General features: G+C 45.0%; 1 protein-coding gene across 5 annotated transcripts; it reads right to left on the reverse strand.

The window, feature by feature from the left end:
• Positions 1-24,512: 24,512 nt before the first annotated feature.
• LOC125509244 (malonyl-CoA decarboxylase, mitochondrial) lies at positions 24,513-28,533 on the reverse strand. Of its 5 annotated transcripts, none has more exons than XM_048674174.1 (12): positions 27,834-28,533; positions 27,559-27,703; positions 27,389-27,479; positions 27,033-27,091; positions 26,871-26,948; positions 26,686-26,769; positions 26,335-26,513; positions 25,924-26,046; positions 25,715-25,787; positions 25,326-25,411; positions 25,143-25,227; positions 24,513-24,996 (listed from the first exon to the last, which is right to left on the reverse strand). In XM_048674174.1, the coding sequence occupies exons 1-11, from the start codon at positions 28,367-28,369 to the stop codon at positions 25,152-25,154; spliced, it is 1,530 nt and encodes a 509-aa protein (XP_048530131.1). In that variant the 5' UTR covers positions 28,370-28,533; the 3' UTR covers positions 24,513-24,996; positions 25,143-25,151. The 5 variants fall into 5 exon arrangements, with proteins under 5 accessions (XP_048530131.1, XP_048530130.1, XP_048530132.1 ...); XM_048674173.1 differs by having other exon boundaries at positions 24,513-25,023; XM_048674175.1 differs by having other exon boundaries at positions 24,513-25,065.
• Between the last annotated feature and the right edge of the window lie 115,646 nt (positions 28,534-144,179).

Genomic DNA, 144,179 nt, shown 5'->3' on the forward strand with positions numbered 1-144,179 from the left:
TTTGGTCTATCTCGACGACATTCTGGTTTTCTCCAAGAACAAGGAAGATCAAGCCAAGCACTTGCGTTTGGTTCTTGATAAGCTCAGAGAACATCAGTTCTACGCCAAGTTCTCCAAGTGTGAATTTTGGCTCGATGAGGTTCTTTATCTTGGTCATATCATCTCTGCCAAGGGCATTGCCGTGAATCCTGAGAAGGTGTCTGCAATTGTGAATTGGGAACCTCCTCAGAACGTGAAGCAACTCCGTAGCTTCCTCGGTCTCGCAAGCTACTGCCGAAGATTCGTTGAAAACTTTTCTAAGATCGCGAAGCCTCTCTCTAATCTTCTCCAGAAGCACGTCAAGTACGTTTGGTCTCCGGAGTGTGACATTGCTTTCAACACTTTGAAAGAGAAATTGATCACTGCTCCAGTTCTGACTCCGCCTGATGAATCCAAGCCGTACGAGGTCTTTTGTGATGCCTCTCTCCAAGGTCTTGGCGCAGTATTGATGCAAGAGAAGAAAGTTGTTGCTTATACCTCTCGCCAGTTGAAGCCTAATGAGAAGAACTACCCCACTCATGATCTCGAGTTGGCGGCAGTTGTGCATGCTCTTTTGACTTGGAGACATCTCTTATTGGGAAGAAAAGTGGACATTTTCACTGATCACAAGAGTCTCAAGTACATCTTCACTCAGCCTAATCTCAACCTCAGGCAAACTCGATGGGTCGAAATGATTCAAGAGTATAATCCGAGTATCGAGTATACTCCAGGCAAGGCCAATGTGATTGCTGACGCATTGAGCAGAAAGGCTTATTGCAACAGTCTGATTCTCAAGCCTTATCAACCCGAGCTTTGTGAAGCTTTCCGCAAACTTAATCTGCAAGTTGTTCCTCAAGGTTTCCTCGCCAACCTTCAAGTCTCTCCTACCTTGGAAGACCAGATTCGCCAAGCCCAGCTTCTTGATGCTATGGTGAAAAAGGTGAAGATTGGGATTGCCAAGAGTCAACCCAAGTACAAGTGCTACCGCCTTGACGACAAGGATACTCTCTTCTTCGAGGATCGTATTGTTGTACCCAAAGGTGACCTCCGTAAAGTGATCATGAACGAGGCTCACAATTCTCTCCTCTCCATCCACCCTGGGAGCACGAAGATGTATCAGGACCTTAAGCAGGCTTATTGGTGGACTCGAATGAAGCGCGAGATTGCTCAATTCGTGAATGAATGTGATGTCTGCAGAAGAGTGAAGGCAGAACACCAAAGGCCAGCTGGTCTCCTCCAACCTCTTGCCATTCCAGAATGGAAGTTTGACCACATTGAAATAGACTTCGTGACTGGGTTTCCAAAGTCCAAACGTGGCAATGATTCTATATTCGTTGTCATCGACAAACTCACCAAAGTGGCTCACTTTCTGCCTATCAAAGAGTCGATCACTGCAGCTCAATTGGCGGAACTCTATACCTCTCGTATTGTCTCTCTGGATGGTATTCCTCAAGTGATCTCTTCAGACCGTGGCAGCATTTTTACATCCAAGTTTTGGGATTCTTTTCAGAAGGCCATGGGCACCAACATCCGCTTCAGCACAGCTTTCCATCCTCAAACTAGCGGTCAAGTCGAGCGTGTCAACTAGATTCTTGAAGATATGCTCAGGGCTTGTGTGATCTCCTTCGGCATGAAGTGGGAGGATTGTCTTCCTTATGCTGAATTCTCCTACAACAACAGTTTTCAAGCAAGTTCGGGCAAGGCCCCATTTGAAATTCTGTATGGCAGGAAGTGTCGTACCCCTCTCAACTGGTCTGAAACCGGTGAACATCAGCTTTTGGGTAATGACTTAATCACAGAGGCAGAAGAAATGTGCAAAGTCATTCGTCATAACCTCAAAGCAACCCAATCCCGTCAGAAGAGCTACTATGATAGTAAGCACCGTGATTTGGCTTTCGAGATCGGAGATCATGTTTACCTCCGCGTCTCTCCTATGAAAGGTACTCGTCGCTTCGGTATCAAAGGGAAGCTTCCCCTAGATACGTGGGACCTTTCAAGATTGTCAGCAAGAGAGGCGACCTCGCCTATCAACTCGAGCTTCCTTCAAACTTTGCAAATGTTCATGACGTGTTCCATGTCTCTCAGCTCTGAAAGTGCTTCAAGACTCCTGACTGCACTGTCAACTTCGAGGACATTGAGCTCCAAGAAGATCTCTCCTATCGTGAGCACCCAGTTTCTATTCTTGAAGAGACTGAACGCAAGACTCGCAACAAGTCAATCAAATTTCTCAAAGTCAAGTGGTCACACCATTCCGACCGTGAAGCTACCTGGGAACGCGAGGATCACCTCCGTTCTGAATACTCGGCGTTCTTTCAGTCCTAGATCTCGGGACGAGATCCTTTCGTAGTGGTGGAGTGTTGTAACACCCCGGATGTAACTTTCCCAATTTGTACTCCAACTCTTGCCGTTTTCGGCGTTAAGTTATTTTATTTTCTCGGGTTCGGGTCTTTGTCTCCATGTGTTGTTGTCATTGTCATGCATCTCATATCATGTCATCATGTGCATTGCATTTGCATACGTGTTCGTCTCATGCATTCGAGCATTTTCCCGTTGTCTGTTTTGCATTCCGGCGCTTTGTTCTCCTCCGGTGGTCATTTCTAGCTTTCTTTCGTGTGTGGGGATTAAACATTTCCGGATTGGACCGAGACTTGCCAAGCGGCCTTGGTTTACTATCGGTAGACCGCCTGTCAAGTTTCGTATCATTTGGACTTCGTTTGATACTCCAACGGTTAATCGAGGGACCGAAAAGGCCTCGTGTGTGTTGCAGCCCAACACCCCTTCAATTTGGCCCAAAACCCACCTAAGCCTTCTCCATCATCTAGAGCGTTCGATCACGATCGCGTGGCCGAAAACCGCACCTCATTTGGACTCTCCTAGCTCCCTCTACCTCTATTTAAAGTCCCCTCCCGAAATTCGCGGATCTTCCCCTTCCTCTAACCCTAAAAAAAATCCACCGCGCCGCGCCGGACACGTCCGTGCCGGCCGGACACCGTCCGCCGCCCGCCCGCACCAGTGGCAGGCTGCCATGTGGCACCTCCGCCGCCAGCCGCCGCCGCGGCCCGGGAGCCCGGAGCCGGCCCCCGCGGCCCGCTCCCTCGCCCCGCCTCCTCGCGCCCGAGGCTCGGTCGGACCACGCCGCCCCACCGCCCGGTCATCGCCGCCTCCGCGCCGGCCGCCGCGGCCCGCCTCGGCGCCCGGTGCTCGCCGCGCCGCCGCCCTGCGTTGCTCCGGCCGTCTCCACCACCATCTTCGGTAACCTCCCCGGTGAACTCCGTCGAGACTCCGGCCGGATCCGGATCGGGACCAGATCCACCGGTCCCCAATCCAAACGCCCTCTCCCGTCCCCGCACCGCTCCGTCCCGATCCGCGAGATCCACTTTTCCCGGGGTGTGATTTTCTTCCAAGTCCCGAAATCCCAGATCCATGTGCTCATCTTCATCATGCTATAACTCTGCATCCGTAGCTCCTATTCATGCATATAGCATATCAAAATGTTCATCTCAGAGAGTAAATCATTTCATCCCATTGCATCATTTTCATTTGAGTTCATCTTGATGCCTGAAATGCTGTTAGAAGAGGGATACTTGAGATAATTGTCAGATCTGCTACTCCATTTAGCTTTTTGTCATTTTTGCCATGATTATTGTGTGCATGATATGCCCATGAGTTCTACATATGTTTTGTTAAGGGTTTTTTCATCTTTCCAGAGGTGCAACCCATGTATTTTTGTGATGTGTGTGGTGACTAGCACAAGCTTGCAAAGTGGTGCACTTGTTAATTCTGATTTCAGGGACTTAGCAATTCCACTAAGTCCTTGAGCTGTTTATTTCATATGGCCATATGTTCATGTTGTTTCCTAGTGATCCGTGCCTCTTTTGATGATGATCAGTAAGGATGTTTTGTTAATCTTGTAGTGCTCTATCCATCCATTTCTTTGTTTGCAATTATGGAGCAACCTAGCTTTAGTCAACCGAGCTCTACTTTTGCTACTTTGTGAATCTGGGCAGATTGTCAACTTGTTTGCAATTTTGCCGATGATGTTGTAGTTGATCCGTGCATGCTATATTATTGTTCTTGCCATGTCTAGCTTGTATTTTGTGTGTTCTTAATAGGTGTATGCTTAGTTTATCATGACTTGCTCCGTGGTGAGTGCATCGAGCTCGTAAACATGCCTACTTGAGATATGTTTCAGCATGTGCCAGTTTTCACTAAGTCTGAAAACTGATTATGTTTTTGCTATGTTCACATGCTTGCAATTGTATTTTCTGATCCCTTTTGGCTCAAGGTCACTAAGGGACTTTTGTTAAGCTCTTTGAGTAGCTCCATGCCATGCTTTACTTTGCCATGTTCAGGTCCTGTAGCATGTAGTTTTGTTGCTCCGAAGAGTGCTACCTGATCTGAAATTCCAGACAAGTGTTAATTTCACAAAGTCTGAAATCTGTTTGCCATATGCATTTTTGCCATGCTTGTTTGAACCTGTTAATGGATGAATTGGCCGTATCTCAGTGCTAGACTTTTGTTAATAATCTTGAATTCATCCCTTCCATGTATTTTATTGTAATGTTTGGGTGCTGTAGCATGTTCATCTCATTGCATTTAGATGGCTACTTGCTGTAAATCGCAGACCGGTGTCATATTTGAATCGCTTGCCTTTTCCAAACCGTAACTCCGATTCTGGCGTTCTTCATATTGTTTTCAAGCGATTTCATCTCATCTTTCCAGTGGAACGCTTGGATTCCCAAGTTGAGGCCACGTTCATGCATTCCCCTGTCATATCTTGTATTTGCATCCCGCATCGCATCCCGCATAGCATATCATCTTTGCATCATCTTGTTTGATCCTTGCACGTGGTTGATTGTATCCTTGTTGCTTGTTTGTCTTGTTTGGGTAGAGCCGGGAGACGGGTTCGCTAACGAGGAGCCCGTTGAGTTTGGTTTCGAGGATCCAGTCAACTCTGACAACTGTGCAGGCAAGATGATCATACCCTCGAAATCACTACTATCTTTGCTATGCTAGTTTGCTCGCTCTTTTGCTATGCCAATGCTATGATGCCTACCACTTGCTTTCAAGCCTCCCAAATTGCCATGTCAAACCTCTAACCCACCATGTCCTAGCAAACCGTTGATTGGCTATGTTACCGCTTTGCTCAGCCCCTCTTATAGTGTTGCTAGTTGCAGGTGAAGATTGGAGGCCGTTCCTTGTTGGGACATTTATTTACTTGTTGGGATATCATTATATTGCCATGTTATCTTAATGCATCTATATACTTGGTAATGGGTGGAAGGCTCGGCCTCTCTCCTAGTGTTTTGTTCCACTCTTGCCGCCCTAGTTTCCGTCATATCGGTGTTATGTTCCCGGATTTTGCGTTCCTTACGCGGTTGGGTTATAATGGGAACCCCTTGATAGTTCGCCTTGATTAAAGCTTTTCCAGCAATGCCCAACCTTGGTTTTACCATTTTCCACCTAGCCTCTTTTCCCTTGGGTTTCCGGAGCCCAAGGGTCATCTTATTTAAACCCCCCCCCCCCCGGGCCAATGCTCCTCTGAGTGTTGGTCCAAACTGTCAGCCGTCGGTGGCTACCAGGGGCAACTCTGGGCTGGCCTACCGGAAGTTTAGACAATATGAGTGTGCCCTGAGAAAGAGATATGTGCAGCTCCTATCGGGATTTGTCGGCACATTCGGGCGGTGTTGCTGGTCTTGTTTTAACCTGCCGAAGTGTCTTGAAGAACCGAGATACCGAGTCTGATCGGAACATCTTGGGAGGAGGTATATTCCTTCGTTGACCGTGAGAGCTTGTCATGGGCTAAGTTGGGACTCCCCTGCAGGGATTTGAACTTTCGAAAGCCGTGCCCGCGGTTATGGGAAGATGGGAATTTGTTAATGTCCGGTTGTATATAACTTGAACCTTAACTTAATTAAAATGAATCAACTGAGTGTGTTACCGTGATGGCCTCTTCTCGGCGGAGTCCGGGAAGTGGACACGGTGTTGGAGTAATGTTTGCGCAGGTTGCTCTCTAGTTTCTCGCTCGCGCTTTGCCTCCTCTTCTCGCTCTCTTTTGCGAATAAGTTAGCCACCATATATGCTAGACGCTTGCTGCAGCTCCACATATTTTAACCTTGCCATACCTATAAGCTTAAATAGTCTTGATCGCGAGGGTGCGAGATTGCTGAGTCCCTGTGGCTCACAGATTACTATTACACCAGATGCAGGGCCTGATGATTCCGCTCCAGGAGACGCGCTTGAGCTCAAGTGGGAGTTCGACGAAGACTCTCAACGTTACTATGTTTCCTTTCCTGATGATCAGTAGTGGTGCCCAGTTGGGGGTGATTGGGACCGTGTCGCATGTTGGGTTCTCTTTTATTTTGGTGCCATAGTCGGGCCATGAGTGTTTGGATGATGTAATGTTATTTATGTACTTGATTGACGTGGCGAGTGTAAGCCAACTATGTTATCTCTCCTTTATGATTTATATTACATGGGATGTTGTGAAGATTGCCTAACTTGTGACATAGGCCTTCAATGTGATTATGCCTCTAAGTCGTGCCTCGACACGTGGGAGATATAGTCACATCGAGGGTGTTACAGGGGGTAGCTAGAAGGAGATTGTTAAGTGTGAGTGTGTCTTTTACCCATCCAGGCGGAAGTTATGTGCATAAAATAGGAGAACGATTCGATGTGGCGTTAGGATTGAGGGTAATTAACTACGTATGGAGACATAGAGACCTTGAACGTGGATGTGTGAGAGGTATACATGTATACGTGGGATGTGTGTGTGTGTGCGCGCGCGCATGATTGAGATAAAAGAAATAAGACATAAGTCATAAGATCAACGACATGGGAGAGACGGGTCGGTATGACAATATGCATGCATGTGAGAATGCAGGGAAGAAGGCCCGACAATTGAGCATGTGTTTTTGTCTTTAAGAGATAGTGGCGTGGGCTAGAGCATGCATCTATGGCGAGCAGAGGGAGTGAGGCGCAACGATTGTGCAAAAGAGACCAACCTATAAATGCATATGTATGGAGAGACATATATAGTGTGGGTGATAGGAAGAAAGACTCCGTGCGAGAAAGAAATGTTGACGGAGAAACTATAGATAGATACAGAGATGGAGATGCTAGCAAGAGGGGCATCCGCTAGTTTGGGTGTTGGAGATGACCGTCGGGTGGTTCAAAGGGTGAAGTTATATATGTGTGTGAGAGAGCACCTGACTGCATGTAGAGAGAAACATATGTAGTGTGCGTGATAGGAATCAAGAGTGAGGGAGAGAAAGAAGGTTGATGGAGAAACAGATAATAGAAAGATAAAGATGCTAGCTAGTGTGCGTTAGAGATAGGATTCGAGTGGATCAGAAGGCTGGGTTATGTGTGTGGGTGTGAGAGGGATAGAGAGAGGGTGCATGTGAGTCACATACAAACAGATATCAGAGAGAAATGAGATCCAGAGAGACGGAGTTTTGTGTCTGCGAGAGAGAAAGATATTTCACAATGAGAGTGATAGCTAGAGAGACATACGAGGGAACACAAGATATCTCTAGGGAGAGAGGGTGTGTGAGAGAGACATATAAGAGAACAATGGAGAAATATAAGACCCTGGGAGACAGAGTTTGTGTTTGTGTGTGAGAAAGAGATATTGAAGAGGAAGAGTCGTAGGTTCTCATATCTAAGGAGAGAAAGACATCTCTGTACGAGGGGTGTGCAAGTGGCACACATGGGAATAGTAGAGAGAAATGAGACCCCGGGAGACAAAGTTTTGTGTTTGTGTGAGAGAAAGAGATTCCACATGAAGAATCATAGTTAGAGACACATAGCAGGGAGTGAGATATACTTAGAGAGAGATAGAGTGATGAAGGTCGAGGGAGAGAGTACCGTCAGTGTGTTACGAAGATAAAAGATCATTGTCAACATACAGGTAGCACGAGAGAGACCTGAGAGACAATGAATGTGTATAGGTCCAGAGAGATAGTCCTATATAAGCATGAGTGATAGCTATATGAGACGAATATCTGGATTAAAGGGGATTCAAATATTTAAACTGGAGATCACGACATCAATAATATCATAACGCAAATTGGTGTATCAAACATGCATATTCATTTGAATTTGGGCACACGTGTAATGTTATATGGTTTATCAATATTGGTGATCCATAGATTCTTCAATTACAAACAATGCATGGTTTATATGCAATTAATGTCTAAACGGGATTACACTATATGTTGCATGTGTGAAACACATTATACATGTTTGAGAAGTAAAAAAACCCGCATGAAACATACATTAATTGGAGACAGTTAGCGAGGAATGCATACATTGGATTTCAACATAAAGTGGTTTCAAATATTTGAAAATCCAAATTGATGGATACAACCTTATGAATCTGAGATCATGCCATTTGTAAACCATATTTATGTATAAATGGTGTTGTGCTTTTGAAAGTATATATAAAAAATGATGTATATAGAATGTAATTCCAATTGAAAATGGACCCGCCCGGAAAAAATAGAATACAAATGGGATTTGAATTGAGTTGGCACGGTAAACGTGCACTCTGCAAAATTTGAACGAAGCGGGGAAAGTTGCAGTAACCGCCCGAAACCAAAATCTGCGAGATGGAAATCACTACTGCCTATCCCTGCCAGGCAAAGCCTATCTGCTGGATTTCTATAGGTTCCGATAGGGGTAGGTTTGTAATTTCACCCAAACATGACGTAACCGCCTCTCACCCGGATTCATACACGGTGGGCGCCAAAACACAGTGTATCCTCGGTCGAAATCGACTCCCTCCCCGATTCATATTCATACACGGTGGGCGCCAAAAACAAACTCTCGTCGGCAAATATTCGGTGTATGCGAGATTACCGTCCTATCCCCAACCTACTAATGTTGTTGTGATGTAGTACAAATTTGAAACGGGGGCTAAGTTTATAAATTTCCTCGCATTTGAGACAAGCGCGCCCTGAATACATGGTTCCCCCTTCCTCTCTACCTCCCTTTTCCCCATTCGTACTCCGTGGGCGCCAAAACACCCTCTCCACCCCACCCTCCTCCGTCCGCCGCCGTTCTCCACCCCATCCACCGCCGTCCTCCTCCACCATGCCGGAGCTGATACCCCGACGCCGCCGTCCATTACAAGAGATCGACCTCTCTCATCCACGGCTTTGGACCGGGATCCTTACATCCCGTCCTCTCGCTTCATCCCCGCCGTCGTCCACCTTCCCGGCACCGCTCCTACGACCGTCTCATCCACCGCGCCCCGCCGCCACCGTCTATCCTCCTAGATCTGCTTCCACGCCGTCGACAGCCATCGCTACCGCAGCACCGTCAAATTCTCAGCAGATGCGTACATGGCGCCGCACCAGAGGCGGTACTCTTTCGTATCTGCTCAACTTATTTATCGCGGCAAGAAAATAGATCGCCACTGCTTTACTCTGATTTCTTGTCTTGGTTGCGAAGTTGCCTTTGTTCGGTTTGCACCTTCAGATCCGCCATGGCACGCTCAACACTATACTCCCAATGCTTATGGTTTTCCCCTTTTATATTCCACACTAGTTAAATCACAGTAGACTAAATTTCAAAATTGGGTCAGTCGATTTTTCATAGCTCACCGGAGTTCGCCGGTGCGATCGAAGGGGCTCGGGTGGTTGTGGGGCCTCGCCGAACAAAGAAAACTCGACGTGGGTGGGGGTTGGGCGGGGGTGGGGGTGGCGGAGGAACACAGGCGGTGGGGGCCGGTGGTCCGGCCGGCGGCCCGTGCGGTGTTCTGTATGGGAAGAATCAGAGACGAGGAAGAAGAAGGGTTAGGAGACGTAGGATCTTCATCCAACCACCTGAAATGGTCGAGACACAACTGGGAGTTGCATTCTTAATGCGCTCTGGTTCATCATGTGTGGGCACTGCGCAACCAACATTTTATTATCCAAAATCTGCTTGCTCTTCTTTACCATGTTCCTCTTCCGTTCTTCTTTAATATGTACTCTCTCCGTTCCTAAATACAAGTCTTTGTATAGATTCCACCATGGACTACATATGGAGCAAAATGAGTGAATCTACACTCTAATATGTATCTGGATACATCTGTATGTGATCCATAGTGGAAATCTCTACCAAGACTTATATTTTCGAATGGAGGGAGTATGATAGTAGTACAGTATGTTCCTTGTACTGAAGATGAGCAGGGACATTTGCAGTGTAGAGGTCTATACGGTCGGTTGTGATGGACACTTTGAGCCTCTTTGATTCGTAGGATCTTGTAAATATAGGAATAGGATTTGTAGTGGCCTGCCCACTTGAATCCTATAAGAATAGCAAGAAAATGCAAGGAGCTATGTCGCCTTTGAGAGTTACACTGATATTAACAGTACCGCACCTTCACTTGAAGAGAGCTGGTATCTGAAGCCTTTCTAGCTGTATCGGCAATACTAGCACATATATTCCAGCAAGTTCCACTTTGCTGATTTTACTCTGATGCTTAAGGTTTTCCCGTTATATCTACACTATGATCTGTGTAACTGCTTTGTGTCGCACTAGCAGCAGTCCACTCTTGAAGCTAAACACTGCAATGACTTACAAAATTGGCACCAAGGCATTGAGTGCCATTCTGGATGCAATGAAACTCATACGCTCCCCACCTGTTGATTCTTGTTCAGAATATGATCCTAATGACTATTCTAACCTCGAGGAGTCAAAGGAAGATGGTCTGTCATGTTCACCCATCAAGGTGCATGTTCTACTCTGGCAATGTTTTATTGATTGCAGGTATCTTGCATATGTTGTCTTGCATTTCTTCTACTTTGTTGCACCGCCATCTGCTTAGTTTACTCATCATATATGTCGAGATGCCATGCCCATCTATTATCAATACATATTCCATCTGTCATCATACCATGTTTTTCCACTCAAATGTTGTTCTTGTGCATCAGACATCAAAAAGGAAGAGGGTGATTGCCGAACCTGAAGGAGCACCAGCAAAGTCCTTGAAAAACGTGGTGGTGCCGGAGAAATCAAACAGCACCCCACTTATATTGGATGTACAACCAGTGACACAAAACGTAGGACCGACTCCAGCAGACTGTACCCATACTTCACTGGCCACACCACTAGCCCCACCACACAGGACCTGCACTCCAGCAAAAGGTATATCAATTTCATTTGCCATAGCACCAGTTGTACCACAGAAAAATCCCACTCCAGCAAAAAGTACAACAAGTCCACCGGCCGAAGACCTATCCCAACTGCAGAGACGGCCAATTCCTGCAGATTGGAACCCCATTCCATTTATTCCCAGTTTAAAAGACAATGCTTTCAATGTTGTTAGGGACTATGTGCATATATTCCCATCATGGGAAGATTATTGTGAAGACAAACACCATTTTCACATCTTCCTGTCCAACTTACGTGTAAGTGCTATTATTCATGGTTATTATTTTCCTGTTTTCTGTTGATTGAACACATCAATGATTTACATTACATTGTGTAACTAGGCAAGGGTCAATCTGGATAGTCATGACGAGCAAAGCTTGCTTGTGCTTTTCAAGGAAGCATTGCAGCAGTATCGGTGTTACCTGAGGAAATCACACTTTGATGGCAAGTCTATAAACGAATTTCCGGTGAAGTCTCCTATGCTAAATTTAGAATACATTGAATGGAAAAACCTTGTTATCCACTGGTCTTGTTCCCAGGATGAGGTACTATCTATTAAATCACATGAAAATTTGAACTTATACTTTTCCGCATGTGCCTTACGGATCTTTTTGCAGGAAATATGCTCGAAGAAGAATTCCGGTTTGACAAGAACGACATGATATCGCAAATATGCTGCTCGTTGCTTTGCTCTTGTTAGTACCTATTGTCCTGTATCACTGTACTTGCATACATACCTCGTTCATTATGTGACTGCAGTATGCATGATAGCTTGCTTATCAATTGTTCGCTCCAAATTATTTGATCTGTATGAATGGTTACATTAGTGTAGAATATATCCAATGCTAGTGTTTTTTTAGCTCTGCATTTTTCTTGTAAGTACATGCTGTCCTTTATCAGTGTACTTATAATGATAGGTAGTTGTCCATGTACCATCACTCTGCAGCTTATTTTCCTTTGCCCTCCATTTTCTACACATCAGATCTATATTTACTCTTACCATAAGGTTGGTACTGAAGAAGTTTAGCTGTGCATTGCTCTTGGATGTACCTTTTTCCTGTATCGTTGCACTTACATTTATAGCTACTTGGTTATGTAGCATCACTCTTCATCTTATCTTAAATATTCTCCATTTTTTTGTATATTATCACATCTATATTTACTCTTAACAAAATGTAGAATAAAGGCAATGCTTTTGAAGAAGATTCTGTGGTAAACTTCTTGAATTGCCCCCCCCCCCATCAGCATGGACAAGACCTTTATAGAGCCTGTCTTCACCAATAATGTAAGTTTGTCCATCTCAAGCCTTCAAACTTTGTTGTATATATTTGGTTAGGCATGACTGCAACAACTGTCTATTTTTGGTGTTTGCATCAAATTGCTTGTTTAAAGTTTATTATGTAGTTCATAAATAGAAGTTTGTCCTTTCTCAATTTAAGTTTTCAGTTGTACAACCAAGTTCCTTCTTCATACCATGTAAATTAAACTATACAGAGCAAGTGATCTTCTTTTGCACTGCATGTATGCTTCTGTTCTTCATCCATAATCCAGTGGTGTGGTGAACCTACCCACTATAGCACAATGTCATATTCTGCAATGTCTTAACTATGAACAATGTCATATCATTCTACTATTATTTAAACCGTCTCTTTATTTGCCAATCTGAAATGGTATAAATTGACAGCACACTAACCATTGATACTTATGAGTTCTTGATTTGTAATCCAGTAGTGTCGTGAAGCTGACAACTCCTTCACAATGTCATTTCCTGCCATGTCTTGACCTGAACAATATCATATTGTGTTAATGCAATTTTAAACTGTGTCACTTTATTCGTCAGTAAGAAGTGTGATGAATTGTCAGCACTGATACTTTTATGTGCAAAACCTGTCATCTGTCTGCTTGTTTATCTTTCAGAGTGAGGAAGATATAAGTGTTGAACAAGCGCAGTCTCATCATCTTGCTCAGCTGCTTGCGCTGCAACTCCCCAGTAGGGCTAACCTTTCTTGAACTCTATTGAAGTGATGTCAGTTTTGTATATTATTTTGTCGGTGTGTTTATTTGCACTGGTGGCGATCTTTGATGCCCAGTGTATGTAATCTGCTGTCTGCTTGTGCTTTATTATCATAATGGCGAACTTTGATGCCCAGTGGATGTAATATGCCGTAATTTCTTTATTGTATAGTCAAGGTTTTTTCTTATTCACGATGATGTAGTTATTTTACTGTATATATATCCTGTCTTCGCAGTAAACCTGCCAAACCATAAAATTACAGTACATAATCGGGTTGTCATGCAATCACGATGTAGGTTGGGCCTGAAATGTGCCAAACAGCTCATGGGCCGGCAGCAGCCCGAAATGAACCATGACCCATGATTGTGCGAATCAAATCACAGGCATTTAATAGGCCAAAATTGTCTCGGTCCTTGTTTGGCCCAATCAGATATCGGCTGCGAGTAGGCCGGATGCAAACCGGGTCGTAGTTAGGCCCAACTATATGACAGGCTTTTAACAGGCCGAAATTAATATAGGTCTGAAATGTTAAACGGGCCCTTAACAGGCCAAAACTAATATCATGCCGAATTACTAAGTGGGCCTTTAGCAAGTGGGCCCAAAAGCATAGTGTCCAGTTGATGGGCCGAATCTGATATGGGACATAATTGAGCCCAAAGCCTCTTAAAGGGTCGGACCTGATCTGGGCCGTAATTTGGCCCAGGACGTGGTAGGCTTTTAACGGGCCGGATCTCATATGGGCCACTATTAGGCCCGGAGCGTGGCAGGCCATTAATGGACAGGATCAAATATGGGTCGGCATTTGGCCCAAAACATGGCACAGTTAATGGGCCGGCCTACTAGGGTCCTCAAAATCTTGTGGGCCTACAGCTGGGCCGACCTATTAATGTCGACGAAATCTCGTGGGCCTTTAGCTGGGCCGGCCCATTATGATCCGCAAGAATCTTGTGGGCCTTTACCTGGGCCGGCCCATTATGGCACACAAAAATCTTGTGGGCCTTTACCTGGGTCGGCCCATTATGGCCCGCAAAATCTTGTGGGCCTTTAGCTGGGCTAGCCCATTATGGTCCGCAAAATTTTGTGGGCCTTTAGCTGGGCCGGCCCATTATGGTCTGCAAAATCTTGTGGGCCTTTAGTTGGGCCGGCCCATTTAAACTTGATGGGCTGGTCCACGTGTCAACATATCATAGGCGCGTCTCTCCCATTGGATGAGTGAGACCTGTGCCAACGCGGACCTGACACGTGTCTCCTCCAGCCAATGATGATTTTACACATGGAAAATCCCCATTGGTCGGGGCTGTTAACGGGTTATCGGATCCAAAACCCGACCCGATAGCTTAACGGTGTTCCGTTACGGTGGATGCCACGTGTCGGTCACTCTTGACGAAAGCACTTCTTTGACGCGCGATTTATCGTCATGGAAGTGGACACTTCCGTGATGATAATTTTGGTAATGTCATGGAACACTTCTACGACAGCACAGGTATGACTATCTTGATTCTGTCATAAAATCGTCATGGATGTACATGCATGACAGAAAACGCGACCTACTATGACAAACACGTATCATCACGGAAGTGTATTTTTTTTGTAGTGCTAGTCGATGAAAACTGATTTACTAACATGGCTGTGCGGCCAATGGGACCACATCGCCATTGGGTGGTATTAGGATCTTTTATTCCCCGTCTATACTATGGGGCTCTGATCTCTTTCTATTCGGGTTAAATGAATTTTGCTAAATCTAACATTAGGATCTCATGATCACTTTCACCCGGAGAGCACCTTATTACCGATGATTGTCTGCTACACCAGAAGATTCCGAGGATACTATATGATGTTCTCTCGAGACTTTGTACCATCACTTTTTCAATTCCCATCCATCGATAAACCTCTATGGATAACCACGTACACTTGCCATTCATACAATCATTCCCCGTTGATCTTGTTATTATAAGATACCTCGAAATTCTCTCTATTGTTCCGAGACTACTTTGTGCCTACTGCCTTGCAGTTCTTTGCCACATGAATACCCCTACGGATAATTCCTCGCACTTACCGAGTATCCGCTCATCCCTAGTTGCTCAGGTGTTTCACAAAAGTCTTCGAAATACTATTTGATCCTCTGAAAATCCTTAGCAGCTTATTGCTCTGCCTCTGCATATACTTGTCTTCTTGCATATGGATGCTTCCCATATGTCTGGCAATATTCATTAGTCTCTTTGAAACTGTCATTTTGATCCTATTGATTCAACATGAGTGTGAATGCACGCAATCATCGGTTGATCCTTTTAAATTATCTTTCCAGCTCAGATGTCATTTTGAACATGAGCTGGTTATCGACCAATCAAATTGCCATCGATTGTACCCCTAAGTCTATTCAACTTATCCATTCTTAATCAGACCATTGGCTTCTGATCCCTTGATTTGGAAATTATAATTCCTTTGCATATGATCTTTGAATTAGTCAGTTGTTTCTATAATCCAATGCCCTTTCGTTCCTTCTTCCTCTGATTGAGTACCGATACTCGCATCAGCTCCGTTGTAGACCACAAGACCCCTTGTTCGATTATTATCCGATAGTGTCCTTCATATTCAATAACCTTGTGAGCCTTTCCATGGGTATATAATGCCTTTGGTAATTTGTATCCTCTTCTTTGATAACATACTCTACTTTCGAGCTTTTATTATTTACTCTGAAGTTTGTGATATATGTACCTAAGATGCCGCGATGGGTTGAACCAATGCCTTCCCGAATCAGTGTGAACACGAAAGATTTCACGGGTCATACTTATCTTGTATTGCACCAGGTAAAACTTTCAACAACTAATGTCATTTTCGAAATACGAGAGGTGAATGGAAGGTTATGCATTGAGGAAGTGGGAGTCGACCTTGAACCTTTGTGTTCATGCCCATGGACATGATGTAGATCCTATCATGGAAGCTTCTTGTAATAATAGCTATTTCCTGTTAATATAATATCCTTTGGTATAGGTGAATTGATCCTTTGCAACTGTGGTTTCGACCATGATTGTTTTTCTTCCCATTTTTCGGGCAAGCTAAAGCACTTGCCTTCTACAGATGACTACGCCTTCCCAACCTCTATTTTGATTTGCCTTCGAGTATTACCCCTGGTATCTCGATAATATCAAAGATTTGTGTTGCTTACTATGAGTCTTCATCTAGTATTGCTTCTCACCAATTTCAGATTTCCTGGGGTTCTGAGTTATTAGTCACTCAGGAACACCGCTAGGTGAATCGATTCCGCACTCCGATTCAGTAACTCAAAGTAATTTTCGTTGCTTACTAGTTTAATATTCCTTTAAGTCATTCCTAGCCTAATCGGCTATATCATTATCGTGCTAAATTTTGACTGTGCTACCTGATCCTTCTTCCCAGAGCACAATTTTCGACGATGAGCTAAGCTTACGTCGATCTTCCTTGGCATATCATTTCGCCTTGAACAGCAAGCTTGATTTCAAGTTTGTATCGTACTAGTGGGTTCAATAGCCTTTCGCTCCATCATTCATTTGACTTGATATCATCGCCGATCGATTACATCTTAATGAAATCTCTCGAAAAATGTGTTGTGATCATCATCAACAATAATTTGCCTTCTCCCGAGTTGTGAATCGAATTAATGATGGGAAATACCATCCTTTCCCCTCGATGATTTGTATTAACATCGACAACATTCTTGCATTCCCTCCAACACAAAACTTGTTTTTGTTTTTTTTGTTATACCTTGAGTTCCTTGTTATCGGACTTATGTTATGCTCTACCTTGGAGCACTACCATCTTTTATGTCTAGAATGTCATGAGAATTTCACCACCTCTTATGAATTCTTGAAACAAGTAATACTTCTCGGCATCTCCGTTCATTCCCCGGTCCCCGTGTTGTTTCTAACCGGAAACCCGACAATTGAACTATGACGGGCGGATTCAAAACTTCTAGCAACCCTATTGCTTTGAAGTGAATGGTCGATAGTTTCATTCTAGGTCTTTTGGTTATTGAATCACCATTATAACATTGATCGTGCTACTTAGTCCATTTTTCAGGTGCAGATTTCATACAATGTTTACTTATGGATGTTCTCCTCTAACATACTTCATTATATACTTCGGTGTATGTCCAAATTAAAGTTATCATCTTGTTCACTTAAATGTAGAAATCCATGATTATGGAAATCTCGATGAATTGTTGCTGAGCCCATCGTCCACATCCTCATCTTCTCCTTGCTGAAATTGTAAGACGTATTCTATAAGTAGTTCCTGAAGGATCCTTTGTGTATTCAAAGTATGATATTTACCCAATGACCATGTCGATGCTATCTCGAAGCATGTCTGTGATACTCCGAATATCCACAAGAACATTGTAAGTGCAATGCTAAATATTTCTTGATCGACTATCCAAACATTGTTGTATGGGTACATATCATAATTCTTCTTACCCCTTTTATCTTTATGGTCATGACTTTGATCTCCTGACACGTATTTCATGCCCTGCTTAATCTTGGGAAGGATATACTCCTATTCATTGTGTTTAAACACATTTTCCTTTCCATTGTTTTGTTTAACCTTTCTCGTAATCTACTTAACTGAGCAGTAATAATTCCCTGCTTAGGTGAGCACCTCGTTGTACCCCTCTGTCAGTAAGACCCTGTTACTATTGTTGATGACATTCCAGTAACCACCGATGGACGAGAACTTTTCCTATTGGTCCGCCTCGTCTTACGAGCAGGAAAATGGTTCTCTTACTCCCTCGCCCTTGGTACCAACATTGTTGCCAACATAACTGGCAGGCTACCCTCTGACATACCTTGCTATCGTGACCGTGCAAGATGTCAGCACCCTTTCTAATTTTAACCCACATGGTGGGACCATAACCCATAGTTCCACAGGATCAGAACCTGACTCTCATGTACCCCTGTTACCAGGGTTGTTCCTCGTGCATGGCCTCGTATGTAATTCACGAGCCACCTTCCGAGAGATCATCAATTCTGGATCAGACACAATACTTATTCCCGTTGATCTGTACACCTTTCATGCCCTGTTGCAGGCATCGAACGATTGCCTGCCCACTCGAAACTTCCCATAATACCTCCTTATTTTGCTATCGATAGTTTCTTAAGTTTCAATTTGAGAGTTACTTTTCGCCACCTTCCTTCATGTTATCGACCAGATAGTCAACCTTGCGGAGGTCCATTCTCCCAGAATACCCCCCCTTATTCTTTCGTAAGTACGATGGAGTTCCCGAAGAAAGGATGATGACTTCCTCATGATGACCTGAAGCAGAGAAATGAAGACATCAACTTAATGGATTGACCTCTTCGAGAAGAGCAACCAAGACCGAGAACACTAGCTAGAATTTCGTAAACAGAACCTTCCTCCTTTACTTCGCCTCTTAAATCTTGGGACGAGATTTCTAGTAGTGAAGGAGAATTGTAATGCCCGGATAAGTAGCTACAATATTCCCACGTTAATGATGCCACATCACCAACGTTACTGTTGTTAATCTCGCATTACGTCAAAACCGATTCAAATTCAAATTTAGATTTAAGTCAAATGGTAAAAGTTTTCAAATGTCAAAACAAAAATGTTCAATGGGTTGAAATTATTCACTAGATAGTTGTCATGCCTTAACAAACATTTCAAGATGTGATTAAAATGGCCGTGGATATGAAGACAGTACCAAAACAGCCCCATTTAAGTCATTTCCTTTTTAATCAAAATACAAACAACTTCAAACCATTCCCAAAAATTTTATGGCAGTGAGATATGTTGCATACTAAATATTGAGACAAGCCACACATTTTACAAACGTGGATTATTGTTAAAGTCCAACAGAAAGTAAAATAGAAAACAAAATAAAATAAACAAAAGACCCCCCCTTCCCCCTGGCCAACTGGGCCAAGGCCCAGCCGGCCAGCCCAACCGGCCCCTCACTCCCCATAAGCCCCCCACCGACGGGAAACCCTAGCCCGTAACCCCCCACCCCTCCCCCGATCCCTCTCGTCTCCCCACCCTGCCCCCAAGTGGATCTGGATCGGGGGTAACCGACGCCCACGACCCGTCGCGCGCCATCGCCCCACCGCCCTCGTCCTCGGCGGCCCGAAAGTTGCCTCAATCACGTCGCCCCCGACCCGAGCCGCCACGACGCCGCCGGAGTTCGCCGAATCGCTTCCCCGGCCTCCCCCTCACCGGACCACCTTGACCCTCGCTGCCCCTCTCACTGCAACACCCGTGAGCCACCTCCCCTCCTCTTCTTCCCCCACCCCCGCGTCGGCGCCGCCCACTGCTGGCCCCTGCACCGCACCTCACCATGCGGCGTGCTCGTCGAGCCTCCTCCCTGCGCCCCTCCCCTGCTAGCCTCAGGGCCACACGCGCCGCGCTCCGGCCCGTGCACCAGTGCCCGCGCCTTGTTCTCGTCGTGCACCGCCTGCGCCCCGCCTCGTCCTTGCTGCCCATTGCCGCTCTGCATTGCTGTTGCAGCCTCTGCTACTACCGGAGGCCGCCGACGCTGCCGCACATGCGCTGGCCGGCCCCTGCCCGTCGCCCGCTTCCAGCCACTGTCACCCATGGTGCCCCCCCTTGCGCGCCCTTCTGGCGCCTCGACCTCCTATCGCTGGCCATCCCGCAGCCACCATGCGGCGCGCCTCCTCGCGACGCACATATAGCCCCAGCCGCATCGCAAACCATCGCCAGAACCAAGCGCGCGGTCGTCGCCAGCAAGCTCGGCCTCACCGCCATTAACATGCTGGCGTGGCGCGTGACTAACCCCTATTTCAGCACTAACCCGAACACCTAAACAGGCACTAACATGTGGACCCTCCCTAATTAAACTAAACATAAATAATCTATTTAACTAATCTAACAACCAAGTGTCAATGACACACGGGCCCCCACCACTAAATAATGGCTAGATTAAACCATTAAGTTAATAGACACTGACACAGGCCCACTAGCTAATTAGTTTAGTTTACAAAATAAAACCTATTCTTAAACTCTCTCGCTGACCAGTGGGGCCGCTGTTCTGCTGACTGGGGTGCTGACTCAACCCTGTCCCACCAGTCAGCCTCTACTGATTGGGTAGTTGACCAAGACAACTGGGCCCCTGTCAGCTCTGTTGCATATGGCTGGGTACACTTCCTGTGTACCCATAGTAATTTAATTTTGAATTAAATTAAATCCAGAAATTAGAAAATCATTTAAAACTTTGAAAAAAAAATATAAAATAATCTATAACTCGGATGAAAATACTTTGTACATGAAAGTTGCTCAGAACGACAAGATGAATCCGAATACGCAGTCCGTTTGTCAGCCACACGTCCCTAGCATAGCGAACATGCAACTTTCCCCCTCCAGTCCGAAAACGCGAAACACCGGGAATACTTTCCAGGATGTTTCCCCCCTTCGTCGGTATCACCTACTGCCGCATTAGGGCACACCTAGCACCGCTCATTGTCATGTCATGCATCATCATGCTTATGTTTTCATTATATTTATTGTTTCTTCCCCCTCTTCTCTCGTTAGACATCGAGACCGACGTCGCTGCTACCCAATACGACTACGGTGTTAACAACCCCTCCTTGCCAGAGCAACCAGGCAACCCCCCCCCTTGATCAACCTGATATCGCCTATTCCTTCTCTCTACTGCTTGCATTAGAGTAGTGTAGCATGTTACTGCTTTCTGTTAATCCTATCATGATGCATAGCCTGTCTTTGCTACTACTGTTGTTACCTTTACCTGCAATCCTAAATGCTTAGTATAGGATGCTAGTATTCCATCAGTAGCCCTACATTCTTGTCAGTCTGCCATGCTATACTTTCGGGTCATGATCACGTCTGGTGTTGATCATGGATTCACGGGTATATACTATATACTTTACATGATACATGTGGTGACTAAAGTTGGGCCGACTTGTTGAGTACCCGCGAGTCATTCACGGATTGGGGGCTGAAAGGACATTTGTCCTGACGGCCCTCTGGGTGGATCTTTGTGGTGGAGCGACGGGGCAGGTTGAGACCACCTAGGTGAGAGGTGGGCCTGGCCCTGGTCGGCGTCCGCGATTACTTCAAAATAACACGCTTAACGAGATTTTGGTATTTGATCTGAGTCTGGCCACTGGCCTATACGCACTAACCAACTACGCGGGAATAGTTATGGGCACTCGACGTCGTGGTATCAGCCGAAGCCTCCTAGACGTCAGCGACTGAGCGGCGCGCCCGGGTTGGACTGTGTAATGCAACTTCCTTTGTAATGTAGGTTTCTAGGTCTGCTCACCGGCCGCGTACGCAACGTGCAGGTGTGCAATGGGCGAGGGCCCAGACCCCTGCATGCATAGGATTTAGACCGGCATGCTGACCTCTCTGTTAGGCCTAGGCGGGGCTGCGACGTGTTGATCTTCCGAGGCCAGGCATGACCCAGGAAAGTGTGTCCGGCCAGAGGGATCAAGCATGTTGGGTAATGTGGTGCACCCCTGCAGGGAAGTTTATCTATTCGAATAGTCATGTCCCTCGGTAAAAGGACGACCCGGAGTTGTACCTCGACCTTATGACAACTAGACTCGGATACTTAATAAAACACACCCTTCCAAGTGCCAGATACAACCCGGTGATCGCTCTCACACAGGGCAACGAGGAGAGGATCGTCGGGTAGGATTATGCTATACGATGATACTTGGTGAACTTACCATCTACTCTCTTTTATATGCTTCAAGATGGAGGCTGCCAGAAGCGTAGTCTTCACTAGGACTAGCTATCCCCCTCTTATTCTGGCATTCTGCAGTTCAGTCCACAGATACTACCCATTTCATTGATACCAATGCATATGTAGTGTAGATCCTTGCTTGCGAGTACTTTGGATGAGTACTCATGGTTGCTTTGCTCCCCCCTTTTCCCCTTTCTATACCTGGTTGTTGCGACCAGATGTTGGAGCCTAGGAGCCAGATGCCACCGACGACGACTCCTACTACACCGGAGGTGCCTACTACTACGTGCAGGCCGCCACCGACGACCAGGAGTAGTTTAGGAGGATCCCAGGCAGGAGGCCTGCGCCTCTTTTGATATGTATCCCAGTTTGTGCTAGCCATCTTATGGAAACTTGTTTAACTTATGTTTGTACTGAGATATTGTTGCTTCCGCTGACTTGTCTATGATCGAGCACTTGTATTCGATCCCTCGAGGCCCCTGGCTTGTATTATGATGCTTGTATGACTTATTTTATTTTAAATATGTGTTGTGATATCTTTTCGCGAGTCCCTGATCTTGATCGTACACGTTTGCGTGTATGATTAGTATACGATTGAATCGAGGGTGTCACACTCCACCTCCGTCGCTCGCTCCCTCCACAACTTCAGCTGCAAGTAGTCTAGCTCCTCTGGTGCGATCGATCAAATCGATAGAATATTGAACGGCTCCATTTACAGTGGCGGGGGCAAGGCGATGATGGAAGGGGTGCTGGTAGGTGTCGAGGGCTCTACGGCAATGGGGTGGATCCATGGCGGTGAGATCGAGCGGCGAAGGATCTACGGTGGAGCTCGATGTTCTTGTGGAGTGTCTATGTAACGACGGACGAGGAGCTTTCACTTATGTTCATTGGTTATTGCGGTAAACCATTTCGCTTTGACCCCCTCCAATGAATAAGCAACACGCGCACCCCGAGGTGCAGCTTCGGCCACATACTAGATCGATAACATACTTTTGGCGGGTGACAATCCCAACTTTGGGCGGGTGACAATCCCATTTAAACTTACGGTTATTTTCACAATTTCAAAACAAAGAAGGCTCAGGCATGAAATAAACTTAAGGTTCCATTCACCTGCTTAAGCAAACGACTTATGTATCACCAAAGAAAGCCATGGGCAATGGTCATTGTTTTTTGTCATTTGTAAATACAAGGCAAATACAAACGCAGTACGAACATAATCATTTGCAGATAAGAAAACATCATTCAAATAGTTTACCTAACTTGTCAGTTGCATTTGGTTTTTGCCCCGTTATGGATCATTCATAAAACATGTTCATGGATTGCTTGGCTACCATCGTTCTTTGCGTCAAGGACGCAACGAGTCATCTAGTAATAAAATAGATGATAAGTCATGGTGATTCTTACCAAACCATACGACAAATGGATCCTATCTAGCTGAGAAATAACTATGTATCATTCGCCTTACGCCCACATGTTGTTTTCACTCCATTTGATATTCCCATGGGTCAGTGGGTTGTTTCTTAGTTGCGGTTGTCAGTTCGGGTTTTTGTCTTTGCCTAGTTACGCGCTTGCAATTGCGCACGAACGCATCATGTGCAACTCGTGCACGTGTGACTAGTAGGGGAAAATCAGGCCAACACCAATTGCATACGTGTTGCAACAATTGCAATTGCGCAAGGATGTGTCGCATGCAACTAGCACATGTGCAACTAGTAGGAAAAAAACAGGTCGACACCAGTTGCATACGTGCTGCAATGGTTGAATTGTGCATGGGTGCGTCGCATGCAACTTGCGCACATGTGACTAGTGTGAAAGTTTGACCCCAGTTGCAGTCGCTTTGTGTCAGTGCAATTGCAGTCGCTTTGTGTCAATGCAATTGCAATCGTGTTACAATACTTGAAGCCGTGTGTCTGGTGGTGGACATGCAACTAACCCTGACAGCTCCACTTCCGACCCCAATTACAATCGCTTCATGTCCATGCAGTTGCAGTGAGGTTACAATACTTGCAATTGCATGTCTCATGGTGGACATGCAATTGGCCCCGATAACTCCCCTTTGGACCTCATTTGCAGTCGCTTTGTGCCCATGCAGTCAGGTTACAACGTTTGCAGTTGCATATCTAGTGGTGGACAATAGGCCCCGACAACTCCCCTCTCGCTCTGTGCTCGTGCAATTGCAGTTGAGTTACAATGTTTGTAGTTCCATGTCTTTGACATGCAACTGCCCGACAACCCCCCCCCCCCCTCGCCACCCCAGTTGAGTTAGCACCCTATCCCGACTCCTATTGCAGTCGTTTTATGACCATAACTCACCCTATCCCGTCTCCTATTGCAATCGTTTTATGACCATACAATTGCAGTTGGGTTACAACGTTTACAGTTGCTTGTCTAGTGGTAGAAGGCATGCAGCTAGCACAATTATGGGTATATGTGTCATAAAAAGTACGAAAAAACAATGAGATCACATACTTTTGTTCCTCGCACAAACAAAAAATAAAAACAGACCACACTGCAAAAAGAATTAGACACAACAACAAATAATACAAGCTCAGTCCATAGCCACACACAACAGATAATGGGTCGCCCAACAGCACAGCACAAATCTTCGCACATAACAGATCAGACAGTGCATAAAAAAAATCTCATCTAGCTGAGTTTTGGCAATTCCAAAAAGAAAACGGCTTGTGCAGTTACAAGGCAAGAATAAGGTCAACCACTACCCTGCGGCCTATCAGATTTTGCTCCACAAATAACAGATGTGATATATGTTATACATTGTACAGAAAAAATGGTCTTACAATAATTTGCAGTGTGTGTTCCTTTGCATGTTCATGTGCAAGATATAAATACATGTTGTATTTTCTGCTACGATTCCCAAAGCGGAAGGGATGAAGAGCTAGCCAGAGTCATCAATTCATATCTCCTCTAGGCTTTTAGAAGGTAGTATACGGAAGGAACAGCCACTACCAAACTAACCATGTGCCTTGAATGTCCACAATAAACCGCAGAAGAGGAGTCAGACACTTCCGCTGTAAATCATCTTCATTGAGTGTATCACACACAGATACAATGTGTTGATGTGAAGCAACTGCATCTCCGTTTCATATATATGTGGCTGTTCCAGAATATCTCAGTAAGGATACTGAAGATAGAATGAAAAATTGGTGAAACACCGGTAATAACACTGAAGTACAGCAGAGGAAAAACGTCATGGCATAGCATAAGATGTAAAATCTCATACCAGCCAAGCACAGAGCTAACCTCAACATGTTAGGAGAGGTTAGGTGACGTATGGATAATCCCTGTAGCCGAATAAGATGATGCATATTCTTCTATATTCTCCAACCTGAAAATATTGATAGTGTTAGAGAAGCTAGTCTCCGTGAAAGCTATCCAAAGGTATCCAGATTGACGTTTTGTTTTGATAAAAAGCTAAAAGCATACCTGTACAGATAATTGACCATGATACCTCCACTTTGTTCAATGCCCTTCTCGGATTGGTCGGCCATCCAGTTTATTCTCTCAACCATCTACCATAAAATAAAAGTGGTGTTCAGCTGTTATGTAATGCCCACTGAATTGTTTCAAACAGCTACTCCTTGAAAGTCAATATAATTAAGCCCAAAGTTCATACGGAGAAACGCAACAGTACATCATGTCAGAAAACGAAATTACAATGTGGTTCGGGGACAGGTATTAGAATTTTAATTTCAGGTAGAAGACCAAAGAAAAAACAATCTGGTTTCTTAAGTCTGAGCCCAGCACAGCCGCATCCAATACTCAGGATCGATATTTAAAGTTAAGACTGAATGGGGTGACAGTGGCTATCTTACTGCTCCATTTTGCAAGTGAAAATTAGCAACAGCATCTAGAGCTTTTCCTCGTATTGTCTCTCTGGTAAGATACCTATACATCATATGATATGAGAAGGCTGTCAGCTTCTGCAATTGAAACATATAATGTTCCATCCATTCAGAGAATGAATAGTGTTAACTCCAATCGTTGGTAACATTCCCAAATTCCAATGTGTCTTTTTACATACCTTACACACAAACGCATAAGAGGAGATTTCAGCGCAGCAGATAATTTGTCAGACTTTGCCCATTGACTTGATTTCAGTATATCTTGCAAAAGTTCAATTCCTTGTTTACCGTTGACTTGATCGCTGCAATAACAGTAAGGGCACAAATGACAATATATCAAGAAGTGATCATTTACCCTATTCGTTTTAAAATGATGGGTAGCCAAAATATTAACAGCGGAATTTTAAAATTAAGATAACCATTTCCTTCAGCAATTCAAAGCATGTGAAAGAAAGTACAAAGATCATGGGCACTAACTTCCCAAAAGAACAAAATAATGTTTTTGAGAAAAGGCTACATGTATAGAAGCCTTAGAAGGTGAAACTGGGTCAATTGAAATTCGCCATTTTGTTTTCTTAAATGGAACATACATGGCACTGTGTATCATCTTCTCTTCCTCCGGGAAAAGGATGGATTCTCTGAAAGTAGAACTGGCACCTTCTATCGAATTGCCCTCTTGCATCTCTGTCTCTGCTAATTTTATTTGAGAGGCCAACTTAGCGAGAAGCCATTGCATGAAACCAGGTATCGGGCTAAGAGTAGCAAAAATCTGTATAAAATACCAACAAATAAATACATAAAATTAGATGTACCAGTAAACATAGCTATAACAAACTTTCTTTGCATGATGAATTATACATTTACAATTGACGCTACACCCAGAGAAGCATGCAGTTTATTGCATTTCCAGACAACAATGATCGAGATATTAGAAGCGGTACCTGCACGGAAGGCATATCTTTTCTCAACATGTCAATGACACGCTTGAGAAGAAACTTTCCCAGATTAATACCTGATAAGCCTGGCTGACAACAGCAATAGATAATCAGTTTGTAGGTGCGAGTTTGTCGCTCAAGCTAGCACAATACATCCCTTGGTATTTATAATCCTTAAAAACTTTGTTTACCTGGGTTGATGATATTGAGTAAAACAGTGCACATTTAGCTTCACATTCAGCGATTGGAGGGACATCCAACAAAACTTCCTGATATGACAAGAGAACATAAGGTGCAAAGAAGTAGAGTAGAGTACCCATTTATTAAAAGAAATCATGCCAAACTATAATAACCTGTATAGATGTGGCCATATCTTTGAGGAGAGCAACTTCGATGAAAATCAGGGGCTCCCCTAGTGTTAATGAAGACAGTAATAGCACTCAGACAAAGTTACTACGAGATCTAAAACCATCATCCTAGAAACTGTGAATCACTCTGTTCATAATACTATGAAAATATGTTTATTTTATCCCTAAGAAAATTTCAAACATGTGCAGGCAATACTACTGATATTGTGCAATCTAAATATCAATTCTTGGTACAACATCTGGGCATGCGTGGTCAAAATTTATAAGTTTCAGTTGTAGCATCAGCAGTAATAGTCCCAATGTGCAAAAATCACAATCAGAAACAAAATGTCCCAACTAACCTGGTATCGCAGGATGGAAGTAACCAAAACAACGTCGGCCCACACCCAGCCTTCTCTTCAAGTCTATTAGATTTCTGATTGGATGCACAGCCTGAAAAAAAAAGAACAAAATCATCAGCAAAACCACAAGAGAGCACATTGAACAATTTAATGGTGAGTCAAACACAGACTTCATAAGCCACAATCTTCTCCAGCAAGGAGGCAGGATCATCCCAGGTTATCTGGTGGAGTGCCAGTGCCGCTGGGCTGAGCCACGTCACGAGCTTCTCCTTCAAGTACCCATCCAATGCACGCAGCACAGGAGCATTCTCCTCCCTACGTTGCACTTGTAAGTTTCAATTAGACCAGAGAACCAGGAAGGGGACATCTCGGTTAAGCCCCCTAATGTCCCCAGTATCAGGCAGTAACGGCAACAGCAAGGTGTCAATGTCAATGCCAATCTCACCCCAGCAAGGCGAGGAGGTCGGCTCGGATGACCGCGAGGAGCTTGAGCCCGCCAGGCTGCGCGTTCATGGCCTCGAGGAACCCGGCGTACTTGGGCCGGAGCGCGTCCCGGAGCCCCCTCTCCATACGGTACAAAGCCGATGCGGCGCCGCCCTCCTCTCTCTCCGCCCCCGGCTGCTCGTCCCCACCCTCCCCGGTGGCGGAGACGCTCACGTACTGGCGCATGAGATCGCGGACCCGCGCGCGGGGCACGTCGTAGTCTGTGGCGAGGGATCGGAGGATCTCGTGGCGGCCGCCTCGGTCGAGGGAGCGGTACCCGTCGGAGAAGCACTCGAGGGCGGCGGGAGGCGGGGAGGCCGCGGCGATTGAGGCGTGGAGCCAGTGGCGGACGGAGGAGGCGGCGGCCGGCCGGGCACTGGGGTCGAGCTCGGGGCTGGCGGGGGGTGACGGAGCGGGCGGCGGCGAGGGGATAGAGTCGGGGTGCATCCTGGCACGGAGCAGGACGGCGAGGGATTTCGGGGTGTGGCTCCTGGTCATGCGATGCAATCGGGGCTGCCGCCACCGGTGATGGAAGGAAGATAGATGTAGTCAGGAAGGGCGGTGTCACCGGCGCGCACGCCGACGGAGGTTGCGAACTGGGAGGTTTGGAGAGGCGGACGGTGGCGGTGCGCCAACTATGCGGTTGGGTTCAGCCGGTCAGTCGTCACCAAAACAGTACTACGTGGTACAGTTGGTATAAAGTTGAGGGCATTTAGGGCAACTCTAACAACAAATAAGGGGGTGTTTGTTTTCGGGGACTTTTTTATGTAGGGAGTAAAAAAAGTCATTCTTAGAGACTTTTTTATCAAACGGGAGGGACTTTTTAGGGACTAAACTAGGCAGTTGGGACTAAATGAAGAAGACTCTCAAGGAGAGTCTTTTTTGAGACTTTTGGGGACTTTTCTAACAATGCCCCTCCATGCATTCAATGGCCCGCCATCCCATGGTGTTGTTTGATTGTTACTTTTCTATATACTAGGGGCAACATGGTCATTTAATAACCTCTAGGAAGGGACTAGGGACTTTTTAGTCTCTGGAAACAAATAGGAAGCGACTTTTTAGGGACTAGAGACTTTTTAGTTGAGACTAGAAAAAGTCGTAGGACTTATGAACCAAACAGGGCCTAAGAAGTCTACATCTAGCTTTTGTCTCAAGTCAAAGTTTTAAAACTTTGATCAATTTTATTTGGAAAAGTAGCAACATTTATGTCACTAAATTAGTATCAATAGATTCATTTTGACATACCAATTTGATGTCATATATGGTAATACTATTTTTTGTAGTTGGTCAAAATTTTAAAATTTTGATTTAAGACAAAAGATAGAAGTATTCCCGCTGGTCCTTTTTAGTTCGCATATAAGATTTGACTGAAGTCAAGCTTCGTAAAGTTTGATCAACTTTATAGAAAAAAGTAACAACATTCACAATCTGAAATCAATATCCATTGATGTGTCATGACTTAAAGTTTCATATTGTATAACTTTAGCATGGCAGATGTTGATATTTTTTCATATAAATACGGTCAAACTTTATGAAGTTTGACTTCAGAGAATTCTAATATGCAGAGTAAAAAGGACCGGAGGGAGTACATTTATTTGCGGACGGAGGAGTATGCCCGCATCCGATTACGTCCGTGCGGACAAAAAACAGGACCCGACAACGCAAACGAATGCATATCTGTTTTTATGTTCATTTGGACTCATTTCCCGTTCAAATTTGGCCCAGGTTTGTGTCCGTACGGACACATCACGGATGTCCGTGGCATCCTTCCTGACCCGTCAATCGGTGGCGCACCATCTCCACTCCCATCATTCCTCCCTCAAAAGCCTTCCGCCTAGAGCCATGGACGACACGCCCTACCCCGCCGCCGCCCCGCTCCCGCCGTGGCCCCGAAGAAGATGAAGCCGGAGGTCACACTAATAATCTACGTCCCTGTAAAGAAATATAAGATGTAGATATAGTGATCTAAATACTCTTATATTTCTTTATGGATGGAGTACAAAGAAAGTGGAGATCATGGTGGTCTATTTGAACAAGATGAACAAAAATGGGCTTAGCTTGAGAGAAAGCAAAAGTGCATGATGGACCGACATGCATAATCATGTCTTATTTGTTTGTTTTTCATGAACTATGGTTGTGGCACTTGCGGGGCTCGTTTGACTATTTTGGTGCAATCTTGTATGCCGTCATGGCATATGGTACTATGCAAAAAAATGCTAGATTTATTTTGCTAATTCTACTTGCCATGTTTGATGAAAAAAAAGATGAGACAGACGCATTGCTCGGAAAAACACAGACAAGGAGACACACTATGTGTCCCTTTGAGTCGGCCGGTTGGAGTTACACTCACACCCAAGGTGTGAACAATAAATTTGAAAAGGATTTTTTTTCAGAAAACATGTAAATTTTTGGCATCCAAGATGCTTGAGTTAGTAAGGACCGTGAAAGGATCGAGAAGAGGTGTCTAGAGGGGGGGGGTAATTAGACACTAAGTGCCAAAAGTTGCAGTTTTTAATATTCTTAAGTTTAAGTGGAGTTTAAGCACAAGTTTAATAAACACAATACATATCAAACAAGCATGCAATGAGTATATGAGCAGCGAAAAGTAAAGCATGCAACTTGCAAGAATGTAAAAAAAAGGGTTTGGAGTATTCAAACGCAATTGGAGACACGAATGTTTTTGTCGTGGTTCCGATAGGTGGTGCTATCGTACATCCACGTTGATGGAGACTTCAACCCACGGAGGGTAACGGTTGCGTGAGTCCACGGAGGGCTTCACCCACGAAGGGTCCACGAAGAAGCAACCTTGTCTATTCCATCACGACCGTCGCCCACGAAGGACTTGCCTCACTAGCGGTAGATCTTCACGAAGTAGGCGATCTCCTTGCCCTTACAAACTCCTTGGTTCAACTCCACAATCTTGTTGGAGGCTCCCAAGTGACACCTAGCCAATCTAGGAGACACCACTCTCCAAGAAGTAACAAATGATGTGTCGATGATGAACTTCTTGCTCTTGTGCTTCAAATGATAGTCTCCCCAACACTCAACTCTCTCTCACAGGATTTGGATTCGGTGGAAAGAAGATTTGAGTGAAAAGCAACTTGGGGAAGGCTAGAGATCAAGATTCATATGGTTGGAATGGAATATCTTGACCTCAACACAAGTGTAGGTGGTTCTCTCTCAGAAAATGTGTATTGGAAGTGTAGGTATGTTCTGATGGCTCTCTCCACGAATGAAGAGTGGGTGGAGGGGTATATATAGCCTCCACACAAAATCTAACCGTTACACACAATTTGCCAAACTCGGTGGGACCGAATGGTTAAACTCGGTCGGACCGATTCAGCAAACCTAGTGACCGTTAGGATTTTCGGTGGGACTGAGATGCAACTCGGTAGGACCGATATGGTTAGGGTTAGGGCATAACGTAATCTCGGTGTGACCGATTACACAAACTCGGTGGGACCAATTTTGGTAATAAGCTAACCAGAGAGTTGGTCAGGCAAACTCGGTGAGACCGATTACACAAACTCGGTGGGACCGATTTTGGTAATAAGCTAACCAGAGGGTTTGCATTGTAATCTCGGTAGTACCGATTGCTCAAACTCGGTGAGACCGATTTTGGTAATGGACATACACAGAGAGATTACAATCCCATCTCGGTGAGACCGAGATCCCTATCGGTGAAACCGATTTGCTAGGGTTTGTGGCAGTGGCTATGACATCTGAAACTCGGTGGCGCCGGATAGATAGAATCGGTGGGGCCGAGTTTGACTTTTGGTTTAGGTCAAATGTGGATGTGGGAAGGTAGTTGGGGGTTTTGGAGCATATCACTAAGCACTTTGAGCAAGCAAGCCATTAAGCAACACCTCATCCCCTCTTGATAGTATTGGCTTTTCCTATAGACTTAATGTGATCTTGGATCACTAAAATAGAAAATGTAGAGTCTTGATCTTGAAGCTTGAGCCAATCCTTTGTCCTTAGCATCTTGAAGGGGTTCCACATCCTCTAGTCCATGCCACTCCATTGTTGAACTTATCTGAAACATACTAGGTAAAAGTGTTAGTCCAACAAGAGATATGTTGACATTAATTACCAAAACCACCCAGGGAGCACTTGTGCTTTCAGACCGTGATTTTTTTTGTCATGAAACAACATTTGAAGAGCTTTAAAAGACATTTGGCTCTCAAAATAATTTGCAAAAGGCCATTTTGAAGACCCAAAATTGTTTTTCTAGAGCTCCTCGAATGTTGTTTTACCATGAAATTTTGCACACTTCTTCCAAACTCAAGCTTCTCATATGCCAACCAAATTCTGATTCTTTTTAGAAAAATTGATGTTTTTTTATTTTACTGTTCATAAGGCATCTCCAGCGCCGACCCGCAAACCTCCTGCATGCGTCCAGGCCGCGCTGTCCAAACCACGAAAGTCATCCAACGCGGTCTTGTATCGGTCTGTGGCACAATCCAGACGTGTTTTCTCCCACAAACCGGAGACAAAGTTGGGGTGGGGTGCTTTGTAGGAGTCTGCACCGCTCCCAAGCCCTCTTCTGACTGCCTTGGCCCACCCAAAACCCCTTCCCCACCCGCGCGTTTTCGGCTAGCGCCGCTACAGAGCATCAGCGCCTACATTCATGCCCAGCCAGAGCAGACGCGACCGCTCACTGGCATCGGCATTGAAGTGGCGCGCCGGCCGAGAGAGCGCCGCGTGCGCCGCTTTCCGGTGCAAGGACTGATGCGCGCGTTCAAACAACACGACTGTCGAGGCAACGATCCTGACAATGAGTACTAGTGGTACGAACAAGGGGCAAAGCCTAGCTACGGCGCAGGTGTGGCACTCGGTTTTTATGAGTTCGGGCCCCTCTCAAAGAAGGTAACAGCCCTACGGCTCGTGCCCAGAGGCTTGGTTTTTCTTGGGGGTATGACTACTATGGATGTTGAACCCTTGCCAAGGAGGAGGAGGGTGGCTTATATAGAGTGCGCCGCGACCTCTTTACTCCCACGTTACAAGGGTGGTTTAATGGCTATAACTACGATAGTTACAAGTGTTAATAGACACAACTACGGTAGTTATAGGTAACGGTAGCCATGACTATGCTTTAAGCCCGACTTAAGACTACTCGACCGTTGTAGCTCCCATGTTGCCCTTGCGCCTCCCTTGTCTGAGTGATGATGGCTGGGCTTACTGGAGGAAGACGTCCGAGTGCCGTCGGTGTATCCGAGTGGATTTCTTGCAATGCACATCTGAATGCGTCTATGGTCCAGGGACCTACCAATGATGCTGTGGGACCTCGGGTGGGCCTTAGATGTCAGGTCCTTGACCCCACCAGTAGTGGGTGACCCCATCATTAGCCCCCTGAATAGGTTGCAGTTCCACAGGACGAGTGATTTGAATCTTTGGACTGGTCCAAGTGATTTGGGTCACTCGGCATCCAGTCTCAATCGGTTTCCTTGAGTGAAACCGCGACGGATTATGGACTGAAGGTTTTCCGAGTGATCGGACAATGTTGATCGTTGGACAAACTTAGTGGCATTCATGTGTCTCTCGGGACAGATAGACTTGTGGTCCGAGTGGGGACATGCCATAAAAACCCGAGTGGCGATGCCAGCGTGTGGGTTGAATCTTCGGAGAGAAGCCACTCAGTATCCCAGGGGAATGTCGACGCTGGTCAGCTCCTGGTCTAAATTTATGAGGCTTGCACCTTGGAGCCTAGTAATAGGGCCAAGTCAACCCGTGGAGGGACGCCAAAATCATCCCATTGCGATCTTGAAGATGACTTCAGTCGAGTGTTTTACGTGTCTGAGTGCATGGTGACCGCGGAGGGTGGTTAGTCGGGCTGACTAGTGTCCTTTAGGAAAGGAGCAGTGAGCAATCAAATGGGTTGTTTTGCTATAGAAATTTTGGGATTCGAAATCGAGTGTGCGCGCACGGAAGCGGCAATGTCGTGGCTTAGTGGGAAAAGTGGGGCACGACGCCTTGATTTTTGCCCCAGAAATCCGCCACATGCACGGTTAACCTGCACGCGCAGCTGCCGCGGGTGCCGTCGATCCAGAGATCTGTGGCTGAGGACTCGCGGTGAGATCTTCACCCGTGGTATAAAAGATTCAAAGAGTTAGGGTAAACCCAGATCCCCCTTCTCCCCCACACACTTCGCACTCCGTCCTCTCCGCCTCAGCATTCAGCGTGTGCGCCAGCTCGAGTCGAATGGCGAAGGACTCTACCGCCAAGCTAGACAAGGCGAAGAAGGCTGGGAAAATCACGTCGTCGAGTTCCGGCCCTCTGGCCGGTTGTGCCGCGATGGATTGGATCCCCTCGCGCATCTCGGCGAAGCGATTAGAGGACCTTGCCACGGAGGGGCTCATCCCGGCGGACGGGTGGAGACGTCCGAGGGCGGGCAAGGTCGAGCTGGCGCCGCAGAAGTGAAGGAAATATGCCCTAGAGGCAATAATAAAGTTATTATTTATTTCCTTATATCATGATAAATGTTTATTATTCATGCTAGAATTGTATTAACCGGAAACTTAGTACATGTGTGAATACATAGACAAACAGAGTGTCACTAGTATGCCTCTACTTGACTAGCTCGTTAATCAAAGATGGTTAAGTTTCCTAGCCATGGACCACAATAGTCATTTGATGAATGGGATCACATCATTAGAGAATGATGTGATTGACTTGACCCATCTGTTAGCTTAGCACGATGATCATTTTAGTTTACTGCTATTGCTTTCTTCATGACTAATACATGTTCCTATGACTATGAGATTATGCAACTCCCGGTTACCGGAGGAACACTTTGTGTGCTACCAAATGTCACAACGTAATTGGGTGATTACAAAGGTGCTCTACAGGTGTCTCCGATGGTACTTGTTGAGTTGGCATAGATCGAGATTAGGATTTGTCATTCCGATTGTCGGAGAGGTATCTCTGGGCCCTCTCAGTAATGCACATCACTATAAGCCTTCCAAGCAATGCAACTAATGAGTTAGTTGCGGGATGATGTATTACGTAATGAGTAAAGATACTTGCCGGTAACGAGATTGAGCTAGGTATTGAGATACCGATGATCGAATCTCGGGCAAGTAACATACCGATGACAAAGGGAACAACGTATGTTGTTATGCGGTTTGACCGATAAAGATCTTCGTAGAATATGTAGGAGCCAATATGAGCATCTAGGTCCCGCTACTGGTTATTGACTGGAGACGTGTCTCGGTCATGTCTACATAGTTCTCGAACCCGTAGGGTCCGCACGCTTAATGTTCGGTGACGATCGGTAATATGAGTTTATGTGTTTTGATGTACCGAAGGTAGTTCGGAGTCCCGGATGAGATCGGGGACATGACGAGGAGTCTCGAAATGGTCAAGACATAAAGATTGATATATTGGACGACTATATTCATCGGAAAGGTTCCGAGTGATTCGGGTATTTTTCGGAGTACCGGGGAGTTACGGGAATACGGGGAAGAAGTATTGGGCCTCATGGGCCAAGTGGTGGAAGAGAGGAGGCAGGGCGCGCGCCCCTCCTAGCCCAAACCGAATTGGAGTAGGGGGCCGACCCCCCTTTCCTCCTTTCCTCCCTCTCCTTCCTTCTCCCCTTCCCCCTTCCTTTCCTCCTCCTAGTAGGAGTAGGAAAGGGGAGTCCTACTCCTAATAGGAGGAGGACTCCTCCTCCTAGCGCGCCCTAGGAGGGCCGGCCGGCCTCCCCCCTTGCTCCTTTATATACGGGGGCAGGGGGCACCCTATAACACACAAGTTGATTATTGATCCCTTAGCCGTGTGTGGTGCCCCCTCCACCATATTCCACCTCGATCATATCTTAGTGGTGCTTAGGCGAAGCCCTGCGTCGGTAGCAACATCATCACCGTCATCACGCCGTCGTGCTGACGGAACTCTCCCGTGAAGCTCTGCTGGATCGGAGTTCGTGGGACGTCATCGAGCTGAACGTGTGCTGAACTCGGAGGTGCTGTGCGTTTGGTACTTGGATCGGTCGGATCGTGAAGACGTTTGACTACATCAATCACGTTCTCATAACGCTTCCACTTTCGGTCTACGAGGGTACGTGGACGATACTCTTCCCTATCGTTGCTATGCATCACCATGATCTTGCGTGTGCATAGGAATTTTTTTGAAATTACTACGTTCCCCAACAGTGGCATCCGAGTCAGGTTTATGCGTAGATGTTATATGCACGAATAGAACACAAAAGGAGTTGTGGGCGTGGGTATATACATATTGCTTGTCGTCACTAGTTGATTCTTGATTCAGCGGCATTGTTGGATGAAGCGGCCCAGACCGACATTACGCGTACGCTTACGCGAGACTGGTTCTACCGACGTGCTTCACCCACATGTGGCTAGTGGGTGTCTGTTTCTCCAGCTTTAGTTGAATCGGATTCAATGAACATGGTTCTTTATGAAGATCAAAAAGCAATCACTATATTGCGTTGTGGTTTTTGATGCGTGGGTAAGAACGGTTCTTGCTCAGCCCGTAGCAGCCACGTAAAACTTGCAACAACAAAGTAGAGGATGCCTAACTTGTTTTTGCAGGGCATGTTGTGATGTGATATGGTCAAGACGTGATGAGATATAAGTTGTTGTATAAGATGATCATGTTTTGTTGAAGTTATCGGAAACTGGCAAAATCCTAATGGTTGTCTCTTTATTGCATAAGATGCAAGTGTCAAATAATTACTTTACTTTATCGCTATGCGATAGCAATAGTTGCAAGAGAAATAGTTGGCGAGACGACCATGTGACGACACATTGATAGAGATTAAGATGATGGAGATCATGGTGTCATGCCGGTAACAATAGAGATCATGACGGTACTTTGGAGATGGAGATCAAAGGCACAAGATGATGATGGCCATATCATGTCACATATTTTTGATTGCATGTGATGTTTATCCTTTATGCATCTTATTCTGCTTTGATTGACGGTAGCATTATAAGATGATCTCTCACTAAATTTCAAGGTACAAGTGTTCTCCCTAAGTATGCACCGTTGCCAAAGTTCGTCGTGTCGAGACACCACCTGATGATCGGGTGTGATAAGCTCTATGTTCATATACAACAGGTGCAAGCCAGTTTTGCACACGCAGAAATACTCGGGTTAAACTTGACGAGCCTAGCATATGCAGATATGGCCTTGGAACACTGAGACTGAAAGGTCGAGCGTGAATCATATAGTAGATATGATCAACATAGTGATGTTCACCATTGAAAACTACTCCATCTCACGTGATGATCGAACATGGTTTAGTTGATATGGATCACGTGATCACTTAGATGATTAGAGGGATGTCTATCTAAGTGGGAGTTCTTAAGTAATATGACTAATTGAACTTTAACTTATCATGAACTTAGTCCTGGTAGTATTAGCATATCTATGTTGTAGATCAATGGCTCGCGTTTAGCTCCCCTGTTTTAATTTTGATATGTTCCTAGAGAAAACTAAGTTGAAAGATGTTAGTAGCAATGATGCGGATTGGATCCGTGATTTGAGGATTATCCTCATTGTTGCACAGAAGTATTATGTCCTTGATGCACCGCTAGGTGACGGACCTATTGCATGAGCAGATTCAGATGTTATGAATGTTTGACAAAGCTCGGTATGATGACTACTTGATAGTTTAGTGCACCATGCTTTACGGCTTAAAACCGGGACGTCAAAAACGTTTTGAACGCCACGGAGCATATAAGATGTTCCAAGAGCTGAAATTGGTATTTCAGGCTCATGCCTGAGTCGAGAGGTATGAGACCTCTGACAAGTACTTTGCCTACAAGATGGAGGAGAATAGCTCATCTAGTGAGCATGTGCTCAGAATATCTGAGTACTACAATCACTTGAATCAAGTGGGAGTTAATCTTCCAGATAAGTTAGTGATTGACAGAGTTCTCTAGTCACTATCACCAAGTTACTAGAACTTCGTGATGAACTATAATATGCAAGGGATAACGGAAATGATTCCCAAGCTCTTCGTGATGCTGAAATCAACGAAGGTAGAAATCAAGAAAAGCATCAAGTGTTGATGGTTGACAAGAACACTAGTTTCAAGAAAAGGGCAAAGGGAAGAAGGGTAACTTCAAAAAGAACGACAAGCAAGTTGTTGCTCAAGTGAAGAAGCCCAAGTATGGACCTAAGCCTAAGACTAAGTGCTTCTACTGCAAAGGGACTGGTCACTAGAAGCAGGACTGCCCCAAGTATTTGGCGGATAAGAAGGATGGCAAAGTGAACAAAGGTATATTTGATATACATGTTATTGATGTGTACTTTACTAGTGTTTATAGCAACCCCTCAGTATTTGATACTAGTTCAATTGCTAAGATTAGTAACTCGAAATGGGAGTTACAGAATGAACAAAGACTAGTTAAGGGTGAAGTGACGATGTGTGTTGGAAGTGATTCTAAGATTTATATGATCATCATCGCATACTCCCTATACTTTGGGGATTAGTGTTGAAACCTAAATAAATGTTATTTGGTGTTTGCGTTGAGCATAAATATGATTTGATCTTGTTTATTGCAATACAGTTATTCATTTAAAGTTAGAGAATAATTGTTGTTCTGTTTACATGAATAAAACCTTCGATGGCCATACACCCAATGAAAATAGTTTGTTGGATCTCGATCGTAGTGATACACATATTCATAATATTGAAGCCAAAAGATGCAAAGTTAATAATGATAGTCCAACTTATTTGTGGCACTGCCGTTTAGGTCATATTGGTGTAAAGCACATGAAGAAACTCCATGCGGATGGACTTTTGGAATCACTTGATGCTTGCGAACCATGCCTCATGGGAAAGATGACTAAGACTCCGTTCTCCGGAACAATGGAGCGAGAAACTGACTTATTGGAAATAATACATACTGATGTATGCGGTCCGATGAGTATTGAGGCTCACGGCGGGTATCGTTATTTTCTGACCTTCACAGATGATTTGACAAGATATGGGTATATCTACTTGATGAAATATAAGTATGAAACATTTGAAAAGTTCAAAGAATTTTAGAGTGAAGTGGAAAATCATCGTGACAAGAAAATAAAGTTTCTACGATCTGATCGCATAGACGAATATTTGAGTTACGAGTTTGGTCTTCAATTAAAACAATGTGGAATAGTTTCACAAATTCATGCCACCTGGAACACCACAGCGTAATGGTGTGTCCGAACGTCATAACCATACTTTATTAGATATGGTGCGATCTATGATGTCTCTTACCGATTTATCACTATCATGTTGGGGTTATGAATTAGAGACAACTGCATTCACGTTAAATAGGGCACCATCTAAATCCGTGGAGACGACACCATATGAACTGTGGTTTGGCTAGAAACCTAAGCTGTCGTTTCTTAAAGTTTGGGGCTACGATGCTTATATGAAAAAGTTTCAACCTGATAAGATCGAACCCAAATCGGAGAAATGTGTCTTGATAGAATACCCAAAGGAAAGTGTTGGGTACACCTTCTATCATAGATCCAAAGGCAAGATCTTTGTTTCTAAAAGTGGATCCTTTCTAGACAAGGAGTTTCTCTCGAAAGAAGTGAGTGGAAGGAATGTAGAACTTGATGAGGTAATTGTACCTTCTCCTGAATTGGAAAGTAGTTCATCACAGAAATCAGTTCTAGTGATCTCTACACCAATTAGTGAGGAAGCTAATGATGATGATCATGAAACTTCAGATCAAGTTACTACCGAACCTCGTAGGACAACCAGAGTATGGTCCGCACCAGAGTGGTACGGTAATCCTTTCTGGAAGTCATGTTACTAGACCATGACGAACCTACGAACTATGAGGAAGCGATGATGAGCCCAGATTCCGCGAAATGGCTTGAGGCCATGAACCTACGAACTATGAGGAAGCGATGATGAGAACAAAGTATGGACTTTGATTGACTTGCCCGATGATCGGTGAGTCATTAAGAATAAATGGATCTTCAAGAGGAAGACGGACGCTGATAGTAGTGTTACTATCTACAAAGCTCGAATTGTCGCAAAATGTTTTCGACAAGTTCAAGTTGTTGACTACAATGAGATTTTCTCACTCGTATCGATGCTTAAAAGTCTATCCAAATCATGTTAGCAATTGTCGCATTTTATGAAATCTGGCAAATGGATGTCAAAACTATAATCCTTAATGGATTTCTTAAAGAAGAGTTGTATATGATGCAACCAGAAGGTTTTGTCGATCCTAAACATGCTAACAAAGTGAGCAAGATCCAGCGATCCATCTATGGACTCGTGCAAGCATCTCGTAGTTGGAATATATGCTTTGATAAAGTGATCAAAGCATATGGTTTTATACAGACTTGTGATGAAGCCTGTATTTACAAGAAAGTGAGTGGGAGCACTACAACATTTCTGATAAGTATATGTGAATGACATATTGTTGATCAAAAATAATGTAGAATTTTCTAGAAAGCATAAAGGAGTGTTTGAAAAGAGTTTTTTAAAGAAAGACCTCGATGAAGCTGCTTACACATTGAGCATCTAGATCTATAGAGATAGATCAAGACGCTTGATAAGTTTTTCAATGAGTACATACCTTGACAAGATTTTGAAGTAGTTCAAAATGGAACAGTCAAAGAAGGAGTTCTTGCCTGTGTTGCAAGGTGTGAAGTTGAGTAAAAGACTCAAAACCCGACCACGTCAGAAAATAGAAATAGAATGAAAAGTCATAGGTTCTATAAAGTATTCTGTGTTGTTTACCAATCCTATTGTATACCTTAGCATTTTATGGCAAGGGAGTACAATAGTGATCTAGGAGTAGATCACTGGACAACGGTCAAAATTATCCTTATAGGACTAAGGAAATATTTCTTGGTTATGGAGGTGATAAAAGAGTTCGTCGTAAAGAGTTACATCGATGCAAGCTTTTTACATCGATCTAGATGACTCTAAGTCTCGATCTGGATACATATTGAAAGTGGGATCAATTAGCTAGAGTAGATCCGTGCAGAGCATTGTAGACATAGAAATTTGCGAAATACATACGGATCTGAATGTTACAGACCCATAGACTAAACTTCTCTCACAAGCAAAACATGATCACTCTTTGGGTATTAATCACATAGCAATGTGAACTAGATTATTGACTCAAGTAAACCCTTTGGGTATTAGTCACATGGAGATGTGAACTAATCACATAAAGATATGAACTAGATTATTGACTCTAGTGCAAGTGGGAGACTGAAGGAAATATGCCCTAGAGGCAATAATAAAGTTGTTATTTATATTTCCTTATATCATGATAAATTTTTATTATTCATGCTAGAAATTGTATTAACCGGAAACTTAGTACATGTGTGAATACATAGACAAACAGAGTGTCAATAGTATGCCTCTACTTGACTAGCTCGTTAATCAAAGATGGTTAAGTTTCCTAGCCATGGACAAGAGTTTTCATTTGATGAACGGGATCACATCATTAGAGAATGATGTGATTGACGTGACCCATCTGTTAGCTTAGCACGATGATCATTTTAGTTTACTGTTATTGCTTTCTTCATGACTTATACATGTTCCTATGACTATGAGATTATGCAAATCCCGATTACCGGAGGAACACTTTGTGTGCTACCAAATGTCACAACATAACTAGGTGATTATAAAGGTGCTCTATAGGTGTCTCCGATGGTACTTGTTGAGTTGGCATAGATCGAGATTAGGATTTGTCACTCCGATTGTCGGAGAGGTATCTCTGGGCCCTCTCGGTAATGCACATCACTATAAGCCTTGCAAGCAATGCAACTAATGAGTTAGTTGCGGGATGATGTATTACAGAACGAGTAAAGTGACTTGCTGGTAACGAGATTGAGCTAGGTATTGAGATACCAACGATCGAATCTCGGGAAAGTAACATACCGATGACAAAGGGAACAACGTATGTTGTTATGTGGTTTGACCGATAAAGATCTTCGTAGAATATGTAGGAGCCAATATGAGCATTCATGTTCCACTATTGGTTATTGACCGGAGACGTGTCTCATTCATGTCTACATAGTTCTCGAACCCGTAGGGTCTGCACGCTTAACGTTCGGTGACGATCGGTAATATGAGTTTATGTGTTTTGATGTACCGAAGGTAGTTCGGAGTCCCGGATGAGATCGGGGACATGACGAGGAGTCTCTAAATGGTCGAGATGTAAAGATCGATATATTGGACGACTATATTCGGACATCGGAAAGGTTCTGAGTGATTCGGGTATTTTTCGGAGTACCGGGGAGTTACGGGAATACGGGGAAGAAGTATTGGGCCTCATGGGCCAAGTGGTGGAAGAGAGGAGGCAGGGCGCGTGGCCCCCCTAGCCCAAACTGAATTGGACTAGGGGGCCGTCCCCCCTTTCCTCCTTTCCTCCCTCTCCTTCCTTCTCCCCTTCCCCTTCCTTTCCTCCTCCTAGTAGGAGTAGGAAAGGGGAGTCCTACTCCTACTAGGAGGAGGACTCCTCCTCCTGGCGCGCCCTAGGAGGGCCAGCCGGCCTCCCCCTTTCTCCTTTATATACGGGGGCATGGGGCACCCTAGAACACACAAGTTGATTATTGATCCCTTAGCCGTGTGCGGTGCCCCCCTCCACCATATTCCACCTCGATCATATCGTAGCGGTGCTTAGGCGAAGCCCTGCGTCGGTAGCAACATCATCACCGTCATCACACCGTCGTGCTGACGAAACTCTCCCGTGAAGCTCTGCTGGATCGGAGTTCGAGGAACGCCATCTAACTGAACGTGTGTTGAATTTGGAGGTGCCGTGTGTTCAGTACTTGGATCGGTCAGATCGTGAAGACGTTCGACTACATCAACCGTGTTCTCATAACGCTTCCTCTTACGGTCTATGAGGGTACGTGGACGATACTCTTCCCTCTCGTTGGTACGCACACAACCAGGAGCAAGAGTGTTATGCCAAGTCTTAGCATCACCCTTTGGTGAGAAGGAAAATAATTTGAGAATATAATAATAGTGAATCTTCTCATCATGAGAATAAAGGGTGGCTATGTCATTCCACTTAGTAAGATGTGCCACAACACTTTCACTTTCATAACCATGGAAAGGATCAGATTCAACCAAAGTAATTAACTCTGGGTCGACGGAGAATTCATAATCCTTATCATCAATAAAGATAGGTGAAGTATCAAACTTAGGATCACATTTCATTCTAGCATTCAAAGATTTTTCTTTCAGTTTGCATATTAATTTCTTAAGACCATCCCTATCATTGCAAGCAAGGAAGTCTCTAGTTGTCTCCTCATCCATAACATAACCTTCCGGTACCTTTGGCAATTCATATCTAGAAGAACTAGGTCTAATAGGTGTTTCAAGATTTCCAGTTTCAAGCTCTTCACCAGTTTCAACAATCTCAAAAGCCTTAGTTCTAGCAAGTTGTTCATCAAGAAATTTACCTAGTGGCACATTATCATCAAGCAAGGTACTAGCATCATCATGAATATCATTCATAGCAGAAGTAGCATCATCAGTAACTTGCGACATATCAGGATTAATAGCATGTGGTGGTGTTGCAAGTCCACTTATAACAGAAGGTTAATCAAGTGCAGAGCTAGATGGTGGTTCCTTTTCTCCCTTTGTTTTAGAGGGTAAAATCTTAGTCTTAGCATCCTTCTGATTCTTCATAATGATAATTTGATAATAACCCCAAGTGACTCAACAAATATAGCTATGCTCCCCGGCAATAGTGCCAGAAAAAGGTCTTGATAACCCACAAGTATAGGGGATCGCAACAGTTTTCGAGGGTACGATATTCAACCCAAATTTATTGATTCGACACAAGGGGAGCGAAATAATATTTGCAAGTATTAGCAGTTGAGTTGTCAATTCAACTACACCTAGAGATTAATTATCGGCAGCAAAGTGATCAGTAGCAAAGTAGTATAGTTTTGATAGTAGTAGCAACAACAATAGTAATGGTAACAGTGATAGCAATGATTTTGTAGCAGCTTCAATAGTAACAATAACAGTACTAGCTTAGCAAGAACAATATGAGAGAAATTCATAGGCATTGGATCAGTGAATTCGTTGGATGATATTCATCATATAACAGCCATAATCTAGGGCAATACGACACTAGCTCTAGTTCATAAATATAATGTAGGCATGTATTCCGTAAATAGTCATACGTGCTTATGGAAAGAACTTGCATGATATCTTCTGTCCTACCCTCCTGTGGCAGTGGGGTCCTATTGGAAACTAAGGGATATTAAGGCCTCCTTTTAATAGAGAACCGAAACAAAGCATTAACACATAGTGAATACATGAACTGCTCAAACTACGATCATCACCGGGAAGTGTCTCGACTTCTGTCACTCCGGGGTTGCCGGATCATAACACGTAGTAGGTGACTATGACTTGCAAGATCGGATCTAGAACATAGATATAATGGTGATAACATAAACGTTTCAGATCTGAAATCATGGCACCCGGGCCCGAAGTGACAAGCATTAAGCATGGCAAAGTCATAACAACATCAATCTCGGAACATAATGGATACTAGGGATCAAGCCCTATCAAAACTAACTCGATTACATGATGAATCTCATCCAACTCCTCACCAACCAGCAAGCCTACGAAGGAATTACTCACTCCCGATGGGGAGCATCATGGAATAGGAGATGGAGAAGGGTTGGTGATGACGAAGATCGAAGATGCCCCTCTCCGGAACCCCAAACGAACTCCAGATCCGGCCTCTCGATGAAGAACAGGAGGTGGCAGCGGCTCCATCTCGTGAAATGCGATAATTCTTTCTCCTAGTTTTTCTCTGAAAATGTGATTTTATAGCTTCAGGGTTGAGGTCTATGGGGCCACCAGGTGGGGACAACCCACCTGGGCGCGCCCTGGTGGGTTGTGCCCACCCAGGTGCCCCCCTCCGGTGGTTCTTGGCTCCAGAAATTATCTTTATTTGTATAAAAATTCCCCGCAAACTTTCGTTCCAATCCGAGAACTTCTATTTCTACAAAAAAACAACATCATGGTAGTTCTGCTGAAAAGCGTTAGGAAAAGTAGAACCCCCCAAGTTTAAAACTTTGCTTGTCCTCAAGCAATTCAGTTGATAAACTGAAAGTGAAAAATAAAAACTTTTGTGAACTCTTTTGCTCTTGTTTGCATAAATAAGCTTAAGTAGCACCCATGTTTTCAGCAAAGATTATAACTAACCATGTCGACAATAACTCTTAAAAATTATGTTAACTCATATCAATGGCACAACGAACTTGAGAGCAATGATAAGATATCTAAAACAACCATGATATAATATGACAATAGTGGTATCTCGCTAGCCCTTTCTGAGACCGCAAAACATAAATGCAGAGCACCTCCAAAGTTCAAGCAGCGACTAAACATTATAATTCATGGTAGAGAAGATCCAGTCATGATGCACCCAACATTAGCTACATACAATGCATGAGGATGACAATAGTGCTCTCAGGTTCTGGCGCTTATTTGAGAAGGTGATGACACAACAAAAGTAAATAGATAGTCCCTTCACAGAGGGAAGCAGTGATTTGGAGAGGTGCCAGAGCTCAAGTTTTTAAAACAGAGGTAAATGAAATTTTGAGAAATGCACCCTTCTTATTTACTTCGCATCCATTAGTTATCAGTATCTTCCATGCTAAACACATTAGTGGTGGTTCCCAAGCGATAAAAGTAAAGGTTTACTCCCCCTCCACCAACAATCACACTCCATGGCTTGTCCGAAACAACGGGTACCGTCCATACCAACAACAGACCTAGGGGAGTTTTGTTTAATTATTTGCAATTTGAATTCAGGACTGGGAATCCCTATTACCGCCCCTCTTGTGCAAGGACGAATGAATGAACACTCATCATGAGAATAACCCACTTAGCATGGAAGATACTGACTACCTCCTGTCGCTCTATGAACAATCCAGGCACGCAAAAAAGGATATTTATTTGAAGTTTTTAGAGGTGGCACATGCAAATTTACTTAGGACAGTAGGGTAATACCACATATAGGTAGGTATGGTGGACTCATATGGGATAACTGAGAGTTCAGGATTTTTGATGCACAAGCAGAATTCCCGCTTAGTACAGGTGAAGGCTAGCAATTAGGTTGAGAAGCGGCCAGCTAGAGAGCGAAAACAGTCATGAACATGCATTATGCATAAGTAACATTGGATACTAGCATGAGTAGGATATGAACACCATGAACATAAATACCATAGAGGCTGCGTTGGTTTTGATTCAACTACATGCATGAACATGTGCCAAGTCAAGCCACTCGAACATTCAGAGGAGGATACCATATCATCATACTACATCACAATCATTTTAACGCAATGTTGACATCCAAGATAAATCATTATCTACTCCTAGATACTTAAGCATGGCATGAGAAACTATAATCTCTAAATGTCATTGCAAACATGTTTGATCATAATAGGCTGAATCATGGATACTAGGTTAAACATATTTACAAAAATAGAACAAGTTGAGTTCATACATGTTTCTCTCTGCCACAGCCAGTTCATCAAATATCGTCATTATTGCCTTTCACTTGCACGACCGAACGATATGGAAATAATAATAGTGCAAGAGTGCCGTGGTCTAAGCTGGAATCTGCAAACATTTTATGCAAAAGGAGAAGACAAGGTAATATGGGCTCTATGTTAGATCAACAATAATGCATGTGAGAACCACTCAACATTTTCATCATGGTCTTCTCCTCGATACAAAACAATGAAAAGAAAAGAAATTCAGAGAAATACACTAAAATATTTTTGGAGTTTTTGGGTTTTCTGGAAGAAAGCAAATTAAAGAAAGAAAAACAAAAATAAGAAAAACTATTTACACGGGAGAGCTCCCAACAAGCAAAAGAAGAACAAGGAAATCTTTTTGGGTTTTCTTTTTAACACTACAACTAATTAAACTAGGAAGAAAAATCAAAAATAATCAGGAAATATTTTTTGGATTTTCTCAAAGTTTTTCAAACACATAAGAAGAAGGTGAGAAAATAAATCTAGCATGGATAATACAATGAAAAAGTGTGAACACCGACAATTGGAATGAAATGTGTGAACATGAATGTAATGTTGGTGGAAATACGTACTCCACCAAGCTTAGGCTTTTGGCCTAACTTGGTAATCACCACTCGGAGAAGCCATCAGGTCCCAAGTTGAAGTGCTGGGGAGTGGGCACATGAGGGTCCCACTCCTGAGGCTCCTCCTCTGCTGCAGCCAGGTTGTTCCGGTAGGCGACAATGTCCTCAGGCATGATCCTGTATCCGCCCCTGGCAATGGGATCAAACAAAGCAGGTGCGGGCAATGGAATAACATCACGGGTAATCTCACTAAAGACCAAGTTATAAGGAACATCCATAGTGGTGTTCTCACTGTCAATAAAGTGGTGATGTGCCATAGCCTGGCGATCTAGGTAAACCTTGGGCAAAGGATAATCATGTTGGTGTATTTGAATGTTAAAGAGACTCGCCAAGCAAGTAGCATAAATTCCACCATGTATTTTACCCTTGGATTTGTTAATGTGGAGGTGACGTGCCACAATAGCTCCCAAGTTATAAGGGTTGTCGCCGTAAAGTGCACGGTGTAAGACATCGAAGTCCGGGGCACTGAGTGCACCTACCTTCTCTCTAGCAAGCAAACACTTCATAATGAATAGAGCAAAATAATGCACGATAGGAAAATGTAAGTTAGTGGCGGTGACACTGTGTAACACCCTCGATGCGGCTATAGCTCCCACGTGTCGAGGCACGACTTAGAGACATAACCGCATTGAAAGCAATGTTGCAAGTTAGGCAATCATCACAACATCCCATGTAATGTATAATAAAAGGGGAAGATACATAGTTGGCTTACACTCGCCACGTCACATCAAATTACATAAATAACATCCATCATTCAAACACTCATGGCCCGACTACGACGCCAAAATAGAAAAGAACCCAACTTACGACAAGGCCCCGAATCAAACCCCAACTAGGCACCACTACTGATCATCAGGAAAAGACACGTAGTAACGCTGAGAGTCTTCGTCGAACTCCCACTTGAGCTCGTACTCGTCACCTGGAGTGGAATCACCTGGACCTGCATCTGGAGTTATAGTATCTGTGAGCCACAGGGACTCAGCAATCTCGCACCCTCGCGATCAAGACTATTTAAGCTTATAGGTATGGCAAGGTTAAAATATGTGGAGCTGCAGCAAGCGTCTAGCATATATGGTGGCTAACTTATTTGCAAAAGAGAGCGAGAAGAGGAGGCAAAGCGCGAGCGAGAAACTAGAGAGCAACCTGCGCAAACATTACTCCAACACCGTGTCCACTTCCCGGACTCCGCTGAGAAGAGGCCATCATGGTAACACACACGGTTGATTCATTTTAATTAAGTTTATGTTTAAGTTATCTACAACCGGACATTAACAAATTCCCATCTGCCCATAACCGCGGGCACGGCTTTCAAAAGTTCAATCCCTGCAGGGGAGTCCCAACTTAGCCCATGACAAGCTCTCACGGTCAACGAAGGAATAGACCTCCTCCCAAGACGTTCCGATCAGACTCGGTATCTCGGTAACTCAAGACACTTCGACAGGTTAAAACAAGACCAGCAACACCGCCCGAATGTGCCAACAAATCCCGATAGGAGCTGCACATATCTCTTTCTCAGGGCACACTCAGATTGTCCTAGGTACGGGTAGGCCAGCCCAGAGTTGCCCTAGGCCAGCCCAGAGTTGCCCCTGGTGGCCACCGGTAGCTGACAGGTGGACCAACACTCAGAGGAGCACTGGCCCGGGGGGGGGTAAATAAGATGACCCTTGAGTCTGCAGAACCCAAGGGAAAGAAAAGGCTAGGTGGCAAATGGTAAAACCAGTTGGGCATTGCTGGAAAAGCTTTAATCAAGGCGAAATATCAAGGGGTTCCCATTATAACCCAACCGCGTAAGGAACGCAAAATCCGGGAACATAACACCGATATGACGGAAACTAGGGCGGCAAGAGTGGAACAAAACACTAGGCGAGAGGCCGAGCCTTCCACCCTTTACCAAGTATATAGATGCATTAAGATAACATAGCAATATAATGATATCCCAACAAGTAAATAAAAGTGTTCCAACAAGGAACGGCCTCCAATCTTCACCTGCAACTAGCAACGCTATAAGAGGGGCTGAGCAAAGCGGTAACATAGCCAATCAACGGTTTGCTAGGACAAGGTGGGTTAGAGGTTTGACATGGCAATTTGGGAGGCTGACAAGCAAGTGGTAGGCATCGTAGCATTGGCATAGCAAAAGAGCGAGCAAACTAGCATAGCAAAGATAGTAGTGATTTCGAGGGTATGATCATCTTGCCTGCACAGTTGTCAGAGTTGACTGGATCCTCAAAAGCAAACTCAACGGGCTCCTCGGTAGCGAACTCGTCTCCCGGCTCTACCCAAACAAGACAAACAAGCAACAAGGATACAATCAACCACGTGCAAGGACAGCAATATATGACAATGATGATATGCTATGCGGGATGCAAAATGCAAGATATGACAGGAAATGCAATGAACCTGGCCTCAACTTGGAATTCCAAGGTGCCACTGGAAAGATGAGATGAAATCGCTTGAAAACGATATAAAGAACGCCGGAATCGGAGTTACGGTTTGGAAATGGCAAGCGTTTTAAGAATGACACCGGTCTGCGATTTACAGCAAGTAGGCATCTAAATGCAACGAAATGAACATGCTACAGCACCAAACATGACAACAAAAAACATGGCAGGGATGCACACAAGATGCTTAACAAAAGTCTAGCACTGAGCTACGGCCAATCATCCATTATGAGGTTCAAACAAGCATGGCAAAAACGCAAATGCAAAACAGATTCCAGACTTAGTGAAATTAACACTTGTCTGAAATTTCAGATATTTCAGATCACGAAGCCCTCTTTGGAGCAGCAAAACAACATGATACATGAACTGATTAAGACAAGTAAGAACATGGCATGGAGCTACTCAACAAGCTTAACAAAAGACCCAAAGTGACCTGGGGCCAAAAGGGTTCACAAAATATACTAACGGGCACACGAACATAGCTAAAACACAATCAGTTTTCAGACTTAGTGAAAACTGAGACATGCTGAAACATAACTCACGAAGGCATGTAAACGAGCTCGATGCACTCACTACGGTGCAAGTCATGGCAAGGCAAGCATACATCCATTAAGAAGGCACAAAATGCTAGGTATACATGGCAAGAACAATGGCATAGCATGCACGGATCAACTACAATAACATCGGCAAAATCGCAAACAAGTTGACGATCTGCCCAGATTCACCACGAAGCAAAGTAGAGATCGATTGACTCAAGCTAGGGTGCTCCATAATTGCAAGTAAAGACATGTATAGATAGAGCATAACATGATTAACAAAACTCTTTTACTGATCATCCTCAAAAGAGGCACGGATCACTAGGAAACAAGCTGAAAATATGGCATCATGAACTAAATAATCCCAGACTTAGTGAAAACTACTAAGTCCCTGAAAACTGATTTACCGGGTGCCTCACTTTGCAAGCTTGCACAAGTCACCACACACATCCTAAAAATTCATGGGTTGCACCTCTGGAAATAAGACAAAATCCTTAACAAAACATATGAAGGACTCACAGGCATAGCATGCACACAATAATCATGGCAAAAATGACAAAAGTCTAAGATGAACTAGCAGATCTGACAATTAATTCACGAAGCCTCCTTCTAACAGAATTTCGGGCATCAAGATGAACTCAAATGAAAATGATGCAATGGAATGAAATGATGTACTCGTCGAGACGAACATTTTGATATGCTATATGACCAAATCGGAGCTACGGATGCAAAGTTACGGTAGGTCAAAGTATGCTCAAAAAATTAGGGTTAGGAGGGAAAAAGTCAACCGAGGGGATATTTTTCCAGATCTCGATCTGGCGCGGTTCCCGAGGTTCGCTGCCGTTACTGTAGCTGCCGGACTTGGAGAGGAGGAGGCCGGGCGTGGGGAGCTCCCCGGAGTGGAGGAGAGGCCGGGGCGGCGGCCGGCCGGCTCGGGGCGGAGCGGTGGCCCGAGGCGGCGGGCGGCGGCGGCTGCCGGTGTAGAAGACGAGGCCGGCGACGGCCGGAGTTGGCGAGGCGGCGCGGTGGCTCCGGCCATTGGGCGCGAGGAAGAGGGCGGAGGAGGCGGGCGCTGGCGGCGGAGACGAGCGCGAGGCGGCGGCCCGCGGTGGCGGAGTCGGGGGCCGGGCGTGGGCCTCCCGGGCCGCGGCGGCGCGGTAGGTGGCGGAGGCCACGTGGCAACGGCGGGTTGGCTGCGGCGATGCGTCCGGTCGGATCGGACGTGTCCGGCCGGCGCGGGGATCCTTTTTTTTGGCTAGGGTTTCGTAGGAGGAGATGATCCGAAAACGGGGGGGGGGGCTATTTATAGGCATAAGTGGAGCTAGGAGAGTCCAAATGAGGTGCGGTTTTCGGCCACGCGATCGTGATCGAACGCTCTAGGTGATGGAGCAGAGTTTGGTGGGTTTTGGGCCAAATTGGAGGGGTGTTGGGCTGCAACACACACGAGGCCTTTTCGGTCCCTCGGTTAACCGTTGGAGTATCAAACGAAGTCCAAATGGTACGAAACTTGACAGGCGGTCTACCGGTAGTAAACCAAGGCCGCTTGGCAAGTCTCGGTCCAATCCGGAAATGTTTAATCCCCACACACGAAAGAAAGCTAGAAATGACCACCGGAGGAGAACGAAGCGCCGGAATGCAAAATGGACAACGGGGAAAAAGCTCGAATGCATGAGATGAACACGTATGCAAATGCAATGCACATGATGACATGATATGAGATGGATGAAAACGAAAACGACACACAGAGACAAAGACCCAAACCCGAGAAATAAATATGACTTAACGCCGGAAACGGCAAGAGTTGGAGTACAAATAGGGAAAGTTACATCCGGGGTGTTACACACTGACACCCCTCTCTCATCCCCCACTGTTAGAGTGTGGTAAAAACCATCAAACTTTGCGGGCCTAGGATCTACTAAATCCCCATCAGAAGGGATCAAGCATATGTCACAAAATTCAGTAAGTGGTATCTGACGGGTTTCAGCATATAAATTAAACTGTACCTCCGGAGGAGGATTCCTACTTATGAAATGAAAACTTTGCACAAAGGAATTTGTGAGGAGATGATATTGTTCACATTCAGCTGCGATGAAATCGGTGAGGCCGGCATTAGCAGCATATTGTTCAAACTCTTGACGGATTCCGGCTCCCTCCATGAATGGGTTATGAGGCCATTCACACAGCCGTACCTCCGCCATTCTCCAGGTGTGGAGATCACTGTCAGATGACTCCCCAATAACTCCCTTGGAGTTCTTCTTGGAAGCTGTTGGGGATATAACTATTAGGTATGACCCTCCACGAGGGGCCGGGTTATACCAATGGCGGTTCATTATCACAAAGCCCATGAAGGTATCGATGATGGTGATTCATGAAGATGATTACTAAGAGCCCAAGGCCCAAAGGCGGCTTAAGGCCTGTAGGTATAAACCGCCATATATGTATGACTTGTATTGTAAGGCATGTGTATTTGGTCACCGAGCCGGACACGTTGTTATGAACCGGTCAGGACTCTGTAAGCCGCGGGGCGTTAACTTGAGTATATAAAGGGATGACCCTGCGGCGGTTTAGGGCAAGAGACAATAGATCGGAAGCTAGGTCAAGCGTATTCGCTCCCTGGTAATCGAGACATAAGCAATACCACCTCAACTAGAGTAGGCCTTTACCTTCACCGCAAGGGGCCGAACCAGTATAAACTCATGTGTCCTTTGTCCCGTTTAACCCCTCTAAGCTAAACTAGTGCGATGGCTCCACGATTAAGTCCTCACACTAGGACATCTGTCGTGACAATTCAACGACAGTTGGCGCCCACCGTGTGGCCAGCACATGGTGGTTTTGAGTTCTTAAAGGGCAACTTTGAAGGGATTGAGGGATACGCTATGGGCCGGATTACCAAGAGTCACCGCGGCAAGCTCTACATCGATGATGCAGGCTGGGGCCCCGAGGCCGGCTCAATTGAGTACGGGTACCGGGTCCCCTTTGGTGGAATCCACGTCTTCATCGGCAAGATCGGAGAACCGGACACCTGTGCCGACATCATCGAGACGGCTCAGCGTGCATGACCCGCCCGGGTTCAACCCTCCGTAAGCGTGCCTTCATTGGATTCATCCATGGGGAAGAATTTGAGGAAGGATCCATGTCTGCTGGTGAGACGACCATCTATTCTGATGGTGAGTCGTCCACAGGCGAGACTACTTCATTGTATCAGCTGCAAGATGGCGGGCTTGGGGCTATTCCGATGGCGACAGTATTCCAGACCCCTATGAGCCACCGAACCGGGTCGCGATCTTCATGGCCAGTACGCAAGCAATATAGAACTCTTCGACGGCAGCGGCAATGGTTTCTGGGTCAGCAACGGTGACGGCGGCCGGGGCAGGAGGCCCTGTGCACCCACCGGCTCAGGTCCTGTCTGGCTTATTGGACGCCTTGACAACATTGTTGACAAGAGAGGTTAACCCAGCAAATCAAACTTAGCATAACGCGAAAGTTGCAATGCTGCGGGATGAGATAGCTCAGGCCAAGGAAGATTTGGCAGCTGAGGATGCAAGGATGACCGCAGAGCGAGCCGCTCTGGATGCTCAGGCACAATGGATCCAGGATGATTCCTTCCGGCTCTCGTTGGATCAGAACGCTTCGAACGACGTCTTGAGGAGAAGGCACCGAAGTCGTCTGCCCCCGGTTTATGAGGTGAGGAACCTCTTCAACACACCTGGTGCAAGGACCAGTGACCCGCCAGGGGTAAACCGGGCGGTAGCTGCACCTGGGACTGGAGCACCGACTCAACCACGCACGACGGACCCGCCTCGTCAGAATAATATCCCGCCACAACATGTGCCAACGCCACCGGGTCATTATTCTAACCCTTTGGATAACATGATTGTTGCGGCATCGCGATTGGCGGCTCTCCCAATCGAAGGTGAATATCCAGCTGCGGTTGAAACATGGAGGGCTAGAGAGCTTCTTCAGACAGCATTAGTGTAGCAGGAGGCTTATTCTTACAGCCGCGAGAGGATTCATTGAACCCTCTCCCAAGCCGAAGTTATAACAGACACATGGACTCCCCGGCAGTGTCAAGCAGTGAGCAGCGTCGTAACCCACCCCGTGGATAGGACCCGCCCCATAACACTCAGGCCCTGATGGATCAGGATAGGGTACGCCAGGAAGCTGAGCTGGCGGCTTAGTACGCGGCTCATGAACCATCTTCGGTTTATCTGACAACTTCGGTGGAGGCAGGTGTGACCTCTAGAAGCACGGGTGTACCATGTTCAGTGCCGGCTCTGCGTAATGAGCGTCTACCCAAGGATTTCAAAGGGCCTCGTAAAGTGCCCAACTACACAGCCGACTTACCACCTGAGGCGTGGATTGAGAGTTACGAGATGGCTATGGAGCTGTTGGAGGTTAGCAATGATGCATGTTCCAAGTACTTCACCATGATGCTGGATGGAACGACTAGTACTTGGCTAAAGGGGCTGCCTGCCAACTCCATCACATCGTGGCCAGAGTTAAAAGCCCGGTTCATCCAGAATTTTAAAGATACGTGCAAACAGCCCATGTCAATTGTGGATTTAGATGCCTGTGCCCAAGAGGAAGGTGAATCAACGACCCATTGGGTGCGCCGGGTCAAAGCCATCCTACATTCATCGGATAACATCAATGCCGGCTCAGCGGTCCTCATGTTAGAGAAGAATTGCCGTTTTCTGCCTCTTAAACAGAAGTTAGGGTGGCTCAAGCGCCACTGCAATGATATGGGGCAGCTGATGGCATCTCTAATTAAATATGCCGACTCTGATAGTACCAAGGACCCCGAGTCTGATGATGAAAAGCCGGGAAAGGGAAAGAAGAGCGGCAACACTAAGGGCCAGCATCATAACCCGGCGAGTCAGGAGGGCAACGGTAAATGCAAGGCTGATAATAATTTAGATTTGGTGGCTAATACCAACACGCAGAACAACGGTCAGCGCCGTCAAGGAAAGCCACCTCCTCGGGGAGGAGGGTCAGGTATAAATCTGGAATAGATGATGAATCAACCTTTCCCAAAGCATGGTACGCGGGACAGGCCATCCACGCACCTTTGGAAGGACTGCCACATTATGAAGGCGTTCAAAAATCCCGACTTGTTCCAGAATAATCATGGGCCAGGCGGCGGCTCAGGTTCCGACTCTTATGGTCCGGGTCACGATGGCGGCGGTCCTCATTCCGGTTTCCAAGGCAATCAAGGAAATCAAGGCAACCAGGGAGGTTTTCATCAACAGCCTGGTGAGGGGAATCATCAGCAACAATTTGGGTATCAGAGTAACCCGGAATAGTTGAATAGTGGGAAGTACCACATCTTCACCACAAGTTCATGCAAGCGGGATCAGAAGCTCCATAAAAGGGTTGTGAACGCCGTTGAGCCGGCAGTTCCCTATTACTTGCGCTGGTCTGAGCAACCTATTGTGTGGAGTTGGGAGGATCACCCGCCCCGAGTTGATAATCTGTGTCACTTAGCTTTGGTGGTGGCACCTCAGGTTGGAGGATATAAATTCACTAAGGTACTATTGGACGGAGGCAGCAACATCAATATCCTTTATTATGAAACTTTCCGTCGCATGGGATTGACTGATAAAAATCTTAAACTGTCGAAAACCATCTTTCACGACGTGGTGCCTGGTAAGTCGGCATACCAAGTTCGTAAGATAGCACTGGAGGTCACTTTTGGAGATGATTACGATTCCAGGTCTGAGACGTTGACCTTTGTAGTGGTTAAGATCAAGAGCCCCTATCATGCTCTATTTGGGCGGCCGACTTATGCCAAGTTCATGGCACGGCCTTGTTATGTTTATCTGCGGCTCAAAATACTAAGTCACAAGGGGACTATCACAGTGCATGGAAGCCGGAAGATAGCTTTGGAGTGTGAAGAAGGTGATGCGGCTTATGCTGAGTCTGTCTGTGCAACAGAGGAATTAAAGTTTTACAAAGATAATGTTGACCCGGCCGATATGACATCTATGAAGAAGCCAACTACAGAGCACGATCCGGACTTGAAGTTTAAATCGGTGGATGACACCAAGCCAGTTGATTTCCTTCCTGGCAATTCATCCAAGCAGTTCATCATCAGTGCTAATCTGGATCCGAAATAGGAAAGCGCGCTCATCGAGTTAATCTATGAGAACCGGGACATCTTTGCATGGAAACCTTCTGACATGCCAGGTGTACCGAGGGAACTCGTTGAGCACACTCTTAATATTGATCCGAAGTTTAAGCTGGTCAAGCAGTTTCTTCGTCATTTTAATGAAGAGAGGCGTAAAGCCATTGGTGAAGAAGTTGCCCGGCTCTTGGCGACTGGTTTTATTGTTGAAGTTTTTCACCCTGAGTGGTTGGCTAACCCGGTGCTGGTGCTTAAGAAGAACGGCACATGGCGTATGTGTGTGGATTACATGGACTGTCTGGCCGATCCTTTTGCTCTCCCTCGTATTGATCAGATTATTGATGCTATGGTGGGTTGTGAGCGTTTGAGATTTTTGGATGCTTATTCTAGTTATCATCAAATCAAGATGGTAGTTAAGGACCAGGAGAAGACGGCTTTCATCACTCTGTTCGGTGCCTTCTGCTATGTGTCTATGCCTTTTGGGCTCAAGAGCGCCCATGCGACTTACCAACGGTGTGTGCGAAATTGCCTTCACAATAAAATCGGGCGTAATGTGCATGCCTATGTGGATGACATTGTGGTGAAATCCAGAAAGAAGGAAACCTTGATTGATGATTTGAAGGAGACCTTTGACAACCTCCGGGTTTATAAGATGATGCTTAACCCGGCCAAGTGTGTTTTTGGTGTGCCAGCTGGCAAACTATTGGGTTTTCTAGTTTCAGAACGGGGTATTGAGGCTAACCCAGAGAAGATAAAAGCAATCACCTCTTTGGCTAAGACGGTGTGTATTAATGATGTTCAGCGCATGGCGGGTCGTATTGCGGCCTTAAGCCGGTTTATAAGCCGGTTGGGTGAGAAGGCTATTCCTCTGTACCAGATGATGAAGAAGACAAATCACTTTGTCTGGAGTGATGCTGCTGATCAGGCATTCGAGGCCTTGAAGAAACAATTGGCTGAGCTGCCAGTTCTTGCTGCTCCCATTGACAAGGAGCCCTTGCTGTTATATGTGGCTGCCAATAGCCGAGCTATCAATGTTGCCATTGTGGTGGAAAGGAAGGAAACAGACAAAGAATTTCCGGTTCAACAGATGGTTTACTACATTAGTGAAGTCCTTATTGAGTCCAAACAGAGGTATCCGCATTGGCAGAAGCTGGTGTATGGGGTTTTTATGGCTAGCCGGAAGCTTAAGCAGTATTTTCTGGGTCATCCTATCACTGTGGTTAGTTCTGCCCCTTTAGGGGATATCATTCAAAACAGAGAAGCCATAGGTCAGGTAGCCAAGTGGGCCATTGAGCTTGGGCCTCATGGTTTAAAGTATGTGCCTCATACAACCATCAAATCTCAAGCACTTGTGGATTTTATCAATGATTGGACAGAGTTACAGATGCCTGAGGAGAAGCCGGATAACACGTATTGGACTATTCACTTTGTTGGATCCAGGCAGTTGGAAGGCTCGGGGGCTGCTACCTCTTGAGCACTGCGTTGGTTTTCCCTTGAAGAGGAAAGGGTGATGCAGCAAAGTAGCATAAGTATTTCCCTCAGTTTTTGAGAACCAAGGTATCAATCCAGCAGGAGGCCATGCACGAGTACCTCGCACCTACACAAACAAATAAATCCTCGCAACCAACGCGATAAGGGGTTGTCAATCCCTACACGACCACTTACGAGAGTAAGATCTGATAGATATGATAAGATAATATTTTTGGTATTTTTATGATAAAGATGCAAAGTAAAATAAAAGGCAATAAAAATAACTAAGTGTTGGAAGATTAATATGATGGAAAATAGACCTGGGGGCCATAGGTTTCACTAGTGGCTTCTCTCAAGAGCATAAGTATTCACGGTGGGTAAACAAATTACTGTTGAGCAATTGACAGAACTGAGCATAGTTATGAGAATATCTAGGTATGATCATGTATATAGGCATCACGTCCGAGACAAGTAGACCGACTCCTACCTGCATCTACTACTATTACTCCACACATCGACCGCTATCCAGCATGCATCTAGAGTATTAAGTTCATAAGAACAGAGTCACACTTTAAACAAGATGACATGATGTAGAGGGATAAACTCATGCAATGTGATATAAACCCCATCTTGTTATCCTCGATGGCAACAATACAATACGTGCCTTGCTGCCCCTACTGTCACTGGAAAAAGACACCGCAAGATTGAATCCAAAGCTAAGCACTTCTCCCATTGCAAGAAAGATGAATCTAGTAGGCCAAACCAAACTGATAATTCGAAGAGACTTGCAAAGATAACCAATCATACATAAAATAATTCAGATAAGATTCAAATATTGTTCATAGATAAACTTGATCATAAACCCACAATTCATCGGTCTCAACAAACACACTGCAAAAGAAGATTACATCGAATAGATCTCCACAAGAGAGGGGGAGAACTTTGTATTGAGATCCAAAAATAGAGAAGAAGCCATCTAGCTAATAACTATGGACCCAAAGGTCTGAGGTAAACTACTCACACTTCATCGGAGGGCTATGGTGTTGATGTAGAAGCCCTCCATGATCGATGCCCCCTCCGGCGGAGCTCTGGAAAAGGCCCCAAGATGGGATCACGTGGATACAGAAAGTTACGGCGGTGGAATTAGGGTTTTGGCTCAGTATCTCGTAGTTTGGGGGTACGTAGGTATATATAGGAGGAAGGAGTACGTCGGTGGAGCAACAGGGGGCCCACGAGGGTGGAGGGCGCGCCCAGGGGGGTAGGCGCGCCCCCTACCTCGTGGCCTCCTGGTTGATGTCTTGACGTAGGGTCCAAGTCCTCTGGATCACGTTCATTCTGAAAATCACGTTCCCAAAGGTTTCATTCCATTTGTACTCCGTTTGATATTATTTTTCCGCGAAACTCTGAAATAGGCAAAAAAAACAACAATTCTGGGCTGGGCCTCCGGTTAATAGGTTAGTCCCAAAAATAATATAGAAGTGTATAATAATGCCCAATAATGTCCAAAACAGAATATAATATAGCATGGAACAATCAAAAATTATAGATACGTTGGAGACGTATCAAGCATCCCCAAGCTTAATTCCCGCTCGTCCTCGAGTAGGTAAATGATAAAAACAGAATTTTTGATGTGGAATGCTACTTGGCATAATTTCAATGTAATTCTTCATAATTGTGGTATGAATATTCAGATCTGAAAGATTCTAGATAAATGTTCAATATTGACATAAAAATAATAATACTTCAAGCATACTAACTAAGCAATTATGTCCTCTCAAAATAACATGGCCAAAGAAAGTTCATCCCTACAAAATCGTATAGTTTAGTCATGCTCCATTTTTGTCACACAAGAATGATCTCATCATGCACAACCCCGATGACAAGCCAAGCAATTGTTTCATACTTTAGTAATCTCAAACTTTTTAAACCTTCACGCAATACATGAGTGTGAGCCATGGATATAGCACTATGGGTGGAATAGAATATAATGATGGGGGTTATGTGGAGAAGACAAAAAGGGGAGAAAGTCTCACATCAACGAGTCCAATCAATGAGCTATGGATATGCCCATCAATTGATGTTAATGCAAGGAGTAGGGATTGCCATGCAACGGATGCACTAGAGCTATAAATATATGAAAGCTCAACTAAAGAAACTAAGTGGGTGTGCATCCAACTTGCTTGCTCACGAAGACCTAGGGCATTTGAGGAAGCCCATTGTTGGAATATACAGGCCAAGTTCTATAATGAAAAGTTCCCACTAGTATATTAAAGTGACAAAACAAAAGACTCTCTATCATGAAGATTATGGTGCTACTTTGAAGCACAAGTGTGGTAAAAAAGATAGTAACATTATCCCTTATCTATTTTCTCTCATTTTTTTGGGCCTACTCTTTTTATGGCCTTTCTCCTTATTTTTTTCCTCACTTGGGACAATGCTCTAGAAAATGATGATCATCACACTTCTATTTATTTACAACTCAATGATTACAACTTGATACTAGAACAAAGTATGACTCTATATGAATGCCTCCGACGGTGTACCGGGATATGCAATGAACCAAGAGTGACATGTATGAAAGGATTATTGTCGGTGTCAAAACCGGCGGATCTCGGGTAGGGGGTCCCAAACTGTGCGTCTAGGCTGGATGGTAACAGGAGGCAAGGGGCACGAAGTTTTACCCAGGTTCGGGCCCTCCCGATGGAGGTAAAACCCTACGTCCTGCTTGATTAATATTGATGATATGGGTAGTACAAGAGTAGATCTACCACGAGATCGAGGAGGCTAAACCCTAGAAGCTAGCCTATGGTATGATTGTTGATGTGTATGTTGTCCTACGGACTAAAACCCTCCGGTTTATATAGACACCGGATAGGGTTAGGGTTACATAGAGTCGGTTACAATGGTAGGAGATCTAAATATCCGTATCACCAAGCTTGCCTTCCACGCCAAGGAAAGTCCCTTCCGGACACGGGACGAAGTCTTCAATCTTGTATCTTCATAGTCCAGGAGTCCGTCTGAAGGTATAGTTCGGCTATCCGAACACCCCCTAATCCAGGACTCCCTCAGTAGCCCCTGAACCAGGCTTCAATGACGATGAGTCCAGCGCGCAAATTGTCTTCGGCATTGCAAGGCGGGTTCCTCCTCCAAGTACTTCATAGAAGATTTTGAACACAAAGATAGTGTCCGGCTCTGCAAAATAAGTTTCCACATATTGCCATAGAGAGAATAATATTTACACAAATCTAATCTGCTGACGTACTCCGTAGTGTGACATCTCACCACGGCCAAGCTTGTATTCGAACCGTTTTACTGTCCCATCTTAGCGCGTTATGCGAGGCAGTTTTCTTGGCACGTCTTGTCAAAGCAGACATCGTGTCCCCTTATTCCGGGATTCTCATTAATACGGGCGTGGGTAACCCAACCGCGCCATTGATTACGGCGCTTGGAGATAAGCGAGTTTTACCAGGCTGGTGGGGACACATAGCCGCGTCCACCCATATAAGGGGATAAGGATCCACCTTTTTACCCACGCCTTCTTCCTCCTTTGCCTATCCATTCTTGCACACCCGAGCTCCAGCGCCCAAGTCCGCACTACCACCTCAACCTTCCCCAGTCATGTCTAGAGCGGGAGGCAAGTGGATGGTCTCCTCCGTCACGGAGGGACACATCAAAAAGCTGAGGAAGGCCGGATATCTGGCTAGCGACATCGCGCACCGGCTTCCCGAAAAGGGGCAGCTCATCCCCACTCCTAGGCCCCATGAGAGGGTGGTATTCCTCCCCCATTTCCTCTGCGGACTGGGCTTCCCTCTGCATCCATTTGTCCAGGGGCTCATGTTCTACTACGGCCTAGATTTCCACGATCGGGCCCCGAACTTTGTCCTCAACATCTCGGTGTTCATCGTCGTGTGCGAGGCATTCCTCCGCATCCGCCCCCATTTCGGCCTATGGCTTAAGACTTTCAACGTCAAGCCAAAGGTGGTGCGCGGCAGCCAGGCGGAGTGCAGCGGTGCCATGGTCGGCAAGATGGCCAACGTCCTGTGGCTCGAGGGTTCCTTTGTGGAGACCCTGAAGGGGTGGCAATCATGGTGGTTTTACGTCACCGAGCCGCGCAACGCCGAATGGGTCGCACCCCCTGAGTTTCGATCTGGCCCCCTACACGGCTCACCTCTTGGAAGGAGACAGGCCTGTCTTGGGGTAAAAAAGGAGAGCTGACCGGACTCCAAACATGCATCCAAACCCTGGTGAACAAGAAGCTCAAGCTTGTCAACGTAGTCCAGGTTATGCTCATCCACCTGATCCTCCCGTGTCAACGACGGGCCTTCAATCTGTGGGAGTTCGACCCAGTGCAGCATCAAACTCTAAACAGGCTCTTCGACACGAAGTACTAAGATGCCTGGAGGATGCTTTTCAAGGGCGCCGAGGCTCCCGCATCCGCTACCGAGGATCGCGGATTCAGCATGCAGCGTCACGTGCTCGCGGTAAGCTGTTTTTTTCCTTTTACAGGGTATCAGTTTTCCATAGTTTGATTCTATGCAGGATCTAAGCTCCCTTTCCCCTGACAGGATTGGCAGGTGACGTCCGGACAGATCAACTGTCCGGCTCCTTTGCCCGAAGGCCCAGCGGACGCTCACCTGGCGAAGCTGCTGGTTCCGACACCCTATGTGGTGCCGGAGAAGAGGGCCAAGAAGAAGGCCACAGGGACTCGAAAGAGTGCCCGACGCCCGGAGGTATCGGATTCACCATCCAACGAATCCGAGGCGCACTCCTCCCATGAAGACGACGAGGAGGAAGAAGAGACCCCTCCCCCTCCAGCGGGGGAAGGGAAGAAAAGGAAGGCCGCCCCAACTGGGGAGGCCGAAGGGTCCAAGAAGGGGAAAACCCTTTCTCCGGACTACTCCACCGACGCCGACGACGGCAGAGAGGAGTGGGCGCCCAGGACCAAGCCCCTGGCGAAATCGTAAGTATCCGGATACCAAAGTAATTCATAGTATTCGTTTATTGCACAGCTTTCCCTTATGTCGAATGTGTTTATGCAGCCCACCCAAAGACCGGCTCGATGCGTCGTCGAGTGGCTCACTGGACTCGTCGGATGTGAACTCGCTTCCGACGGCTTCCTCCCCCCGCCCTATGGACGACACCGAGGTGTTGTCCCAACAGGTTCCAAGCAGGGAGGAGATGGTCCCGGAGGCACCGCAAGGCGACCTCCCGGACTCCAGGAGTAAAGGGGATGAAACCCCCCAAGGCTCCAAGTCCGGCCCTAGGCCGGACACCGCTTCGGAATCTTCAAAGGTTCCAGAGTCCGGCGGGGGACCTCCTTCCAAGAGGAGCAAGCCCGCCGTGCCGGTGACCTTCGTCCAACCGGAGGCGCCGGACAATATGTTGGAGGCGCTCCAAGGCGCCTCCATCGACGAGGGGCACCGCACTATTATGAGTGCGGTGATCCAGAAGGTTCAGTCCGCCAAGAGCGGACTGACTGAAGCTTGTACAAGCCTTTTAACAGGCTTTGAGGTAAGTAAGAATGCATAAATAATATTACCGCGTAGACAGTAGCCCCTGATGCTCTGTTTGGCGTTCGGGAAGAAAATCCGAATAGAGGATCAAAGAAAATTCGCAGGAGTCTAACAAAAATGAGTCAATATGCATGTGCAGGCTACGCTGCTTGCATCCGCCGCACTAACTGCGGAAGTGGACACGCTAAAGCAGGACCTCGAAAGGTCCAAGCAAGAGCTCGAGCGTGCCAAGAAGCAGCTCGAGGACAATGAAGGTAAGAAATACCTTGTTAAAAATATATATATATATAAAAGGTGCAATTGCAAAAAATGACAGGATTATCGTGGCTATTGTAGGGGCCACATCTAAGGTGGCGACCCTTAAGCAAGCACTGGACGAGGCCGAGAAGAATTCGGCCTCAGAGCGCACCGAGCGGGAGAAGTATGAGGCCGAGGTTGGCAAGGTGCGGCAAGAGCTCCAGGCTCTCATGGAAAAACATGAGAGTTTGGAGCGTGACTCGAAGATGCAAGCGTCCGAGCTTGCGGTGGCTATTGAAAATGCCAAATCTACCAAGGCCGAATCCCAGAAGACCCTCCAGGAGTTGGATGAGGTGAAGAAGATAGCGGCGGGTAAGGCATTCTTTATGCAAAGCAAACACATAAACGTGAGTTACCTGTTACTTACCCGAATTCAGAGTTCTCCAGGAGCGTTCGCAGATCTTCCCCAGAGTGTATCCGATGCCACCGCATTCTATTGAGCCGAGGAGGGCAGCTTGACGGAGAAGTCGTTCTGGTCTCGATATGCTGAGGCTGGACACCCCGTGCCCCTGAGCGACCAGCTGAAGCAACTGGTCGAGCTCCACAAGGCGGCCGAACAGGCCATGAAGGGCCTCCTAGTTCGATTGTGGCCTGGAGAGGCTCTGCCTGGGAGCTATTTCGGGCTGGTGCGGCGGCTGGTGGAGGCCTGTCCGAGGCTTGAAGACATCAAGCGCTCCCTCTGCATTGAAGGTGCCCGTAGGGCCCTTGCCCGTGCTAAGGTGCACCGGGGCAAGATGGATGCGGAGAAGCTTGTGAAGGACGGGCCACCGCCGGGGAAAGAGCATCACAAGCTCGAGAATTATTATAAGGATGTTCTGAAGGGTGCCCGCCTTGTTGCGGATGAATGTACCAAGGATGTATTTTTTGAGTAAAACCCGCTCGTGTTATCCTGTGCGCTGAAAACTTATTCATATGCGCTAAGCAATGCTGCTTGAATTTAAAATATTGCCTTCTGTGCGGCTGTTTATCAATACTGAGAGATGGCGAGTCGTCGGCTTCTGCCCCCTTGCCGCTAGTGCTGGGGTGTTTGGGGATAAACCTGGGCGCTCTTTTTCCCATGTTTGGGTCCTTCGAGGGAGGCGCTCAGCCCAATGAACAAGACAATCGGACTATAATGCATGAACACTCTCACTTAGCCATAGAATTCTATAATTTTAAATTTCGGCGAAGCCCCTGGTATTCAGAAGACCGAGTTCGGGGCGCTATCCACGCCTTGGCAGGACAGAACCGGCTCATCGCCCTAAGCAGCATAAGTCTTTAAGGACTCGAAGAGACCTCTCGAACAGTGACCAGCTCTCGCCTCATCATGACGGTCAGTTTTAGCTTTCTCCACTGAGGTGCTCAACCCAGCTCAACCGGGGCACAATCGCAGTGGTTCTCCTAGTGCTACCTTAGCCGATATAGCGGAACATAAGGCACCAAAACATAGGAGCCGGGCAAACCCAACTATTGACCCAAGACATGATTTGGAGCTGATGCATATAATGCTATAAGTTCGGGGTGCCGTACTTGTTAAAGTGTTCGAACTTCTCACACCATGTTGAGGGGTACTGAAGCCCCTGGCGTATTTTGGCCGTACCAAAGTGTACGGGTGCAACATGTCGTTAAGGAACATATATAAAAAAAGGTGATGCAAAAAATAGACAAAAGCTATGCATTGTTTATTAAAATAGCTGCGATCAAAGCAGAATGATACAAGTAATGCGATAAACGAAAAGTTGGACTATTTAACATGTCTGCTCCAGGGGCAAGCTGCGGAATAGTATGCGAAACAGGTATACTGCTCGTGATAGAGTCCACCTGGGATTTCCGTAATGCGGCATGGCTTGTCTGCTTCCCTGGTCCTTGCATCATTTGTGCGGCAATTGAACTGCCGAACAGGCCTTCCGAAGAGTAGAGTCCTGGAAGTAAGAGAAAAGTAAAAAATCGGCAGCCCCTGGTGCGGTTTAAGCCGTGTTTTGGGCGTGCCGTGATGGTGCCCCTCCCCCTGTGCCCATGGTATCTCTAGAGCGTAGTTATGTACGCGAAGTACTGACGTCGCCTTTTTGCGAGGGTTGGGGTTAGGGCCGCATTGCTACGCCTGCTCGGATCATGCCAGGCGGTCTTGTTGTAGGTTACTCCGGGCGCGCTTGACAGTGTCCGGTCGTTTAGTGGCCTGACTGGAGAAATGCCCGGAGAGGCTGCTTTGTACTTCCGCTGCAAGGGTCGCCGTGTGCTCCTCCGTTCGGAGGGAGCGTTCGGTGTTTCCATTGACCGTAATTACTCCTCGAGGGTCTGGCATATTGAGCTTAAGGTATGCGTAATGCGGTACCACATTGAACTTAGCGAATGCGGTTCGCCCGAGCAGTGCGTGATAACCACTGGGAAACGGGACTATGTCGAAGATTAACTCCTCGTTTCCGAAATTATCCGGAGATCCGAAGACCACTTCAAGTGTGACTGAGCCTGTACAGTTGGCCTCTACACCTAGTATTACGCCTTTAAAGGTTGTTTTGGTGGGCTTAATCCTCGAGGGATCTATGCCCATTTTCCCCACTGTATCCTGGTAAAGCAGGTCCAGGCTGCTGCCGCCGTCCATAAGGACTCTAGTGAGATGAAATCCGTCAATAACTGGGTCTAGAACCAATGCGGCGAAGCCGCCGTGACGGGTGCTAGTGGGGTGGTCCCTTCGATCAAAGGTGATCGGGCAGGAGGACCATGGGTTGAACTTTGGGGCGACTGGCTCTATCGCGTATACGTCCCTTAACGCGCGCTTCCGCTCTCTCTTGGGGATGTGGGTTGCTTATATCATGTTCACCGTCCGCACTTGTGGGGGAAAACCCTTCTGTCCCTTGTTGTTCGGCGGCCGGGGCTCCTCTCGTCATCGCTATGCAGCCCCTTGTCTTCGTTTTCGGCGTTTAGCTTGCCTGCCAGCTTGAACACCCAACAATCCCTGTTGGTGTGATTGGCCAGCTTTTCAGGGGTGCCATGTATCTGGCATAAGCGGTCGAGTATTCGGTCCAAACTGGACGGGCCCCTAGGATTCCTTTTGAATGGCTTTTTCTGCTGACCGGATTTAGAGCCTCTGAATCCGGCATTAACTGCCGTATCATCTGCATTGTCGCCGTTAATGCGGCGCTTCTTTTTGTTGCGACGCGACCTGCCACTACTGTCCCTGGTGTCCGAATTACCAGGGTTCTTGCTTATATTATTGCTACGAGCAAGCCAGCTGTCTTCTCCCACGCAAAAGCGGGTCATGAGTGTCGTGAGTGCTACCATAGATTTCGGCTTTTCCTGTCCAAGGTGCCGGGCCAGCCACTCGTCACGGATATTGTGCTTGAAGGCTGCTAGGGCCTCGGCGTCTGGACAGTCAACTATTTGATTTTTCTTTGTTAGGAACCGTGTCCAGAATTGCCTGGCCGATTCATTTGGCTGCTGAATTACGTGACTTAGGTCATCGGCGTCTGGGGGTCGCACATAAGTGCCCTGGAAATTGTCGAGGAATGCGGCTTCCAGGTCCTCCCAACAACTGATTGATCCTGTTGGCAAGCTGTTAAGCCAATGCCGAGCTGGTCCTTTAAGCTTGAGTGGGAGGTATTTGATGGCGTGGAAATCATCGCCGCGGGCCATGTGGATATGAAGGAGATAATCCTCAATCCATACCGCAGGATCTGTTGTGCCATCATATGATTCGATGTTTACGGGTTTGAAACCCTCGGGGATTTGATGATCCATTATTTCATCTGTGAAGCAGAGTGGGTGTGCGGCGCCTCTGTACTGGGCTATATCATGACGTAGCTCCAATGAGCTTTGTCAACTGTGTTCGGCCCTACCGAATTTGTGGCCGGCGTGACGGATGCCGTCTCGAGCCGTGGGGCGCCCACGCGATCCGTAGATCGATCTTGTTTGTCTAGCCTTGTCCTCCGACATGTCTCGTAAGTCCGGCGCATAGTCCCGTGCCTTGGTACGGGGTGCGGCTTGAGTGGAGGGCCGAGAGGCCTCTCTGTCGCGGCCACGAGGTGGCCGTCGGCCGCATCAAGTGCTTCCTCCTCTAATTGGGGTAGCAACCTGCGCTTTGGGTAGCTCTTGGAGGGGCGTTCGAGTTTATGCTCTTCGGCCGCAAGGACTTCAGTCCATCTGTCGACTAGCAAATCTTGATCAGCTCTAAGTTGTTGCTGTTTTTTCTTGAGGCTTCTTGCCGTGGCCATAAGCCTGCGTTGAAAACGCTCTTGCTCGACGGGATCCTCTGGCACGACGAATTCGTCGTCATCGAGGCTTGCCTCGTCTTCGAAGGGAGGCATATAATTATCGTCCTCGACCTCTCTGTCTGCCGCTCTCTCATGAGGGCTGGTTTCTCCATCCTCCTGTGCTAAATCTTGCTGGAGGGGGTTTTCTTTGGCGCTTTCTGGAGTATTATTATCTCCCGTGCTGGAATCACCGTGTTTGTTTTGGCGGGATTTTGAGCGGCGCCGCTGACGTCGGCGCTTAGGCTGTTTCTTGGAGGGGTCATCCTCCGCTGTTCCATCCCCATCTCCCTCTTTTGGGGTGTCCACCATGTATATGCCATATGACGAAGTGGCTTTCCAGGGCCTAGTAGGCGCTGGTTCTTCATCATCTCCTTCATCGGCGTCCATACCGTCGATGTCTTCGGAGTCGAAGTCGAGCATGTCGGTTAAGTCGTTGACAGTGGCTACAAAGTGGGTGGTGGGTGGGCTTTGAATTTCTTCATCGTCTGAATCCCAACCTTGCTGGCCATAGTCTGGCCAGGGCTCTCCTGATAAAGAGAGAGACTTCAGTGACTTCAGCATATCGCCAAAAGGCGAGTGCTGAAAAATGTCCGCGGCAGTAAACTCCATGATCAGCGCCCAATCGGATTCGATTGGCCGTGGCGCGGAGGGTTCGGAGTCTGGCTCCTTGGAGTCATGAGTATCGCGGAGTGCGGGGCTGGTGCTCGGCTCAATCGCCGTTGGGATCACAGCCCCCGAGGCGGCGTCCAACCGCCCATCCTCGATTGGCGCAGTTGGCTCTGAATTAAGGATCGAAGCCGATGCGGGTGCGGCCTCCAAGGCATTGTTCGGTGGCAGGGCTAGATCATGCTCGTCGGGATAGTGCGGCGCGCTCGTCAGTGGCTCGAATCCGTCGAGGATCAAGTCCCCGCGGATGTCAGCCGTGTAGTTTAAACTTCCAAATCTGACCTGATGGCCAGGAGCGTAGCTTTCGATCTGCTCCAGGTGGCCAAGTGAATTGGCCCGCAGTGCGAAGCCGCCGAAGACGAAGATCTGTCCGGGGAGGAAGGTCTCACCCTGGACTGCCTCGCTATCGATGATTGTAGGAGCCATCGAGCCTGACGGCGACGACATAGAGGAACTCTCAATGAAAGCACCAATGTCGGTGTCAAAACCGGTGGATCTCGGGTAGGGGGTCCCGAACTGTGCGTCTAGGCTGGATGGTAATAGGAGGCAAGGGGCACGAAGTTTTACCCAGGTTCGGGCCCTCTCGATGGAGGTAAAACCCTATGTCCTGCTTGATTAATATTGATGATATGGGTAGTACAAGAGTAGATCTACCATGAGATCGAGGAGGCTAAACCCTAGAAGCTAGCCTATGGTATGATTGTTGATGTGTATGTTGTCCTACGGACTAAAACCCTCCGGTTTATATAGACACCGGATAGGGTTAGGGTTACATAGAGTCGGTTACAATGGTAGGAGATCCGAATATCCGTATCGCCAAGCTTGCCTTCCACGCCAAGGAAAGTCCCTTCCAAACACGGGACGAAGTCTTCAATCTTGTATCTTCATAGTCCAGGAGTCCGGCTGAAGGTATAGTTCGGCTATCCGAACACCCCCTAATCCAGGACTCCCTCAATTATGAATGGTGGCTTTGCCACAAATACTATGTCAACTACATGATCATGCAAAGCAATATGACGATGATGAACGTGTCATGATAAACGGAACGGTGGAAAGTTGCATGGCAATATATCTCGGAATGGCTATGGGAATGCCATAATAGGTAGGTATCGTGGCTGTTTTGAGGAAGATATAAGGAGGTTTATGTGTGAAAGAGCATATCATATCACGGGGTTTAGATGCACCGGCGAAGTTTGCACCAACTCTCAATGTGAGAAAGGGCAATGCACGGTACCGAAGATGCTAGCAATGATGGAAAGGTGAGAGTGCGTATAAGCCATGGACTCAACATTAGTAATAAAGAACTCACATAGTTATTGCAAAAATCTACAAGTCATCAAAAACCAAGCACTACGCGCATGATCCTAGGGGGATAGATTGGTAGGAAAAGACCATCGCTCATCCCCGACCGCCACTCATAAGGAGGACAATCAAAGAACACCTCATGTTTCAAATTTGTTACATAATGTTTACCATACGTGCATGCTACGGGACTTGCAAACTTCAACACAAGTATTTTTCAAATTCACAACTACTCAACTAGCACAACTTTGATATCACTACCTCCATGTCTCAAAACAATCATCAAGCATCAAACTTCTCTTAGTATTCAACACACTCATAAGAAAGTTTTTACTAGTCTTGAATACCTAGCATATTAGGATTATTTAAGTAAATTACCATGCTATTTAGTACTCTCAAAATAATCTAAGTGAAGCATGAGAGAACAATAGTTTCTATAAAACAAAACCACCACCGTGCTCTACAAGATATAAGTGAAGTACTAGAGCAAAAACTATATAACTCAAAAGATATAAGTGAAGCATATAGAGTATTCTAATAATTTCCGAATCATGTGTGTCTCTCTCAAAAGGTGTGTACAGCAAGGATGATTGTGTTAAACTAAAAATCAAAGACTCAAATCATACAAGACGCTCCAAGCAAAACACATATCATGTGGTGAATAAAAATATAGCTCCAAGTAAAGTTACCGATGGAAGTAGACAAAAGAGGGGATGCCTTCTGGGGCATCCCCAAGCTTTGGCTTTTAGGTGTCCTTAGATTAAATTGGGGTGCCATGGGAATCCCCAAGCTTAGGCTCTTGCCACTCCTTGTTCCATAATCCATCAAATCTTTCACCCAAAACTTGAAAACTTCACAACACAAAACTTAAAGTAGAAAATCTCGTGAGCTCCGTTAGCGAAAGAAAACAAAACACCACTTCAAGGTACTGTAATGAAATCATTCTTTATTTATGTTGGTGTTAAACCTACTGTATTACAACTTCTCTATGGTTTATGAACTATTTTACTAGCCATAGATTCATTAAAATAAGCAAACAACACACGGAAAACAGAATCTGTCAAAAACAGAACAGTCTGTAGTAATCTGTAGCTAACGCAAGATCTGGAACCCCAAAGATTCTAAAATAAATTGCTGGAAGTGATGAATTTATCTATTAATCATCTTCAAAAATAATTAACTAAAAAGCACTTTCCAAATAAAAATGGCAGCAATTCTCGTGAGCGCTAAAGTTTCTGTTTTTTACAGCAAGATTAAAAAGACTTCCCCCAAGTCTTCCCAACGGTTCTACTTGGCACAAACACTAATTAAACACAAAAAACACAACCAAAACAGAGGCTAGATAAATTATTTATTACTAAACAGGAGTAAAAATCAAGGAATAAAAATAAAATTGGGTTGTCTCCCAACAAGCGCTATCGTTTAACGCCCCTAGCTAGGCATAAAAGTAAGGATAGATCTAGGTATTGCCATCTTTGGTAGGCAATCCATAAGTGGCTCTCATAATAGATTCATAAGGTAATTTAATTTTCTTTATAGTGAAGTGTTCAATGCCTTTCCTTAAGGGAAATTGGAATCTAATATTTCCTTCCTTCATATCAATAATTGCACCGATCGTTCTAAGGAAAGGTCTACCAAGAATAATAGGACATGAAGGATTGCAATCTATGTTAAGAACAATAAAATCTACGGGCACATAATTCCTATTTGCAACAATAAGAACATCATTAATTCTTCCCATAGGTTTCTTAATAGTGGAATCCGCAAGGTGCAAGTTTAAAGAGCAATCATCAAAATCACGGAAACCTAGCAAATCACACAAAGTCTTTGGAATCGTGGAAACACTAGCACCCAAATCACACAAAGCATAGCATTCATGATCTTTAATTTTAATTATAATAGTAGGTTCCCACTCGTCATAAAGTTTTCTAGGGATAGAAACTTCCAACTCAAGTTTTTCTTCATAAGATTGCATCAAAGCATCAACGATATGTTTAGTAAAAGCTTTATTTTTACTATAAGCATGAGGAGAATTTAGCACGGATTGCAACAAGGAAATACAATCTATCAAAGAGCAATTATCATAATTAAATTCCTTGAAATACAAAATAGTGGGTTCATTAATATTTAAAGTTTTGATCTCTTCAATCCCACTTTTAACAATTTTAGCATCAAGATCTAAAGACTCCGATTTTTTGGAACGCCTTCTATGTAAAGGTGGATCATATTCAGTCCCATCATTATCAAGATTCATATTGCAAAACAAAGATTTAATAGGGGACACATCAATAACTTTTAGATCTTCATCTTTATTATCATGGAAACTCAAAAGAACATGCTTTTATAAAGCAATCTTTCTTAGCACGCATCCTGGCGGTTCTTTCTTTGCACTCATCAATGGAAATTCTCATGGCTTTGAGAGACTCATTGATATCATGCTTAGGTGGAATAGATCTAAGTTTCAAAGAATCAACATCAAGAGAAATTCTATCAACGTTCCTAGCCAACTCATCAATCTTAAGCAATTTTTCTTCAATCAAAGCATTGAAATTCTTTTGCGAAGTAATAAATTCTTTAATATTAGATTCAAAACCAGAGGGCATATTATTATAATTTCCATAAGAATTGTTGTAGGAATTACCATAATTATTAGAGGAATTACTAGGATACGGCCTAGGATTAAAGTTTCCTCTATACGCGTTGTTACCAAAATTATTCCTACCAACAAAATTCACATCCATAGATTCATTATTATTATTATCAATCAAGGTAGACAAAGGCATATCATTAGGATCAGAAGAAAAACTTTTATTAGCAAATAATTTCATAAGTTCATCCATCTTTCCACTCAAAACATTAATTTCTTCTATCGCATGCACTTTTTTATTAGTAGATCTTTCATTGTGCCATTGAGAATAATTAACCATAATATTATCTAGGAGTTTAGTAGCTTCTCCTAAAGTGATTTCCATAAAAGTGCCTCTCGCGGCCGATCTAAAAGATTTCTAGAAGCAAAATTCAATTCGGCATAATTTTTTTGTATAATCATCCACAAATTCAAACCATGCGTAGGGCAATTATGTATCATTAATTTCATCCTCTCCCAAGCTTGTGCAACATGTTCATGATCAAGTTGCATAAAATTCATACTATCGTTTCTAAGAGAGATAATCTTAGCGGGAGGAAAATACTTAGAGATAAAAGCATCTTTGCACTTATTCCAAGAATCAATACTATTTTTAGGCAAAGACGAAAACCAAGCTTTAGCACGATCTCTAAGCGAAAAAGGAAATAGATTCAATTTAACAATATCATTATCCACATCTTTCTTATTTTGCATATCACACAAATCAACGAAGCTATTCAGATGGGTAGCGGTATCTTCACTAGGAAGGCCGACGAATTGACCTTTCATGACAAGATTCAACAAAGCAGCATTGATTTCACAAGATTCAGTATCGGTAAGCGGAGCAATTAGAGTGCTAAGGAAATCATTGTTGTTGGTATTGGTAAAGTCACAATTTAGTATTATCTTGAGCCATCGTGACAAGCAAGCAATCCAACACACGAGCAAACAAGAGACGGGCAAAAAGAGGCAAATAGAGAAAGAGAGGGAGGATGGAGAGAGAGAGAGGGCGAATAAAACAGCAAGGGTGAAGTGGGGGAGAGGAAAACGAGAGGCAAATGGCAAATAATTTAATGCGGGAGATAAGGGTTTGTGATGGGTGCTTGGTGTGTTGACTTTTGCGTGGACCTCCCCGGCAACGGGGCCAGAAATCCTTCTTGCTACCTCTTGAGCACTGCGTTGGTTTTCCCTTGAAGAGGAAAGGGTGATGCAGCAAAGTAGTGTAAGTATTTCCCTCAGTTTTTGAGAACCAAGGTATCAATCCAGTAGGAGGCCTCGCACGAGTCCCTCACACCTACACAAACAAATAAATCCTCGCAACCAACGCGATAAGGGGTTGTCAATCCCTACACGGTCACTTACGAGAGTAAGATCTGATAGATATGATAAGATAATATTTTTGGTATTTTTATGATAAAGATGCAAAGTAAAATAAAAGGAAATAAAAATAACTAAGTGTTGGAAGATTAATATGATGGAAAATAGACCCGGGGGCATAGGTTTCACTAGTGGCTTCTCTCAAGAGCATAAGTATTCACGGTGGGTAAACAAATTACTGTTGAGCAATTGACAGAATTGAGCATAGTTATGAGAATATCTAGGTATGATCATGTATATAGGCATCACATCTGAGACAAGTAGACCGACTCCTGCCTGCATCTACTACTATTACTCCACACATCGACCGCTATCCAGCATGCATCTGGAGTATTAAGTTCATAAGAACAGAGTAACACTTTAAGCAAGATGACATGATGTAGAGGGATAAACTCATGCAATATGATATAAACCCCATCTAGTTATCCTCGATGGCAACAATACAATACGTGCCTTGCTGCCCCTACTGTCACTAGGAAAGGACACCGCAATATTGAACCCAAAGCTAAGAACTTCTCCCATTGCAAGAAAGATCAATCTAGTAGGCCAAACCAAACTGATAATTCGAAGAGACTTGCAAAGATAACCAATCATACATAAAAGAATTCAGAGAAGATTCAAATATTGTTCATAGATAAACTTGATCATAAACCCACAATTCATCGGTCTCAACAAACACACCGCAAAAGAAGATTACATCAAATAGATCTCCACAAGAGAGGGGGAGAACTTTGTATTGAGATCCAAAAAGAGAGAAGAAGCCATCTAGCTAATAACTATGGACCCGAAGGTATGAGGTAAATTAGTCATACTTCATCGGAGGGGCTATGGTGTTTATGTAGAAGCCCTCCGTGATCGATGTCCCCTCCGGTGGAGCTCCGGAAAAGGCCCCAAGATGGGATCTCGTGGATACAGAAAGTTACGATGATGGAATTAGGGTTCTGGCTCCGTATCTGGTATTTTGGGGGTACGTAGGTATATATAGGAGGAAGGAGTATATCGGTGGAGCAACAGGGGGCCCACGAGGGTGGAGGGCGCGCCCAGGGGGGTAGGCGCACCCCCTACCTCATGGCCTCCTGGTTGATGTCTTGACGTAGGGTCCAAGTCCTCTGGATCACGTTCATTCCAAAAATCACGTTCCCGAAGGTTTCATTTCGTTTGGACTCCGTTTGATTTTTTTTTCTGCGAAACTCTGAAATAGGCAAAAACAACAATTCTGGGCTAGGCCTCCGGTTAATAGGTTAGTCCCAAAAATAATATAAAAGTGTATAATAAAGCTCAATAATGTCCAAAAACAGAATATAATATAGCATGGAACAATAAAAATTATAGATACGTTGGAGACGTATCAGTGGCTAGAGTTGTATTAACTTCCCCACGAGGTGATAAATTTTCTTATGTTCTCCAGCTGATGTTCCCTTGTACTAACAATGCAGCTGAGTATGAGGCCTTGCTCCATGGTCTTCGGATGGCTAAGGAGATGAGTTTAAGCCGGGTGCGGTGTTTCGGCGACTCAGATCTCGTGGCTCGGCAAGTTTCAGGCACTTGGGATTCTAAAGATCCACTCATGGCGGCTTACCATCAAGAGGTTGATGCTATTGCGGGTCACTTTAAGGGTTATCAAGTTGAACATGTTGATCGCAGGAAAAATGAGGCGGCTGATGCTTTAAGACGGTTAGGGTCTCAGCGTAAGCCGGTGCCACCTAACACTTTCCTGGATATTCTGCATAACCCTTCTGTTAAATTGCCTACATAGGAAGATCTGGCTATTCCTGACCCGGAAGCACAACTGGTGGCAGCTCTTCATGTGATTCCTGATTGGACAGTTCCATATTTGGCTTATATGACCCGGGGCGAGTTACCTGAGGACGAAACTTTGGCCAGACAGATAACCCAATGGTCTAAGTCAATGACTATTGTCAATGGAGAATTGCATCATCGTAGTGTCACAGGGGCGTTTCAACGTTGTGTTTCTCCTGAAGAAGGCTGTGAGATTCTACGAGAGATTCATGAAGGGGATTGTGGTCATCATGCCGGGTCTAAATCTCTCGTAGCCAAAGCTTTTCATCATGGGTTCTATTGGCTGATGGCGCGCGCTGATGCGGAGGATCTAGTCAGTAGATGTGATGGTTGTTAGAAGTTTGCACGATGCGCCCATGTGTTGGCTCAAGAGTTGAGGATGATTCCAATTACTTGATCGTTTGCAGTTTGGGGGCTGGATATGGTTGTGGACCTTTCAAAAGGTCCAAAGACAAAAAGACGAATCTCCTAGTGGCGGTTGATAAGTTTACAAAGTGGGTTGAAGCAGAGCCGGTCAGTAAATGTGATGCGGCGATGGTGGTTCAATTCATGAAATAGGTGATTTTCCGTTTTGGTTTTCCCCACAATATTATAACTGATAATGGCACTAATCTATCCAAGGGTGCCATGGAGGAATTTTGTCAACGTGAGCACATCCGGCTTGATGTATCATCAGTGGCTCACCCCCAGTCTAATGGTCAAGCCGAGAGAGCTAATCAAGAGATTCTGAAAGGCATCAAGCCTCGGCTTATGGTTCCCTTATAGAGGACGCCGGGTTGTTGGGTGGAGGAGTTACCTTCCGTGTTATGGAGCATTAATACCACCCCAACATATCTATTGGTTATACGCCTTTTCTTCATGGTCTACGGAGCAGAGGCGGTTCTTCCCAGTTACATCCGTCACGATTCGCCTCGAGTGGCGGCTTACGTTGAAGCTGATAATGAAAAGACACGTCAAGATGGACTTGACCTATTAGATGAGGAGCGTGATCTCGCAGCAGCTCGATCAACGATTTATCAGCAAGATTTGCGTCGTTATCACAGCCGCCAGGTTAAAACCAGAACTTTTCAAGAAGGCTGATGACCCACAAGTATAGGGGATCTATCGTAGTCCTTTCGATAAGTAAGAGTGTCGAACACAACGAGGAGTAGAAGGAAATGATAAGCGGTTTCCAGCAAGGTATTCTCTTCAAGTACTGAAATAAGTGGTAATAGATAGTTTTGTGATAGGATAATTTGTAACGAGCAACAAGTAACAAAAGTAAATAAAGTGCAGCAAGGTGTCCCAATCCTTTTTGTAGCAAAGGACAATCCTGGAAAAACTCTTATATAGAGAAAAGCGCTCCCGAGGACACATGGGAATATCGTCAAGCTAGTTTTCGTCACGCTCATATGATTCACGTTTGGTACTTTGATAATCTAATATGTGGGTGGACCGGTGCTTGGGTACTGTCCTTACTTAGACAAGCATCCCACTTATGATTAACCTCTATTGCAAGCATCCGCAACTACAACAAAAGTATTAAGGTAAACCTAACCATAGCATGAAACATATGGATCCAAATCAGCCCCTTACGGAGCAACGCATAAACTAGGGTTTAAGCTTCTGTCACTCTAGCAACCCATCATCTACTTATTACTTCCCAATGCCTTCCTTTAGGTCCAAATAATGGTGAAGTGTTATTGACGGTGTCCTGGACTAAGGGGTACTCACCACGTCGTCTCCCGATCTATTAGATTGGGCCGAGGACCCCCGTGGCCGTATACTCATGGGCCAGTTCGGACGGCTACCGCATACAAGGAAGATTCCACAAGACCTGTCGGTCAAGACAAGGACTTCTCCCCACCGGCGTATTCGGCTAGGACTCTTGTTATCCTAGGCCTCCGGTGCATTATATAAACCGAGGCCAGGCTAGTCGATAGAGAGACGATATATATACAATATATACAACAATCATACCATAGGCTAGCTTCTAGGGTTTAGCCTCCTTGATCTCGTGGTAGATCTACTCTTGTACTACCCATATCATCAATATTAATCAAGCAGGAGTAGGGTATTACCTCCATCGAGAGGGCCCGAACCTGGGTAAAACAATGTGTTCCCTGCCTCCTGTTACCATCCGGCCTAGACGCACAGTTCAGGACCCCCTACCCAAGATCCACCGGTTTTGACACCAACATTGGTGCTTTCATTGAGATTTTCGCTGTGTGATCGACAAAAGGATCGATGGCTCGCCTGCAGATCAACTGCGACTTCGGCATCTTCGTCACTAGCTCGACTGGTCACCTTGGTTCGAACAAGAATTGCGCCCCGTGTTCGGATCACCATGTCTGGACGAGGGCCTTCATCAAACATCAACTCCGATCTCTATCAAGATCACGGAGGAATCGTCTATGGAGCTCGGGGGCTCAACGTCAACATTGCCCTCAAGCGACCGTGCTGTTTTTCTGGACAGCGAACTCGTATCTGCCACCACCATCTCCTCGAGTATCGCTTTGACGATCGCTTTGAAGGAATTGTGCGGAATTGAGTCTACAAAAACCCTGGAAAATTTCGTCGAGTTCCGATGGAGGAATCTCTGGCAATCCATGATATACCGGAGCCCTGTCAAATCTGGACGGGAATTTGGATGAGTTTAGGGCATGGTGTCCAGCTTCTAGCTCGGACGTCCTTTGGAAGATCCAACCATTGGTCGGCTGTGGAATTTCTATATCTACCACCTCTCAAAATTTCGGCTCGATCCGACTGTCCAAACTCCGGGAACCTTCCGATTAGTGCATCACTTTTCGGATCTGTTTTCTGCGCGAAAACGAATCCGACCCGAGTTCATCTTTTTTATGAACAGGATTTCGGACATCCCTTTTGAAGGAAGTTTTGTATGGGGTATTGTGTTTTGTTCCCGAACACATCCCACTAACTTTAAGATCTTTTGAACATGATCTTCAACATCAGGCTGGTGTCAAACCAGTCCAGCAATATTACTCCACGGCTGCCGACCTGCGCTAGACACGTCGTCACTTTAGCCGAGCTCAACTTCTTCAGATCATCATCTCGGCAAGCCGAACAAGAGTCCGGCATCGCGAAGGATAAATCATCATCGACATCACCGCCCCACGGATTACACGGAGCGGGCATACCGGCATCGCCGCACGGTTGCTTCATCAAGCCAGCATCGACCACGTCATGACCTGCATCGATAGGGCCGCACTATTGCTTCTTCAAGCTGGTGTCCATCACGCCGACCTACTTCGACATCTCGGCTGGACCGGGGGCTTCGCCATCTCTTCATCAACCTACTCCGGACACTTCGACGTCACTAGCCGACCAGCTCCGTCACGTTAGCTGGGCCGAGGGCTTTGCCTCGGCGAGTCAACCTTTACCAGCATTGCCATGCCATCGTTTTATCGCCCATCAGACAATGGGTGTGCGGAGCGAGTCCCAATTTTGGGAATCACCTTCCTTCGGATGGCTACAACAAATAAACCAGGTGCTATTAACCTCAATATTTTTTGCTTGTTTGGGTTCATTTTTTCCCAAGGAATTATTACTCTGGTTTGTCCATGATATGTACACAGGTCTATCAAATGGTGACCGCATTAACGATGGTCGCGTGGTGGTTCGATCAGTTTCTGTACATAGTCCGGTGAACGCCGCATCCGGAGCTCGGACCGACCTGTGAATTCAGGCTTTGCCACGCCTTTACTACATCACGTGGACGCCCTGCATCGACATTGACTTCGGCGCCAGGCCATATTTCTTCTATTACTCACTTTTCATAAATTATTGATTATGCAATGATTTTTTAATTATTATTATTACTATTATCTCCGGTTTGCACTATTTTTTGTGCACAGGAAAATGATCCGGGGACTTCGGCATTACTCTGGCGGTCTACATTGATCGTGCTATGTCACCACTTCGGCGTGTCAAGCTCTCCGCTCCGCCACCTCAGGACCGGCTTGAGGGATGGAACCTTGCCCCGCATCAAGCTCGGACCGCGTCATCAATACCGAACACATTAACCAGCTAAGTCGCTTTCATGCTCAAAGCTTTAATTTCTAACTTGCATTCGGTTCGACCAAGCATTATACTTTTTTGGAAAAAAGTTGCTTCTAAAAAATTTCCTTGTCCAAACTTTGTTTGTGACGCATAAATTCAAATACCCCGTTTACTTGGGGGCTTCCTTTATGAAGCTTTTCCTGTTGCATATGATTATACTTGTATGGCTTCGTTCCTTGTTCGTGTATTATGCCACAATATGCACCACATTGACTTAAGCGATTTGCAAGCTGGGTTGCCTCGCTCCTGTGTTTACCCCTACGTTCCCGATTGTTCGGCTAGGGAGTAAAGGGAGCACCTCTGCGATTGTCACGATCGGGTCACCCGAGCCGGACCTCAGACTGGGTGAAGCCGAAAGCTAGCGCTCTTATAGTTATTCAATGATGGTCGGCACACAACGGAACTCATGAGTACAAAAAATCTATTGCACAAGTCTCATAATAACAATGAGCACCGAAGAAAGGTATCGGTGGGGGTACTATTTTTCTTCGAAGATGCTTCTTACTCTTCGCAGTAATATAGCATAATTTCCCCAAGCGCACTTTGTCTGTTACAGCCTTATGTCCTGATTGCCTGGTTATTGGAAACACCATCGATATTCTCGACCGATGGAGTACATAACACTTTTCGGTCCTTAACTGAAGAGGGAGAAGCCGACGGTCGGTTAAGACGCGTTTAAAGTTCGGTTGAACATAGATATGATATAAGTACTTCGGTACATGCAATCATTCTTCTACCCAAGTCACTTGGGGGCTCTTAAATTTATATGAGCTATTTTATAGTAAATGTGTTTTCTTCTTGGTCGTTGCAAAGTCTTTTTCTATCGCTCCTTTTTTGACGTGAGTGTGTGGTCAATAGCCAGCCGTAGGCTGACCCGCTTGAAGTCTTGAGATCGGATGTGTAATGTTAAAGCACGACAAAAGCACTTTTTTTTCTAAGACCAATTTTCGGATTGGCACCGAACACTTGATCTTGTTCGGACGTCATGTTTTTACTGACGTTTCTTGGTTTTCCAAGCTCTTTGGCACTTTTAAACTATTTGTGCTTTTCCAGCATTAGTCTCGCAGTGCAACGCAGGACACCTTTAGGGATTCGGCAAAAACATTCTCAGATATTGCTATATATGCATCGGTTTCGAATTGTGTCTTCGGTCAATAGTTGGGTTGCCTGGCTCCTGCACTTGCTTCCTACGTTCCGTTTTGTTCGGCTAGGCATGCAAAGGGGGAACCACTGCGATTGTGCTTCCAGCTCACATGGTTAAGCACCTTAGTGGAGAAAGCCGAAAACTGACTGTCACAATAAGCGTAAACTGGTCAGCGATCCGATGACTATGACGGGCCATTCATAACATTGGCGGGAGTGTTTACGGCTTGACCTCGACTGTCGCCGAATACTACCGGGGGCTATTAACTAGCCTCCCAAACTAAATCCTCGATATTTTGCTCTTACATTCGAGCTGAGGTTTCATGATCATGCTTAGCATGACAACCCAAAGAAAGGAACCGATAGCGGGACTATTTTCTTTGGAAGACATTTCCTCTGTTAAACAGTAATATAACTCTCTGCGTACCTTTGTTTATAAAACCGTATGGCCAGATTGCCTTGTTTGTTGTAAATCTTTGCCCTCATAAAGGCTTTATAAAGTAGGACAAACACTCCTCGGCTACTGGCCAAGGAGGTGGAAGCCGATGGTCGGTCAACAAAGTTTTGTACAATGCGGATCCGAGCATTAATGACGTAAAGTACTTGGACACATAGAGTCATTACACATAACTTGTGATTTCACTATGGATATTGATCCTTAATTCGGCCACCTGTGCCCTCATTAAGGCTCGGGGGCTACTGGGCTTCGGGCTTATTATTTACAAATATTAAAGGGGCACATCGATCCCCTGATCTGGTGTTGCCACCCGACCAGTTTCTCGGGGGCTACTGCATTGCTTGTCCAATGCAGAAAATTTTATGTGCAATATAGTTTCCGAGGAGATTTTGATCCTCAGGTTGGTCGGCCGCACCCAACCTGAGTCTTGAGGACTGAGCACGCCGCTTTTATGTCCCGAAGTATTCTGCTGAGCTAGGACTTGATCCTCAGGCCGATTTTGCAAATCAACCTGAGTCTCAGCGGCTACTGGGATCAGCGGTCTTATGTCATCCTTCATGTGCATCTCAGGTTTTAGACCGATACACACCTTGAGGGCTACTGGCTATATGTCTCGGCAGAGAATAAATTGCACCAATAAAAAATATTGACAAAAAATCGGCCCATAGTCGGGGTGGTGCACCACCTCGGAAGCAGTCCGGCATAAAGCTCGGGCGCTAGTGGCTGGCTCCATAGAGGGCATTTCCGGCATAAAGCTCGGGCGCTAGTGGCTGGCTCCATAGAGGGCATTTCCGGCATTAAGCTCGGCTAAACTCCTTCAACTTTTTTGAACCAAGGTGATATGACACCTCGGATATAGTCCGACATTGGAGCCTGGACACAGTCCGGTGTTGGAGCTCGGATATATTTCGGCGTTGGAGCTCGGATACATAGTCCGGCATTGGAGCTCGGATACATTCCGGCATTAGAGCTGGGAAGCGGTCCGACGTTGGTGCTCGGCTGCAAAAGATACCTCGAATGCAGTCCGGCGTTGGAGCTCGGACACAAGAGGACACTGCCTCTCGGGAACAACTTCAAACCCGAGGTGTGGCATAAAAATAACAAGGCATTGATAAAGGCCGGAAACTTAAAGGGGCTCCTCGGATACCCGACGTGTAAACTCATCGAATGCATTTCGGCGATCCTCAAGATCGAAGATAAAGAAGATTTGTTGAACCAGTTTTCAAGACCGGCAACCGAAGATGAAGAACAGTTCGGAAGAATCGAGGAGCGTCCCTAACTTGAAGACCGGTTCAGGGGGCTACTGACGGTGTCCTGGACTAGGGGGTACTCACCACGTCGTCTCCCGATCTATTAGATTGGGCCGAGGACCCCCGTGGCCGTATACTCATGGGCCAGTTCGGACGGCTACCGCATACAAGGAAGATTCCACAAGACTTGGCGATCAAGACAAGGACTTCTCCCCACCAGCGTATTCGGCTAGGACTCTTGTTATCCTAGGCCTCCGGTGCATTATATAAACCGAGGCCAGGCTAGTCGATAGAGAGACGATATATACAATATATACAACAATCATACCATAGGCTAGCTTCTAGGGTTTAGCCTCCTTGATCTCGTGGTAGATCTACTCTTGTACTACCCATATCATCAATATTAATCAAGCAGGAGTAGGGTATTACCTCCATCGAGAGGGCCCGAACCTGGGTAAAACAAAGTGTTCCCTGCCTCCTATTACCATCCGGCCTAGATGCACAGTTCAGGACCCCCTACCCGAGATCTGCCGGTTTTGACACCAACAGTTATGTAGTCGACGTTCACATAACCCCACTAGAGGAGAGACAACATACATCTCATCAAAATATCAAACGAAGACCAAATTCACATGACTACTAATAGCAAGACTTCTCCCATGTCCTCAGGAACAAACGTAACTACTCACAAAGCATATTCATGTTCATAATCAGAGGGGTATTAATATGCATATAGGATCTGAACATATGATCTTCCACCAAATAAACCAACTAGCATCAACTGCAAGGAGTAATTTGAAGGAAATATGCCCTAGAGGCAATAATAAAGTTATTATTTATTTCCTTATTTCCTTATTTCATGATAAATGTTTATTATTCATGCTAGAATTTTATTAACCGGAAACATAATACATGTGTGAATACATAGACAAACAGAGTGTCACTAGTATGCCTCTACATGACTAGCTCATTGATCAAAGATGGTTAAGTTTCCTAACCATAGACATGAGTTGTCATTTGATTAACAGGATCACATCATTAGGAGAATGATGTGATTGACTTGACCCATTCCGTTAGCTTAGCACTCGATCGTTTAGTTTGTTGCTATTGCTTTCTTCATGACTTATACATGTTCCTATGACTATGAGATTATGCAACTCCCGTTTACTGGAGGAACACTTTGTGTGCCACCAAACGTCACAACGTATCTGGGTGATTATAAAGGTGCTCTACAGGTGTCTCCAATGGTACTTGTTGGGTTGGCGTATTTCGAGATTAGGATTTGTCACTCCGATTGTCGGAGAGGTATCTCTAGGCCCACTCGGTAATGCACATCACTATAAGCCTTGCAAGCATTGCAACTAATGAGTTAGTTGCGGGATGATGTATTACGGAACGAGTAAAAAGACTTGCCGGTAACGAGATTGAAATAGGTATTGAGATACCGACGATCGAATCTCGGGCAAGTAACATACCGATGACAAAGGGAACAACGTATGTTGTTATGCGGTCTAACTGATAAAGATCTTCGTAGAATATGTAGGAGCCAATATGGGCATCCAGGTCCCGCTATTGGTTATTGACCAGAAGTTGTCTCGGTCATGTCTACATAGTTCTCGAACCAGTAGGGTCCGCACGCTGAACGTGCGTTGATGATATAGTACTATATGAGTTATGTATGTTGGTGACCGAATGTTGTTCGGAGTCCGGGATGAGATCACGAACATGACGAGGAACTCCGGAATGGTCCGGAGATAAAGTTTGATATATGGGATAATAGTGTTTGGTCGCTGGAAGGGTTCCAGAATTCACCGGAAGGGGTTCCGGATGTTTCCCGAAATGTTTGGGTATGAGACCACTTTATTTGGGCCAAAGGGGAAAGCCCACAAGGTTTTTGGAAAGCGCAAAAGGAAGTTTTGCGGAGTCCAGGGGCCAGACACCAGGGTCCCTGGTGTCTGGGTCCAGACGCCGGGAACCCTGGCGTCTGGCCATGGAGTCCGAGAAGGACTCTTGCCTTTCGTGTGAAACCGACTTTATGGAGGCTTTTACTCCAAGTTTCGACCCCAAGGCTCAACATATAAATAGAGGGGTAGGGCTAGCACCCAAGACACATCAAGAAACACCAAGCCGTGTGCCAGCAACCCCATCCCCTCTAGTTTATCCTCCGTCCTAGTGTTCGTAGTGCTTAGGCAAAGCACTTTGGAGATTGTTCTTCACCAACACCGTCACCACGCCGTCGTGCTGCCGAAACTCATCTACTACTTTGCCCCTCTTGCTGGATCGAGAAGGCGAGGACGTTACCGAGCCGAACGTGTGCAGAACTCGGAGGTGCCGTGCTTTTGGTACTTGGATCAGTCGGATCGTGAAGACGTACGACTACATCAACCGCGTTGATATAATGCTTCTGCGTACGGTCTACGAGGGTACGTAGACAACACTCTCCCCTCTTGTTGCTATGCATCACCATGATCTTGCGTGTGCGTAGGAAATTTTTGAAATTACTACGTTCCCCAATGGTGGTATCAGAGCCAGGTTTTATGCGTAGATGTCATATGCACGAGTAGAACACAAGTGAGTTGTGGGCGATATAAGTCATACTGCTTACCAGCATGTCATACTTTGGTTCGGCGGTATTGTTGGATGAAGCGGCCCGGACCGACATTACACGTACGCTTACGCGAGACTGGTTCTACCGACGTGCTTTGCACACAGGTGGCTGGCGGGTGTCAGTTTCTCCAACTTTAGTTGAACCGAGTGTGGCTACGCCCGGTCCTTGTGAAGGTTAAAACAACACCAACTTGATAGACTATCGTTGTGGTTTTGATGCGTAGGTAAGAACGGTTCTTGCTAAGCCCATAGCAGCTACGTAAAATTTGCAACACCAAAGTAGAGGACGTCTAAGTTGTTTTTGCAGGGCATGTTGTGATGTGATATGGTCAAGACATGATGCTAAATTTTATTGTATGAGATGATCATGTTTTGTAACCGAGTTATCGGCAACTGGCAGGAGCCATATGGTTGTCGCTTTATTGTATGCAATGCAATCACCCTGTAATGCTTTACTTTATCACTAAGCGGTAGCGATAGTCATGGAAGCATAAGATTGGCGAGACGAGAACGATACTACGATGGAGATCAAGGTGTCGCGCCGGTGACGATGGTGATCATGAAGGTGCTTCGGAGATGGAGATCACAAGAACAAGATGATGATGGCCATATCATATCACTTATATTGATTGCATGTGATCTTTATCTTTTATGCATCTTATCTTGCTTTGATTGACGGTAGCATTATAAGATGATCCCTCACTAAATTATCAAAGTATAAGTGTTCTCCCTGAGTATGCACCGTTGCGAAAGTTCTTCATGCTAAGACACCACATGATGATCGGGTGTGATAGGCTCTATGTTCAAATACAACGGGTGCAAAACAGTTGCACACGCGGAAGACTCAGGTTAAACTTGACGAGCCTAGCATATAACAGATATGGCCTTGGAACACGGAGACCGAAAGGTCGAGCGTGAATCATATAGTAGATATGATCAACATAGTGATGTTCACCGTTGATACTACTCCATCTCACGTGATGATCGGACATGGTTTAGTTGATATGGATCACGTGATCACCTAGAGGATTAGAGGGATGTCTATCTAAGTGGGAGTTCTTAAATAATATGAGTAAATTGAACTTAAATTTATCATGAACTTAGTACCTGATAGTATCTTGCTTGTCTATGTTGATTGTAGATAGATGGCCCATGCTGTTGTTCCGTTGAATTTTAATGCGTTCCTTGAGAAAGCAAAGTTGAAAGATGATGGTAGCAATTACACGGACTGGGTCCGTAACTTGAGGATTATCCTCATTGCTGCACAAAAGAATTACATCCTGGAAGCAGCGCTAAGTGCCAAGCCTGCTGCAGGAGCAACACCATATGTTATGAACGCCTGGCAGAGCAAAGCTGATGACTACTCGATAGTTCAGTGTGCCATGCTTTACAGCTTAGAACCGGGTCTTCAACGACGTTTTGAACGTCATGGAGCATATGAGATGTTCCAGGAGTTGAAGTTAATATTTCAAGAAAATGCCCGGATTGAGAGATATGAAGTCTCCAATAAGTTCTATAGCTGCAAGATGGAGGAGAATAGTTTTGTCAGTGAACATATACTCAAAATGTCTGGGTATCATAATCACTTGACTCAACTGGGAGTTAATCTTCCTGTTGATAGTGTCATTGACAGAGTTCTTCAATCACTGCCACCAAGCTACAAAAGCTTCATGATGAACTATAATATGCAAGGGATGAATAAGACTATTCCCGAGCTCTTCGCGATGCTAAAGGCCGTAGAGGTAGAAATCAAGAAGGAGCATCAAGTGTTGATGGTCAATAAGACCACCAGTTTCAAGAAAAAAGGCAAAGGGAAGAAGAAGGGGAACTTCAAGAAGAATAACAAACAAGTTGCTGCTCAGGAGAAGAAACCCAAGTCTGGACCTAAGCCTGAGACTGAGTGCTTCTACTGCAAGCAGACTGGTCACTGGAAGCAGAACTGCCCCAAGTATTTGGCGGATAAGAAGGATGGCAAAGTGAACAAAGGTATATGTGATATACATGTTATTGATGTGTACCTTACTAATGCTTGTAGTAGAACCTGGGTATTTGATACTGGTTCTGTTGCTAACATTTGCAACTCGAAACAGGGGCTACGGATTAAGCGAAGATTGGCTAAGGACGAGGTGACGATGCGCGTGGGAAATGGTTCCAAAGTCGATGTGATCGCAGTCGGCACGCTACCTCTACATCTACCTTCGGGATTAGTATTAGACCTAAATAATTGTTATTTGGTGCCAGCGTTGAGCATGAACATTATATCTGGATCTTGTTTGATGCGAGACGGTTATTCATTTAAATCAGAGAATAATGGTTGCTCTATTTATATGAGCAATATCTTTTATGGTCATGCACCCTTGAAGAGTGGTCTATTTTTTCTAAATCTCGATAGTGATGATACACATATTCATAATATTGAAGCCAAAAGATGCAGAGTTGATAACGATAGTGCAACTTATTTGTGGCACTGCCGTTTAGGTCATATCAGAGTAAAGCGCATGAAGAAACTCCATACTGATGGACTTTTGGAACCACTTGATTATGAATCACTTGGTACTTGCGAACCATGCCTCATGGGCAAGATGACTAAAACGCCGTTCTCCGGAACTATGGAGAGAGCAACAGATTTGTTGGAGATCATACATACAGATGTATGTGGTCCAATGAATGTTGAGGCTCGTGGCGGATATCATTATTTTCTCACCTTCACAGATGATTTAAGAAGATATGGGTATATCTACTTAATGAAACATAAGTCTGAAACATTTGAAAAGTTCAAAGAATTTCAGAGTGAAGTTGAAAATCATCATAACAAGAAAATAAAGTATCTACGATCTAATCGTGGAGGAGAATATTTGAGTTATGAGTTTGGTCTTCACTTGAAACAATGCGGAATATTTTCGCAACTCACGCCACCCGGAACACCACAACGTAATAGTGTGTCCGAACGTCGTAATAAAACTTTACTAGATATGGTGCGATCTATGATGTCTCTTACTGATTTACCGCTATCGTTTTGGGGATATGCTTTAGAGACGGCCGCATTCACCTTAAATAGGGCACCATCGAAATCCGTTGAGACGACGCCTTATGAACTATGGTTTGGTAAGAAACCAAAGTTGTCATTTCTGAAAGTTTGGGGCTACGATGCTTATGTGAAATAGCTTCAACCTAATAAGCTCGAACCCAAATCGGAGAAATGTGTCTTCATAGGATACCCAAAGGAGACTATTGGGTACACCTTCTATCACAGATCCGAAGGCAAGACTTTTGTTGCTAAATTCGGAGTTTTTCTAGAGAAGGAGTTTCTCTTGAAAGAAGTGAGTGGGAGGAAAGTAGAACTTGATGAGGTAACTATACCTGCTCCCTTATTGGAAAGTAGTTCATCACAAAAAACGGTTTCTACGACACCTACACCAATTAGTGAGGAAGTTAATGATGATGATCATGAAACTTTAGATCAAGTTGTTACTGAACCTTGTAGGTTAACCAAAGTAAGATCCGCACCAGAGTGGTACGGTAATCCTGTTCTGGAAGTTTGTTGCTAGACCATGACGAACCTACGAACTATGAAGAAGCGATGGTGAGCCCAGATTCTGCAAAATGGCTTGAGGCCATGAAATCTGATATGGGATCCATGTATGAGAACAAAGTGTGGACTTTGGTTGACTTGCCCATTGATCGGCAAGCAATTGAGAAGAAATGGATCCTTAAGAAGAAGACTGACGCTGACCGTAATGTTACTGTCTATAAAGCTCGACTTGTTGCAAAAGGTTTTCGACAAGTTCAAGGGATTGACTACGATGAGACCTTCTCACCCGTAGCGATGCTTAAGTCTATCCGAATCATGTTAGCAATTGACGCATTTTATGATTATGAAATTTGGCAAATGGATGTCAAAACTGCATTCCTGAATGGATTTCTGGAAGAAGAGTTGTATATGATGCAACCAGAAGGTTTTGTCGATCCAAAGGGAGCTAACAAAGTGTGCAAGCTCCAGCGATCCATTTATGGACTGGTGCAAGCCTCTCGTAGTTGGAATAAACGCTTTGATAGTATGATCAAAGCATTTGGTTTTATACAGACTTTTGGAGAAGCCTGTATTTACAAGAAAGTGAGTGGGAGCTCTGTAGCATTTATGATATTATATGTGGATGACATATTGCTGATTGGAAATGATATAGAATTTCTGGATAGCATAAAGGGATACTTGAATAAAAGTTTTTCTATGAAAGACCTCGGTGAAGCTGCTTACATATTGGGCATCAAGATCTATAGAGATAGATCAAGACGCTTAATTGGACTTTCACAAAGCACATACCTTGACAAAGTTTTGAAAAAGTTCAAAATGGATCAAACAAAGAAAGGGTTCTTGCCTGTGTTATAAGGTGTGAAGTTGAGTAAGACTCAATGCCCGACCACTTCAAAAGATAGAGAGAAGATGAAAGATGTTCCCTATGCTTCAGCCATAGGCTCTATCATGTATGCAATGCTGTGTACTAGACCTGATGTGTGCCTTGCTATAAGTCTAGCAGGGAGGTACCAAAGTAATCCAGGAGTGGATCACTGGACAGCGGTCAAGAACATCCTGAAATACCTGAAAAGTACTAAGGATATGTTTCTCGTTTATGGAGGTGACAAAGAGCTCATCGTAAATGGTTACGTTGACGCAAGCTTTGACACTGATCCTGATGATTCTAAATCGCAAACCGGATACATGTTTATATTAAACGGTGGAGCTGTCAGTTGGTGCAGTTCTAAACAAAGCGTCGTGGCAGGATCTATGTGTGAAGCGGAGTACATAGCTGCTTCGGGAGCAGCAAATGAAGGAGTCTGGATGAAGGAGTTCATATCCAATCTAGGTGTCATACCTAGTGCATCGGGTCCAATGAAAATCTTTTGTGACAATACTGGTGCAATTGCCTTGGCGAAGGAATCCAGATTTCACAAGAGAACCAAGCACATCAAGAGACGCTTCAATTCCATCCGGGATTTAGTCCAGGTGGGAGACATAGAAATTTGCAAGATACATATGGATCTGAATGTTGCAGACCCATTGACTAAGCCTCTTCCACGAGCACAACATGATTAGCACCAAGGCTCCATGGGTGTTAGAATCATTACTTTGTAATCTAGATTATTGACTCTAGTGCAAGTGGGAGACTGAAGGAAATATGCCCTAGAGGAAATAATAAAGTTATTATTTATTTCCTTATTTCATGATAAATGTTTATTATTCATGCTAGAATTGTATTAACCGGAAACATAATACATGTGTGAATACATAGACAAACAGAGTGTCACTATTATGCCTCTACTTAACTAGCTCATTGATCAAAGATGGTTAAGTTTCCTAACCATAGACATGAGTTGTCATTTGATTAACAGGATCACATCATTAGGAGAATGATGTGATTGACTTGACCCATTCCGTTAGCTTAGCACTTGATCGTTTAGTTTGTTGCTATTGCTTTCTTCATGACTTATACATGTTCCTATGACTATGAGATTATGCAACTCCCGTTTACCGGAGGAACACTTTGTGTGCCACCAAACGTCACAACGTATCTGGGTGATTATAAAGGTGCTCTACAGGTCTCTCCAAAGGTACTTGTTGGGTTGGCGTATTTCGAGATTAGGATTTGTCACTCCGATTGTCGGAGAGGTATCTCTAGGCCCACTCGGTAATGCACATCACTATAAGCCTTGCAAGCATTGCAACTAATGAGTTAGTTGCGGGATGATGTATTACGGAACGAGTAAAAAGACTTGCCGGTAACGAGATTGAAATAGGTATTGAGATACCGACGATCGAATCTCGGGCAAGTAACATACCGATGACAAAGGGAACAATGTATGTTGTTATGCGGTCTGACCGATAAAGATCTTCGTAGAATATGTAGGAGCCAATATGGGCATCCAGGTCCCGCTATTGGTTATTGACCAGAGAGTTGTCTCGGTCATGTCTACATAGTTCTCGAACCCGTAGGGTCCGCACGCTGAACGTTCGTTGACGATATAGTACTATATGAGTTATGTATGTTGGTGACCGAATGTTGTTCGGAGTCCGGGATGACATCACGGACATGACGAGGAACTCCGGAATGGTCCGGAGATAAAGTTTGATATATGGGATAATAGTGTTTGGTCACCGGAAGGGTTCCAGAATTCACCGGAAGGGGTTCTGGATGTTTCCCGAAATGTTTGGGTACGAGAACACTTTATTTGGGCCAAAGGGGAAAGCCCACAAGGTTTTTGGAAAGCGCAAAGGGAAGTTTTGCGGAACCCTGGCGTCTGGCCCTGGAGTCCGAGAAGGACTCTTGCCTTTCGGGTGAAACCGACTTTATGGAGGCTTTTACTCCAAGTTTTGACCCCAAGGCTCAACATATAAATAGAGGGATAGGGCTAGCACCCAAGACACATCAAGAAACAGCAAGCCGTGTGCAGCAACCCCGTCCCCTCTAGTTTATCCTCCGTCCTAGTGTTCGTAGTGCTTAGGCGAAGCCCTGCGGAGATTGTTCTTCACCAACACCGTCACCACGCCGTCGTGCTGCCGGAACTCATCTACTACTTCGCCCCTCTTGCTGGATCGAGAAGGCGAGGACGTCACCGAGCCGAACGTGTGCAGAACTCGGAGGTGCCGTGCTTTCGGTACTTGGATCGGTCGGATCGTGAAGACGTATGACTACATCAATCGCGTTGATATAACGCTTCCGCGAACGGTCTACGAGGGTACGTAGACAACACTCTCCCCTCTCGTTGCTATGCATCACCATGATCTTGCGTGTGCGTAGGAAATTTTTGTAATTACTACGTTCCCCAACATAATTAACACTACTAGCAACCCACAGGTACCAATCCCGGACTTGGAGACAAGAATTGGATACAAGAGATGAACTAGGGTTTTGAGAGGAGATGGTGCTGGTGAAGATGTTGATGGAGATTGCCCTCTCCCGATGAGAGGAGCGTTGGTGATGACGATGGTGATGATTTCCCTCTCCCAGAGGGAAGTTTCCCCGGCAGAACAGCTCCGCTAGAGCCCTAGATTGGTTCCGCCAAGGTTCCGCCTCGTGGCAGTGGAGTTTCATCCGAGAAGATGGCTTATGATTTTTTCCTCATCGAAAGATCTCATATAGCAGAAGATGGTCATCAGAGGGCCACCAGGGGGCACACGAGGTAGGGGGCGCGCCCCCACCCTCGTGGGCAGGGTGTGTCCCCCTGGTGAACTTCCTGCGCTCAATATTTATTATATATTCTGAAATTGGCTTCCGTGAAGTTTCAGGACTTTTGGAGCTATGCAGAATAGGTCTCTAATAATTGCTCCTTTTCCAGCCCAGAATCCCACCTGCCGGCATTCTCCCTCTTTATGGAAACCTTGTAAAATAAGAGAGAATATGCATAAGTATTGTGACATAATGTGTAATAACAACCCATAATGCAATAAATATCGATATAAAAGCATGATGGAAAATGGACATATCAACTCCCCCAAGCTTAGACCTCGCTTGTCCTCAAGCGAAAGCCGAAATTGAAAAATATGTCCACATGTTTAGAGATAGAGGTGTCGATAAAAATAAAATACGGACATGACGGCATCATGATCATTCTTAGAACAACAACTTATATAATTTTTGTCATATGATTTCTTATGCTAGAGTAATAATTTCAATCACAACTCCAAGTATGAATCGTAAACTTCATTGAAAACTAACAAACTATAATCTCGGTCATTCGAGCAATTGCAATTTATCATAACATAGGAAAGAGTCAATATATAAGAGCTTGTCAGCAAGTCCGCATACTCAACTATCATATAGTCTTTCACAATTGCTGACACTCACGCAATACTTATGGGTATGGAGTTTTAATCGGACACAGAGAAAGATAGGGGCTTACAGTTTTGCCTCCCAACATTTTACCTCAAGGGTAATGCCAACAATAATAGTTCATGAAAACTCACATCCAATTAGCCATATATACCAGGATCTTTCCAACATACTGTGCTTGCCAAAGGATAAAATGTAAAAAGGAAGGGTGAAGATCACCATGACTCTTATGCAAGGTAGGAGATAAAAGTAAAATATAGGCCCTTCGCAGAGGGAAGCAGAGGTTGTCATGCGCTTTTATGGTTGGATGCACAAAATCTTAATGCGAAAGAACGTCACTTTATATTGCCACTTGTGATATGGACCTTTATTATGTAGTCTGTCGCTTTTATTTCTTCCATATCACACGATCGTATACAGTTTATTTTCTCCCACACTAATAAGTCATACATATTTAAAGAGCATTTTTTATTGCTTTGCACCGATGACAACTTACTTGGAGGATCTTACTCAATCCATAGGTAGGTATGGTGGACTCTCATGGCAAAACTGGTTTAAGGGTATTTGGAAGCACAAGTAGTATCTCTACTTGGTGCGATGAATTTGGCTAGCATGAGAGGGAAAGGCAAGCTCAACCATGTTGGATGATCCATGACAATATAATTTATCTCAGATGTAAGAAAACATAACCCATTACGTTGTCTTCCTTGTCCAACGTCAACTCTTTAGCATGTCATAATTTAATGAGTGCTCACAATCATAAAAGATGTCCAAGATAGTATATCTATATGCGAAGACCTCTCTTTCTTTATTACTTCCTATTAATTGCAACGATGACCAGAACTATGTTTGTCAACTCTCAACAACTTTTATTCATCATACTTTTTCTATGTGAGCTCATTACTCTCCATAAGATCCTTATGATCTCTCTGTTTCTTTTTATTTCTTTCTCTTTTCTTTTATTCACTTACGATCATGGAAAAATAATTAGGCCCTTGACTCAACACTAATATTTATTATATAGCTCATGGACTCGATTACATAGAAGCATCATAAAGCAAAACTCACAACTAGATCATACTAAGAACTTTTATTCTACTAGATCAAGATATTACCAAAAGGATCGAACTAAGAAGAATGGTAAAGATAAAAGTGATGGTGATACGATACCGGGGCACTCCCCCAAGCTTGGCAGTTGCCAAGGGGAGTGCCCATACCCATGCGATTATGTCTCCTTTGTTGGTGAAGAAGTTGATGGTGATGATGGATAGTCGCACATTGAGCGTAGGAGGTCTTCTAACTTGCGGATAATGCCTTTGGGTGCGATGATATGCTCCTTCATCCTTGTTGATCTCCATGGGTTCTTCTCTCTTCAGCTCTATCTTCATTAGCCAAGCATCGTTGCCCTCATGGTTGGAGGAGGAGGGAGATGACATAGTGCCTGGCCTTGACAACCCTGGCAGAAAATAGCTTGAAACAAAAACAAGAGATTTTTGCGTGATACGGGAGTCAAAACCTTCGGGAGATTATATAATGATTTTTTACCGACAAAAATACGTGTCGTGTAAGAAAACGGAGTCCGGAAAGCGCACGAGGTGCCCACGTGGTAGGGGGCGCGCCCAGGGGGGTAGGGCACGCCCTCCACCCTCGTGGAGGCCTCGTGTCCTTCCCGGACTGCTACTTATTTTTCTATTTTTCTAAAAATCCCAAAACGGAGAAATATTGCCTTAAAAACTGTTTTGGAGTCAGTTTACTTACCGTACCACATACCTATTCCTTTTCGGAGTCTGAAACGTTCCGGAAAGTATCCCTTATGTATTCCTCCGGGGTTGCGATTTCAATAACATTGGTTTCAACGTTTATGGGATTACCTGAAATATAATGTTTGATTCTTTGACCGTTCACCACCTTCGGATTTGTGCCTTCGAAGTTGTTGATTTTTATGGCACCAGAACGATAGACCTCCTCCATAACGTAAGGATCTTCCCATTTAGAGAGAAGTTTTCCTGCAAAAAATCTTAAAAACGAGAGTTGTATAGCAATACATAATCACCTACATTAAACTCACGCTTTTGTATCCTTTTATCAAGCCATCTTTTAACTTTTTCTTTAAACAATTTGGCATTTTCCTAGGCTTGGGTTCTCCATTCATCGAGTGAGCTAATATCAAATAACCTCTTCTCACCGGCAAGTTTAAAAATCATAATTGAGCTCTTTAGTAGCCCAATATGCCTTGTGTTCTAGTTCGAGAGGTAAGTGACATGCTTTTCCATAAACCATTTTATACGGAGACATACCCATAGGATTTTTATATGCAGTTCTATAGGCCCATAATGCATTATCAACTTTCTTGGACCAATTCTTTCTAGATCTATTAATAGTCTTTTGCAAAATTAATTTGAGTTCTCTATTACTCAATTCTACTTGACCACTAGACTGAGGGTGATAAGGAGATGCAATTCTATGATTAACATCATATTTAGCAAGCATTTTATGGAAAGCACCATGAATAAAATGTGAACCACCATCAGTCATTAAATATCTAGGGACTCCAAATCTTGGAAAAATAACTTCTTTAAGCATCTTAATAGAGGTGTTATGATCAGCACTACTAGTTGGAATAGCTTCTACCCACTTAGTAATGTAATCAACAACAACTAAAATATGTGTATTTCCATTAGAGGAAGGAAATGGTCCCATATAATCAAAGCCCCAAACATCAAATGGTTCAATAACGAGTGAATAGTTCATAGGCATTTCTTGATGTCTACTAATATTACCAATTCTTTGACATTCATCACAAGATAAGACAAACTTACTGGCATCTTTGAAGGGAGTAGGCCAATAAAAACCAGCTTGCAATACCTTATGTGCAGTTCTATCTCCAGCATGGTGTCCTCCATAAGCTTCAGAGCGACACTTGCGTAGGATCTGTTCCTGTTCATGCTCAGGTACACAATGTCTAATAATACCATCTACTACTTTATAAAGGTGTGGGTCATCCCAAAAGTAATGCCTCAAATCATAGAAGAATTTTTTCTTTTGCTGGTATGTGAAACTAGGTGGTATGAATTTGGCAACAATGTAATTAGCATAATCAGCATACCATGGAGCAGTATGAGAAGCATTTATGACATTTAATTGCTCATCAGGAAAGCTATCATCAATAGGTAGTGGGTCATCAAGCACATTTTCTAACCTAGACAAGTTGTCTGCAACGGGGTTCTCAGCTCCCTTTGTATCAACAATATGTAAGTCAAATTCTTGTAGCAAGAGAACCCATCTAATAAGTCTAGGTTTAGCATCTTTCTTTTCCATAATATATTTAATAGCAGCATGATCAGTGTGAATAGTTACTTTAGAATCAACAATACAAGGTCTGAACTTATCACAAGAAAATACAACTTCTAAGAATTCTTTTTCAGTAGTAGCATAATTTCTTTGAGCATTGTCTAGTGTTTTACTAGCATATTGAATAACGTTTAATTTCTTATCAACTCTTTGTCCTAGAACAACACCTAAAGCATAATCACTAGCATCACACATAATTTCAAAAGGTAAATTCCAATCAGGTGGCTGAACAATAGGTGCAGATATCAATGCTTTCTTAAGTATATCAAATGCTTCTACACAGTCATCATCAAAGACAAATGGTATATCTTTTTGTAATAAATTAGTCAGAGGCCGAGAAATTTTTGAGAAGTCCTTAATGAACCTCCTATAAAATCCGGCGTGACCAAGGAAACTTCTTATACCTTTGATGTCCTTGGGACATGGCATCTTTCCAATAGCATCAACCTTGGCCTTATCAACCTCAATACCTCTTTTAGAAACTTTATGCCCCAAGACTATACCTTCATTAACCATAAAGTGGCACTTTTCCCAATTGAAGACAGGATTAGTTTCTTCACATCTCTGCAAAACTCGATCAAGGTTGCTCAAGCAATCATCAAAAGAAGATCCATAGACGGAGAAATCGTCCATGAAAACCTCACAAATCTTTTCACAAAATTCAGACAATATAGCCTTCATGCATCTTTGGAAGGTAGCAGGTGCATTACATAAACCAAAAGGCATACGTCTATAAGCAAAAGTACCAAAAGGACAAGTAAAAGTAGTCTTTGATTGATCCTTGGCTGACACAGGTATTTGAGAGAAACCAGAATAACCATCTAGAAAGCAAAAATGTGTATGTTTGGATAATCTTTCTAGCATTTGGTCAATAAAAGGTAAGGGGTAATGATCATTTTTAGTGGCCTTATTTAATTTGCGGAAATCAATTACCATCCTATAACCTGTAATAATTCTTTGAGGAATCAATTCATCTTTATCACTAGGAATGACAGTAATACCTCCCTTCTTAGGGACACAATGGACAGGACTTACCCATTGACTATCAGCAACTGGATAAATTATACCTGCCTCAAGGAGCTTTAGTATTTCCTTTCTTACCACTTATTTCATTTTAGGATTCAGCCATCGTTGATGATCACGAACTGGTTTAGCATCTTCTTCCAAATTTATTTTATGTTGACATAGAGTGGGACTAATGCCCTTAAGATCATCAAGAGTATACCCAATAGCATCACGGTGCTTCTTCAGAGTTTTCAATAATCTCTCTTCCTCGTGCTCTAAAAGGTTAGCACTAATAATAACAGGATATATCCTTTTCTCATCAAGATAGGCATATTTAAGAGTATCAGGCAACGGTTTAAGCTCAAACACGGGATCACCCTTGGGTGGAGGAGGATCCCCTAGGATTTCAACAGGTAAATTGTTTTTCAGAATAGGTTCCTGTTTAAAGAATACTTCATCTATTTCCCTTCTTTCATTCATAAACATATCATTTTCATGGTCTAGCAAATATTGTTCTAAAGGATCACTAGGAGGTACGACAATAGAAGCAAGACCAATAATTTCATCCTTACTAGGTAATTCTTCTTCACGGTGTTGTCTACTAAATTTAGAGAAATTAAATTCATGAGACATATCATCTAAACCGATAGTAACAACATCCTTTTTGCAATCTATCTTGGCATTAACAGTGTTTAAGAGGGGTCTACCAAATATGATGGGACAAAAGCTATCTTGTGAGGAACCAAGAACAAGAAAATCAGCAGGATATTTAGTTTTCCCACACAAGACTTCAACATCTCTAACAATTCCCATTAGTGAAATAGTATCTCTATTGGCAACTTTAATTGTGACATCAATATCTTCCAACTCAACAGGTGCAATATCATGCATAATTTCTCTATATAGGCCAATAGGTATTGCACTAGCACTGGCACCCATATCACATAAGCCATGATAACAATGATCTCCTATTTTAACAGAAATAACAGGCATGCCTGCCACAGGTCTAGGTTTATCTTCAGCACAAGGTTTAGCAATTCTAGCAGTTTCATCACAGAAATAAATAACATGCCCATCAATATTATCAGACAAGAGATCTTTAACAATAGCAATATTAGGTTCAACTTTAACTTGCTCAGGAGGTGTATTTGTTTTAATATTGCTTTTACGAACCACAGTTGAAGCTTTAGCATGATCCTATATCCTAACAAGGAAAGGTGGTTTCTCAACATAAGAAGTAGGAATAACATGATCATTATAAGTGACAATCTTTTCTTCAACTTTAATAGGTGCAGCTACTTTTACTTCTATGGGAGGATGATATTTAAACCACTTCTCCTTGGGGAGATCAACATAAGTAGCAAAAGATTCACAGAAAGAAGCTACTATCTTAGAGTTAAGTCCATATTTCGTGCTAAATTTACGGAAAACATCGGTATCCATAAAAGATTTAACACAATCAAACTGAGGTGTCATACCTGACTCCTTACCTTTGTCGAGGCCCCCTGGTGAACTTCTTGCGCTCAATATTTATTATATATTCTGAAATTGACTTCCGTGAAGTTTTAGGACTTTTGGAGTTGTGCAGAATAGGTCTCTAATAATTGCTCCTTTTCCAGCCCAGAATCCCAGCTGCCGGCATTCTCCCTCTTTATGGAAACCTTGTAAAATAAGAGGGAATAGGCATAAGTATTGTGACATAATGTGTAATAACAACCCATAATGCAATAAATATCGATATAAAATCATGATGCAAAATGTACGTATCAAAGGCGACCTGGTGCTCCGGCTTATCGAGGACCAAACTGATATGCACAAGTTGTCCCCACCTTGGGAAGGACCCTTTGTGGACAGTAAAAATCTAAACAATGGATCGTACTACCTTATCGACATTCGAGAACACAAGGATTCACGTAAGTCGGAGGAGGAGACCCATCGGCCATGGAATATTGCTCATCTTCAGCTTTACTATACTTGAGCCACCGTCTCTTACAATGTACATATTTTGACAATGTATATATTATGAGGATTATAATAAAGCCAACATCCCGGATAAAGTAGGGCCTGTGATGTTTTTTCATTTCCGAGAATAATAAAGTCTTTTTCATTATAGAAAGGTCACTTGGGGGCTTCCTGTTCGAACATAGGTGTATTCACCAAAGAGAACATAGCGTTACTACCCTCTTGACCGAATATGTCACTTGGGGGCTTCCTGTTCAAACATAGGTGTATTCACCAAAGAGAACATAGCGTTACTACCCTCGTGACCCGGCTATCAAGCCAATGTGATGATTTCATAAGAGCATAGCTCTAGTTACCTTGGTAATTCGGCTATCAAGCCAACATGATAATTTCATAAGAGCACAGCTTTGATTACCTTGGCAATTCGGCTATCAAGCCAATATGATAATTTCATAAGAGCACAACTCTGATTATCTAGGTAATTCGGCTATCAAGCCAACATGATAATTTCATAAGAGCACAGCTCTGATTGTCTTGGTAATTCGGCTATCAAGCCAATATGATAATTTCATAAGAGCACAGCTCTGATTGCCTTGGTAATTCGGCTTCCAAGCCAATATGATAACTTCATAAGAGCACAGCTCTGATTACCTTGGGATTTCGGCTCTCAAGCTAGTATTATAACTTCATATGAGCATAACTTTGAGGATTAATGACCGGGTTACAAATACCAAAGAGAGTCTGTTGCATAGCATAGCTCAAACATAGGTATATGGTGAACCGACAACATATGATGATATTAAGTACTTGGAAGTATTGTCTTCTAAATTTTGGGTTATCACCCTTACTGCAATGGTATGGTAAGTTGGCCGTTTTAAATTACAGGTATGATATTCTTTTATCATGATTGTATAGGCCCTGGTTATAAATTATTTTCATCACCAATGGTTTTATATGGGGTATTATGACCCGCCTGCGGTAAACCGCCAGGAAAATTGTGATTTACTTGTGTGCAGGGTAATGATAAAATCTCATCTGCAAAAATTTATGTTACGATAAGCATAAAGTGATACGCTCTTCAAATGGCGGATCAAACAATATGGCACAAAGCAAAGACGTGAACGATGGCACGACAGATCAAAGTTTTACTAGCCTATTACATGACTCAGTGAGCCAAAAAGATCAAGTGTTTTCCAAAATTTCAAATATTTGAACCGCCTAGCGGATCAATCTTCTTGGTCTTGGCGACTTGAAGCTTCTGGTTCATCCTTCTCCGGTTCTTCGTCCTCCTCCGCCGTTTGGAAGTTTGGTGATGACCAATCAATGCCACGTAAGGCATTGTAAGATTCGACAGGTCAACTTCAGGGGCGAAAGCATGCTTACGAATTGGAGGAATCAGATCCATCACTTTATAAGCCGACGTGGGTTTCTTTTGATTTTCTGCATCATAAGTTGGTTGGTACTTTGATAGATTTGTCTCATCAGCAATTAGAGTCGCCACATGACGTACTTCCTTCAGGCAGGCAGCGAAGTCCTTCTGATCAAAAGCAGTACCATCTTCCTTCAAACTTGGATACCCAGTAGCTACCTCATCCGGGTCTAGCTCTGGTACCCATGCCTTAGCATGGCTCAAGGCTGTCATGGCACCGGCGCACATGACCATTTGATCTCTTGAATCCTTGCAGGAAGAATTGACAATTTTTTCAAGACGTCACTCAGCAGATTGGGACCTTGATTTGTTGGTGAAATTGTGGCTAGCATGCGCTGAGCTCCAGTATACAGCTGTTCAACAAGTGTATATACGGCTTTCAGCTTCACCAGCGTATCTTGACTAAGATTGCTGCTCCTTAGACCTATATAACAATTGTGGAATAATTAGTGGAGGTTTATAATATCAAACGAAGAGATTCAAGTTGAATGCTGGTAAGGCGACTCACCAAAGATAGCAAAAACCATCTGGGATACACGATGCTTTAAACCAATAAGCTTAGTGGTCACCTCTTGAAGAGCCGCTTCAGCTTTTCAGCCCGCCGAGTCAAAGCAGATTTTTCCTCAGCTGACGCATTTCTTTCAGCCTCAAAACTAGTTTTCAGTTTTCCTGTTTCATCCACACTAAATTGGAATTTTGAATCCGCTTTCTGAGTCTCAGATTCTTGATTCTCCAGCCGGGTCTTTGCATCAGCTAATTGTGATTGAAGTTCAGCAGTGGCGTCCTGTACAAATAGAGTTACAATTATAGTCGGGTTATAGGAATATAAGTCCCAAGCATTTTGCAAGAAACAACACTTGGCACTTGGGGGCTAATGCCTACTGAAGAGTTCTTACTACAACGGCTTATATGACTAAGTCCCAAGCACTTTGCAAGCAACATTACTTAGCTTATGGGGGCTAATGCATATTTGCTCATATTTCATTACTACTTTATGATGACCCGACAGTGCTGCAGACAAACACAGCCGGTTCATGGAGGCTACATGAGTAAGTTTTGATCTTTAAACAATGATAAGTACCGGCTCATTCATGCTGATTAAACCGGCCCTTGGGGGCTACAGATGCAATGTTGATCATTAAAATCCGGTTTAAGTGAAAGACGACTTTGTTATCAAAGATGCTTTATATTCATTGCTATTTTAAAGTCTACAACATACTCAATTCTATTATACACAGTAGACTTAGGGGCTGACAGGATATGCATAATGTACTTAAGTCAGAATTCATACCTCATATTTTTGATGCATCTGCTTCACCATATCGATTTCAAGATCGCGGCTGGTGTACACTTGGTTGAGGTAGCCAGAGAGTACTTCACTACTGCTCAATTGAGAATAGTGGGCAACATCAAATCTCACTTTTTGTTTTTAACTGTTTAGCGGAGTGTTTGGCCAAGACAGTCAGATTTCTTGGTTCTGTAAAGCTGGTGCCAGTGATCATAACATCGCCGGCATGTGTCTCGGACGGTTTAAGTGGGCTTGATGATTCAGTATTCAAAGGATTGAGTACTGAATGGCCACCGGAAAGGTCAGGAATCTCTGGTGGGGCTTCATGGGCAGGTTCTTCTGGTTGTCTTTCAGAAATGTCTGATGCTGGGACTTGCTGCTCCGGTTCATGGACTTTAGGATCTTCAACCGGCTTGGTCACCTTTGCCTTCTTGTTAGGCTTGGCTTTTCCACTACACGGTTCATGAGGGATCAGTACAAGTATAAGATCATAAGGAGATAGAGAATAAAAGAGATGTTACCTAGGGGCAATCTTGAAATCTGGCAGCTGGGTTTGAGATGAGTCACCGGAGGAAGAGCGAGAAACCTCATGATAGTTTGAATCGGAAGGGTTAAGTGGCTGATGAATGAGACCTGCCAGTGGGTAAAAGAGTAAGTTTGGAAATACCTCGTTTTGCCGTTTTCGTGGAGCTGGAGTATTTGGTAAGCCGGAAGATAACTCTTCACCACCGCTAGTCCGAGTTTGTCGCTGGTTCTCATGTTGCTGTTGCTTCAAAAGAATGTGAGGATCCGAATGAGCTAAGGGGTGCGAAAAGCTTACTTTCCGGGTTACCCATCGAATTTTCTGTCTTGGCAAATGCTCTGAGTCGGATGAAATAATAGTTACCTCTTCTTCAGCTGCTTGGCTGGTCCCCGTGTCATCCTGAGAATAATCAGTGTCAATAAGGTAATTGAAAAAGGATCCGAGGGAGTCAAGGGCTACCTCCGACTCAGAGCTGTCATCCAGTTCAAACATGCCGGAGGTGCTTGATTTCTTCTTATTTTTCTTAGTGGTTTTCTTGGTGGCTTTCTTGGCAGCCCTGCCCTTCTTGGCATCTACATGGTCGTATTTCTTTTTTTCCAAAAATCAGATTCAGCCTGTGAAGGTCATCAAAAGTTGAGTTAATAAAGTTTTTGAATAATGAGGTAAAAGTAAGTGAGTTTGGAGACTCACATCTGGTGGCGGGTTAGGTTTGCAGAAAGGGTTCAGACTCACTTTGTTGCAATCTTCCGGATCTTCATTCAGAAGGGACTTGGTCATTTCGTCGATTGCCTCGTCAGTTAAGCGCACAGAGCTGTGGCGCAGTAGATCCTTTATACCACCAGTGTAAGTACACATTAAGCCGGGCCGGCGACTCAAGGATATGATTCACCAAGAAACCCAACACCGAACCAAATCAATGCCAAATAACCCATTTCCCAGCAGAGCTTTAACCTTTGCAATGGTGGGAGCAAGCTTTGCACGTTCGGCAGTGGTAAGCTTTTCAGGAAGATGATGCTTTGTGTCCAGGCGCTTGACAAGATAACCCGGCAATGGATTCTCGTCAGCCGGAGAGGTATATTTGTAGTAAAACCATGTCTGGTTCCAATCCTTGGGATGACTCAGCAAGCAAGCATAGGGGAAGATAGCATCTCTTCTTCGTTGAATTGAGATTGTGCCAAGTTCCAAACTGGGTCCATTCGTGAACTCGTTTTGGCGGTTCAAATAAAAATATTCTCTGGAAAGTTCAACACTGGGCTCCTCTTGAAGGTATACTTCGCAGAAGACTTGAAAGTTGCAGATGTTTGACACAGAATTGGGTCTGATGTCTTGAGGATGGAGTTGAAAGAAGTGTAGAACATCTCGAAATTTTTTAGAGCCGGGCGGTGAGAAGCCCCGGTTCATGTGGTCAGTGAAAACAATGACCTCATCAACCTTTGCTTGAGGTCGTTCTTCATCTGGGTTGGGGACGCGCCAATGCATGACATTTTTTACTGGTAAATAGCCAATTTTGACAAAGTCTTTGAGCATGTTCTCAGTGACAATGGAAGGAACCCAGTTACATGAAGTGACTGTCTTTGGCGGCATTATGAAGGAAGATGCCTGCAAGAAAGAAAAGTTTTGTTGTTTTAAATTGATTTATTAAGCTGGAAGTAAGACATGGTAGTATATTCAGAGTGGCGGCTTAAATGGGGCCTAGTGAGAACCGGTGATGTAAGCCGCCATGATCAGATTGGTATCTATCAAAGTGTGAAATCTACTAAGTGTTGAATAGATAGGTTTTACAGACTGGAGCAGGGTATTTGGATCTAGCGCTATGCGTAAAAGGAAAATAAATTAAAACCTAAATATTGCAGCAGTGGAGGAACTAACACATTGATGAGATTTATGTGGCTAAAGGTCATGTTCAGTGATTAAGGCAAAGGATAGAAACATGTTCTGCATATTTCAAAGGCCAGTTTTGGATCAAAGCAAAGATTAAATAGAAGTGTGATGAAGAACGATGAGGAACTCTAATGAACTTCGAGAAACCCTAATGGAGATCTACAACGGAGAAGAGAGAGGCACTTATTGGATCTACTAAGCAATGGGGAGGCTCTGCGTTTTCTCTGGCCACGTTCAGGTCGATGCAGCAGCCAGTGTCGAGGAAGGCGACGAGCTCGGCAGCGGCAGTTTTCAGGTGGGCAGATGCGTCGCGGAGAGAGGAGGAAGGCGAGAAGAAAGAAGGGGGAGAATGGATAGGCTGTCGGGGCCTATTTATAAGGAAAGGGTCAGTAGGTAGGCGCGAGAAACGAGGAGGCCAAAAGATGATTATCCAGCCATTTCGACGCCTTGATTTTCGGGGTGGTTCATTAAATGATAAGGATCTATTAAAGATATGTTGGGCATTGTGCGAAATTAATGACATATGACGTCATGGCGTTTTTCCGTAATTCCAGGAGATGACGTCATGGCGGGTTATGACATCTTGTGAGAACAGGTGAAGAGGGATTTTCTCCTAAGTGTTGAAGATTGACATGAACAAGTTCAAATCAACCTGGGGCCTAATGTTGGGATATAACTATTAGGTATGATCCGCCATGAGGGGCCGGGTTATACCAACGGCAGTTCATTATCATGAAGCCCATGAAGGTATCGATGATGGTGATTCATGAAAATGATTGCTAAGAGCCCAAGGCCCAAAGGTGGCTTAAGGCCCGTAGGTATAAACCACCATATATGTATGACTTGTATTGTAAGGCATGTGTATTTGGTCACCGAGCCGGACACGTTGTTATGAACCGGCCGGGACTCTGTAAGTCGCGGGGCGTTAAGCTGAGTATATAAAGGGACGACCCTGCGGCGGTTTAGGGCAAGAGACAACAGATCGAAAGCTAGGTCAAGCATATTCGCTCCCTAGTAATCGAGGCATAAGCAATACCACCTCAACTGGAGTAGGCCTTTACCTTCACCGCAAGGGGCCGAACCAGTATAAACTCCTGTGTCCTTTGTCTCGTTTAACCCCTCTAAGCTAACCTAGTGCGATGGCTCCATGACTAAGTCCTCACACTAGGACATCTATCGTGACAATTCTACGACAGTTGGCGTCCACCGTGGGGCCAGCGCACGGTGGTTTCGAGTTCTTAAATGGCAACTTCAAAGGGATCGAGGGATAAGCTGTGGGCCGGATGACCAAGAGTTGCCACGGCAAGCTCTACATCGACGATGCAGGCTGGGGCCCTGAGGCCGGCTCAATTGAGTACGGATACCGGGTCCCCTTTGGCGGAGTCCACGTCTTCATCGGCAAGATCGGCTAACCGGGCCCTGAACCGAACACCTGCGCCGACATCAACGAGACGACTCAGCGTGCACGACCCGCCCGGGTTCAACTCGCCATGAAGCGTGCCTTCGTTGGATTCATCCATGGGGAAGAATCTGAGGAAGGATCCATGTCTGCTGGTGAGACGGCCATCTGTTCTGATGGTGAGTCATCCACAGGCGAGACTACTTCATTGTATCAGCTGCAAGACGGTGGGCTTGGGGGCTGTTCCGATGGTGACAATATTCGGATCCCTATGAGCCACCGAACCGAGTCGCGATCTTCATGGCCGGCACACAAGCAGTACAGAACTCTTCGACGTCAGCGGAAATGGTTTCTGGGTCAGCAACGGTGATGGCGGCCGGGCCAGGAGGCCCTGTGCGCCCGCCGGCTCAGGTCCTGTCCGGCTTATTGGACGCCTTGACAACATTGTTGACAGTAGAGGTTAACCCGTCAAATCAAACTCAGCATAACGCGGAAGTTGCAAAGCTGCGGGATGAGATATCTCAGGCCAAGGAAGATTTGGTAGCTGAGGATGCAAGGATGAATGCGGAGCGAGCCGCTCTGGATGCTCAGGCACAACAGATCCAGGCTGATTCCTTCCAGCTCTCGTTGGATCAGAACGCTTCAAACGACGTCTTGAGGAGAAGGCACCGAAGTCGTCTTCCCCCGGTTTACGACGCGAGGAACCTCTTCAACACACCTGGTGCAGGGACCTGTAACCCACCAGGGGTAAACCGGGCGGTAGTTGCACCTGGGACTGGAGCACCAACTCAACCACGCACGACGGACCCGCCTCATCAAAATAATATCCGACCGCAACATGTGCGAATGCCACTGGGTCATTATTCTAACCCTTTGGATAACATGATTGCTGCGGCGTCGCGATTGGCGGCTCTCCCAATCGAAGGTGAATCTCCAGCTGTGGTTGAAACACGGAGGGCTAGAGAGATTCTTCAGACAACACTAGTGCAGCAGGAGGCTTATTCTTACAGCCGCGAGAGGATTCATTCCACCCCTCACCCAAGCCGGAGTTATAGGAGACACATGGACTCCCCGGAAGTGTCAAGCAAACTTCCTAAAGATACTCATCTTTTTCCTATAAAAAAAATTTAGAAATTTTTAGTCCACAAAATTTTCTCGACAAAACTTAACAAGAATGATAGCAACTACTCATAGGGAAGCATAGAGGCCATATCAAGCATTTAAACTACCTAGAACTCTAAGAGTTCAACATGCAAGCTCATCTACAGCAGCACCAAGAGTAACTAATTATTCAAACTATAAACCACTAAAGCAAAAACTAATTGTACCAATGGAGGAGTCAAATTACCAGGGAACAATCCCCTGAAACAGTTTCAGAAATGGAGCTTCGAGCAAAGAGATCAAAATCCACGGGTTTGAGAGCAAGAACATGAGAGAGAGAGCAATGGTGATTTTTTTTCTGGAGGTAGGTGGTGATGTGGGATGAAGATATAAGTGAGGGGGCCCACATGGGTACCACAACCCACCAAGGCGCCTGGGGATGCTGGTGCGCCCAGGTAGGTTGTGCCCACCTGGTGCACCCCCTCTGATGTTATTTGCATAAAAAATTCAGAAAAATTCAGAAAAATCGTATTAAATTTTCAAAGCATTCTGAGAACTTTTATTTTTGGGTCATTTTTTATTTCACGCGAAATTCAGAAAATAGACAAAACATGGCATTTTATTTTATTTAACTAATAAAAACAGAAAACAAAAGGTAGGGACAGAAGGTAGTGCTTACTAAATTCATCAACCTCATACCTTTCAAAAATGATTCGTTATTAAGGTTGATCAAGTCTTATTAACGCCCACTTCCGGTTAGCATGAAACCGAAGAACTTTCATAAAACACTAAGTTACCTCAACGGGGATATGAATGTCCCCAACAATAAGCATTTCATATTTCTTTTTGGCAGTAGGTAGTTGAAAACTCCCAATAGTGATTGTCGGAGATTTTTCAATAACATTAACACCATTCACTTGGAATTGTTTCTTCGGAAAGTGCACCGTGTGCTCATTACCATTGATATTGTAACACCCACAATGCGGTTATATCTCCCACGTGCCGGGGCACGACTTAGAGGCATAGCCGCATGGTAGGTTTGTCGCAAGAGGGGTAATCTTCACACAATCCCATGTACTGAATAAGAAAGGGATAAAGAGTTGGCTTACAATCGCCACTTCACACAAATACAAGTTAACCATACATCATCCAGAGTACAATCAAGGTCCGACTATGGAACCAAAATAAAAGAAGACAACCCCAAATGCATAGATCCCCGATCGTCCCAACTAGGCTCCACTACTAATCAAACGGAAAAGACACAAAATAACGATCAAGATCTTCATCGAGCTCCCACTTGAGCTCAGTTGCGTCATCTGCACTGGTATCATCAGCACCTACAACTTTTTGGAAGTATCTGTGAGCCATGAGGACTCAGCAATCTCACACCCGCAAGATCAAGACTATTTAAGCTTATGGGTAGGAAAGGGTAGTGAGGTGGAGCTGCAGCAAGCACTAAGCATATATGGTGGCTAACATACGCAAATAAGAGCGAGAAGAGAAGCAAAGCAACGGTTGTGAACTAGAAGTGATCAAGAAGTGATCCTGAAACTACTTACGTTCAAGCATAACACAAGAACCGTGTTCACTTCCCAGACTCTACCAGAAAGAGACCATCAGGGCTACACACGCGGTTGATGCATTTTAATTAAGTTAAGTGTCAAGTTCTCTACAACCGGATATTAACAAATTCCCATCTGCCACATAACCGCGGGCACGACTTTCGAAAGTTCAAACCCTGTAGGGGTGTGCCAACTTAGCCCATCACAAGCTCTCTCGGTCAACGAAGGGTACTCCTTCTCCCGAGAAGACCCGATCGGTCTCGGAATCCCGGTTACAAGACATTTCGACAATGGTAAAACAAGACCAGCAAAACCGCCCGATGTGCCGACAATCTCGATAGGAGCTGCACATATCTTGTTCTTAGAGCAACACCGGATGATACATCCTACGAGTAAAACCAAACCTCAAGTTTCCCCGAGGTGGCCCCGCAGTCTACTCGGTTCGGACCAACACTTAGAGAAGCACTGTCCCGGGGGGGGGGGGGTTTAAAATAAAGATGACCCTCGGGTTGGCCGACCCAAGGGAAAGGTAATAGGTTGTTAGAAAAATGTAAAACCAAGGTTGGGCTTTGCTGGAGGAGTTTTATTCAAAGCGATCTATCAAGGGGTTCCCATAACACCCAACCGCGTTAGGAACGCAAAATCAAGGAACATAAAACCGGTATGATGGAAACTAGGGCGGCAAGAGTGGAACAAAACACCAGGCATAAGGCCGAGCTATTGTGATATCCCAACATATCCTTGTTCCAGCATGGAACAAACTTCAACTTCACCTGCAACTAGCAACACTATAAGAGGGGCTGAGTAAAGCGGTAACATAGCCAAACAATGGTTTGCTAGGAAGGTGGGTTAGAGGCTGGACATGGCAATATGGGCGGCATGATATAGCAAGTGGTAGGTAGCGCGGCATGGCAATAGAGCGAACAACTAGCAAGCAAAGATAGAAGTGATTTCGAGGGTATGGTCATCTTGCCTGAGATCCCGCAAGGAAGAAGAACGAGTCCATGAAGAAGACAAACGGACGTACTCGAACGGATCCTCACAAGCGCGACGTTACCGAAACTAACCCGAAGAAGCAACACCGGAAAGAAGAAAACAACATGGTAAACAACCATCACATAATCATGACATGATGCACAACCAAATATGATGCATGTCCGGTTTAATGAGGCATGGCATGGCAAAGTGGACAAACAATACTACAAATTAAGTGGAGCTCAATATGCAACTCCGTTGCATATTGACGAAACACCACATGACTTATTTAGTTCTCTCTCGTTTAGGTACCCATCAATATTAAACATTCTCAAACATGGCAAGGGGTAAAGCAAAATAAAACTACCTATCTAGGCAAGTTTAAATGAGGCCGGAACAACAAGCAACAAGTCCGGAAAAATCCTCATGAGCATATATTAGATTTGGTACTGTTCTGCCCTAAATTATATTTTAGAGTTTTTAAACATGCAAGATGAGTGCACCATGTTAAACTAGGCATTTTTCTACCCCATTTACATATAAAGTTTATTAAATTTGGAGCTACGGTTATTAAGTTATGAATTAAACTATTTTAACATGACATTTAAGCAAATTCATGCAAACAACAGTTTAAAAATTTTAAGCATGCATGAAAGTTGGAAATTATTAAACTACACAAAATTCTAAGCACTTTACACATTAAGTTTGTTTACTTCTGATGCACGGTTGTGGAGTAATTAAATGCATGAACTAGAAGGGTTTTTCTTCAAAACTGTTGTCTCTGGAATAAAGTCTAAATTCGTTGGAACAGGAAAAAAATGACACGGGCCGAATCAACAGGCTGGCCCAACAGATGGACAAAAAAACAAGAGGAGGGCGCTGGGGTGTGCTCACACTGGGCCTGGCCCGGTCAGTGGAACAAGCCGGCGGATCTGGCGGCCCACGGCGATGGCAAAGCAGAGGAGGGCGCTGGGCCTTGCAGCCACGAGACGGTGGTGGCCCAGTCACGCTCGTAGTCAACCGGGGCATCCAGATCGATCAGGCGCCTGTCATCCTGCTCATGCAGGAGCGAAACAGGGAGGTGGCGCGGGACTAAGTGCGATGCAGGGAGATGGAGGTCGTCGGCGGCACTTGGCTTCATGGACGGCTGGATCCGAGCAAGAGGCGTCGAGGGCGGTGACGCGGTCTATGCAGGGGGCGGCGTGGGCTTTTGCACCAGGCCCTCCATGGCGGGAGCTGGCTGGGCGACAAAATCCTGGAGGCTTCGGTGGTGCGGGGAAGCACGGGAGGATGCAGGGGGTGCCTGGTGCTGTAGGATCGGGACTCCCCTGCTCGAGCTCCTCGGGCAAATGCTCGCGCACGAGAGTGAGAGGAGACTGGGCCTCGGGTGTCGGGCAGTGGAGGCTGAGGATTGGGCGTCGACGGAAAACAAGGAAAGTGGTCGTGGAGATTGGCTCGGGAGGAGATCACGAGGAGAAGCGAGAGAGTGGCGGCGGTGGCTGCGGGAATGGATGGATGGGACGGCTAGGTTCTAGGGTTAGTGTCGGTGTCAAAACCGACGGATCTCGGGTAGGGGGTCCCAAACTGTGCGTCTAAGGTGGATGGTAACAGGAGGCAGGGGACACGATGTTTTACCCAGGTTCGGGCCCTCTTGATGGAGGTAAAACCCTACGTCCTGCTTGATTATTCTTGATAATATGAGTAGCACAAGAGTTGATCTACCACGAGATCATAGAGGCTAAACCCTAGAATCTAGCCTATGGTATGATTGTATGTTGTCCTACGGACTAAGACCCTCCGGTTTATATAGACACCGGAGGGGGCTAGGGTTACACAAGGTCGGTTACAAAGGAGGAGATATCCATATCCGTATTTCCTAGCTTGCCTTCCACACCAAGTAGAGTCCCATCCGGACACGGGACGAAGTCTTCAATCTTGCGTCTTCATAGTCCAACAATCCGGCCACAGGATATAGTCCGGCTGTCCGGAGACCCCTAATCCAGGACTCCCTCAGTAGCCCCTGAACCAGGCTTCAATGACGATGAGTCCGGCGCGCAGTGTTGTCTTCGGCATTGCAAGGCGGGTTCCTCCTCCGAATATACCACGGAAGAATTTGAATACAAGGATAGTGTCCGACCCAGCAAAATAAGTTCTACATACCACTGTAGAGAGAATAATATTTCCACAAATCTAATCTGCTGACACATTTTGGCAACATGACATCATGCCATGGCTCGGTGATTATTCGAACCGTTTTTCTTAAACCAGCCCCGCACATAACGCGATGCAGTTTCTTGACACGTCTTGTCAAAGCAGAGATCGTGTCCCCCTTATTGCGGCATTCTCATTAATACAGGTGTGGGTAACCCAACCGCGCCATCAATTACGGCGCTTGGGGGATAAGAGAGTTTTACCAGGCTAGTGGGGGCACATAGTTTCGTCTGCCCTTATAAAGGGATAAGGTTTTACCTTTTTCTACCCACGCCTTCTTCCTCCTTGCTCATCCATTCTCGCGCACTCGAGCTCCAACGCCCAAGTCCACATCCTTCTCCTCAACCTTCTCCAGACATGTCCGGAGCGGGAGGCAAGTGGATGCCTTCCTCCATTACTGAGGGACACATCAAAAAGCTGCGCGGATCCAGATACTTAGCCGCAGATATCGCGCATCGACTGCCAGCTGCGGGGCAGATCATCCCTACCCCAGAACCCCACGAGAGGGTAGTTTTCCTCCATCGCTTCCTCCGTGGACTGGGGTTTCCCCTCCATCCATTCGTCCGCGGTCTTATGTTCTACTACGGGCTGGACTTCCATGATCTAGCCCCGAACTTCATCCTCAACATTTTGGCGTTCATCGTCGTGTGTGAGGCCTTTCTCAGCATCCGGCCCCACTTCGGTTTGTGGCTGAAGACTTCAATATCAAGCCGAAGGTGGTGGGCGGCCAACAAGAGGAATGCGATGGAGCCATGGTGGGCAAGATGCCCAATGTTATATGGCTCCTTCGTGGAGACCATAAAGGGGTGGCAATCGGCATGGTTCTACATCATCGAGCCACGCGACGCCAACTGGGTGGTGGCCCCCGAATTTCGATCCAGATTCCCTACACGGCTCACTTCCTGGAAAGAGAAGGGTCTGTCCTGGGGTTCATCGGTGGAGCTGGACGGACTCCAGAAGTGTATCCGGAATATGACAAGAAAGAAGCTCAAGCTTGTCAACATAGTCCAGGTCATGCTCTTCCGCCGGATCCTCCCGTGTCAACAATGGGATTTTAACTTATGGGAGTTCGACCCGGCCCGGCACCAGACTCTAAGCGAGCTCTTCGACACGACGCACAAGGACGTCTGGAGGGTGCTGTTCAAGGGCACCGAGGTCCTTCCTTCTCTTACCGAGGATCGCGGGCTAAGCGCGAAGCGTCTTGTGCATTCGATGAGTTCTATACATCTGGTAGGATATTTATTTCCCATAGCTTAACCATGTGCGTGGTCTGAGCTCCATGCCTTTGACAGGACTGGGTGGAGACGTCGGGGTAGATTAACTGTCTGACCCCTCTGCCCGAAGATAATGCGGACGCTCTCCTGATGGAGATGCTGACTCCGGCTCCTTACCAGGTGCCGGAGAAGACCAAGAAGAAGGCCAAGGGAACCCGAAAGAGTTCCCGGCGCCAGGTGGTATCGAACTCATCGTCCGATGACTCCGCGACGCACTCCTCCCACGACGACGAGGAGGAAGAAGAAGATGCTCCCCCTCCAGCCGGGGAAGACAAGAAATGGAAGGCCGCCCCAACCGGGGGGGGGCGAAGGGTCCAAGAAGGGAAGGACTCTCCTTCCGGACGGCTCCACCACCGCCGCCGAAGGCGAAGATGAGTGGCTGCTCAGGGCCAAGCCCCTAGCGAAGTTGTAAGTATTCGGATACCAGAGTAACTCATAGTATACCTTTGTCGCACTGTTCCCCTAACGCTGAATATGATTATGCAGACCGCCCCGAGCCCGTATCGACGTATCCTCGTCGGACGGCTCCTTGGACTCGTTGGATATGGATAGCGATCCACTTCCGACCGCCTCCTCCCCTTGCCCTACGGACAATTCTGAGGTATTGTCTCAAGAGGCACCGGGTCGAGGGAAGACAATCCCGGAGGCGCCTCAAGGTGACCTTCCGGATTCCAGGAGCAAAGGGAGTGAGGCTCCCGAGGGTTCCGAGTTCGGCGCTCAGCCGAACACCGCGCCGGATCCTCCAGTGGTTCCGGACTCGGGCAGGCGGCCTCCTTCCAAAAGGGGTAAGACGCCTGTGCCGGTGACCTCTATCCATCCAGAGGCACCGGATAACCTGCTGGGAGTGCTTCGCGGCGCTTCCATCGACGAAGAGCACCGCACTATTATGAGTGCGGTGATCAAGAAGGTTCAGTCCGCCAAGAGCGGACTGACTGAAGCCTATGCCAGCCTTTTAATAGGCTTTGAGGTAAGTATTTAAAATATAGGAAAATACTCCCGCATAGACAGTAGCCCCTGATGCTCTGTTTGGTGTTCACAAAGAAAAGACGAATAGAGGATCAAATAATATCTGCAGGAGTCTAATATAAGTATGTCTATATGCGTATGCAGGCTTCGCTGCTGACCTCTGCCGCACTGACTGCGGAGGTCGCCGTACTGAAGCAGGACCTCGAAGGGTCCGAGAAAGAGCTCGGCCTTGCCGAGAGGCAGCTCGAGGAGAACAAAGGTAAGTAATACCTTGTCTATAGATATGTATATATACAAAAAGATGCGATTGCAAAATGATAGGATCATCTTAAATTTGCCAGGGGCCACGACCGAAGTGGCGACCCTGAAGCAAGCGCTATCCGAGGCCGAAAACAAAGCGGCCTAGGAGCGCACTGAGTGGGAAAAACAAGAGGCACGGGTGGGCGAGGTGCAGCAAGAGCTCCATGCTCTCGTGACGAAGCACGAGGCATTGGAGCTTGACTTGACGACGCGAGAGTCCGAGCTTGCCGCGGCCCTTGAGAGTGCAAAGAGTGCCAAGGCTGAAGCCCAAAAGGCCCTCTAGGAGATTGATGTGATGAGGAAGATAGCGGCGGGTAAGGCATTCTATATGCAGAGCAGGCATGTGAAAGTAAATTACTTGTTACTTACCCGAGTTCGGAGCTGTCCAGGAGCATTTGCAGATTTTCCCTGCAGCATGTCGGATGCCGCGAAATTTTACTGGGCCGAGGAGGGAAGCTCGACGGAGAAGTTGTTCTGGGCCCAGTATACTGGGACCGAACACCCGGTGCCTATGAGCGACCAGCTAAAGCAACTGGTCGAGCTACACAAGGCGGCCGAACAGGCCATGAAGGGCTTTATAGTCCGGATGTGGCCTGGCGATGCCCTTCCCAACAGCTACTTCGGCCTGGTGAGGCGGCTTGTGGATGCCTGCCCACGGCTGGAAGTCATCAAGCGGTCTGTCTGCATCGAAGGTGCTCGTCGGGCTTTCACCTGTGCGAAGGTGCACTGTGCCAAGATGGACGCCGTGAAGCTGGTGAAGGAGGGGCCGCCGCAGGGCAAGGAGCATCGCCACCCCGAGATGTACTATGAAGGTGTCCTGAAGGGTGCCCGTCTTGTAGCGGACGAGTGTGCAAAAGATGTAATATTTGAATGAACTTGCTCGTGTGATCCTGTATGACGAAAACTTGTTCATATGCGCTATCCAACGCTTGTTTTAATTTAAAATATTACCTTCTGTTCGGTTGGTTATCAAATCTGAGAGATGGCTAGTCGTTGGCTTCTGCCCCCATGCCACGAGTGCTGGGGTGTTCGGGATAAACCTGAGCACTCTTTTTCCCATTTTTGGGTCCTTCGAGGGAGGTGCTCAGCACAACGAACAAGGCAATCGGACTATAATGCGTTATCACTCTCACTTAGCCATAGAATTCTATAATTTTAAATTTCGGCGAAGCCCCTAGAATTCGAAAGGCCGAATTCGGGGCTCTATACACGCCTTAAGCCGGACAGAGCCGACTCCTCGCTCTAAGCGGCATAAGTCTTTAGGGACTCGAAACCTCTCGAACAGCGACCAGTCTCTCGCCTTATCATGACAGTTAGTTTTAGCTTCCTCTACTGAGGTGCTTAGCCTAGTAGAACCGGGGCACAATCGCAGTAGTTCTCCCAGTGCTACCTTAGCCGATATAGCGGAACGTAAGGTACCAAAACATGGGAGCCGGGCAAACCCAACTATTGACCCAAGACATGATTCGGAGCTGATGCATATAATGCTATAAGTTCGGGGTGCCGCACTGTCGAAAGTGTTCAGACTTCTCACGCCGTATTATGGGGTATGCTTAAGCCCCTAGCATATTGGCCGTACCAGGGTGTACGGGTGCTGGATGTCATGAATGAACATATATATATATATAAAGGAAGAATGCAATAATAGTCTTAGTGCTATGCATTGTTTATTCAAAAAGGGTGCGTTAAAGCAGAAGGATACAAGTAGTGCGATAAGCGAAAGGTAGGATTATTTGACATGTCCCCTCCAAGGGCAAGCTGAGGAATGGTATTAAATCAAGTACTTTACTCGTTATCATAATCCACCTGTGAGTTCCGTGGTGCGACGTAGCTTTCTGCCTCCTTGGTTGCTGCATCATGTGTCCGTCAAAGCTACTGCCGGATGGTGTTTCCAGAGAGTAAAGTCCTGAAAGAGAGAAACAATAATAAGGCGCGAAGCCCCTAGTGCGGTTGAGCCACATCTTGGGGCGTGCCGTAGTCATGCCCCCCTCCCCACTTGTGCCCATGGTATTTTCAATGCGTAATTATGTATGCGGGGCTCAGATTTAGCCGTTTGGCTGGGACTGGGGTGGGGGCCGCATTGCTATGCGAGCTCAGAACGTGCCAAGCGGTCTTGTTGCCGATTACTCCGAGCGCGCTTGAAGGTGCCCGGGTTTTGAATCGCCGAACTGGTGGATTTCCTTAAGAGGCTGCTTTGCGCTTCTGCTGCGAGGGCCGCAATGTGCTCTTCCGTGCGGAGAGAGCGCTTTGTGTTTCCATTGACTATGATGACCCCCCGAGGTCCTGGCATCTTGAGCTTGAGATATGCATAGTGTGTTACCGCATTGAACCCGGCAAATGCGGTTCGCCCGAGCAGCGCATGATAGCCACTACGGAACGGGACTATATCAAAGATTAACTCCTCGCGTCGGAAGTTATCCGGGGATCCAAAGAACACTTCCAGTGTGACTGAGCCTATGCAATGGGCCTCTTGTAGCGACCAGACCTCAAACGGTCCAATCTCTGTGCTCCGGTGTCATCCCTGGATCAGTAATGCTGACACCACACAGTACTCGAAGGATTTATAACAGAGTAGAAATCACACACTTATTACATCGAGTGTCTCAATAGAGAACTTGTTACAATAAATATGGCTTAAGGCCATCTAATAACGATAACAGCGGAAGGCTTAGAAGATAAGTGAGTCCATCAACTCCAACGGCATCACTGAGTATAGAACCACGACCTAAAACTCCTTAATCGTTGTCTGAAAAGTCTGCAACATTAACGTTGCAGCCCGAAAACGGGTCAGCACATGGAATATTCTGGCACTGTAACACATAAAGAGTAATGGAATGAAACAGCTATACTATATGCATATTTGGCTGGTGGAAAGCTCTATGGTTACAGTTTTGCGAAAAGCCAATTTTTCCCTACTGCAAAGGAATAAATTTATTTAACTATCATGGTGGTTGTTAAACATTGAGAATGGTTAACAGCATTCTCAATCCCAATTAAACATCATTAAACAAACCCAACAAAATTAATTTTAGAGTAACATGTTGAGATTCACATGATAATCCAGGTACTAGATACTCAAGATGTCCATAACCGAGGACACGACTAACCATGATTAGTTTATACACTCTGCAGAGGTTTGCACACTTTTCCCCACAAGACTTGATCGCCTCCGTTTGATTTCTCGCACTACAAGGTGTTTGAGAAATGGATGACCGAGACATAGTCTTTCAGAAGCACTAGCACCTTATGATCGGGTAGACCGTACCACCTACATCCCCTACATCTTCTAATCTACCACTGTAAGAGTTCGCATGACTTAGTCAACTATGCTAGAGCCCATAATAGCTTGTGGCTGCACACGGAAGTTTCTAGCATGAATAATCTCATGATCCCTTTGAGCCTGGGTGGCGGTCCAAAAGAAAACAGGCAATCCTAGAATACCCAGCTACCTCAATCCACCCAGATGTGTATTTAAGTTGCCACCCTAGATAAACCATTGATTTAAAAGAAAATCTCACATCTGTCATGGATATCACTCACCCAATCCACGTCTACTAGCATAGCATAGCAATAATAAGCAACGTAGAAGTAACTCCCAAAGGTTTGAAAATAAACAGGTAATAGGTACTACCTCAACTACTTCCCAAACCCACAATTTAATTAGATCCTAATCATGGAATGTGTAGAGATTGATCTAATGCAATAAAACTGGGTAGTAGAAGGTATGATCAAAGTGTTACTTGCCTTGCTGATGATCCGGGAAACCTAGTGATTCGAAGTAACAAGCGGCACACTCCGGGTACTCTATTGCAAATAAACAAGCATACAATAAGTACTCAACTAATGCACAGGTAAAACTCAAATAAGAGATCTAACCAGAAAGTCCAACTTAAGAACTCCGGTTGGCAAAAAGAATCAAATCGAACGAAGCAACGAAAGACAAACGGCAAAAGAAGTAGGCTTCGATTACTATTCTGGATCTAGGGCAATTTCGACAGAAATAAAAACTTTTTTAAGTTGGTTAAACGGAAAGAGGGTTTCGAGATGAAACTCCAGGCGCTTGAATCGCCTGATTCCGATAAAGGAGCGAAAAGTTATACTAAAACGAAAATCGGATCAGAAATCGCGATCAGAAAAATCGCGGATTTAATCCAAGAAAAAGAAAAATGACGAACAGTTTAACGAACGAACGTTCGTTAACTGGATCTAATCGGCGAACACGTTCGTAAAAATGAACGAACGAGCGAACGCTCGCTAATTAGCCTAAACCGAAAAAAAACCGATCTAAAAAAACAAAATCTAAAAAAAACCACGGCTTTAAAAAAACCGGGCGGTTTTCTAAAGAAAACCGCCGGCGACGGCGGCTACCTCGGGCGGCAGGGCGGCTCCGGCGAGTGGGCGAGGCGGCGGCGGCGGCTCCGGCAGGCGGTGCGGGCGGCGGGGCAGCGGCTAGGGTTAGGGTTAGGGCGCGGGTGGGCTGCGGCGGGGCTCGGGCGGCGCTATTTAAAGGCTGCCCTGGGCGGAGTCCCGCTCGGGTACGGCCCCGGAGTCGGTTCAGACTTTTTTTAAATTAATTCCGCGCAGAAAAACAAATAAAAGAAATACTAAACGGACTCCAAAAATCCCGAAATAAAATTTTCCCCGGCTTCTAAAATCAAGCCGCACAGGATGAACATTTATTTGGGGCCTAAATGCAATTTTGAAAAACATGCATTTTTCCTAAATTCAAATATAATAGCAAATAAAACCAAATAAAATCTTATTTGATTTTTTATTAAATCCTCAATATATCTTTATTTGGGAAAGTCATTTTATTCCCTCTCTCATATTTTTATAATAGAAATTATTGAAGATAAAATAAATAAAATCAAATGATCCTATTTTCAAAATTTGAGACAACTCAAATATGAAAATAACGAAATCCCCAACTCTCTCCGAGGGTCCTTGAGTTGCGAAAAATTTCTAGGATCAACCAAGATGCAATAAATATGATATGCAATGATGATCTAGTGTATAACATTCCAAATTGAAAATTTGGGATGTTACAAACCTACCCCCTTAAGATGAATCTCGCCCTCGAGATTCGGGTTGGCTAGAAAATAGGTGAGGGTGGTCCTTCAGCAAATCTTCCTCTCGTTCCCAAGTGGCTTCCTCTTCTGTGGGGTGGCTCCACTGAACTTTGCAAAACTTGATAACCTTGCTGCGGGTGACTCGACTGGCATACTCTAGAATCTTAACTGGTTTCTCCTCATAGGTCAAATCACTGTCCAACTGAATTGCTTCGAGTGGTACCGTATCCCTCAGTGGTATGTCAGCCATCTCTGCGTGGCACTTCTTCAACTGGGATACATGGAACACGTCGTGAACTCCTGACAGTCCTTCGGGTAATTCCAACTTGTAGGCTACTTCTCCCATACGTTCCAACACTTTGTATGGGCCTACAAAATGTGGCGCTAGTTTTCCCTTAACTCCAAAGCACTTAACTCCTCGAAGTGGTGATACTCGAAGATAAACTCGGTCTCCAACTTCGTAACCTGTCTCCTTGCATTTAGAGTCTGCATAACTCTTCTGCCTGAATTGAGCTACCTTTAGTCTGTCGCGAATTAATTTCACTTTCTGTTCAGATTCCTTTATCAGATCCGGTCCAAACAACTGGCGATCTCCAACTTCATCCCAGGACAATGGGGTCCTGCACCTCCTTCCGTACAAGGCTTCGAAAGGGGCCATCTTCAAACTGGATTGGTAGCTGTTATTGTAAGAGAACTCTGCATATGGCAAATTCTCATCCCAACTAGATCCGTAATCTAGCGCACAAGCTCTTAGCATATCCTCCAAGATCTGGTTGACTCTCTCAGTCTGTCCATCTGTCTGCGGGTGGAAAGCTGTGCTAAACTCTAGTCTGGTTCCCAAAGTCTCATGCAACTGATTCCAGAACTTTGAAGTAAACTGGGTTCCTCTATCTGATACAATGCTCCTCGGAACTCCATGCAGACATATGATCCTGGTCATGTATATCTTTGCCAACTTTGCACTGGTATAGGTAGTCTTCACTGGAATGAAATGAGCTACCTTTGTCAAACGATCGACTACAACCCATATCGAGTCGTAGCCTGAACGTGTTCTGGGAAATCCTGTAATAAAATCCATGCCTATCTTATCCCACTTCCATTCGGGTATCGGCAATGGTTGTAGCAATCCTGCTGGCTTCTGATGCTCTGCCTTCACTCTCTGACATACATCACAAACTGCTACGTACTCCGCAATATCCTTCTTCATTCCGGTCCACCAGAAAATGTCCTTCAAATCCAAATACATATTGGTATTTCCTGGGTAAATCGAATATGGTGAATCATGGGCCTCTTGCAGAATTAGCTTTCTAATCTCCGGATCATTTGGTACATAGACGCGGTCTTCAACCATAAGGTATCGTGCTCATCCTCATGAAATCCCTTAGCTTTTCCTTTGCTAATTTTCTCCTTAATAGAAGCAATCTCCTTGTCAGTCCTTTGGGCTTCTCTGATTTTATCCATCAATGTAGATTGAATCTCCAATGCTGCTACATAGCCTCTCGAGACTATTTCTAAACATAACTCTCGAAGATTTTCGGCTAACTCCCTTGGTAATTCTCCCGTAATTAGGGTGTTGACATGACTCTTACGGCTTAATGCATCAGCTACTACATTAGCTTTTCCGGGGTGATAATGCAATTTCATATCATAATCCTTGATGAGCTCCAACCATCTCCTTTGTCTGAGATTCAACTCCTTCTGTGTGAAAATATACTTCAAACTCTTATGATCCGTATAAACCTCGCAATGGTTTCCAATCAGAAAATGTCTCCAAGTCTTCAGTGCATGCACTACGGCTGCTAACTCCAAATCATGCGTAGCATAATTCAACTCATGAGGCTTAAGCTGTCGCGAGGCATATGAAACAACTCTCCCTTCCTGCATAAGCACTGCTCCAAGTCCTCGACGTGAAGCGTCGCAATATACCTCATAATCCTTGGTCTGGTCTGGCAAAATCAACACTGGTGAAGTAACCAAACGTTTCTTCAACTCCTGAAAACTAGCCTCACATTCCTCCGTCCATATGAACTTGGTATCCTTCTTCAACAACTCCGTCATAGGCTTCGCAATCTTTGAGAAATTCTCAATAAACCTCCGGTAGTATCCTGCGAGTCCAAGAAAACTCCGGATCTCTCCCACGGTGGTTGGTGCTTCCCACTTGGTCACGGTATCAACTTTAGTGGGATCTACTGCTATACCTTCTCCGGATATAACGTGTCCGAGAAATCCAACTTCCTTCAACCAAAACTCACATTTGCTAAACTTGGCATATAATTGGTGTTCTCTGAGATTTCCAAGAACCAAACACAAATGTTCCTTATGCTCCTCTTCATTCTTTGAGTAAACCAGGATATCATCAATGAACACTACGACGAACTTATCCAAGAACTCCATAAACACCTTGTTCATCATGTTCATAAAATATGCAGGTGCGTTAGTCAGACCAAATGACATAACGGTATACTCGTATAGCCCGTACCTGGTGGTAAAAGCCGTCTTGGGTATATCCTGTTCCCGAATCTTCAACTGGTGGTCTCCTGACCGCAGATCGATCTTGGAAAATACCTTAGCTCCTTGTAATCGATCAAACATGTCATTGATCATCGGTAGTGGGTACTTGTTCTTGATGGTTACTTCATTCAATCCTCGATAATCGACAACCATCCTTAACGATCCATCCTTCTTCTCCACTAGAAGTACTAGCGATCCCCAAGGTGAAGAACTTGGGCGAATATATCCTTTATCTAGTAACTCCTTAATTTGCTTCTTAATTTCCACCAAATCCTTTGCAGGCATCCTATATGGTCTCTTTGATATTGGCCCTGTGCCTGGCAATAGCTCAATCAAAAACTCAATATCTCTATCCGGTGGCATGCCTGGCAACTCTTTTGGAAATACTTCAGGGAAATCCTTTACTACTAGTACTTCCTCCTGCACAACTCCTGTTAAGCAATTTACTTGAGTCCTCTTTGGCACATGTCGGGATACATACTTGATCCTTCTCCCTTCTGGGGTGGTAAGCAAAATTGACTTACTAGCACATTCAATATTCCCTTCATACTTTGATAACCAATCCATGCCTAATACCACATCCAATCCTTGGGATTCCAATACTATTAGGTTCGAGGGAAAAACATAGTTACCAATCCTTAATGGTAACCGATCACACCATAGACTAGCCATATATTCTGCTCCAGGCGAGGTTACTAACATGGGTGACCTAATGGCTTGGGTTGGCAGTTTATACTTATCCACAAATCCCTTGGTTATGTATGAATGCGATGCACCAGTATCGAAAAGAACGAGTGCAGTAAATGACTTAACCAAAAACTTACCGATTACTGCATCCGGCTGTTCTTCAACCTCCTCCACACTAACGTGAATCACCTGTCCCCTGTTGAAAGGGTTCGGCTTCTTCCCAGAGCTTCCATTGCCATTTCCATTTTGTGATTCAGGACATTCATTGGCATAATGTCCGGTCTTCTCGCACTTAAAGCAAGTGACTTGGCTCAGGTCTTTCTTGGCTGGGGTTGATGGGTTGGTGCGGTTCTGGCCGCTACCATTACCATTCCTAGGGCCATTGTGATTGTGCGAGCTACCTCCTCCATGGGTATGCTGAAAATGTCCTCCTGGTCTAGGGGTAAATCGTGGCTTCTGCTGAGCTCCTGAATTGTACTTTCCTTGTGCATACTTCCTCTTGCGATTTTCAATTTGCTGCTGCTTCCCTTCAATCATAAGAGCACGATCTACCAACTCCTGGTAGTTGTTGAAGGTTGCTACCATCAACTGCATGCTCAACTCATCGTTCAGTCCTTCCAGAAACTTCTCCTGCTTAGCTGCATCCGTAGCAACGTCATCTAGGGCATAACGTGCTAATTTACTAAAGTCCTCCACATACTGGTCAACTGTCCGTCCTCCTTGGCGCAAGTTGCGAAACTCTCGCTTCTTCAAGGCCATAGCTCCTGCTGAAACATGGACAGTTCGAAAAGCCTGCTGAAACTGGTCCCATGCGACAGTATCGACAGGGAAAGTGGCTGTGAAATTCTCCCACCATGATGCTGCGGGTCCTTCAAGCTGGTGTGCGGAAAACTTCACCTTCTCCGCATCCGTGCATCTTGCTGTGGTCAACTCTCTAGCTGTCTTGCGGAGCCAATCATCTGCTACTATCGGCTCGGTGCTACTGGAAAACACCGGCGGATTCAGCCTGAGAAAATGGGCTAAGTGATCAACAGGTGGTGGTGGTGGTGGGTTGTTGTTGTTGTTCCCCTGATTCTGATTCTGGACCAGCAACTGCATCAATGTGTTCTTCTGCTGGATCAACTGAGTGAGCTCCGGTGGAAAGGTAAATCCGGGGTCACGTCTTGGAGGCATCTGAGGGTTTAGAAAAGATGAGATTTAAGAATAGAGGGGGTCTAAAGAGAAAACACTACACATATGCACATGAGGCAAAAGCAAACAATTCACTTCATTCAATCAAACAAGGGCATACAATCGATCTAACTATCGCAAAAGTGCTCGGACTACTATATTTACATTGTGGACTACTACTACTGATGAGGTGGTCTACTAGAAATATTCTTCGGTTGCAGACTCCATGATATCTGCTCCGGCTTCATAAACATAGTCATCATCGCTATCATCTGGATCCGAGTCGGTGTCGTCGATGATGATGTAGTCTTCCGGGCGAATCTTCTTGGGTTCTTCGTCTTCATCTACTGGTTTAGGGCCTCCCATAAATATCCCGATCTTCATTGTTAGGTCGGCATTCTTATCCACTAATACTTCAATTTCTTCTTCATAATCTGCCTGTGTAGCCTTGAGTTCTTCCTCCAGTTCCTTGATTCTTGTCCTTGCCTTCTTCAGGTCTATCATGTCGGCGCACATTTGGTTCTCCTGACGTCGAATGTGCTGGTTTAACTCCTGGATAAAAGCTGCAATTGATCTATCCTTTCTGGTGCTGATCATCTCCCAGTGCTCATCTTGGCGCCCACAAATCAGGTAGATAGTATCCTTGAGATCATTGCGGTAGACTTCTCCAATGCATCCCATGGCGATGTGAGCTGCCATGCTCTTTCCTAGACTCCAAGTTGGTGCATCAAAAGAAAACTCTATGGGCTCAGTGACTGGCATGAACATCCTTCCTGGAACTTGAACTTGAATCATCCAGCGCTCTTCTTCAGGTAAAGTGGCGTTGTAGATTCTGGTGAAGCTTGGTACTCCTATGTCCAGGTATCTTGTGACTTCCTTCAAGTGACGTCCAAAGGGTGTATCTTCGTCCGGTTGCGTGAACTTGTTCATTGCATCCACCATCCTAAAGAGTAGAAAAGATGAGAGGTCAGAAGAGAAGAGAGTGAGTAGTTATCTAGGTCTTTAGCTTAGTGGTCGTGTCCTACAGTCAGTGTGTGCTTTGATACCATCTTGTAGCGACCAGACCTCAAAAGGTCCAATCTCTGTGCTCCGGTGTCATCCCTGGATCAGTAATGCTGACACCACACAGTACTTGAAGGATTTATAACAGAGTAGCAATCACACACTTATTACATCGAGTGTCTCAATAGAGAACATATTACAATAAATATGGCTTAAGGCCATCTAATAGCGGAAGGCTTAGAAGATAAGTGAGTCCATCAACTCCAACGGCATCACTGAGTATAGAACAACGACCTAAAACTCCTTAATCGTCGTCTGAAAAGTCTGCAACATTAACATTGCAGCCCGAAAACGGGCCAGCACATGGAATATGCTGGCAATGTAACACATAGAGAGTAATGGAATGAAACAGCTATACTATATGCATATTTGGCTGGTGGAAAGCTCTATGGTTACAGTTTTGCGAAAAGCCAATTTTTCCCTACTGCGAAGGAATAAATTTATTTAACTATCATGGTGCTTGTTAAACATTGAGAATGGTTGACAGCATTCTCAATCCCAATTAAACATCATTAAACAAACCCAACAAAATTAATTTTAGAGTAACATGTTGAGATTCACATGATAATCCAGGTACTAGATACTCAAGATGTCCATAACCGGGGACACGGCTAACCATGATTAGTTTATACACTCTGCAGAGGTTTGCCCACTTTTCCCCACAAGACTCGATCGCCTCCGTTTGATTTCTCGCACTACAGGGTGTTTGAGAAACGGATGACCGAGACATAGTCTTTCAGAAGCGCTAGCACCTTACAATCGGGTAGACCGTACCACCTACATCCTCTATATCTGCTAGTCTACCACTGTAAGAGTTCGCACAACTTAGTCAACTATGCTAGAGCCCATAATAGCTTGTGGCTGCACACGGAAGTTTCTAGCATGAATAATCTCATGATCCCTTTGAGCCTGGGTGGCGGTCCAAAAGAAAACAGGCAAACCTGGAATACCCAGGTACCTCAATCCACCCAGATGTGTATTTAAATTGCCACCCTAGATAAACCATTGATTTAAAATAAAATCTCACATCTGTCATGGATATCACTCACCCAATCCATGTCTACTAGCATAGCATAGCAATAATAAGCAACCTAGAAGTAACTCCCAAAGGTTTGAAAATAAACAGGTAATAGGTACTACCTCAACTACTTCCCAAACCCACAATTTAATTAGATCCTAATCATGCAATGTGTACAGATTGATCTAATGCAATAAAACTGGGTAGTAGAAGGTATGATGAAAGTGTTACTTGCCTTGCTGATGATCTGGGAAACCTAGTGATTTGAAGTAACAAGCGGCGCACTCCGGGTACTCTATCGCAAACAAACAAGCATACAATAAGTACTCAACTAATGCACAGGTAAAACTCAAATAAGAGATCTAACCAGAAAGTTCATCTTAAGAACTCCAGTTGGCAAAAAGAATCAAATCGAACGAAGCAACGAAAGACAAACGGCAAAAGAAATAGGCTTCGATTACTATTATGGATCTAGGGAAATTTTTACAGAAACAAAAACTTGTTCAAGTTGGTTAAACGGAAAGAGGGTTTCGAGACGAAACTCCACGCGCTTGAATCGCCTGATTCCGATAAACGAACGAAAAGTTATACTAAAACGAAAATCGGATCAGAAATCGCGATCAGAAAAATCACGAATTTAATCCGAGAAAAAGAAAAACAACGAACAGTTTAACGAACGAACATTCGTTAACTGGATCTAAATGACGAACACGTTCGTAAAAACGAACGAACGAGCGAACGCTCGCTAATTAGCCTAAACCGAAAAAAACCGATCTAAAAAAACAAAATCTAAAAAAAACCACGGCTATTAAAAAAACGGGCGGTTTTCTAAAGAAAACCGCCGGCGACGGCGGCTACCTCGGGCAGCGAGGCGGCTCCGGTGAGCGGGCGGGGCGGCGGCGGCGGCTCCGGTGGGCGGCGCGGGCGGCGGGGCAGCGGCTAGGGTTAGGGTTAGGGCGCGGGTGGGCTGGTGGACTGTGGCGGGGCTCGGGCGGCGCTATTTAAAGGTTGCCCCGAGCGGAGTCCCGCTCGGGTACGGCCCGGAGTCGGTTCGGAATTTTTTTAAATTAGTTCTGCGCAGAAAAACAAATAAAAGAAATAGTAAACGGACTTCAAAAATCCCGAAATAAAATTTTCCCCGGCTTCTGAAATCAAGCCGCACAGGATGAACATTTATTTGGGGCCTAAATGCAATTTTGAAAAACGCGCATTTTTCCTAAATTCAAATAAAATAGCAAATAAAACCAAATAAAATCTTATTTGATTTTTTTATTAAATCCTCAATATTTCTTTATTTTGGGAAAGTCATTTTATTCCCTCTCTCATATTTTTATAATAGAAATTATTGAAGATAAAATAAATAAAATCAAATGATCCTATTTTCAAAATTTGAGACAACTCAAATATGAAAATAACGAAATCCCCAACTCTCTCCGAGGGTCCTTGAGTTGCGAAAAATTTCTAGGATCAACCAAGATGCAATAAATATGATATGCAATGATGATCTAGTGTATAACATTCCAAATTGAAAATTTGGGATGTTACACCTCTACACCTGGTATGACGCCTTTAAAGGTCGTTTTTGTGGGTTTGATCCTTGAGGGGTCTATACCCATTTTGTGCACTGTGTCCTGATAAAGCAGGTTCAGGCTGCTGCCACCATCCATAAGGACTCGTGTGAGGTGAAATCCGTCAATGATTGGGTCTAGGACCAGTGCGGCGAATCTGCCATAACGGATACTAGTGGGGTGGTCCCTGCGATCGAAGGTGATCGGACATGAGGACCATGGGTTGAACTTTGGGGCGACTGGCTCCAGCGCGTATACGTCCCTTAGTGCACGCTTATGCTCCCTCTTGGGGATGTGGGTTGTGTATATCATGTTCACAGTCCGCACTTGTGGGGGGAACCTCTTCTGTGCTCCGGTGTTCGGCTGCCGGGGCTCCTCCTCGTCATCGCTATGTGGCCCCTTATCTTTGTTTTCGACATTTAACTTGCCGGCCTGTTTGAACACCCAGCAATCCCTGTTGGTGCGATTGGCTGGCTTGTCGGGGGTGCCGTGTATTTGACACAAGCGATCGAGTATACGGTCCAAACTGGACGGACCTGGAGTGCTTCTTTTGAATGGCTTTTTCCGCTGACCGGGTTTAGAGCCTTTGAATCCGACATTGACTGCCGTATCCTCGATATTGTCATTGTTAATGCGGCGCTTATGTTTGTTGCGACGTGACCTGCCATTGCCGTCCTTGGTATCCGAAGTACCATGGTTCTTTGAAATGTTATATATGCGAGCCAGCCAGCTGTCCTCTCCCGCACAAAAGCGGGTCATGAGTGTCGTGAGGGCTGCCATTGATTTCGGCTTTTCCTGGCCAAGGTGCCGGGCGACCCACTCGTCGCGGATGTTGTGCTTAAAAGCTGCTAGGGCCTCTGCATCCGGACAGTCGACAATTTGATTTTTCTTTGTTAGGAACCGTGTCCAGAATTGCCTGGTCGATTCCTCTGGCTGCTGAATTATGTGACTCAAGTCATCGGCATCTGGTGGTCGCACATAAGTGCCCTGGAAGTTGTCGAGGAATGCGGCTTCCAAATCTTCCCAACAACGCATGGATTCTGCTGGCAGGCTGTTGAGCCAATGCCGAGCTGGTCCTTTGAGTTTGAGTGGGAGGTATTTGATGGCGTGTAGATCGTCACCGCAGGCCATGTGGATGTGCAGGAGGAAATCCTCGATCCATACCGCACGACTGTTGTGTCGTCGTATGATTCTATATTTATGGGTTTGAAACCCTCCGGGATTTGATGATCCATTACTTCGTCAGTGAATCATAGGGGGTGTGCGGCACCTCTGTACTGGGCTATATCACGACGCAGCTCAAATGAGTCTTGCCCGCTGTGTTCGGCCCGGCCGGACTTACTTTTACTGTATCTGGCGTGACGGTTATCGTCTCGTATAGTGGCGCGCGCCCTTGATACTTAGATCGATCTCGCATGTTTTGCTTTGTCCTCCAATACGTCTCGCAGGTCTGGCGTATTTCCCCATGTCTTGATATTTTTATTTGAATGGCGCCGGGGTGCGACCTGCGCTTTTGGCTGGAATGCCTCTCTGTCGTGGCCACAAGGTGGCCGATCAGCCGCGTCATACGCTGGAGATGTAGGTTTTGGTGCTTCCTCCTCCAGTCGGGGTAGCAACCTGCATTTTGGGTAACTCTTTGAGGGGCGTTCGAGTTTATATTCCTCGGCCGCAAGGACTTCAGTCCATCTGTCAGCTAGCAAATCTTATACAGCTTGAAGCTGCTGCTGCTTTTTCTTAAGGCTGTTTGCTGTGGCTCTAAGCCGGCGCTTGAAGCGCTCTTGTTCAACGGGATCCTCAGGCACGACGAATTCGTCATCGCCGAGGCTTGCCTCGTCTTTGGAGGGAGGCATGTAATTATCATCCTCCGCCTCTCCATCTACTACTCTCTCTGGAGGGCTGGCTTCTCCATCCTCCTGCTCTAAATCTTGTTGGAGGGGATTGTTGTTGTCTTCGGCACTATCCGGAGTGCTATTATCTCCTGTGCCGAGATCATCGCTTTTGCTTTGGGGAGACTTAGAGCGGCGTCGCTGATGTCGGCGCTTGGGTTGCTTCTTGGAGGGGTCATCCTCCGCTGTCTCGTCGCCATTGCCTTCTTTGGGTGTGTCCACCATGCATATATCATATGATGAGGTGGCTGTCCAGTGCCCTGTGGGCAGTGGTTCCTCTTCGCCTCCTGCATCGTTGTCCATACCGTCGATGTCTTCGGAGTCGAAGTTGAGTATGTCGGTTAAGTCATCGACAGTGGCTACTAAATGGGTGGTGGGTGGGCGACGAATTTCTTCGTCATCCGTGTCCCAATCCTGCCAGACATAGTTCGGCCAGGACTCTCCTGACAAGGAGAGAGACCTTAATGAGTTCAGTATGTCGCTGAAGGGCGAGTGCTGAAAGATATCCGCGGAGGTAAACTCCATGATCGGCGCCCAGTCGGATTCGATAGGCACAGGCGCAGGCGGTTCGGAGTCCGTGGCAGGAGAAGGATCCAGTAGTTCGGCGTCACGGCTCCTGTGAAGGGTAAGGTCAATCCTCAGCTCGATCACCGCTGATAATACGGCCTGCATGGCGAGGTCTATCCACCCGTCCATGGATGGAGCGATTGGCTCCGAATTGAAGGTCGGAGCAGTCGCCGGTGCGATCTCCTGAACACTGTCCGACGGTAGAGCTAAATCATGCTCATTAAGACCGTGTAGCGCACTCGGCCGGGGCTCGAATCCGTCGAAGATCAAGTCTTCGCGGATATTGGCCGTGTAGTTTAAGCTTCCAAACCTGACTTGATGGCCAGGGGCGTAACTTTCGATCTGCTCTAGATGGCCAAGCGAGTTGGCCCGCAGTGCGAAGCCGCCGAATACAAAAATATGTCCGGGGAGAAAAGTCTCACCCTGGATGGCATCGCTACCGATGATTGAAGGAGCCATCAAGCCTAATGGCGACGACACAGAGGAACTCTCAATGAAAGCACCAATGTCGGTGTCAAAACCGGCGGATCTCGGGTGGGGGGTCCCGAACTATGCGTCTAAGGCGGATGGTAACAGGAGGCTGGGGACACGATGTTTTACCCAGGTTCGGGCCCTCTTGATGGAGGTAAAACCCTACGTCCTGCTTGATTATTCTTGATAATATGAGTAGTACAAGAGTTGATCTACCACGAGATCAGAGAGGCTAAACCCTAGAAGCTAGCCCATGGTATGATTTTATGTTGTCCTACGGACTAAGACCCTCCGGTTTATATAGACACCGGAGGGGGCTAGGGTTACACAAGGTCGGTTACAAAGGAGGAGATATCCATATCCGTATTGCCTAGCTTGCCTTCCACGCCAAGTAGAGTCCCATCCGGACACGGGACGAAGTCTTCAATCTTGCATCTTCATAGTCCAACAGTCCGGCCACAGGATATAGTCCGACTGTTCGGAGACCCCCTAATCTAGGACTCCCTCAGTTAGGTAGGATGAATATATAGCAGGTGAATTTTTGGTTAGGTGCACCTGGTCCCTCCGATCTTAATCGGATGGTCGCGAATAAATAGCTAGGTAGTCCAAATAAGAAAACGATGATATTTTGGAGATGTTTGGGGATGATCCGGGCCCAACAGTGACGACTGCCCGAGTCGGGTTCAGGACAGTTTCGGACGCACGAGAGGGGTCTATGCTCTACGCAAAGAGGGGGGTAGGCTGGGCCTAGGTGGACTGTGAAGAAGGGCTTGGGCTAAGACGAAAGAGGGGGAATGCAGCCCGACGACTATTTCTAGAGACCGAAAATGTCCGACGTTTGACGGACTATAAAGCCGCTATAGTTTAACGGTTGGGCTATCAAACGAGCTCCAAATGCAATGAAACTTGGCAGGTGGCCTACTGACAACAAAATAACATCGCACGCCAACTTTCATCCCATTCTGAGAACATTGTCCAGCCACTTATAAAATAATATTTCGGACGTGCAAGTGTGTCTGGGCTTAGAATGGACAAGGGAGAGAACTGGAAGACCCAGACAAAAGCAAGTTTTTAAAACATGCAGATGCAATGCGTATGATGACATGGCAAGATGTAGCACGCAAGCGAATAACAAGGCAACAACAACTAATAACTGGAAGACACCTAGTGCATCGGACTCGGGGCGTCATAGATATGAAAAGTGACCTTACTTGTATTGCAATCAATAACAACCCCTGCAGTATTCAAAAAGGGTCTACCAAGGATAATCAACATGTTGGCGTCCTCGGGCATCTCAAGTATAACAAAGTCAGTAAAGATAGTAACGTTTGCAACAACAACGGGCACATCCTCACAAATACCGATGGTATGGCAGTTGATTTATCAGCCATTTGCAATAATATTTCAGTAGGTGTGAGTTTATTCAAATCAAGTCTTATATATAAAGAGAAAGTCATGACACTAACACTAGCTCCTAAATCACCTAAAGCAGTTTTCACATAGTTTCTTTTGATGGAGCAAGGTGTAGTTGGTATTCCTGGATCTCCAGATTTTTTAGGTACTCCGTCCTTAAAGGTATAATTAGCAAGAATGGTGGATATTTCAGCTTCCAGTATTTTTCTCTTGTTGGTGATGATGTCTTTCATGTACTTTGCATAAGGAGGCATTTTTAAGATATCAGTCAAGCGGGCATGCAAAAAGACTGGCCTAAGAATTTCAGCAAAGCGTTCAAATTCTTCATCATCTTTCTTCTTAGTTGACTTAGGTGGAAAGGGAATAGGGTTTTGAACCCATGGTTCTCTTTCCTTACCATGTTTTCTAGCAACGAAGTCACTTTTATCATATCTTTTATTCTTGGGTTGTTGGTTATCAAGATCAACAACTGGTTCTATTTCAACATCATTGTGCGGTTCTTTATTATTTGTTTGAGTATCTTCATGAACCTCATCATTAACTTTTTCATTATCAGAAGGTGAGTTTTCATTACCAGATTGAGTTTCAGCATCAAAAATAGAAACATCATTAGTAGCATCAGGAGGATTTTCTACTTCAGATTCACTAGAGGCATTCAAAGTCCTATTTTTTTCTTCTTCCTTTTCTTTTTGAAAGGACTAGTTGCATTAGTGTTAATTCTTTGTGAGTCTTGTTCAATTCTCTATGGGTGTCCCTCAGGATAAAGTGGTTCCTGACTCATTTTACCTCCTCTGGTTGCTAATCCAACATCAAAGTCATTTATATTATTGTTCACTTCATCAAGCAATTCTCTTTGAGATTTAGCAACTTGTTCTAGTTGAGTTTGAACCATAGGGGCATGTTTACCTACACCTCTAACATCATTGGTAATTCTAAATAACAAGTCACTCAAGCGAGCAATCATATCAGAATTGTATTTCAATTGTTTCATAACATTTGCATTGAAGTGATCTTGCTTTCTAATGTAGTTGTCAAACTCATAAATGCATTGACTAGGATGCATATTATAAGGATTTTCATTGTCATTGAATTTCTTTAAGGAATTTACCTCTACCACCTTAGGTGGTGGTGGTGTATCAAGCCCGTGTATTTCTTCAATATGAGGTAAATTTTTGACATCCTCAACTTTAATACCTTTTTCTTTCATAGATTTCTTTGCCTCTTGCATATCTTTGGGACTGAGATATAAGATACCCCTCTTCTTTGGAGTAGGTTTAAGCAGTGGTTCAGGAAGAGTTCAATCATCATAATTTTTCAATATGTTATTCAATAGTTCTCCAGCTTGTTCAATAGTATGTTCCCTGAAAACACAACCAGCACAACGATCTAGGAAATCCCTAGAAGCATCCGGTAGTCCATTATAGAAGATATCAAGTATTTCGTTTTTCTTAAGAGGATGATCAGGCAAAGCATTAAGCAACTAGAGAAGCCTCCCCCAAGCTTGTGGGAAACTCTCTTCTTCAATTTGCGCAAAGTTAAATATTTCCTGTAAGGCAGCTTGTTTCTTATGAGCAGAAAAATATTTTTCAGAGAAGTAATAAATCATATCCTAGGGACTACGCTCACAACTAGGAGGAAGAGTTTTATACCAAGTCTTAGCATCACCCTTTAGTGAGAACGGAAAATTTGAGAATATAATAATAGTGAATCTTCTCATCATGAGCAAAAGCGTGGCTCTGTCATTCAACTTAGTCAGATTTTCCACAATAATTTCAGTTTCATGACCATGGAAAGGATCAGATTCAACCAAAGTAATTAACTCTGGGTTGACATAGAATTCATAATCCTTATCATCAACACAGATAGGTGAAGTAGCAAACTTAGGATCACATTTCATTCTAGCATTCAAAGATTTTTCTTTTTAGTTCGCATAATAATTTCTTAAGATCATCCCTATCATTGCAAGCAAGAAAGTCTCTAGTTGTCTCCTCGTCCATAACATAACCTTCTGGTACCTTTGGCAATTCATATCTAGGAGAACTAGGTATAATAGGTGTTTCAAGATTTTCAGTTTCAAGCTCTTCATCAGTTTCAACAATCTCAAAATCCTTAGTTCTAGCAAGTTGTTCATCAAGAAATTCACCTAGTGGCACATTATCATCAAGATAGGTACTAGCATCATCATGAATATCATTCATAGCAGAAGTACCATCATCAATAACTTGCGACATATCGGCTTAATAGCATGTGGTGGTGTTGCAAGTCTACTTATAACAGAAGGTGAATCAAGTGCAGAGCTAGATGGCAGTTCCTTACATCCCCTCATTTTAGAGGGAAAAATCTTAGTCTTAGCATCCTTCAGATTCTTCATAATGATAATTTGATAATAATCCCAAGTGACTGAACAAATATAGCTATGCTCCATGGCAACGGCGCCATAAAAAGGTCTTGATAACCCACAAGTATAGGGGATCTCAACAGTTTTCGAGGGTAGAGTATTCAACCCGAATTTATTGATTCGACATAAGGGGAGCCAAAGAATATTTGCAAGTATTAGCAGCTGAGTTGTCAATTCAATCACACCTGGAGATTAATTATCTGCAGCAAAGTGATCAGTAGCAAAGTAGTATGATAGTTTTGATAGTAGTAGCAACAACAATAGTAACGGTGACAGTGATAGCAATGATCTTGTAGAAGGTTCAATAGTAACATAGCAAGAACAATATGGGAGAAATTCGTAGACATTGGATTGGTGAATTCCTTGGATGATATTCATCATATAACAGTCATAACCTAGGGCGATACGACACTAGCTCCAGTTCATAAATATAATGAAGGAAATATGCCCTATAGGCAATAATAAAGTTGTTATTTATATTTCCTTATATCATGATAAAGGTTTATTATTCATGCTGGAATTGGATTAACCGGAAACTGGATACATGTGTGATACATAGACAAAACAAAGTGTCCCTAGTATGCCTCTACTTGACTAGCTCGTTAATCAAAGATGGTTAAGTTTCCTGTCCATAGACATGTGTTGTCATTTGATGAATGGGGTCACATCATTAGGAGAATGATGTGACGGACAAGACACAAGCGTTAGCTTAGCATAATGATCGTTAAGTTTTATTGTTATTGCTTTCTTCACGACTTATACATATTCCTCTAACAATGAGATTATGCAACTCCCGAATACCAGAGGAACAACTTGTGTGCTATCAAACATCACAACGTAACTGGGTGATTATAAAGATGCTCTACAGGTGTCTCCGAAGGTGTTTGTTGGGTTGGCATAGATCAAGAATAGGATTTGTCACTCCGAGTATCGGAGAGGTATCTCTAGGCCCTCTCGGTAATGCACATCACTATAAGACTTGCAATCAATGTGACTAATGAGTTAGTTGCGGCATTATGCATTACGGAACGAGTAAAGAGACTTGCTGGTATCGAGACTGAACTAGGTATGAGGATACCGACGATCGAATCTCGGACAAGTAACATACCGATGACAAAGGGAATAACGTATGTTGTTGTTGCGATTTTACCGATAAAGATCTTCGTAGAATATGTAGGAACCAATATGAGCGTCCAAGTTCCGCTATTGGTTATTGACCGGATATGTGTCTCGGTCATGTCTTAATAGTTCTCGAACCCGTAGGGTCCGCACGCTTAACGTTCGATGACAATTTTTATTGTGAGTTATGTGTTTTGGTGACTGAAGTTTGTTCGGAGTTCCGGATGAGATCACGGGCATGACAAGGAGTCTCGAAATGGTCGAGAGGTAAAGATTGATATATTGGACGATGATATTCGGACACCGGAATGGTTTCGGAAAGGTTCGGGTATATTTCGGAGTACCGAGGGGTTACAGGAACCCCCCGGGGAAGTATTGGGCCTACATGGGCCTTAGCAGAGAGAGAGGGAGTCTGCAAGGGGTGGCGCGCGCCCCCTCCAAGGGAGTCCGAATAGGATAAGGAGGATGGGGCACGGTCCCCCTTTCCCTCTCCCTCTCCCTCTCCTTCCTTTTCCCCTCCGATGAGAAAGGAAAAAGGGGCGGGTGAGTCCTACAAGGAGTGGAGTCCTAGTAGGACTCCCCCCCATGGCGCGCCCCCTTGGTGGCCAGCCTCCTCCTGACCTCCTTTATATACGAGGGCACGGGGCACACCATAGCACATCAATTGTTCTCTTAGCCTTGTGCAGTGCCCCCTCCACAGTTTACTCCTCTGGTCATAGCGTCGTAGTGCTTAGGCGAAGCCCTGCGCGGATCACATCACCATCACCGTCACCATGCCGTCGTCCTGACGAAACTCTCGCTCGATCCTCTGCTGGATCAAGAGCTCTAGGGACGTCATCAAGCTAACCGTGTGCCGAACTCGGAGGTGCCATACGTTAGGTACTAGATCGGTTGGATCATGAAGACGTTCGACTACATCCACTACAAAAAAATAAACTTCCGTGATGATACGTGTTTGTCACAGTTGGTCGTGTTTTTTGTCATGCATGTACATCCATGACGATTTTATGATAGAATCAAGATAGTCATACCTGTGTTGTCGTAGAAGTGTTCCATGACATTACCAAAATTATCATCACGCAAGTGTCCACTTCCATGACGATAAATCGCGCGTCACAGAAGTGCTTTCGTCAAGGGTGACCGACACGTGGCATCCACCGTAACGGAACGCCATTAAGCTACCGGGTCAGGTTTTGGATCCGATAACTCGTTAACAGCCCCGACCAATGGGGATTTTCCACGTGTAAAATCATCATTGGCTGGAGGAAACACGTGTCGGATCATCGCTAGGACAGATGTCATCCACTCATTGGACAGAAGGCGCCTATGATACGTTGACACGTGGCACGGCCCAACAGAGTCCCATTCCTGTGAAAAGGCCGGCCCGTTTGACTTGGTCAAAAGGTGGCGGGCCGGCCCATGCAAAGCCTGTTAACAGCCTGTTCGCATATAGCCCATTTACAGCCCGCTAACCCAAGGCCCACTACGCCCTATTTGAATTAGGCCCAGTAGCGTCATCTGGTCCATCCAATATGATTCCAGCCCGTTTTCACTTCTGGCCCATGTATGGCCCATGACGTCTTTCGGCCCATATGAGGCCCTATGTAACTCTTGTCCTATTAACAGCCCGTGGTGAAACTGGCCCGTAATGAACAGTGTATCACTTTACACCCATTAATGGCCCATGGTGAAACTAGCCCGTAAAGAACAGTGTATCACTTTATACCCATTAACGGCCCGTTATTCCGTTGGGCCGTTTCCAGCCCATGTTATCTTCCGGCCTTCTCAGAGCCCATTTATTCTTGGGCTATTTTTCAGCATTCGTTTACTTACGGCCCATTACTATCATTTTCTGCTTGTGGGCCAAATTCAGCCCGTGGTTACAGTTGGCCCGTTTGTGGTGCGTTAATACGTTGGAACGTTTTCATAGCATCATCAAATACGGCCTATTAACGATGGCCTGTTATGGTCGGCCCATGAACGGACGATTCCAACTCTAGCCCATTTACGGCCAGAATGTGTTCCGTTTGGCCCATGTTTGGCCAATCGATCATATGGCCCGTATAAGGCCCATTGATGATACGGCCCGTAGAAGGCCCATTGTTTCTATGGCCCATAGAAGGCCCACTGTTTCTACGGCCCGTAGAAGGCCCACTGTTTATACGGCCCGTAGAAGGCCCACTATTTCTATGGCCCGTAGGAGGCCCAGTGTCACTACAGTATATTAGCCCATGGTTATTGTGTCCTAGTTTAAAAAAATAGGTTATTGCAGCCACTAGCAAACCGCAGAAAAAGAACTGCACTGACTACAAGCAAACAAATAAACAAGACAACAAGGAAATAAATAAGCAAGCAACTTACACTAGGCTATCACGGCTATTACACATATTACATCCACTGGACATCAAAGTTCGCCACCAGTGCAAATATAGGGAACACAGTAGCATATAAACGCCGCAGCAAAACAAGTCCAGAACTGAAACCACTTCAAAATAGAAACAATATCCTGGGTACCCATAATGCTGGCAAGATGCTTAGCAAGCTTATTAACTTTCTCTTGTTTGGTGCTTAAGTCCTGCAGCGCTTGCTGTTGCACCAGAAAGTATGCATCTGAATTATGCAGGGACTTCCTCAGTTCTTTGGCTTACTGTCGCATAACATCTGATCGATGTCTTTCAGCTTGAAGTTGAGACTCAAGAAGCCGAACTAATTCAGGCAAGGAGTTCGAAGAGCTGGTGCCAGTAGTGGTAGCCAGTAACAAGAACACTACATCAAGACAGGACTTTGGGGTTGTCTCAGTGTCTTCAATATAGTTTTTATCAGCTTTCTTGGAGACCAACAGGGATCTCTCACTATCTTGAACCTTACCTGCATTACTTCCTTTACCATTGCATAACAGGGTACTCTTCTCCAATATTTTATCCGCGTTCTAAAAGAGAAACAAACAAACACATCTCAGGTTTACAATGTAGAATATGAAACTCATTTTGGTAAACCAGTTCAGTAGTAAGGTGGACAACATAACAACATGAAACAAACATATATCTATGTAGTATGGTCACTGTATGGTCTATATCATTCTAGTTTATGTTGCCAAATCAAGATAGATACAGTTCGAATCATATCTATTTAAGACAAAGCAGCATAGACAGAATATAAGTGTGGGAAACTACACAGCAATAACAACACTTGTAATGTGCATGGCATAAGAACATAACTGTTTATTCAATTGAAACTGAAATCAACATAGAGCAAGTTACAATAGCAAACAGCCAAACACGTTGAAGAAACAGGTTTAAAACATACCTGTTGCGCCATTGGAGTTTCAATTGCATCCTTCAAATTTGAAATTAGTTGGTATCAGTAAATACAGTGATGCAAGAGCAAAGTAGTATGAACCATAACTACGGAACCTGACCTGAGAACAATTCTTCTTCTTCTTTAAGAATTGACTTCGGGTTCAGAGTGGTGTTCCTCGTGATTTGGGCACTGTAGTTTCCTTACTAACTGCTCGTGTTTGGGTGCTCTGTGGTGGAGACGGTGCTGTGTCAACGGGAACTGGGTGTCTATCTGCTAGGGTTGGGGTTAGAAGGGGTGTAGCTGGTTCTCTGTCCAACTAGGTAGGGGTACAATCTGCATGAGTGTGGGTTTTGTGTGGTGGGGCTGGTTCTTGGGCAAGTACAACCGTGGTTCTATCTGCATCGACAAGTAGCATGATCTTTTCTGAAGACCGTGTTTTTACTTCCACAGATACTGCCATCACTCCCTCCAATTGAAATGGCTGATAATCAAGAAAAGTAATTCAATGTACAGACATTGTAAGATAGACATGTGCAATGGATAGTAGGGAAGAAAACAGGGCATGAAATAATTCACATTTATGTTGTCTAAGCAAACAGAATAGCAGGACATAATTTCACATGTATGATGGCTAATTCAACAGGATAACATGACACAATTTCACATGTATGATGGGTAACTAAACATGATAGAATGACATACTTCAAAATATGATGACTATGTAAACAGGATGACATGATATAACTATACAATGTGTCTATTAAAGTGGCTGGCATGCCATAAATCACAAACATGCCGTCGATGGAAACATGATGGCATGATATAATTCACAAATAGAATGACATAATTTAAAATATGATGACTATGTAAACAGGATGAGATGATATAACTATATTATGTCTTTAGAAAATGGGTTGGCATGCCATAATTCAGACACATGCTGTCTATGTAAACATCATGGCATGGCATAATTCAAATATATGATTTATATACTTAGGAAGTGAGCAGAGGGCAATCGCATATATGATGTGTCAACTAAGGAGATGGCATTCAATATTGTGTATATGATGTAAAAACTAAGCATTGCAATACAACATATGCATTATATGAGTAATATAACCCTGCCAAGTTTGAGCATACACCTCAGGGGGATAATAAGACTGGTCATCTGCCTCTGAATCCTCCTCTGAAGAGCTATCTGTAACCAGCAAGATATCTGCTTCAGCGGGTAGCATTGTCTGCTATGAAGACCTTGTTTTCACTCCAGATTTCTCCATCACCAATTCAAATGGCTGATGCACAGGAAGAGCAGTTGAATATACAAACATTGTCGACAAAAGCAATGAGAAATATAAAAAAAGGACGGCATGATATAATTCACATATATGACGCTTGCCTAAACAGCATGGCATTGCATAATTCACATACATAATGCCTTGCAACAAGATAACATTGCATAATTCACATATATAATGTCTTGCAACAAGATGGCATTGCATAATTCACATATATGGTAATTAGACACTAAACAGGTGGCATTCACATGAAGCATGTCTAAACTATGCAAATGACATAGCAATGCAAGATACCATACGCACGATATGAGCAACATAACCCTGCCAAGTTAGGGCATGCACCTCGGGGGGGGGGGGATATGACTGGTCATCTGTCTCTGAATCCTCCTCTGAGGAGCTATCGGTAACCAGCAAGACATGCGCTTCATCAGATAGCATTGTTTGCTCTGAAGACCTTGTTTCCACTCCAGATTTTTCCATGACCGTGCCGAATGGCTGATGCATAGGAAGAGTAATTGAATGTACTAAAATTGTTGACAAATTTAACACGTAATAAAAAAATGATGGCATGATATAATTCACATATAATATGACTGGCTAACCAGGGTGGCATTGCAAAATTCACATATATGATGCCTGGCTAGACAAGATGGCATTGCATGATTCACATATACGACAAAGAAACTAAACAGATGGCATTGACACAAAGCATGTCTAAACTAAGTAGATGACATCTTTAATGTATACAGTAAGCAATGCAAGGCACCATATGCATGATATTACCAACATCAGCATGCCAAGTTAGAGCGAAGACCTCATGGGGTAAATAGGAGTGGTCTTCCCCTTCTGAATCCCCCTCAGAACAGTTCTCTTCCTCTTGATTACGATCCAAAATGGGTGGAGGGGGGTTGCCTTTGCGCCCACCATGGAACGACATCTGCATGAAATTTTATTGCCACACAAGGCTCGTATCTTTTGCTCTACATGATCAGTTCCATTGTGTACAATAACTGGCATGCATAGGAATAAAACATAGTGAGATTATGTAAGGAGTGCATGCACAAATCCAGAGTGATGGTAGCAAATTGTGGATAGACCCAAAACCAATGATAGCAGGCAGATAATAGTTTTAGTTAAAAAATACAGATAATGGCTCCTTTAATGTTTGTTTTCACCCAACATGAAACTCATAGAAGACACCGGAGATTAACCAGATAGTAGACAGATAGTACTGATTGCTGCCCCAATATGTACCCCACCACCATTTAAAAACTCAAGTTTCAGCATTAGTTCGGACCTGACTCAGAGTCTAATAGGTGAACACGATGATAATGTAGCATGTTATCATATTAAGCGACGCATAACGTAAGAAGACACGGAAGAGTGCGACCTCTCTTGCGGACCCGTGTAGTCCTCAAGGTCATCTGCTCAGTTGATGATGGTAATGCAGTTGTCGTGGCTGCCGGCGGCGAGGAAGAAGATCTAAGGCGGTGAAAGACAGTCTGGAGAGTGGATCCCTGCTGTGGTGAACCCTTCCGTCGTTGGAGCAGCTGAGCTAGGGTGGAACACAGCGCCGCAGGAGCAGGACAAACCACACAAGGTTTTCTTTGACACATATCTGTAACAGAAGTAATTGAGTAAGGGCTTGTTTGAATTTGAGGATTCTAACAATGCAGGGATAGGAAATAGACAGGAATATGATAGGAATGCACGTGCAAAACAGAGAATTTAAAAACACATGATTTCTGCCAATCTGGGTGTTTGATTCACAACAATTGGAAGATCACAGGATGCAAAAAAGCATGGTGAGATTAAGTCAAACCACAAGAAAATGTACGGTTATAATGCTATTATGCTACTATCTCTTAGTCTTGTGCTTGATGAATAGGAATATGAAAAGGTGGAGAAGTGGAAATTAGAATTCCTACGGTTTTTCTTTCAAGGAGACACTAAAGGAACAAATCCTACAGTTTTCCTTTGCTCCATTCCTTTGCACCAAATTCATGAAAAGTAGTACCATAGGAAACTTTCCAATTCCGATGTTTTTCATTCACTTTTCCTTTCAAGCACTGGCGATTCTAGTAGGCAGGCTTGAGCAAGGAAAATCCTACACTAAAAAATGGTTTTGTGCTACTTCTATTACTTTGGAACCAGGCCACTGCCATACTAGCTCAACTCCCTGGCCCATCGACAAATGCACAGCTCAAACGCGCAGAGATAAATAATGATGGCGTTCAAGAGAGTCCATCACGAATAGCTAAGTTTCCTGGTACCTCACTGCTTGTCATATAGTAGGATAAAATAATCGTATTTCCCGTTACTACGAGTGCTCAGTGGACAATATATATAACATGTAGAGTAAAAAAGAGATGCAACAAGTGTACAACCTCTTCTGCGAAGCCATGTCGATCTCAGCATGATTGGGTTGTCCGGTGAGGATGCTCCGGCTAACTTCGTTGTCGGAGGAGGGAAAGAAGATCTTAGGCGCCTGGAGATGGAGCCCCAGGTACTGCTCCGCTGTGATGGAGGGTTTCGTCGTTGGAGCAGCTCCGGTGAGTTGTACGACGCCGAGGCTGAAGCAGGACAAGAGAGACAACAAAGAACGTTAACCTGAGTGGAATTCTAATAGCATCTCCAATACATGATGTAAAATACATAACCACAAAGTGCTAGATGTAATATACATCAGCCGCTCATCTCTGAACTTAACTGTCGAAACTGAATTTAACTGTCGAAACTGAACTTAACTGTCGAAACTGAACGCACTAGCAAGGTGAGGCTACACATCGGTCGACTGACTTTTTCATCTCTGTTCAATCGATTTTGCAGCCATTGGATACGAAATCAAGGGCCTGCGGTTCATCTTCAACCTCCACCCCCCTGAGCGGCCAGCCACCACTGGCCAAACTGCAGCCCCCCCCAGCCCGCGGCCGGCAGTGCGCCACCCCGCCCGCCCCGAAAACACTCCCCACCGCCGGTCCGCCGCCGCCCCGGCCATCCCTCTAGGGCCCCCCCGTGCCGAGCTTTTTCTCCGGCGATCCCCACGCCACCGCCCCGCAATCACCCCGCCACCGCCAGCGACCACCGCCCCCATCCTGAACCCTAAGATAGATAGCGGGGTACCTCTCCGGTGAGCCCCCCTCCCTGCTGCGGCTGGTTCTTCCTTCACCCCGGCGAGCCCCCCCACCCCCTGAAAATCGACTGACCCAAAAGTTGATTCAGTCAACTGAAGTGTAGCTAAATCGGAGCAGCATCGCAAGCAAGAGCAAGAGCGAGAGCAGCAGCGCAAGCGAGAGCTAAAGCAGCACCAGCTCCTACTGATGTGGACGTCGCCGCCGAGGGAGCGACACCGTGGAAGAAGTGGTCGGCGATGCCGCCGTGGATGGAGCCGCGCCGTGTCGGCTCGGGACCGAGCGCCGGCAGCACCGTGAGATCGAATCAAGAAGAAAATGCGGCAATTAGTGTACAACCTCTTTGGTGGCGCCGATTAGGCTGCAACTTCATCTGAGGAAACGGTGATGATGATGCTCTTCCGGTGGTGCAGGTGAAGACGGCGGTGTGGGAATGGAGGTGGCGCAAAAGACGAGGGGAACGTCGGGGCGGGGTGGCTGAACCTGCGGGACAATGAGATCGACGACGGATCCTCATCCGGTACGGTGGATGAGGGACGTCGAGGTGTTGCTGTGGACGATGTTGTCGGGGAAGAGGCTCCGGCTGGGTGGCGGAAGGAGTAGGGTGTGGGGTTTCATTGCGGGTTTTCGCGGCCTCGGTGTACGAATGGGTGGGCGGATGGGATAGCAGTGGGGAACCATGGCTTAGAGACGCGCTTGTCCGAAATGTGGGGTAAGTTATGAAAGTACCCCCACCGATTTGAGGCGGTTCTTTCGGTTCAGGGGTACCATGGGCATTTCACGTGTCGGGATTTCACAGGAGGTGGGAGTTTTCGCGCGCGTTGTAATTTCGGAATAGCAAGGCGCGGGTTGAGATGGAGGGAGTTGTCAGAGCACAATGAGACAAAGATATATCTTAAATATTTCGGGCTAACAAGGCGTGGGTTGAAGAGGCGGGAGTTTCGCAGCACGATAGACAGAGACGCTAGATTGAATTTTCGGCATAACAAGGCGCGACTTGAAATTTCGGAAGAACAAGCTTAACGTGTACCCCAAAAAAGACAATTTGCACCTCAACACGCACAACACACACACAAACACCCTTTAGACTAGAGTAAGGTACACATGCGTTGCACGCATGAGATTTGGCAACCAAATTATGAATAAATACCACATTATAGTATGCAAGCTTTGAGTCATATATGCATGATGTAGATTTTCGTTCAATTCTTATAGTTCATTTCATTCAAAATCATCTAGTTTTTATAAGAAAGCTAATCTATTTTAAGATTCATGGAATTGTGCGTCGTAAGACATAAAGTAAAAACAAATAATGGCAAATCATGTAGAAAAACATTTGGGCAATTCTGATACGGAAGATTCTAGAAAAAATAAGAAGTGCTTGTGTTTTGATGTTTGTGCATTATGCTTAAGTTCAACCATGGAGTCTTCTAGATTATACATGTGGCAAAATCTAGTGAAATATAGATGATATCCAACGGCCAGTAGTGCTCAAATTTGCCATCTTTGGACAATCGGATTTGCCTCATCCAACGACCATCTTCAAAGTTAAAGTTACCCGCACACAATAATAAA

Source organism: Triticum urartu, chromosome 5 (genome assembly GCF_003073215.2).
Source record: "Triticum urartu cultivar G1812 chromosome 5, Tu2.1, whole genome shotgun sequence".
In the NCBI taxonomy this organism is placed as follows: domain Eukaryota; kingdom Viridiplantae; phylum Streptophyta; class Magnoliopsida; order Poales; family Poaceae; genus Triticum; species Triticum urartu.

Bases quoted from the DNA above. Each gene is read 5' to 3' on its own strand.
- LOC125509244 (XM_048674174.1), bottom strand. From the start codon at position 28,369: ATGACCAGGAGCCACACCCCGAAATCCCTCGCCGTCCTGCTCCGTGCC. The intron at 27,480-27,558 runs GTCTGTGTTTGA...TTTTTTTTTCAG, and splicing joins AGAAGATTGTGGCTTATGAA to GCTGTGCATCCAATCAGAAA. The intron at 26,047-26,334 runs GTATGTTCCATT...CTGTTATTGCAG, and splicing joins AAGATGATACACAGTGCCAT to CGATCAAGTCAACGGTAAAC.